The 140,667-nt window shown below is 48.6% G+C and overlaps 3 protein-coding genes, 2 long non-coding RNA genes and 2 other non-coding genes across 19 annotated transcripts; 6 read left to right on the plus strand and 1 right to left on the minus strand.

The window, feature by feature from the left end:
• The first annotated feature begins 415 nt into the window (after positions 1-415).
• CACNB1 (calcium voltage-gated channel auxiliary subunit beta 1) lies at positions 416-19,043 on the plus strand. 4 transcript variants are annotated; one of them, XM_025280219.3, is made up of 14 exons: positions 416-695; positions 3,136-3,222; positions 6,180-6,299; positions 7,261-7,383; positions 7,951-8,087; positions 8,319-8,395; positions 8,789-8,943; positions 10,028-10,108; positions 10,564-10,622; positions 10,807-10,916; positions 11,063-11,214; positions 14,362-14,457; positions 14,889-15,074; positions 17,171-19,043. In XM_025280219.3, the coding sequence occupies exons 1-14, from the start codon at positions 612-614 to the stop codon at positions 17,633-17,635; spliced, it is 1,932 nt and encodes a 643-aa protein (XP_025136004.1). In that variant the 5' UTR covers positions 416-611; the 3' UTR covers positions 17,636-19,043. The 4 variants fall into 4 exon arrangements, with proteins under 4 accessions (XP_025136004.1, XP_025136005.1, XP_025136007.1 ...); XM_025280220.3 differs by lacking the exon at positions 8,789-8,943 and adding an exon at positions 9,752-9,771; XM_025280222.3 differs by lacking the exon at positions 17,171-19,043 and having other exon boundaries at positions 14,889-15,283.
• Positions 19,044-20,856: 1,813 nt separating this feature from the next.
• ARL5C (ADP ribosylation factor like GTPase 5C) lies at positions 20,857-30,933 on the plus strand. 8 transcript variants are annotated; one of them, XR_006549473.2, is made up of 8 exons: positions 20,857-24,206; positions 24,833-24,893; positions 26,147-26,294; positions 26,639-26,683; positions 27,147-27,230; positions 27,783-27,934; positions 28,769-29,548; positions 29,908-30,046. XR_006549473.2 is itself a non-coding variant. In XM_025280223.3 (8 exons), exons 1-8 carry the CDS (start codon positions 24,161-24,163, stop codon positions 29,954-29,956), a joined length of 642 nt encoding a protein of 213 aa, XP_025136008.1. In that variant the 5' UTR covers positions 20,858-24,160; the 3' UTR covers positions 29,957-30,933. The 8 variants fall into 8 exon arrangements, 7 of the variants coding, with proteins under 7 accessions (XP_044794953.1, XP_025136008.1, XP_025136011.1 ...); XM_025280223.3 differs by having other exon boundaries at positions 20,858-24,206; positions 28,769-28,825; positions 29,908-30,933; XM_025280225.3 differs by lacking the exon at positions 28,769-29,548 and having other exon boundaries at positions 20,862-24,206; positions 29,908-30,933.
• A 630-nt stretch (positions 30,934-31,563) lies between these two features.
• TRNAC-GCA lies at positions 31,564-31,635 on the plus strand. The gene has a single exon. It is a non-coding gene; the product is annotated as a tRNA-Cys (tRNA).
• Positions 31,636-32,280: 645 nt separating this feature from the next.
• Positions 32,281-32,352, plus strand: TRNAC-GCA. The gene has a single exon. It is a non-coding gene; the product is annotated as a tRNA-Cys (tRNA).
• A 1,808-nt stretch (positions 32,353-34,160) lies between these two features.
• Positions 34,161-99,102, plus strand: PLXDC1 (plexin domain containing 1). Of its 3 annotated transcripts, none has more exons than XM_006068537.4 (14): positions 34,161-34,380; positions 42,006-42,184; positions 65,157-65,300; positions 65,570-65,639; positions 66,243-66,365; positions 67,057-67,175; positions 68,173-68,272; positions 77,433-77,528; positions 82,370-82,451; positions 85,759-85,819; positions 87,162-87,297; positions 93,473-93,508; positions 96,285-96,445; positions 97,782-99,102. In XM_006068537.4, exons 1-14 carry the CDS (start codon positions 34,305-34,307, stop codon positions 97,899-97,901), a joined length of 1,503 nt encoding a protein of 500 aa, XP_006068599.2. In that variant the 5' UTR covers positions 34,161-34,304; the 3' UTR covers positions 97,902-99,102. The 3 variants fall into 3 exon arrangements, with proteins under 3 accessions (XP_006068599.2, XP_025136012.2, XP_025136013.1); XM_025280227.3 differs by lacking the exon at positions 34,161-34,380 and adding an exon at positions 38,421-38,661; XM_025280228.3 differs by lacking the exons at positions 34,161-34,380; positions 42,006-42,184 and adding an exon at positions 59,001-59,108.
• Positions 99,103-99,232: 130 nt separating this feature from the next.
• On the minus strand, positions 99,233-105,598 carry LOC112583681. Its single transcript, XR_006549474.2, has 4 exons — positions 104,699-105,598; positions 101,020-101,127; positions 99,446-99,577; positions 99,233-99,369 (listed from the first exon to the last, which is right to left on the minus strand). It is a non-coding gene; the product is annotated as an uncharacterized LOC112583681 (long non-coding RNA).
• Positions 105,599-110,222: 4,624 nt separating this feature from the next.
• On the plus strand, positions 110,223-116,285 carry LOC123332610. Its single transcript, XR_006549475.2, has 2 exons — positions 110,223-110,279; positions 115,509-116,285. It is a non-coding gene; the product is annotated as an uncharacterized LOC123332610 (long non-coding RNA).
• Positions 116,286-140,667: the final 24,382 nt, after the last annotated feature.

Consider the following 140,667-nt stretch of genomic DNA (forward strand, 5'->3'; position numbering starts at 1 on the left):
TTAAAGCTGGGTCCCAGGATCACAAGGGCTGGGAAGTTCCGGTGGCCCAGCCTGGAATGGAATGGGGAGACCAGCTAGGAAGAGCGGTTTGGGACGGAAGCGGGGGGCGGTGCCAGCCATGCTAATCCGCGCTTCGGTTCCATCCGCGCTTGGCATCCGCTGGTAAACCGCACCCCCCCCCTCCCCCCAGCCCCTTGGCAAGGTTTCTAAAGTCCCCCGGAGTGGCCACCCTCACCCTAGGCCAGTCGGAGACCTGAGCTCGCCTGGAGAGGCGTGCGTCCCTGCAGCCTCCCTCCCATTGTCTGTGCAGAGCAAGCGGAGGGGCTGCGAGGGGCGGGGCCGCGACTGGCGGAGGGAGGGAGGGAGGGAGGGAGGGACGGGTGGGAGCGGAGGGGGCGGGGGGAGATGCTGAGCCTTCAGGGGCGGAGGAGGCGGCGGCAGCAGAGGAGAGAGCGGGAGGAGGGAGGGAACGCAGGAAGAGGGCAACCGAAGGCCGGGCCAGGTGGCTGGACCGGGTGCTGGCTACGCTGTTCTCGGTTCCGACGGCCTCTCTCATGCGTTGAGGGCGCCCGGCTGGGCCGGGCCGGCGGCCGGAGGGGAGGCTCCTCTCCATGGTCCAGAAGACCAGCATGTCCCGGGGCCCTTACCCATCCTCCCAGGAGATCCCCATGGAGGTCTTCGACCCCAGCCCACAGGTGAGGTGTGATGGCCGGGATCGAGGGAAGGGGGCCGCTCCCGTGGATCTTGTGGGGTCGGATCGAGGGGGGACCGGGGAGAAAGGGGTTATATGCCCGGCGTGGAGGGGAAAAGGCTCTGCGCCCCCCATCCCTGCCAGTGAATGATTGATGGGCGCTTGGCTGGGAGTTATGCTGCGGTTTTGCAGAGCGGGGAGGGGGCGGTCGGGCCGCCTGTCACCCTCGCCTCCTCCTCTCCCCCGCGTCAGGGGCTTTGCTCCTTGGGTACCGGCTCCAGTGGGTTAAGAGTGTGGGTGCTGGCGGCGGGATCCGTGGGTTGAGGGAGGCTAGAGAGGGAGCTCAGGCAAAGGGGGCGACGCAGAGCACGCTCAGGGGCTCCGGGCGGGTGTGGGTGGAGTGGGGGTGGCACTGGGAGATGGCCGAGGCGGTGGTCAGAGGGCGGTGCCAGCAGGCCTTCAGAGCTACGGACACTGGCCCTCGAGGATGGGGAAGGGACCAGCACCGAGCTAGGCCCCCGTCCCAGCCACTTCAGTTCCACCTCTATATTAAACCACCTCCCCTCCCCCGACACCCGTGTTAGCCCTTCCCGACCCATTCCCCTAGCCCCAGAAAACGCCTCCAAAGTTTGGAAAGTTGGATGGATGCCAACTCACTGTCCTGGAGGGGAAGAAATTGTGTTACCTGGGGAAGGGGAGGGGCCTGCCTCCACACCCCCACTCACACTTATCCTGTACCCACTGGTTACCCCCAAGAAGGGATATTCTTGGGGGTGGAGGGTGCCGGTGGAGTGACCAGCAGAGTCTGGGGTGGTCGTCCCCAAGAATTTCTCTGGGACATGTCCTTTTCCATTCTGGCAACACCCCAAGTCTAGGGTAGCATTAACTCTTTTCTTGCTGTGGCCAGCCTGGAGCAACTGTAACCACCATGATAGTATGGCTGATGGGCACGTGGGGTGGGGGGGTGTCAGATCAGACCTAAAAATACTTCCCTTCTCCACCCCAGGCCCCTTGGAGCCTGGGAGGCAGCTGACCGGGCCCTTCCTTTCAGCTGTCCCTTGTCCCTCTGGGCGCCACTCCCTTTTCCTAGCCTGGGATAGTGTTGATGTTGTGAAAGAGAGCCTTGTGCTCACTGGGGGAATCCTCTTAAATTCATAGGGATCCTCAGTCCTAGAGGTTGGATATATGTCTGGTTCCAGAGAAGGTGAGGGAGGGAGGATTCTTGAAGGGTTCCCAGGTGTCTCGCCCATCTATCCATCCATCTGCTTGTACTCAAGCCCAAGGAACCAGAGACTCTAGTCTGATTATGGCTTATCTAGCTTCTTTGGCAAAGAAACTCTAGGATGGAGGTTGTGGACAGCGGCTTGGAGGGCCTGGACCTTCAATCATCCCCTCTCACTCTAGATTGCCTGGGGGCTGATGTGTATATGTGAGTTGGGGAGGGCAAAGAAGCAGCCCCCTTCCTAGGAGGCCTGGAAATACCTGAATGGGTGGCTACTTGAGAGGTCAGGCAGTGTCCATGCCACCCAAGCCAGGAGCCCAGCCAGTGGGACTGAGCCCGGCTTCCCGGAGGCCCTGCAGGGGCTGTGTCCTCAGTTTTTCTTGGGGGAGGGTCAAGGGACATTTAGATTTATGCAGCCTGGTGGGCATCATGGGACAGGAAGTGGGCAGTGGCAGCTGAGGGCTAGAGGGCTTGAAGTCTCTTGCCCCCTTGGGAAGAGGTATGATCACTGCGATTGTGAAAAGGGGGCTGAAAAAAAGTCCTACCAGGATGAGGGGTGTGCTAAATCTGCCCCCATGGGTCAAGGTTGGGGTTAGATATTTACTTTCCAAATACAGTTTCATGTTCCCTCCCCTCCTCCCTAGAAATCTAATAGTTTTAGGTCTCTTAAGACCAAAGAGCTGCAACTCCCCTCCCCACTCTGCAAAAAACAAGGCAAGAGTTCGGCTCAGGAAAGCCAAGCTGGGCCTGGGTTGGCGATTCCTCTTCTCTCTGGGGGCTATAGGCGCACACAGCCCCATTCTGCCCCAGCTGAAGTGGAGAGGGAAGGGGACTTTCCCAGGGGCTGTCTCCACACCCCCAGCACTGCAGGCAGTCTCTCCCTTCCTCCCAGGCCTCTGCAGCCTGCCCAGCATCTTAATTAGCTTTGCTGCCTAATGAGCTTCCAGCTTCTCAGCACCTCCCCTTTCCCAACCTCTGACTTGGTTTGGGGGTTTCTGTGTGTGCTCCCTAGGGCTCTCTTGCTCTGTCCCCCACCCCATGGCTGTGGTCTGGGCCCTCCCTCTCCCTCGGGCTGTACCATCTCAGGAAGATGATGGAGGGGCAGGCTCATGAGATTAGGGAATGATATTGCCAAGGTTTAGCGGTAGTTCTGGACTTGATGGGATGAGGGTTGGGCAAGGGTCTTTGAGATTCTACTCTTGTCCCTTCCTGGCTTCTCCAGGGCAAATACAGCAAGAGGAAAGGGCGGTTCAAAAGGTCGGATGGGAGCACATCCTCGGATACAACATCCAACAGCTTTGTCCGCCAGGTAATGGGGAGGCTGGGTTGAGAGGAGGGAGGTGGCTGGTTGGTGGAGACCAGGATTGGTGAGCTGGGTCTGAGGCTTTCTCCAGGCACCCTCCCCCACGTCATTTGTTACCTGCCTAGAACCACCCCATCACCCTTACACCCTATGACCTCCTCTGCATATACTGTCAGCTGTACCCACTCCCTCAGCCCCTGCCCAGCCCCTCCCCCAGCACCAGGCACCAGCCCCTGCTGCCTGCCTGCGTCATCTCATTCAGGGACAGCCTGGCCTGCCTCCTTCTAGCTTGCTTCAGGCTGTCACCCACTCCCCCTGCCGGCTGTCTTCTTCCTTGTCCTCCCCCAGAATCTGTGACAGCATGGGGTAGAGGGAGGTCCTACGAAATGAGGAGCCTGGACATTTAGGTCCCTGGAGCCCTGATTAAGTATGGATCTGGGGAAACGCCCTCCTCACATCCAGTTGTGACTGTTGTTTAATACGCAGAGAGAACGTGTGTTGAGGAGGGTGGAGGAGAGGCAGCAGGAAGTTGATTTTAGAGAGGACTTCAGCCCAGCACCCCTGAATGAAAGGGCAGGGGTTATAACTGAATGGCCTTCTGGGGTCTTCTGTTCTCAGTCAGGAAGTTGCCATTCTCATCTCTGTTCTAACTCTCAACCCCAGGCCATCTCAGGCTCAGGGAGAAGCAGTGAGAGAGCCATGTGGTTGCTATGACTACAGAGCATCTCAACAAAGCCTGGTACCCAAAAAAGGCGAGAGGGGCTTAGGATCAGACAAGGAAGGAGTACATTGAAGAAAAAATGGGCAGGCACATGAGGACAGAGGACAGTAGGAAAGTCAGTCACCCCCAGGCCAAGAGAGAGAGGATGATGCCAGGCAGATCCACTACTGACTGGAGTGAGGCCCTTCTTTTTGATTCTTATGTCTCCACAACCCTTGGCACTCGAAAGCCCAGGCCTGACTTGAGAGGATCAGGAGAGGGACCTTTCACCCCAGGATTCCTAAATACACATACAAATGGGAAGTCCTTTCCCTCATCCCCTGTGTGTGTGTAGGACTGGGGCAGGGCCAGGGCTAGGAAAAATGACACCGTGTTCAGTGGAGCCCCTCTTGACAGAAAAGGGCCTCATTCCTTCAGTGTTTGCCAACCCAGGGGATCAGACCCCAGTTTCCAATCCTTTCTCCTCTCAGCTCCCCAGCTCTGACCCCCAGTAGGTGGCAGGGAGTGGGGGGGCAGGCCTTGCCACATCTCTGAGCTAAATATACCCTAGCAGTTTGCACATGTAGCAACTCTGCTTGTAACCTGAGCCCCCTGGGGGAACGGGCAGTTTGGGCCACCCCCTAGGCCAGCAGGGCCAGTCACTGAGGGCGCCGGGATGGAGGTGCCCAACCAGACCCTCGTAGTGGTGAGCGGGGGATGGAGTGAAGGTGGGGGTGGGGGGCGGGAGCAGCCCCTCAGGAAAGCTGGTGGGAGGCCTTCACTCCAGCCTATTTCCTTGCCTTCTCACTGTTCCCTTGTCTCCCGCCATTTCTGGTATGCACGCACTTGTGTGTGTGTGTGTGTGTGTGTGTGTGTGTGTGTGTTGGGGTCAGTAAGTGCCTGCCCCTCTCCATCTCTGGGTCTGTTCCTCTGGCTCTCCTGGTGGCTGTCTTCCTGACTCTGAGTGCTCAGGAGGGATAAAGAGTAGTTGTTTCACTGGTTTTCACTCTTTCCTTTGTATCGCTTTTCCAGCTTCTATGAAAACCCCACCCCACCCCCTGGTTTTCCTCTCAGAGTCTCCCATTTTCCTGATTTGGCTGGGAAACGGATGGGCCGCTGCACTGGCTGATGACGAGGGCACTCTGGGGAGATGGGACCTGGTCTTCTTTCTCTCCAAGGTCCCCTCCATACCAGGCTAATGGGCATTCTTGGCCAAGTGACCCCTTCCTGTCTTCAGAAAAAAAACCCTCCCACCCCTGCAGTCTTACCCTTTCGTCACATCCCCTCTGGCCCTTTGTAGCAATAAATCCACACTTCTGGCTCCCGTCCTCACGTTCCCTTGGGGACACAGACACTGAGGGCGCCCCCTGCCTCTGCCCTGTACGCACACGCAGGGACCTGTATGCATTCAGTCATGCACCAGGACATACTACAGAGCACACGCTCCCAAACAGACTTGCACATCCAAGTACACCCGTGAATGAGCATGTTCATTCACCTCCTGGGCTATGTGTGCCTTACACGTGTGTCTGCATTGCTGAGGGAGTTCCTTGTGTCCTGGGATGGTCCGTGTGGTCAAGGCCAGCTTCCTGGCACACCCAGACTTCTAAACCTGCCTTAATGCTGGCAGTTGGCCGCCCTAATGCAAGGGAAAAGCCTGCTTGTGTTCTTCTCTTGATGTATTTCTCCTGTCTGCCCCACCCCAGGAACCTTGGGTTCTTTTTTGTATCTTATAAGAGCCTAAGGGTTGGGGCTTTCCAACTTCTGGCAGGGGAGGTAGGATTCTATCTTCCCTCGCCCTTGAGCAGAAGGTAGAAAATTTTGGGGTGGCCCTAGCACATGGAGCAGGCTGCCTATGGCCACCAGTGCAGAGGGCTCAGACCTAAGCTAGTGGCTGTGGCCCCTGGAAGGATTCACTGGGCCTGTGCTGAGTCTGTCTCAGCAGGTTCTGGGAGCAGGGGAGGGAAGGAGGAACAGGGAATGGAGACTGACCGTTGGCACTCCGCCTCTGCACTGCACCCTATCAGGTTCCCACCCCTCCCTGGGCCCCAAGCAGCTGTCCTTGGACCTGCCATAATTCCCTGCTTGTTGCTATCACCCTTTCTAGGGCCACACTCTTCCCAGGGGCCTGCAGACCTCATTCTCAGGCTCTTCCTGTCTAATGCCACCACCTCCTAGCCCTTGTGGTTTCACACTGGTGCCTTCTGTGGCCCAGGAGCTGGGGAGGCGGCATTGGCCCTGAGCTGGCCCTGTCTGTTTTCAGGGCTCAGCAGAGTCCTACACCAGCCGTCCGTCGGACTCTGACGTGTCTCTGGAGGAGGACCGGGAAGCCTTAAGGAAGGAGGCAGAGCGTCAGGCATTAGCCCAGCTAGAGAAAGCCAAGGTGAGAAAGATGGGAGGGGCTGTGCTGGCATTGTTTCCCTTACCTCGTGCCTTAGAGACAGCCTGGACAGACCCGAGTCAAGTCTTGGCCCAGCCACTTCCTGGCGGACGTACGCCTCCCATGTGCCTCTGTCTTTCGTCTGTAAAAATGTAAGCTATAATACCTGCCTCCTTATAAAGTGTAATAAGTGCCTAAAACTCTTTCCACACGTAACAGGAGCTAAACCTTTCCACTCTTTCTGGGTTGGCTCTTACTAGCTGTGAGATCTTAGGCAATTCACTTAACCTTTCTGAACTTCAGTTTTCCCATTCATTCAAGTGAATATGATAATACCACTTTGTAGGATTTTTGTAATGAATAAATAAGATAATGGGTGTGAAACATATAACACAGTGCCTGGCACGCTAAACAGTAGCTGCTATCATTATCACTACTATTATTATTATTACTATGACTATTCCTTCTTGGTGTCATTCTGGGGTCCCCCACAACCTATACTTATTCCCTGATGCCCCCCTCCATCCTGAGAGGACTGAGTTCTGTTTTTTGCTTTTTTTTTTTTTTTACTGTGAAATTTAATATGCATGTAAAAAACTGCATAAGCCATTCAGTGTATACTTTTGTTTTTTTAATAAAATTTTTTTGATGTATAGTTGATTTACAGTGTTGTGTTAGTTTCAGGTGCGCAGCAACGTGATTCAGTTATACATGTATGTTTCATTATTTTGGATATATATTCAAGATTTTGAATATTTGGATATATATTCAAGATTTTGAATATAGTTCTCTCTGCTATACAGTAGGACTGTGTTTACTTTGTGTATAGTAGTGTGTATAATGTGTATCTTAATGAAGAATTTACAAAACAAACCTCTCCATAATCACCACCCCAGTCAGGAAGTTGTACATCCCATTGTGATTTAACTCTCTGGTTGTCATCCACCCTGGGTGCCTCCTCTAGACCAAGCCGGTGGCATTTGCTGTGCGGACAAATGTCGGCTACAACCCATCTCCAGGGGATGAGGTGCCTGTGCAGGGAGTGGCCATCACCTTCGAGCCTAAGGACTTCCTACATATCAAAGAGGTGGGGTGAGACCGCTTGGCATCTGGAGGGAGGGCAGTAAAGTGTGTGCTAGGAGAGGGGCAGTCAGAGCTCTAGTGGAAAAGGCTTCTGAACCAAGCAGAGCTGGGCTAAATTTGCTCTGTGATCTTAGACAAATCTTTCCACTTCTCTGAGCTTCAGATTTTTCATTGGTAACGTGCGATGGTAATACCTAGGTTGCAGGGTTGTTGGGGGGGTTTGTGAAGAGGACTGTTGATGGAGTTGCAGTGTGCCAGGCACACAGAGGTGTCAGCATTTACTTCTCTCCCCACCTTTCCAGGATAGAGCTGACACATGGCGGGAGGAAGGACTCTCAGAACAGGGATATGCTTGGGGTGGGGTGGTCCAGGGCACAAGAGGATGCTGGTCCTAGAGAGCCCTGAGAATTGGGAGCTGTATTCAGAGGCTGGTGCCGGGGCTCTTTGAGGGTGCCATCCCCTGGGCAGAGAAGGCAAGGTTGGGGGTGGTATCCCCTGGAGCTGGCTGCTGGCTTGTACCTCTAATCTCCTTCTTGGTCTCCCCCACCCCACCTGCCGTTGTTGTTTGCAGAAATACAATAATGACTGGTGGATCGGGCGACTGGTGAAGGAGGGCTGTGAGGTTGGCTTCATCCCCAGCCCTGTCAAACTGGACAGCCTGCGCCTGCTGCAGGAACAGAAGCTGCGCCAGAACCGCCTCAGCTCCAGGTGTCTGGCTGGGGGCGGGGCACTCCCACCCCCGGGAGAGGCCAGCCAGCCAGGAGGAGGCCCCAAGGGTTGACCTCATGTTCTGAGGACACAGAGTTGCCCGAGGCCTCACCCGTGGGGCTGGCGACTGAGGGCCGCGGAGCGGGGAGGGGCAGCCTGTGAGAGAACAAGATGGCCCGCCCTCACACCACCTCTTTGCTCACGGCTCCATTTGCCTCTCTGCCCACACAGCAAATCAGGTGACAACTCCAGCTCCAGCCTGGGAGACGTGGTGACTGGCGCCCGCCGCCCCACGCCCCCTGCCAGTGGTAAGAGCTGCCGCCGCCCCAGGGGTGGGGTGGAGCTCCTGGCTGGGGTGGTCTCCCCATTGCCTGTCCCTTCCTTTCCCTGCAGTAAGGGGTATCCCAATCCTGAGTCCTCCAAACACATCCATGAAGAGCAGGGCAGCCCCCAAGCTGGGCTGGTCAGTCAGCACCCATTCTCTCATGTCTGTCCTCTCCCATTTCTTCGGTAGCTCCATCTCTCCTCCTGACTGCCCCGCCCCCTGCCCCCCATTCATTTCTCCCAGCCCTGTTCCATTCACCTCTTCTTCTTTCTTTTCTCCCCATCCCATCCCCGCGTTCTGTACTTGTGTCTCCATGTCCATCTCACTCCTCCCCACCTCGCCTCCTCCCTCCCTCAATCCTGACTCTCCGGTCCAGGTAATGAAATGACTAACTTAGCCTTTGAACTAGAGCCCCTAGAGTTAGAGGATGAGGAGGCGGAGCTCGGGGAGCAGGGCGGCTCTGCTAAGAGTAGTGTTAGCAGCGTCACCACCCCGCCGCCCCACGGCAAGCGCATCCCCTTCTTCAAGAAGGTAATTCTTGCTGCGTTCTTGTGAGAGGGGAGGTCAGGGCCCAGCTCTTTGGTGGGTGGAGGGGGCTGGAATGGATTCAGATGGGGTATCGGCCTGATTTTGTGGGGATCAGGCCTTCCTGCCGAGAAGGAGGGAAGGGTAGAGTGGCACCCAGAATGGGCACGTCTGTCTCCATACACAACCCCACTCTGGCCTTCTTGCCCAGAAGGGATGGTTCTTGCCATGCAAGCAGCCCTTCTAGCCCCCGCCCCCCAACTGAAAGCAGATCTGGTTGTAATGAAACCCGATGTTTCCCCCTCACTACCAGTGGCCTATTTATGTTTGCCCTTGCCCCCACACGTGAAGGGGAAAGTGGAATGGTGACTCTTCTTTGCCCTTTTCAGATTAGGGTGCCCAGGGATCTCCTGGCTGCAGAGCAGGACAGTTAAGGGAACCCTTACAGTGGGCAGGTTGGCCTGCACTGGGGCCAGGAGATGGGCACCAAATTAGGGGCTATCACTCTTTCCAGCTCTTTTCCAAGACCCAGAAAAGGGGTACAGGATGTCTGAATATTCCAAAGTTCACCGGACTGGCTGTCAGTCCCACTCCTGGCCCTGATCCAGGGCCATCTCTGGCTCCCCCTTGGCATGGGGTCCCATCCCCTCTCTCTGGCTCTGTCTGTCACTAACACGCATGCCCTGTTATCTCTCCTCGTCCGCCCGCTCTCCCTCCCTCTCTTGTCCTGGCTCCTCCCTTGCCCTCTGCCCCCTGCCTGGGTACCCTCCCCTTTCTCCTCCCCCTCCCCCATCTTGGCAATCTCTGGACCCAGCCAAACAGAAGCAGAAGTCGGTGAGTAGCACAGCTTTCTATGTTTCCCTCCCCACCCTCTGGGATGAGCTAGGGGGACCTTCTAACACCCATTCCCATATCTGCCCCCATTTTCCCCCCACCATTCCTGGTTCTCCCTCCCCACCCCTACCCTGATCCCCCACATCTGGGCTTTGGGACCAGGGGGAGGAAAGGATGCATGGGGGAGCCTGGAGGCAGAGGGAGAGGGGCTAATGCCATCTCCACTCTGGGGTTTCCCCTCCCTGCTTCCCCCCAGACAGAACACGTGCCCCCTTATGACGTGGTACCTTCCATGAGGCCCATTATCCTGGTGGGACCGTCGCTCAAGGGCTATGAGGTAGGAGCCCCTAGAGGGGCATAGGGACCAGAGGGGCCCAGACTGCCAGAAAGACTCTGTAAGGTCTTGAGACTCCAGAGACATCCCCCAGCAGGGTCTTCCCAGGATTTCCTCCCCAGAGGGCTACAGACCTTTAGAGACCACCCCCTTCCCCAGGGGGGCCCCAACCCATGGGGAGACCCAGTCAGAAGGGTCTAGTCTTCTCAAAAATACCCAGAAAAGTCCTCCTAGAGATTCTACCTGAAAGGATCTCTGGAATCAGAGACCCGAGTGGAGGCCCCTCAAACTCAGAAGGATCACTTCCTCCCCTGAACAGGGACTCCTTCATCTCAGGGATTAAAGAAGAAAATGGAATGTCAGGGGGCAAATACCTAGCAGTCTACCCTTCTTGAGAGCTTTAAACACCTGACATCTCCTCCTCCTACTCCACCCCCCACCCCCCGCCCCAACTTCAGGTTACAGATATGATGCAGAAAGCTTTATTTGACTTCTTGAAGCATCGGTTTGATGGCAGGTAAGCCCTTTGGAGCTGGCTCTCCATGCCCAGCATGGTTCTCTGCTGCTGGGGTTGGGCAGGATGACTTGAATGACAATCCTGGAACTCTTGGACTGAGGGCTACAATGCTGTCCTGGAGCCTGGGGAGGAAGCGGGACATTTTAGCCCACCCTGAACCCTGACACTTTGCTCTGCCCCCCAGGATCTCCATCACACGTGTGACAGCAGACATTTCCCTGGCTAAGCGATCAGTCCTCAACAACCCCAGCAAACACATCATCATCGAGCGTTCCAACACACGCTCCAGCCTGGGTGAGCCCATCCCTTGACTCTGCCCCCACCCTGCTCTGGGGCCGGATGTGGGAATGAGGGGGCATCTCCAGAAACACTCTATCTGCCCACTGCCTCCTGGGAGGCTGCCTTACATTTACCCCTTCCCCATGACTCCACTCGCCTAGCTGAGGTTCAGAGCGAGATCGAGCGGATCTTTGAGCTAGCCCGAACCCTTCAGTTGGTTGCTCTGGACGCCGACACCATCAACCATCCAGCCCAGCTCTCCAAGACCTCACTGGCCCCCATCATTGTTTACATCAAGATCACCTCTCCTAAGGTGGGTACAAGACCCTACTGGGGACAGGAGTGCTCTGGGTGGGCTGCCTGTGTTTAAGCCCCAGGTACTGCTTACTAATCATGTGACTTCATCTCCTCAAGCCCAGATTCCCTTCTCCATCAAACTCCATTGTCTGGATATTGTGAAGATGCAACCTAATGTGAATACTTATCACTTAGCAAACAATCTGGTATAATATACCTCATCGTGTATTAAGTGTTTTAAATATTATTATTAGAGTTGTGCAGGTTAGTCCCCTGTCTCTGCTTTGTTGACCTCCCATCCTTAGTCCAGAAAATAGAAACAATTCTGTGTGTTCTGCCTCAGTGTCACCCAGCTACTTGGCAGTTGGAAAAAGACCTCTCCTGTCTTTTTTTTTTCTCCTGTCTTTTTATTTCAGCCCTTTTTGCTGTACTGCCCTCATTTAGACCTTGATAGAGATGAACTTGGTAGGAAGACTGATTTACTTCTTTGTCATACAACAGCTCCTTTAATTTCCCCTCCTAGACATTAGTGGTTTTGAGAAACGTGGAAGGTGAGCCAAGTTGAAGGATTTTTATAAAATGTTTGTTTATTTGACTGCTCTGGATCTTAGTTGTGACACATTGGGTCTTTAGTTGTGTCTTGTGGGATTTTTAGCTGCAGCAAACTCTTGGTTGTAGCAATTGGGATCTAGTTCCCTGACCAGGGATCGAACCCAGGCCCCTTGCATTGGGAGTGCAGAATCTTAGCCAGTAGATCACAATGGAAGTCCCTAGGTGAAGGATTTGAAGCTAGAAGACGGCATGAGGGTCAAATCCTAGCTCTGAGCGGCTTATTTTAATTAATTAAAGTTTGTTGTTGTTTTTTTGGTTGTATTTTATTGAGCTTTGGATCTTGGGGAGATAATTTAGCTTTTGCACAATTTCTTCACCTACAAAATGGGAATTATAATCCTTGTCTTGAGGTAGTGATGTAAAGAGCCCAGAGTTCTGTCTGATGAAGGCAATCAGGGGTTAACATTGCATGATAGCACCCTATGTATGAGCTAAGCACCCAGTTTCTAATGAGTATAAAGGGGAGGATGGGATTTAAGTACTTCCTGAGGTGGTTGAAAGAATCAAATGAGATAATGGATGCAAAAGCACTTTGTGAACTAGAAAGTAACACACACTTCCATTGCCCTCGCTGAGCACTGACTGAGGTTAAGGGTGGGGACTCTGAAGCCGGGCTGCCTGGGTTTATGTCCCACCGCTGCCACTTACCTACTGGCTCTGCGCTCTTTGGGCAGGTCACCTGACTTCTCTATGCCTCAGTTTCCTCATTTGGAAAATAGGAATCCTTAGGTGATGTTTGTGAAGATTAAATAAACAAATTAACCATGGTACCTATTGAGTGCTATATGTGTTCAATTCTTAAAGATTTTTATTTTGAAGTAATTTCAGATTTATAGGAGAGTCGCAAGAACAGTACAAAGGATCACCTTTGAATACCCTTCACTCAGACTCACTACTTTTTTAATGGCTCTTTAGAAATAAAATTCACATCCATTCAATTCAGCCATTTAAAGCATACAATTTAATTTTTTTTCAGACTCACTAATTTTGAACATTTTGCCACATCTACTTTATCTTTAGGGCTTCCCCCATGGCTCAGCAGGTAAAGAACCTGCCTGCAGATGCAGGAAATGAAAGAGATGTGGGTTTGATCCCTGGGTCAGGAAATGAAAGGATCCATGGAGGAGGGCATGGCAACCCACTCCAGTATCCTTGCCTGGAGAATTCCCATGGACAGAGGAACCTGGGGGGGCTATAGTCTATAGTGTCACACAGAGTTGGACATGACTGAAGTGACTTAGCATGCACACACTTTATGTATGTCTGTATTATGTATATATGTGTTTATATATATATATCTTTTTTCTTGAACTGTTTAAGTTGTAGGTCTTGTATTTCTTTATCCCTCAAAATTTCAACATGTATTTCTTAAGAACAAGGACCTTAACTTACATGTCAAATTCAAGAAATCTCACTAAAATACTGTCTATTTTCAGTTTTCACCAGTTGTCCCAAAAATGCCCCTTATAGCAATTTCCCCTTCAATCCAGGATCACGTGTTGATTGTGCATTTAGTTGTTAAATCTCTTTAGTATTTTTTTCTTCTTTATTTCATTTTTTTTCTCCTTAGTAATCTTTAAGCTAAAAATCGAAGAAGGGCTTTTCTTCGATTCTCATGAGACTATCATTTTTGAAGAGTACAGATCACTTATTTTGTAGATTGTTGCTCAAGGTGGGTTTGTCTGATGTTTCCCTGTCAACAGATTGAGGTTTTGCATTTCCGGTAGGAATATTACCCAAGTGATGTGTCCTTCTGAGTGCATTACATCAGGAAGCATAGGATGTTGGTTTGTTGTATTGTTGGTACTGTTAACTTTGACCACTTAGTTAAGGTTGTAGCTTTATGTCTAGCTATTATCATTATTATTATTGTTATCATTGAGAGGAGGATTATAATAGTGACTGCCTAAAGGCATTATTGTCAGGACTAAATGAAAAGAAGGACTTTCCTGGTGGCACAGTGCTAAAGCATCTGGCTAGCAATGTGCAAGTCATGGGTTTGTTTCCTAGATCGGGAGGATGCCTGGAGAAGGGAATGGCAACCCACTCCAGTAGTCTTGCCTGGAAAATCCATGGACAGAGGAGCTTGGCGGGCTACAAGTCCATGGGGTCGCAGAAGAGTCAGACACGACTTATCAACTAAACAACAACAACAAAATGAAGAAAAGCACAGACCAGTGCCAAGGCATAGCAAGTGTCCCTATCAAGGATGGCTGCCTGTTGTTAACACGGAGGGGAAGTTGGCTCAGAATGAATGAAACCTGTAAAGAAGGTTACAGGGGTTGGGAAGGAGAATCACTGCCCTTCATACAACTACTGTTGGAATGTCCCAGGGGAGGCTGGCATGAGACTCAGGAGAGAGCCTGAGCTTTCTGTAGGATGGACACAGGGCTGGTGAGGTCATTTCTGAAAAGGCATCCAGGGCTGAGCGTCATGGAATGTTCCCCCAGCCCTGATACTGTCTCTCCACGTTGGCTCCAACCAGGACCTGCCTCTCCAGGTTGGTGCATTGCAGGGTCCCTCTAGCTCCTCTTTTCTGCTTACCAAACAGGTTCTTCAGAGGCTCATCAAGTCTCGAGGGAAGTCTCAGTCCAAACACCTCAACGTCCAAATAGCGGCCTCAGAGAAACTGGCGCAGTGTCCCCCTGTGAGTGCTCAAAGGGAAGGGAGGGCATTTGGGTTCTCCTGGTTTCCTCTGGCCTGCTGAGAGAACGACCAGGAACACCTGGGTCCAGTTCAGAGGTGCAGATGGATTGTCTGGGAAAAGAGGACTGGACAGGCAGTTAGAGACTGTGTTCAAGTCCCAGAAGCACCACTTCTCTATGGAGAGTTAAGCCCCTCTCCACACCTTGGCTACCTTATATATAGAATGAGGAAGCTGTAATATCTAGGTGCTAAGACCTCCTTATATATATTTAATTTACATATCTGAGAGCCCTCCTCTTCCCGAACATCCAGAGGTTTCTTTTTAACTTTGTCCTTCAACCCCTTGACTCCACCCACTGCCCCCAGGCCACACCCTCACCCCTTGGTCACGCCCAGCTCATCCCAGCCCTGCCCTTAACCCCGCCTCCACAGGAGATGTTTGACATCATCCTGGATGAGAACCAATTGGAGGACGCCTGCGAGCACTTGGCAGAGTACTTGGAAGCCTATTGGAAGGCTACACACCCGCCCAGCAGCACTCCGCCCAATCCGCTGCTGAACCGCACCATGGCTACTGCAGCCCTGGCTGCCAGCCCTGCCCCTGTCTCCAACCTCCAGGTACAAGTGCTCACCTCACTCAGGAGAAATCTCAGCTTCTGGGGCGGGCTAGAGGCCTCGCAGCGAGCCAGGGCGGTGCCCCAGCAGCAGGAGCACACCGTGTAGGTGCCCCGCCCACCTCCCCTTCTGCCCAGGGCTCGGAACTGAGTGCAGGGAACTTGGGGAAGGAAGGGAAAAGTTTTATTTTGTAAAAAATGTGGTGAGTGGCAGCTTCTGGTGTCTGTGGTTTTTGATGGGTTTGGGGCTAGCTGGTGGGGCCTATCTGGGCCTGGTCTCCTAAGACTATATCTGCTGCCTTGGGGGCTTCTGCTTTGGGGGCCTTGTAAGATAAGAGACTAGGAAGAAACAGAGGAAAACCAATGTATATTTGCTGGACTCTACACCCGTTTTCGGAGAAGGCAATGGCACCCCACTCCAGTACTGTTGCCTGGAAAATCCCATGGATGGAGGAGCCTGGTAGGCTGCAGTCCATGGGGTCGCACAGAGTCAGACACGACTGAAGCGACTTAGCAGCAGCAGTAGCAGCAACACCCGTTTTAGACTCAACAGAGGTCATAGCATTTTAGACGCAACAGACCCACGGCCCTCAGACCCAGGGAGTCCCACAGAGCAGGGCCCCCTCAGACAGACTGCCCCCTGCTCCAGAGCCCTAATCTCCAGGGGTTCTCAGAAGAGACCCAAAATGAAGCATATTCTATGAGTTTCTATAGAACCTTCCACCCTTCTTCCAGTTAAACAGATTCCAGGAAGATCCTCCTATGGGTGCCCCACCCTACCTTGATCTCCTATGGGAGCCATGGCCTATTTCTGAGGTCAAATCACTAAGTATTGGGTTCTAGATTAGAGCCAGAAAAAACCCAGGAAATCATTCTAGACCACTGCTTTTCAAATTTGTTTTCAGCACCAGAACCCATTTGTTCACTGAATCTTATGGGAAGTTCAGTGTGTAAATAAGGCATCCTTGCTCTGCTTGGAGAGGGCTAGTGGCTTGGCCTCCACTTTACCTCCACGGGGACCCCTGAAGCACTCTATGTCCTGTCCATCTACCCCAGAACTCCAGGGAATGAAAATTGCTGCTCTAGCCTAATCCCCATCACAGCACCACAGAGAAACTGGGCCACCGAGATGGGAGTCACTGCTCAGGGTCACACAGCTTGAAGTGGCAGGGGATGCACTAGAACTCAGGCCTCTTGGCACCCCACCCAGCAGCCTCCATGGCCATCTTCATGTGACATTGGTGCTGAGGACACTGAGCCATCTCATCGTTGCCAGTGGGGAATAAAGACCCATCAGCCTTCCCCAGTATTCTTGCCTAGAGAATCCCATGGAGAGAGGAGCCTGGTGGGCTCCTGTCCATAGGGTCGCACAGAGTCGGACACAACTGTAACGACTTAGCATGCATGCATGCATTGGAGAAGGATGGCAACCCACTCCAGTATTCTTGCCTGGAGTATCCCAGGGACAGAGGAGCCGGTGGGCTGCCATCTACTGGGTCGCACAGAGTCAGACACGACTGAAGTGACTTAGCAGCAGCAGCCTTCCCCAGCCTGAAGCTCTGAGTCTTTTGAGGGCAGGGGAGGAATCCTATCAACCTTGGAGACTGTCACCTGACTCAGAGTGGAGTAGGGAGAAGTGTGGAGTTCTGGACGCCTATGATTAGGGTCCTGTTGGGCTGAAGGAGCTGCATGAAATTCTCTTTAGTATGTTTGGGGCAACGACTAATCCAATCAACCACTAACAAGTGGCAATACTAATGAGCTGTTAATGATTTAGCCCAAGACAGCATTAATGAGTGCCTCGAGGAAGTGACGACTAATTGTTCATGGGTTCTCTACCATGATTACCAGGAGAGTCATGCCTTCTCACACCTAAGAAGGTCGGGCACCCCTTCTCCTAATGGAAGAACAAATGCCTTGAGTTCTGTCCTCTGGCTGGGCTCCAGAGCCGGTTGCCCAGCTGCCCAACCCCTAGGGCCAGCACCCTCCTCCTTCAGCCAGGCTGGGTGTCTTGGTGCCTTCACTAACCTGCCTTGCTTTGTTGTGTTTCTCTCACTCCTGCCTGATCTGCATGGTGTGTACCGTCTGTCTGCTAACCAGGGACCCTACCTTGCTTCCGGGGACCAGTCGCTGGAACGGGCCACGGGGGAGCACGCCAGTGTGCACGAGTACCCGGGAGAGCTGGGCCAGCCCCCAGGCCTTTACCCCAGCAGCCACCCGCCAGGCCGGGCGGGCACCCTGCGGGCACTGTCCCGCCAAGACACGTTTGATGCCGACACCCCTGGCAACCGAAACTCTGCCTACACGGAGCTGGGAGACTCGTGTGTGGACATGGAGACTGACCCCTCCGAGGGGCCAGGGCTTGGAGACCCTGCAGGGGGCAGCACCCCACCAGCCCGACAGGGATCCTGGGAGGATGAGGAAGAAGACTATGAAGAGGAGCTGACCGACAACCGGAACCGCGGCCGGAATAAGGCCCGCTACTGCGCGGAGGGCGGGGGCCCAGTTCTGGGGCGCAACAAGAACGAGCTGGAGGGTTGGGGGCGAGGTGTCTACATCCGCTGAGGGGCAGGGGCTACACAGTGGGAGGAAGGGCTCTTGAGCCCAAGGGAGGGGAGGGACTAGGGGGCTCACCACGGAGGTGTACCTTGCCTCCAGGGGGCGCTGTCTCCCTCCTTTCAGATGCCTTTGCTCAGATTGGGGTTCCTTTGGTGGTAACCTTCCACCCAGCTCCTGGGAGTCCCTTAAGCCTCAGCGGCAGGTTTTTACCTACCTGCTGTGGATGTATGGAGGATGCCCACCTTTCTGCAGTATCCCCTTCTCCACCTCAGGGGGCTCTCTCCCCTCACCCAGAGAAAAGGTGCACTTCCTTAACTCCTTCTACTCCGGGCTCTAAATGAGGGCCCTAAAATGGTGTGGCCCTTTCTTTTTCCACCCTGGAGTATTTGGGAATGGGGGGGAGGGGCTTTTCCTGGAGAGGGAGACCACAGACTCTCACATGAGGGCTCTCTTCCCCAAACCCCGGATCCAGCGTCCTTTACCATGAGCCCCGCCCCCAGCACCTGCCCGCAGCTTCCTGGCTTCATTGTCTGGGAGGTGAAAGCTTCAGCAGTGGGAACTCCATGGGGAGCTGTCTCACGGAGTGGTCTGGATGATGCTGGCAGGCATCAGGTGCAGTGCCCTGTGCCTGCCCAGGACCTAGAACCCTGAGGAGGAGGCTGCCCCAGATGCTGCTCCCCGTCCCACCACCTCCATGCCTCAAGCCTTTGCCTACCCCAGGAATGAGCTTTGCCTACAACATCCCTTGCCTGCTGCCATCAGAAGAGGGGGCCCCTCTGCATCTGAGCCCCCCATCCTCTCGTCACCTGGGCCCATGGAACACTCTGATCCGCCTCATTTTGAAACCAAAAAAACTGCTCCTTCACTCTCACCCTGAGGCCCCAGAAAAGAGGCCCTATGGTTGGTGCCCCAGAGTTAATCACCACCCCAGGGGTTGCCTCTGGATGTCAGATCTCCCCTGGGGGGTGGGGGGCTTGACTGCTGCTGCTGCTGCTCTGTATTTGCCTCTTGTGATCCTGTCCTTTACCCATGTCCACTCCACCCAGGAGAGGCCTTGGTACGCCCTCTGCTCTGGAGTGTCCCTCTGCCTAGCATCCCATTGCCCAGCAGCCCTGCCCCCCAGCACCCAGCTGGGCCAGAGAGAGCCGATTGTGCCAACGAGGACTGGGCCCTGCCCGGCTGCCCGCCTCAGGGATGGGCACCTCATGCCTGTCTCGCCACCTCCTGTGCCAATGTTGTCCCACCCCACCCCTCACCTGGGGCAGGGTGCAGCTTCCACTTACTGGTTAGAAGAGACCACTGCCCAACCCTCCCCCTTTCCTGTCTGGTGTCCCGTGCCCCCATCTGTCTGTCTGTTCGTCTGTACTACCCTAGAAGTATTTTGCCACATATAAAACCGCCGTCCTGTCCTTTGCGCCGCCTCCCAGGCCTGCTTCTTTGTCCCCATCACTCGCCACTTGGTTGCCAGCCTAGGTGTGTGGGAGCTGCTGACCTGCAGGGAAGGAGAGTGAAGCGGTGGGCGTGGGAGTCAGCTGCCCCCTGAGTGATTTGCTCAGCGGGAGAGATGGTGCTTTGACTTTCGACTCTGACACATTATATTCAAGCCTGACAGGAGCTTCGTGGCCAGTCTCAGCTCCACTCCGCCCCAAGCCCCATACCTGTCCTGTCTCCTCATAAGTAGAGCCAGGGAAAACCGGAAACTGTAGAGGGAAGTGGAGTGTCCCAGATGTCATTCAGGGGATCAGATCCAGAGCCACTGGCTCACAGTCTTAGAAGCATGCATGTTTTTCTGCTCCTGTGGCCTCAGCTGCTCCCGGGCTCTTCAGGGAGAGAAGGGCTGAACTTCCGGCTTCCTCCACTGATGCCTCCATGACAACCCCCACCCCAGTCACTGCTAACTAGCCTTGTGAGAGAGAAGGAGGTATGTTTTTTTTTTTGGGGGGGGGGATGGGTGGAGAATTGGGAACTCCCCCAGTTCCAGACTGAAACAAAAGGCCAGGAAGAAAGTCAGCAGGTGAGAGTGACAGTTCCTGCCTTCATCACCCTGCAGGATGTGGACTTGCCTGCCTCACACAGCACCCAGAAACCATTTCTCCACTCTCCTGGTTCTTGTTTTTGGGGTATTAGACCCAGATAGTCCTGTCCAGAGTGTGCATGTGTGTGTTTGTATGTGTCTGTGTGTGTATAGAGGGCAATGGACATTCAGACCCTCCAGATGAGGGGTTAGCAAACCCAAGGAAAGAGGAACTGGACAGGCCCACAGGTTGAGTGACTGGCTCATGGTCAACAGGGAGTTGATGGCAAAGCCAGCACTGTTGGGACTGGAGCCCATTCTGCCTCCCATCGTGGTGCTCTTCCCCTTGCATTGCAGTGGAATCAATCTTTCTTTCCTGTGTTTAGTAATTGAGCAAACATTTATTGAGCATCTACTATGTACCAGGCACAAGTCTTAAGTGGGAGCAGCAGACAGTTCATAAGGGAGCTCTCTGATGTGGGAAGCAATGGGTCTTAGGGGAACCTGAAAGAGAAGTCCCTGCCTTAACCTGGGGAGATCGGGAAGGGCTTCCTAGAGGAGGTGAGGCTTGAGCAGAGTCTAAAAGGCTGGTTAGGAGTTGACCTGCAGAAAACCAGGGAAAGTATTCAAGGCAGAGGAAGCAAGTGACATGCATGACACATTCTTGACACTTCACTAGCAAAGGGTGCTCTCAAGGTGAAGGGAAGAGTGGGGTCACAGGAGCATAGATTTGAGGCAGCCTAGCTGGGAAACAGCTGCAGCGCTCCAGGTGAGAAATGAGGGTTTGAAGTGGAACAGGTAAGGAGGCGGTGGCTGCAAGAGACAAATAGTGTTTAGGATTGAGAGTTCTTGGAGAGCAATTGGAGGTGGCTAGTGAGAGAGATGTGAGAGTTGGACTGTGAAGAAGGCTGAGTGCCGAAGAATTGATGCTTTTGAACTGTGGTGTTGGAGAAGACTCTTGAGAGTCCCTTGGACTGCAAGGAGATCCAACCAGTCCATTCTGAAGGAGATCAGCCCTGGGATTTCTTTGGAAGGAATGATGCTAAAGCTGAAACTCCAGTACTTTGGCCACCTCATGCAAAGAGTTGACTCATTGGAAAAGACAATGATGCTGGGAGGGATTGGGGGCAGGAGGAGAAGGGGACGACAGAGGATGAGATGGCTGGATGGCATCACTGACTCGATGGACGTGAGTCTGAGTGAACTCCGGGAGTTGGTGATGGACAGGGAGGCCTGGTGTGCTGTGATTCATGGGGTCGCAAAGAGTCGGACTCGACTGAGTGACTGAACTGAACTGAACTGTGTGAGAGAGAGAGAGGCATGTGGATGACTGTGGGTGATGGTCTTCCCAGAGATAGAGGAAGCAAGTGAAAAAACCAGGTTAGAGGCAGACATTAGTTTTGGACAAAGTGGGCACAAGCCTAAGTGGGAGCCGCAGACAGCTCCTCCTGTGGGAGGACATCCAAAAGGGAAAGAGCAGAAAACAGGCTCTGTCTGGGCTCCACAGAGAACTCCATCTGCAGTGGATCCTGGTATTTTCAATCAAAGGCAGGGATCATTAGCTTCAGTTTACAGATAAAGCTCTGTGAGGTTAAGCAGTTTGACTATAGCTACACAGCCATCAAGCAAGGACTTGAACTGAGATCTTCAGATTTCAAGTTCCGTGGTGTCCATGACCTCCAAGTCTTGTGCTGATTCCCCTGGCCCAGGGTGCCCTGGTTTCTGCAAGGGGAGGGGTGCGGGGCAGGAAGAAGCAGGTGTCCGAGTATGTTTCTGTCTTCTCGCCGTGTGCCTTCTGCTTGAAATTGCATTCGCCCGGAACTTGCAGGCAGGGGCGTTTCTAGGTGGTTTGGAGATATTGAGCGATGAGGGGAGAGAGATTCTTGTCTCTTGGTAACCACCAACCCTCAACCATCACACGATAAGCATGTTGGTGGTTGTCAACATGTGAGGATTTCAACGACCATGAAGTCGGTTCGGACTAGGCCCAGAGAGGCTGATGCTCCTACCGCAGCCACCTCAGGGACTCAGGAACTGAGATGCTGGGGACACCTCCTACCTCCCTCCTTGACTGCTTCTGTCTTTTCAGTAGTTTCTGCCCCAGAGTGAGCTGAGGTCAGAGAGATTGAAGCTTTCCCTCATGCTAAAAAATGAGAGCTGAGTTGTGACCACCAGGACCTGGGAGCAGGCCAGAAGATGGGGTGGTTTCCAGCTCAGTAACCTCAAGAAAAAAATCTTAGCCCCAGTAATCACATCAGCAGACAAGTGTGCCTTGGCTCCCTTCTAAATCAGGCCTTCCCTCCACTGTCTCTTTTTTAGTTGTTTTTTGGGTGTGTATATTTGTCTCCCTAACTAGATGGCAAGCTCCATAAGACCCGGACAGGGCCTGTTTTGTCTGCTTGGCATGTTTCTAATTCCTGACTCATATTTGTCAAATAAATGAATGAGTGCCCCCTGAAGATCCTACCGCTGGGCCTCACAGCAGAGGCAGCTCATGTCTGTTTACTGAATGTGCTCCAGTGAGCAGAAACAGTCACTTTCAATTCTGCAATTGATGGTGGGGGCAGGGTGCACTAAGAGGTTCCTTCCCTCTTCCCACCCTCCAACCCCCCCAGGAAACAGATGGTAAAAATGCTTTAAATATTGCTGCTTCCCCTAGCACATTTCTGAGCCTCTACCCTACCCCACCCCAGCGCAGCCCAGCCCATTTTTAACTAGGGCTGAAATGGAATCAGCCTAGATGGGCTCTGGTAGTCAATTCTCCTTCCATCTAACTCTGGGCACCACTCTGGGTGGGATGAAAATTCTGTATTTAGTGAACTTTTCCCTCTTCTCTCCACAAGCTACCCAGTCCTCTTCAACTTCCATTCATAATCCTTTTTTAATACTCCAAACACCATTTCTCAGGCTGTAACTTAGCTTATAGCCCTTCAGTCCAAAAGCAACACATCCCCACTGTGCACCAGGCTCTGGGCTGATGGGGAGTGGGTGGTGGGGAATACACAGGTGAGAGAGACATGACCCCGCCCTCTAGGACTCACAGTTGATTGGAGAAAGCAGACAGGCCAGTTATCATCTCAGTGTAGAAAGGAAGCCCCATTTGACTGGAGAACCAGACCAGGGCTTGGGAAGAAAGTGGCTTATGTAGTGGGCACTTGAAGGGATTTAGGAACCCACCTCTCTGAGAAGGTGAAAGGCGCTCAAATGGAGGAAACGCAGAAGCAAAATCATAGTTGGGCATGTGTGGACAAGAACCATGGATGCAGAGCATGGGGGATAACCCACAAAGGCGGGTGGGACATTGTTCTTGGGGGTTCTTGAATGTCAGGTGGGGAGATGGATCTGAATTCAGTGGGAAACAGGGAGACATTGAAGGTTTATGAGCTGTGGAGTAACAGACTCTGAGCTGTGCTTGAGAAAGATTCATAGGGCTGTGAGGCAGATGCTCTAGGTAAAGGGGAGGCAGGAAGACCAGTTAAAAAGTTGTTCTCTTTGGAGAGAGGAGCACTGATGGGCTGTGGGTGGGCAGTGGCAGTGGGCTGGAAGAAGCTGAGTCTCTTGTGTGGTGATGGGTCTCTCTTAACTGCCCCCTCCTCCTGATGTTGGTTTGCTTTCTTCACATCTCCTTTTGTCTTCTGGTTTCCCCCAGTTTATGCAAAGAAGGAAATTCACACACAAACAACAACAAGCAGTTCCCCACTTCCTCTGTCTCCTCCAGCCTGGTTCTCTCTTGGCCAGGGCTCTCCTTCGCTGCATCTCAGGATCCTGGACCCCTTTGTAGGGTCTTCTTGGCTGAAGGCTCTCTCTTTGCTCCATCCCTATCTTCAGATGCCCACTCTTGGGAATCAGAAAGCTATGTCCAAGCAGGTGGTTTGCCAGCAAATCATGGGAGCAGCACTGCTTTACTCCTAGGAGTTGCCCATCACCAAGGAGCCTAGCTGGACATCCAGCCCTCCCTAAGGGAGCTCACCTGAAGGAGGCCTAAAGGCCCACACTGATGAAACAGCTGGAGACCTGTTGAGGGTTGGAACATTCTCCCAGCTCAGAGAGGATCCATGAGCCCTCTCTGCATCACACAGCTAGTAGGTACAGAAGGTGGATAGCTTAGGGTTTTGCTTGTTTTGAGTGCCCCAGAGATGGCACTTGGAGAAGCGAGAGCTGGCATCTAGTGTGGGGCCCTGTGCTAGGTCTCCTGATTTGCAGGGGACACTGGTCCACCCAGAGAACTCAGGGGTTTCCTCAGGGTGAGGGGGAAGATGTAAATTCTGGACCCCGTTTTCCTTGCACCTCCAGGGCTCTGGTAGCTCATTGTCCCTGTAAGGTCCATGGCGCCCTCCTGGGGCCAGAGTCCCAGGGGATTCCCAGGCCCCTTAGGGGACAGACTCGCGGGGCTTTGGGGACCTCATAGGCAAAGTTTGTGACAGCCTTCCCCAGGGGGCGGGGCTCCAAGCATCTGGGCTCGACCTGGGCCCCCGAAGACCCCCCGAGTCCTAGCCCCGTCTGACTCGGGACGTGCCATGGGACAACTGATGGCCAAGTTGATGAGCATCTTCTGGGAACGGGGTAAGAGGCACATAAGTCATCCAAGTGACCACTTTGACCCAGCTCCCACCTGCTACCCGCCCCCTTTCCTCCCCCTCAACCTGTGGGGTGGGCTGGGAAGATTTGATGGGACACGCTCAAAGAATCCTGCGTGAGGGCTCCCTGCCTGCTCCGAAGTCTCCTCTGCCCCCTCCCGCCCACTCCTCTTCGGTCGCGCGCTTCGGTGCATCTTTGGGCGCCCCGCCCGGCGAGCCTCCTTCCTCGGGCTAAACGCGGTCGCCGGTTTCCTACGGTCGTGACTTCACGCTCAGCTCTTTATTCAGACCCCCTTCTCTTAACAAGAAGCCCTGGGTTCCCCGGACCTTTTGCACAATCATTTTTCTGGAAATGTGGAGAGGGGACAGTGGGGTTCAGCTCTCATTTCCGCTGTCCCGAGGTGGCTCAGGGGTCCCGTCCCGGTGGGAAAGAAATCTGTCCTGTTGGTTTCTTGTGGGGGGAGGGAGCTTGGGAGCAGAAGTAGTACCGTGAGCCGAGGTCCCCCAGCCTGCTGGGAACACATGTCTCCTTCCTTGGAGGCCTGGTGGGGCACACAATCCCTTGGTCATCGGGTTTGGCACTGACCCTGCCCATCCCCCGGATGCTTCCAGAGCACAAGGTTATCATCGTGGGACTGGACAATGCAGGGAAGACCACCATTCTCTACCAGTTGTAAGTGACTCTCGGATACGGAGGGGGCTGGGCCTTCCTACTAGACTGACAGGCATTTGGACCAATCACCTGAGCCCTTTCCTGGGTCTCTTGTAGCCGGGAGAACAGACAGGCGGAACGCTAGTGTGACCTTCCTGGTACAGGGGCCCCTCGGTTCAGTGGCTTCTCCGTCAGGCATTCGAATCCTGCTCGGTATGAGCAACCCCACTGCTCCCCGCCATCTACCCGCGGTCCCTGCCAAAGCCGGTTGTGAGCTTAAAGCTGTCCAAACCTGACGGATAATCGCCTGCTTCGCTCCCCCTAGCGTCAGGTCTCTGCAAACTCCGGCACCCCAGCCTTGTGTCTTCATTTTTCCTCCCCCTTTCAGTCCCTTTTCAGACTGGAGAAGGAAATGGCAACCCACTCCAGTATTCTTGCCTGGAAAATCCCATGGACGGAGGAGCCTAGTAGCTACAGTCCATGGGGTCGCAAAGAGTCGGACACGACTGAGCGATTCACTCACTCACTTTCAGACCCAAAAGGGAGGGCCGGCTTTGGGTCTGGCTGGACTCTGTAGGTCCTGGTCTAGCAGAGCCTGGCACGTGTGCGTTTCCCGATATTCACTCTCTGGATGGCATCTCTCCTGTTTGGAACTTCCTGAGTATTTACTTAGGAAAATTCTCCCTGAAAAAGTATAATTTTTCCTGAAGAAAAGAGAAATTCAAACAACATGAGCATATATATATATATATATATAGTAAAGTTCCCTCTCACCCCTAACTCCCAGTTTTATGTCCCAGGTTTTCCAGAGGTATTTCCTACATATAAAAACATGTTTTTGTTTTTTTTTTCTAACTCATTTTAAACAAAGCCCCTCTCTGAAGGCCCTCACTTATGTCTGTCTCCTTTTTTCAATCCCTTGCTACTTGAACTGTGGTCCACAGACTGGCAGCATTGACATCAGCTGGAAGCTGTTAGAAATGCAAAATGTTGGGCCCCAGTCTAGACCCTCTGGATCAGAATCTGCCGTTTAGCAAGAGCTAAACTGAGCTGCATATTAAAGTTGGGGGAGACTGTTCTAATGAGTCTCCCCTCTCTGGGGTCCAAGTCAAGCAGGACTTGATCTCCCTCCTGTCTGCATTCCCTCATCCCCAGCAGAGGCTCTGTCAACCTGGGCTGAGTTGCTCTGAGTTCGATTCAGCCTGACTTAAGGTGGGGGCCAGAGCTGACAGTGGACTGGGCTGAATGGTTGATGCCCTCTCCTACCTCCCTAGCCTGACAAATGAGGTGGTCCATACACGTCCCACCATCGGTAGTAATGTGGAGGAGATTGTTCTGCAAAAGACCCACTTCCTCATGTGGGACATAGGAGGACAGGAGTCTCTGCGCTCCACCTGGAACACGTACTACTCCAACACTGAGGTGAGGAGGCTGCCTGGGATGAAGGAGCTGTGTGATATTAGCCAGTCACTTAACCTCTCTGAGCCTTGGTTCCCCCATTGTGAGATGGAAACTATAATAACGACCTCTCTGGGACTGCTCTAGTGGTCCAGTGTTTAAGACTGTGCTTCTACTGCAGAGGGTATGGGTTTGATCCCTGGTTGGGGAACTAAGAGCCCACATGCCGTGCAACTTGACCAAAGAATTTTTTTTTAAATGATCTCATGAGTTGTGAAAATTAAACGATTAAACAAGAGCTAATTCAGATGTGTTGAATACTTAATGCAGCACAATGCCTGTTAAAATTTTTGAATACTTCCTGACAGCTTTGTCTGCTTGCTGGCAGCTTTCTGTTTGATGCATCGGATGGGGTAAGCTCTTTGTCTCTGGGGGCCTTACTTTCTCACTCTGGCAGCAGCAGAATCCAGTGATTTCATTCCTGGAGTGAGAGCTGATTTCAAGCTCCAGCGCTACCACTCTTAGGCTGTATGGCTGAGGGCAAGATACGCCACATCACCTCACCGACCTTCAGTCTCCTAGTTTGTAAAAGGGGATAGTAACAGTTCCAGTTCCGCAAGGTTGTGGTGAGACCCATGTGGAGTCACAACGCCCAGGACTTGGCATAACCTCTGGCACACAATCAGAAGTTGTGCTCTGTCCACCCTGGGTCTGGATAAAAAGGGAATTCAAATGGGACTAGGGCAGTGAGGTCTTGAGACTGGACAATTTGTTTTCTGTGGGGCTCACATCAAGGCAGAGTAAAGTGGGAAGAGACACATTCATGGGATGAATGAATGTGTGTGTTATCACTCACAACTTCCCTCTGCTGGCCAGTTCATCATCCTTGTGATTGACAGCACAGACCGGGATCGGCTGCTGACCACTCGAGAGGAGCTGTATAAGATGCTGGCCCATGAGGTAAGCTCCCTGCAGTTGGGAGAGGACCCGATGCACTAGCTACTAGCTGTGTGACCTCAGTCTAGTCACACAGCTTCTTGAGCATCATTACTGATGTCCCAGTCTCTGAGCACCTCTCTCCTAGCAGCTTGGGCAGGGCAAGGTTATTCCAGATGAAGGGCAATAAGGCCTTCAGCACAACTGATCACAGAATTCAGAGTTGCAAGTGCCAGTCCTGACCTCACTTGTCACTCACTGTGGTGGGACCCCACACGAGTTACTGCGCTTCTCTAATTCTCAATTTCCCCAAGTACAATATAAGTGGGAAAAGTCATCAATTCCCTCCTCCTGGGATCATTGTAAGGATTCTATGAGCTGGTTGCGAGGCCCTCCATGAACTGTTGGTGTCGTTTCATGTGGTTGTTACTGTTGGGCAGGGCCTCCATCCTTGCCCACCTGGGCATGGGGCTGTCTTGCTGGGAAAGCAGGAGAGTTTGAGAGGGCTCATGGGGGTAGTGGGAAGGGATGCTGGGTCCTGGCAGGCTGACTGGGGCTGGGTTCCTCTGTCCACAGGCTCTACGAGATGCTTCCATCCTCATCTTTGCCAATAAGCAGGACATGAAGGACTCCATGACCATCATGGAGATCTCCCAGTTCCTCACCCTTAGTGCCATCAAAGACCACCCGTGGCACATACAGGGCTGCTGTGCCCTCACCGGGGAAGGGTTAGTGGCTGTCCTACCTGGACCTTCAGGGCCTGTCCCAACCAGCTGACCATTAGAAACTTCTCTCATCTCTCTCCTGTCAGAATCTGACTCATAGCATCCCTTAGCATCTGGGTCAGGAGAGCTGAACACCTACCCACAGTTAAGATGCTGTGGGTAAGCATTGAGCAAGACAGTGTTTCTGTTCTCCAGGGGCTTGTTCTACTGGGGAGAAAGGTGACACGCCAGTCAAACAAAAACATTTTCGGTACTGAGAAATGCTATGAAGAAAGTGAAATTTAATAACAGGGATGGGTTTGCTAGAGCTCTGGTGGTCAGGGGCCATGTCTACTAGGAGGTGACTTCAGAACTGAGACCTGAGTGAAGAGACAACCATGGGAAGACCTGGGGGACAAGCCTTCCAGGCAGAAATCACTGACTCTGACCTTGAGTTTCCCTATCTGTAAAGAAAGCTGTTTCCTCCCAGTGTTTCTATAGAGAATAAATGATATCATTCAATTAACATTCACTGGGAACCTACAGCTGTTCCTCCATATCCATGGATTTCACATCCTCAGATTTAACTAACTGTAGATTGGAAATATTCAGAAAAAAAAAAAAAAAAAGCCAGAAAATTCCAAAAAGTGAAAATTGAATTTATCGTGTGCTAGCAATGATTTACACAGTATTTATATTATATTTACCACTTTTTACATATCATTTACAATATATTAGATATTATAAGTAATCTAGAGTTGATTTAAAGTACTGATTTAAATCAGTGACTAGGTTATATGCAAATATATACCACTTTATACAAGGGGCTTGAATGTCTAAGAATTTTGATGTCTGCAGGGGTCCTGGAACCCTGGAACTCCATGGATACAGAGAAACGACTGTACTTTGTGCCAGGTACTGTTCTAGGCACCTGAGAAAAAGTAGTGAACAAAACAGACAGAAATCCCTGCCCTCACGGAGCTTACTTTCCAGGAGGGGAGAAAGAGACACTGAACAATAAAAATAAGAAAAATGTACAGTAAGTTAAAAAGTGATAAGTGTGAAGGGGAAACATCAATAGGAAAGGGAAGTTGGATGTGTGTTAGGGAGAATGTTGCAATTTTAGATAATGTGTCCAGGGAGGGGCTGCTGAGAAGAGAGCTGCTAATTAAACATCTGAGAATGTGAAGGAGCTAGGTCATGGTCACACAGAAAGGGCCTTGAATCAGGCCTGGAGAATCCCCTGTCCTCTTCCCTCTCAAGTGGAGTCACAGTGGGTTTAGGGCTTGGATGCCCAGTTGAAGAAGGGGAGACTTTAGGCAGGCCAGCCCAAGGAACCATGTATTTCTGGCCATGTCCTTCTAACTCCTGGGTCAGGAGGAGCCCCCCACCCCCATCTCCAACCCATATTCATTTCAATTCAATCAGCATTTCCTAGGTAACCCTCATGTGCCATGCACTGTGCCAAGTGATACAAACATGACCAAGACTCCATTCTTGCTTGGAGTTGCTCACAATCTAATGAAAGAACTTGCTTATGGAGCCTCTTCGCAGGCCTTTGAAGCCACCCTGGCACTGACCCAATGATGGAGTGGGTGGAAAGGTGGCATTGGAGGCTTGCCCAAAGACATTGCTAAGGTGGGTCTCCAGGCCTCTTTGTCCAAGAAGCCCTTCCCGACTCCCAAACATCCAGAGGTCACTGTACATCTCCTTTCTAAACGTTGTCACAGTATGTAGTTATACAATTATTTTTTTGACCATTTGTTTAATATCTATCTCCTCTGCTAGACTGCAAGCCCTAGAGGGCATGTCTATTTTTTCACCAGTAACCCCTAGCATAATACCCATTGCACAGTTCATTTATGTTTGTTAACTGAATGCAAAACTGGATATAAATTTGGGCATTCCAGCAGTCAGCTCTGGGCAGGGCTGGGGGTTGGGAAGGCCATCAGCCTCATGGGATATGCTGATCCTTGCCCTGTTCTTCCCTCCCCCAGGCTGCCTGCCGGGCTGCAGTGGATGCAGTCTCAGGCCACTGCCAATTGATGTCCCAGCCTGAGGCCAACCAGAAACTTGGAGGGTTTTGCATGGACTATGTGGGTACAAAACCCAAGTGACTATTATTTTTCTATGACGCTGTAGTGACCAGGGGCATCTATGGATGGTGAAATTGCCATTGTCTACCTAACCCCCCCACTGAGGAGCTAGATGGAGCACCCTGAGTTGCTGCAAACAGGACAGCAGAAAAGCTGCCCTTCGCTCCATGGAAGCAGGCATCCTTCTTGGAGACACCAGGGGATGTCTGTTGGATGTGTTGGGGGATCAGGAAGTGTAGCCCCCTCCCTCAGCCCTCAACCTCTCTGTAGGAAAAATGGAGGGCCGAGTAAGAGACCCCTGTAATTGTTCTTTATTTCCTAGACCTCTACCCCAACCCCTTAACCCCCACTCCAGCTTTCTGGCCCCTTAGCCATCTTTGTCCCATACGCTTCGGTCAAAGGAGATTCTAGAAAGGCGAAGGGGCTGGCTCAGGGGTAGCTCAGTCGTGTCCAACTCTTTGCAACCCCATGGACTGTAGCCTACCAGGCTCCTCCCTCCATGGGATTCTCCAGGCAAGAGTACTGGAGTGGATTGCCATTTCCTTCTCCAGGGGATCTTCCCGACATGGGTCTCCCACATTCCAGGCAGACACTTTAACCTCTGAGCCACCAGGGAAGGGGGGCAGAGCCAAAGCCTGAGAGGGGAGAGGGTGGAGGACCAGACCTTCCAGCCAGAGACAGGTCCTCACACTGCAGGGGGTTCCACTCCTTCCCCACCTTCTTGTTCCCTCTGAGATGCTGGGTCTGACCACAGCTTTTGAGCTTTAAGCTACCCCTTCACTCCCAGTATCCTTCCAGTGTGAATCCCACTCCTCCAATATCCCAGATTCCTACAGCATTTGTTTATCTTGTCTTTTTGTAGTGATTTTTTTCCCACACCGTAGTAGGAATTTTATGAAGGTATAATAAATGCCATTGAAAACTGCTCATCTTTTATTTCTGCCTGCTCCTTTGGCTGCACCTCAAAACTGACTTTCAGTTTCATACAAAGTTCTCTGGCAGGGGAAATCCATCTAGGAAGTGGAAAGGGGCTGCCTTAGGGTCTATATGGGGACTGGCTCTTCGGTCCTGGGCTCTATAGCCCTCTGCCAGGTGACTAACACCGGGTTTGCCAGCACTCAGAGCTCTGAGCTCTGCCTGGGCCTAGGGGAAGGAAGGGAGTAGGGGACTTTAGGGGTTGGAAAGCCCAGGAGTACTATGAAAGTAGAGCTGGAAACAGGATGGAAACCAGGCTGCTTGCCCTGTGCAGGGAGTAGTGCTATTACCCCCCAGAAAACCTGGGATGGTCCTGAGGTCAGTGGGTCTGTTCTCTTAGAAAGTCAGGAGGTGCACAACGCTGTGAGAGTCTGGACACAGATATGGTGGGCTCAGGATTTCTTAACCCGGTGGTTTCCATAAAGAGTGATGAGGCGGGAAGAACTCAGGAAGTCTAAATATCTCCATTCAGATGCCGTCTTCCTTCCATTAGGATAGCTACAAAGAGCACAATAGGTGAAAATTAATTATTCCCTTATTCCGTAGAAATTCATCCTAACTGACAAGCAGCATCGGTGTCACGGGGGTATAGCTCAGTGGTAGAGCATTTGACTGCAGATCAAGAGGTCCCCGGTTCAAATCCGGGTGCCCCCTCTAAGGCCTGGGTTACTTTTTTCTTCCCCGGCTTCTTAGTCCTGCGGTGCTCCTACTGAAGTTCCCTTATAGGCTAAAGAGGAAGGGTTCTTCAACATTGCGGAGCTCTTTTGCCGGCAATCAGAGTGGAGCCCCAGGTCCTGCCAAGCCACGCCCTCAGCCTCTTGGGGGCTGTACAAAGGCCGGCTCTCCTGATGGTAGGGTGGAGGCGTGAGCGCCCGTACGCAGGTCTACGTGTACCGGGATCTCAGTCTGTTGGAAGAAGACTGAGTTTCTAAGGGCCGGGCTTGGGCTGGGACAGGAAGGACTGGAGGTGTCTGTGAGCGTGTAGGCGAGAGATGGGCTCCAAGGGAAACGCTAGGGGCGCTCTAGCAAGGCAGGAAAGGCGGACCCAGACCCAAAGGAAGGTCCAGGAAGTGAGGGACTTCCCCTCCCGCAGTCCCAAATTGCTTTTTCTTACATCATTAGAATTCTTTAGTTCAGAGTTTCAGGAAACAAACTCTGCATTCAAATAAGTAGTCTCTCGAGATTTATAGTCTCTCTGCCTCTTGAAAATACTGGATTCCACTTCCGTTTGTACATACAGTCACAGCGCCTGCGCTGGAGTAGCAGTAAGAAGTCATCCGCAGGCGGATAACCAGCAGAGGGGGTATAGCTCAGTGGTAGAGCATTTGACTGCAGATCAAGAGGTCCCCGGTTCAAATCCGGGTGCCCCCTTGTGCGGGTTTTTAAGGATCCAAATTCGGATTCTTCTAGCCACTACTTTTCTTACAACTTTCTACTTCTACGATTTTGTGTTGACATTTACTTCACCACTTCTATTTTGGGCAAGATGAGGAACGGCGAGACAGCAAAACAGAAATTTAGAGCAGAGGTTCTCAAAATGTGTTACTGAGAACAGCACCACCAGCTGGGAACGTGTTAGAAATACGGATTCTCGGCCTCAGAACTATAGAACGTGGGGGGGGGTGGGGGTGGCTCCCAGAAATCTGTGTTTTATAAGCCCTCCAGGTGATTCTGATGTACACTCAAGTTCTAGAAGCTTACATTAAAAAAAATTGACATGTCATTTGATTCTAATTATTTCCAAGTTGCTGTTTCAGCCTGAGTCCTTTATTAAGAGACCTTTTAAAACAGACCGTGCGCGGGGCATCCCGGACAGGGGACTGTTCGAAAAGATCAGTGCTGGAGCTGAAACTCCGTCCTGGGTCCTCTCACCTGGACCTTTCGGAAGGTAGGGTCAAGGAGATGTGAACCCGACTGGCTGGAGTCGGAGACAGCGCGCAGCGCGGAGGCAGGTCTGGAAAATCGAGGAAAACCGCAAAACACGCGCGTTGCGTCTCGTCACGTGGCCACTAGAGGGCAGCAAGAAGCCGCAGCTGGAAGCAGCAGCCTTTTTGATCCTCAGAGTTGGCAAAACCGCAATTTAAATGAGACAAGAAGAAGAACTTACAGGCAGGCCTAGTCTTGTCCCATTGTAAGTGATTAGGGGACGTGGGGCTAAAGGAGGTCGGTTCTGGGACCCTGGGTCCTGAGGAAGAAGGAACTGGGATTCTGAAAGATTAGTCTTTAGGGCCCCAGCCTGTATATGTCAGGGTGTCGCCTTCACCCTCATTCTCCCTCCATCCAGCGCGGGATCTCCTTGCCTTCGCACGAAGTAGGTCGAGGAGGGAAGAGGCACCTCCGGGTTCTGACCTGATTCCCTGCCATCTATTAAATCTCCTAAATTGAGGGTATTTTTATTCTGTTCTGGTAGGGTAAAAAAAAAAAAAAAGTGATCTATTCCCAGAGCCTACTTATAAGGTGGTGGCAGTTGGGGTGAGACGTTTCCTTGCTCTCCTCTGAAGATTGACTGGGTCGGGCCCTGTGGAGGTCTGGGGTCCCCAAAGAGGAGGGTGACCTCAGTTACTTTCTGGTGGTGGGAAGAAGTCCAGGTTATTTCAAAGTAGGGATGATCCAGGTCCCCTCCATCCCCATGTCTGCGGGGTGGGATAAAGTGGCGAGAAGCCATAAGAGGGCGTGGAATTCAGGCCTCTGCTGCAAGGGGAGACTCCTGGGGTGGGGGTGGGCATCAGATCCCTACACAACTCCGTGGAACCTCCCAGAAAGTCGGGAAGCCTGGTGGAAATGGGTCGGGGGTGGATGGTAGGAGCCCAGGGTCTGAGGAAGGGGCGCCCGCTGTCCCTTCCTGGGATCTGGCCCTTCAAGCCTTCTCTCCACCGCTTTCCCCCAGGGAGTGGAGGAGGGGAAGGCAGGCAGGAGCTAAGGTGCGGTGTAGGGGTAGCTGATGCTCTTCGGGGGTTCTCCCAGCCCGAGGGTTACCCGCCCTGTCCCCCTCCTCCTCCCGCTACCCCTCCCCCCGCCTGGGAAGCGGCCGCGGGAGCTCTCGGGGAGCGCTCGGGCAGGGCTGGGAGGGCTGGGGAAGACTCGGGGCGAGCTCCGGAGGCGCCGCGCCCACCCCCACCCCGCCCCGCCCCCTCCCCGGTCCCAGCTCCGGGAGGCAGCTCGGCTAGCTCGCCGCCCGCTGGCGCTCCGCCGCTCCCACTGCTTGCCTGCCCCGCGCTCCGCTGCCGCTCGCCGCCCACCCCTCCGCCGGCCAACCCGGGGGACCACGCCGCCCGAGCCGGGCCGGGACAGCTGCGGGCCGGGGGCGGGTCCTGGCCTCCACCATGCGGGCCGAACTCTGGGTCCTCGTGCTGGTGCTCAGGGAGGCTGCCCGGGCTCTGAGCCCCCAGCCCGGAGCAGGTAGGACTGGCCAGAGTTGGTGGGGGTGGGTCAGGGTCGTGGGTCGAGGGGGCAGGTGGGCGAGCGTGGGCATGGACAGGTACCGGCAGGCTGGCGATGTCAGAGGCGTCGGGGGTCGTGTCCGCGGGAGGCCAGGAGCGCTGTGGACGGTCGCAGGTGAACAGGGACCCCTACTTTCCTAACCACACAGGGTGTGTGAGTGAGGGTGGAAGGATCAGACACCGATGCACGCATTTCTCCTTCCCTCCTGGAAGGACACTGGAGGGACCCCAGTAGAGAGGGAATCCATAAGGCATTGGGCTCTGGCCCCCAAAGGGGACGGTGGGAGAGTCACAGGGACCCCTGGCCATACTGGGTGAGGCTGAATTCTGATGAGATGCGAAGTCTGGGATGTCTTGCTTCAGTTTTGTTTCCTTTTTCTCTCCGCTGCCCCCACTCCCAAGCTGACCCAGTCTGGGGGCTGAGTGGCAGTAGCCAGGAGGATGGAGGAGACCCACCATCTCTCCTCCAGCAAGGGCAGTGGGGAGCCTGACGCCCTTTCCTCTCTGTTTGGTACTTGAAGAGCAGCGCTGGGCCCAGAAAGAAGCAACTTGCTGCTTCCCCACCCCCAGCCTCTAGGGTCCTGCAGTCACTCTTGCTCTACTCTGCCCTGGTGGCCCTTGGCCTTTAGCTGTTTTGGCTCTAGATTAGGAGGGTGGGGTGTCCTACCTTCCCCACAGCAGTTCTCTGCAATCATTCTCCCACCTGGAAGTCCTTTTGGAGATCTACCTTGGGTCTCTCCTGTTATAAAGGAGAACCATTTTTCAGCAAGTAATTTTGCATTCTCCTCTTTCTTCCTTATGTATGCAGGCATTCTCTGGGGTTGGGGAGGTGGGTAATTGCAGTCAAGACTCTTGACAGAGAGAATGGGGAAGATAGAGCTCCCCCAGGGTGGGATGGAGCAGGTAGAGGGTTTGTCCAGGGGTATGCTGTAGTTGGGCTGCTGTGTCTCAGGGGTCTGCGGGCATCAGGCACAGCATCAGTGATGGCATTCTTGACTTTAATGGTCCCTGAATATTGTTGAGACAGGCCTGGGTTTCTGTTGAGAAGGAGAGTGTGGGCAGAGGGCAGTGGAAGCTGAGGTGGCAAGAGGTTGCTGATGCAAAACCACCAGTTTTCAGAGAGACCACACAGAGAGTGGCCAGAGACTTGACTTCTAGTTCCAACATCTTGCTTGCTGTGTGACCTTGAGCAAGTTACTTTCCTTCTCTGGGCCTGTTTCCTCCCTTATAAAGTGAGGCTGTGGGCAAAATCTTTGTGGAATTGTAGGATTATGAGAGATCTTTTTTTCTTTTTTATGACTCTTCTTTTCAGATTTGTTATGATGTGTATGAGGTAATTGCAAAAAAAAAAAAAAATTAAGTCAATATAAAAAGGAATGGGTTGGACAGGTCAATTTTTGAGGTCTTTTGCAAACCCATCCTGATGGAATCTTCTGAACCCTGGATATGACTGGGTTGATGAGGGATGGCGCTGAACCTGACTGAGATGGGAGATCCACGGAAACAGGTAGGGAAGAGGGCATTGGAAGGAAACAAGGATGGGCAATGCAGCGGCCAGAGCCAGGCGGGGCTGAGGGCTGCCTCTTCAGAGGTGGTTGGAAGAGTAGATACCCTGGGGGGGCCAAAAAGAGGGGCAGGCAGAGATTCGAATCACATCTCTCAGTTGAGGACGCCCTGTCTCCTCAGCTTTGGCAAATTCAGCCAGGAGAAATGAACTTTCTCTGCAGCAGGCGAGACTGGTGAGACTGAAGGAAGCCAGCGGGGGCGCTGCTGACTCTCAGTGTCGAGCTTTTTTTTTTCTTTTTTCACAACAACCAGACTGGGTTTGAGAGGGCCCTGTGTGGAGGCAGAGGGTGTCTTCTAGGGAGGATAGATGTGGGAGTGGGACCCTCTGGGGGAGGGCTGCTCCGATTGGTGGTGGAGCCCTGGTGACAGGTGAGAGGGCAGTTGGCAGCTGGACCTGAGGGGTGGGTGCTGCCATCCAGCCCCAAGGCTCCAAGTCCTCTGTGCTGTGATGTGGGTGGGGGGTGGAGGGGGGCGGGGCTCAGGGGAGAGCTGAGATCTCCCCTCCCTCTTGATGAACTGGCCTTGAAACTTCATCTATCATTAAAACAGGAGCAGGTGAAAGATGGATGACTGACCCAAAGATACAGTCAGGTGGTGAGGCTGAGAGGCAGATAGACAGATGGGGAGACAGGAAGACACTAGGGTGCATGGTGGGAGCTGGGGGCACCCTGGGGTCTGGGCTGAGTGAAACTGCAAGTGCCTACAGCAGACAGAGAAGGAAAAGGCCACTGGAGGTGGCATCCTGTCCTGGGAGTTAGCAGATCAGGCCCAGCTCCAACCCTGGGTGACCCTGGCAGCTTCATCCTTTTTCTGCCCCTTGGATTCTCCATCCATAAAATGAGGTTTGGACCAGATTGCCTCTAGGGCCCCTTGTAGCCTTAACTCTGCTTCCAGCCTTCTCCTTGCTCACCAGGGAGGGATCTTCAGACAAATGGAGACTGAAATCCAATCTCCACCCAGTGGCCACTGGACAGCCTCTCCCCACCCCCACCTCTGCTCGCATTCTGCCCGGGTCTGTTCCCCAAAACACTCAGGCTGCTGTCCCCTGGGATCGCCAGGTAACTGGCTTCTCTTCATCCGGGTCTCAGTCAGCTCAAGGGCCACCTCTGAGAGAGGCTCCCTGAGGGCCCTGACCAGAGCAGAAACAACCCCAACCCTTTCGTCCTTCTGTTTCCTCCACAGTCTGTCTCACCATCTCACACTGTCTTACTGGCTGAATTACTCATTTTGTGTGTGTCCTTCCCGACCTGAATCTTCATGGGCATAGGGCTTGTGTCTACCTGTTCGCTGTTTTTGCCCCAGCACTCACACAGTGCCTGGCACATAGTGCTTGCGTGCCAAGTCGCTTCAGAGTCTTTGTGACCCTATGGGCCATGGCCCGCCAGGCTCCTCTGTCCATGGGATTCTCCAGGCAAGAATACTGGAGTGGGTTGCCATGCCCTCCTCCAGGGGATCTTCCCAACGCAGGGATTGAACTTGCGTCTCTTACATCTCCTGCATTGGCAGGCGAGTTCTTTACCACTCTTGCCACCTGGGAAGCCCGCCTGGAACACGGGGCTCAATAAACGTGTGTTGAGTGAGTGAATGAATTAGAGGGGTTCACAGACCCCATTCTGTCCCTTTGAGAGAAACTCAGAGAGGCAAATTCTTCTTTTCTCCTCCCCTCCCCTCTTTTCTTCTGAGCCACTGGCCATCCCTCCCTGCCCCTTCCTTATGCCTCCCTCTAGCTCCCCAGATCAGGGTCCTCAGTGGGTCTCTGCCTGCCTGCAGGAGGGAAGAGAGTGCAGTTGGCGGCTTTGGAACTGAGAGGCAGGATTTCAGGGTCTGGAGCCTTCCCCAGACCCCTTGGTCCTCATATGAAACCCAGAAAAGGCAGGAAGACCCTGCTGGATGCTTTGTGTACAGTATTTTGTTAAAGACTCACAATGACTTGCCAAGTGTAGGCTTTATCATTTCCGTTTTCTAGAGGAGGAAACTTAGAGGTTGTGCAATTTGCCCAATGTCATAGTCAGTAAGCGATAGATTCAAGGTTCAATCTCAAGCTTATTTGATTCCAAACTTGTGTTTTTATTTTATTGCTCACAGACAATTTTATTTTATTTTATTGCTGTGATAACAAGGAGGGTTTCTGGTGAGGCTGTCCCCCAAGAGAAGGGTCTTCTAAGCCCTGTGGGCCTCAGGAGTTCTGAGAATTTAAACATGCCTGCCTTCTTTCCTTCCTTCCACCCATCACCTGTGTGTGCTTGACCAGCATCTGCTCTATGTCAAGCACCTAGAGCTTGTGGTTGCCCAGATAGCAGTGATTTGTCAGGATCAGGGCTGGGACTATGCACATAGCATTTGGGGTGAGGCACAGAAGTGTCAGAGAAGGCGCTGGGAAGAAGTGACATCTCGTGAGACTTGAAGGATGAGCTAGAGCTCGTCAGCTCCATTTATTTATGGAGCAGAATGATCTAGGTTGAGAAAAAAACTGCCTGTGTGAAGTCCCATGGCCAGAGAGAGTGGGGCTGAGCCCTGGAAAGGACTCAGGGACTGAAGAAGCCAGCAGGGATCTGATCACGAAGGGGCTCCAGTGCTGAGTGGGAGAGCTGGGCTGTCAGCCGAAGGGTCGTGGCAAGAGGGGAGCGCAGAAGGGATGGAATGGAGTTTTCCTCTGGACAGGATGCTCTGGCAGGTGTGTGGGAGACTGGTCTAAGGGCATGAACGGTAGAGGCTGAAGTCATCACCAGGAAAGAGGTGATGGTGGCCACAACCAAGTGGTGGCCGTGGGGCTGGAATGGCAAGCTTGGGTGACGGGTGGGATGAAGGTGACCTGGCTCAGACACTGGGATGGTGTGATCAGGCCTCCTGGAGTCAGCCCATTGCTTCTTGCCCTGGAGCAGGGCAGCGGCACCCAAAGAGGGTTGGGGCACAGCCACTGGGTTGCCCCTCTGCATTCCAAGGGGTGCAGTCTGCCGGGGAACCTCCCAGGTTCGGGCCCAGCGGCACCTGTGCATCCTGCCCTGGGGCTGCCCTGCACCCTAGAGAACGGCCTGGCGTGTGGGTCACCTGGTGTACTGTGGTGTGAGCAAGCCTGCACGTGCTGTGCCTGAGTGCAAACCCTGTCATGGACTGGTCACGCAACCTGGGTTTCCCAGTTTGTAAAATGGATCTACAACAGCATCCCTCTCATGAGGCGATTGTGGGGGTTAAATGAGTTAGTGGGTTTAAAACCCTTGGAATAGTGCCAGGACAGGGTAAGCATTCTCTAGAAGTGAGCTATTATTGTTATTACCCCTCACAGTGCGAACACTAGACTTGTTCACTACTTGGGGTCATGGGTGGTGGAATGGATGAATAAGTGACTAGCGGTGCTCTGGAAGCTTCTTGCCGTCACTCACAGGCGGGTCCCCTCACATGCAGATGCAGGGGATGGGTGCTGGGAAGAGGGCAGAGCAGGCGGTAGCCGGGAGTTGGAGCCCACAGGAGGAGGACCCAGGCCTTCAGGCAAGTGTGTGTGTGCGCACATAGGCCCTTACATACGCACATGCAAAGCCGGCTCTGCTGGCCCCTTCTGCAAGCTGAGGGAGTGATGTCCCATCCTAGTCAACTGGGAGGGGGCAGGGTGTCAGGGAGACAGTTGTGGTGGGGGCTGGGGGGGCAAGATTCAGGGTTAGGTCAGGGTGGGGCAGGTTCCTCGGTGACCTCCTTCTCCGTCCCTTGGCCCTTCTCCTTCCTGGATACTTGGCCTCTGGTCCTGGCCCTGAGTCTTCCTACTTATAAAATCTTACTTTTGCTTCTTACTGTATGCTCATGGTGGCCTGTGCCATAGGCACACTTGTCATTCCCACTTTCTACTTCTACTTAGACAAGTAGACTGATGGGTCCAAGGTCACACAGCCTGTGGGCGTCAGGTGTGCCGTCCCTGGCCGCACTTCTGGTGGGGCCCTCTCACCAGGCTTTGGGCTGCACCGTCCAGGCACCTCCTGTCTCGGATGCAGGACTGTGACGCCTGCAGATCCCTAGCATCCCTTTCCGGGCCAGCTGAGCTCCTCTGCTCGTTCTGCACTAGCTCCTTTCCTGTTCTGGCTCCTGCCCAGGCCTGAGGGCTGCTTGCAGGAGGACCCAGGGAGCTGGGCAGGCCAGCCCAGCACAAATAGTTCTGACTCCAGAGGCAGCTGTGGGCCCCACCCGAGAGGGGCAAGACAGCCCTGCCTTGGGGTCTGAGCCACAGGCAGGCTGCCTTCCCAGTTCTGGGTTCAGGTCCGTCTCAGCCAGTGGGCATCTTGGGGCAGGGATCTGGAGACCACCCTTTCCCCATCTTCTCCAGAGCATCTGGTTGCAATTAGGGGCAGGGGAGTGAAAGGGGACCGGCAAGGATCCAGCAGGCACCGGCAGCCAAGAATGACTTAATTGGATAAACTGTCTAATGACAAACCGGAGCCCCACAGCAGAGAGTCCTGGCCCTGGCCCCAGGCCTGGTCCTGGCCAAGCCTTTTCTCAACCTCTGTCCTTGCTGGCTCCCAAGTTACCTCCAGTATTGTGTTCTCAGTTGTGCAGTGATTGAGCACCCACTGTTTGCCAGGTACCAGGATGCACATTTACGGTAGGTGACAGAGTCCTGGGGGAACCCAAGTCTACCAGGGAGACGGGCACATAGTTGGACCACTGGCGGGTGCTGCAGGAGAGAAGGCTACCTCCAGGAGCTCTGGGGACCAGGTGGGGCAGGGCATCTGACACAGCACAGGCCTGAAACTGATGGAGGTCACAGGGAATGTCAGCTCCTCCCATCTGGTGCATATACACGTCCATAATAGGTGTGGCAACTGGAGAAACAGCATAAGACACGTCTTTGTGGGCACGCATAACTCTTTTTCTGAAATGGGAAAGCTGGTTTCTGTGTCATTTGGAATACATTTAATGACCAAGAGGGAACTGGAGAGAATATCGGGTCGAGGAACGGCTGCTAGATGGCCTGGGCACAGCCACTCTTCAATCCTGTGCCTGCCGCAGACATTGCCAATTGATCGTGACCATCTTTCCTGCTAAACACAAATGGAGCCTCAGAATTCTTCCCAATTAGAGCATTCCTGGTTCTCACTAATCCATTGGAGGTGGCTTTTGAGATGAAACCCATTTGTTATCCTCAATGGATTCGTAAAGCTCCTTGTTTCATGGGGAAAGTGACTTGCCCAAGGTAGTGATAAGACTAAACAGTGCTCCCACTAGAGAGGCATCTTCAGTTGTCACAGCCTGGGAGGAGGGGCTGCTGGCATCGAGTGGGTAGAGGCCAGGAATGCTGCAAAAAAAAATCCTGCAATCCTGCAATGCACGGGACGGTCCCCCACAACAAGGAATTATCCAGTCCAAAATGTCAGTGGTACCAACGATGAGAAGCCCTGAACTAAAATAACTCTGCTCTCTGGCTTCTAGTCCCTGGAGTCCCTTGGAAGATGAGATTATGTGCCATTTCTGGCAGAGAAATAGGGAATTGGTTTGGAAAGTACTAGAGCGGTTGTTCTCACCCTTGTCTGCCTTGTTAGGTCCAGGGCTTTTCAAAAACTCTCCTGGGGATCATTTAAGTGTCCTCACACACAGGCCACACCACAGACTAACTACATCAGAATCTCTGGGGTGGAGAACCCAGACACCAGGAATTTTTAAAGCTCCCCAGATGATTCTAGTGAGGTTGAGAATAATCAACCCTTTAGGGGCAGATCAGCCTGGGTTTGAAACTTATCTCCATCCCTGATCTGCTCTATGACCTTCTTTAACCTCTGTGAGCTGCTGATTCCTGTTCGAAAAATGGAGAACATCAGATTTTCAGTGGAGGGCTGGAGTGAGGGCTCAAGTGTTCTGTATGCAAAGTTTGTTGGGTGGAGCTTGGTGCATGCTGGGTGTCCCCTGCCCTGGTGTCAGTGTCCCCAGAGTCAATGATGGTATCAAGGGGGTCAGGGCTTCTCAGAATAAGCGGGTTGGTTCCCCCTCCCGGCCTTCACTCTGACTGCCAGGACTCAGCTTTCTGTCCCTTTCTCCCAGGTCAGGATGCAGGCCAAGGCTCTGGAGGGGCCACCCAGGGGACCGCGTGGGGCTGGAATCGGAGAGCCCGAGAGAGCCCTGGCCAGGTGTCGGAGCTGGACAGGACTCAGCTGAGCCAGGACCTGGGTGGGGGCACCCTGGCCATTGACAAACTGCCGGATAACGGGACCAGGGTGGTGGTGAGTGCTGGAGGGACACAGAGGGGGAGGGAAGTGGCGGTGGGGGGGGTCCCCAGGTGCCCCTTGTAAGCTTGTCAGAGCCACAAGTGTATCCTTTGGGGTCGATCCTGGAAGTCAGTGTGTAGACAGGGCTCCCAGGGGAGGGGATGGAAGCCCGGCCCAGCCTGGGTCAGAAAATCTTAGCATCTCAGAGTTTCATGGGCTGCCTACCTCCTTGTGGACTCAGAGAAGGGCAGTGACTTGCTCAAGGATGCACAGCATTACCACAGGGATCAAGACACTGGACTCTTCCACGTCTTAGGGCCTCCACTAGAAGCAGAATGAAGGTGGCTATCACTGGTCACATTGACTGCCAGCTCTGGCCCTGCGCCTATGGTGTCACGGCTCAGCCCCAGGGCAGGGCACTCTGAGCAGAGAAGGCGATTAGGGTGGTGTGGCTGAAGAAAATCTCCTCTGCCTGGGGCAGTCCTGGGGCTGGTGAAACAGGGAAGACATGGAGACTGGGCAGTGCTGGCCGGCTTCCCGGCCGGCCACAGAAGAGCTGAGGGAGGCTTCTGTGTCTGGGGGCATTTGTAATCACGTGTGTGTCTGAGGGTTACTGTGTATTATGTACATTTATCTGTCACCGTGGGCTGCTGTGTCTGTGATGAGAGTGAGTGTGTGAGAGAGACTATATGAGCATGCCCGTGGTCATGAGCGGAGGCGGCCACGGCTGCAAGCAAAGAGGGTGGATTCTCAGGAGGCAGAAAAACTACGGAAGGAGAAGCAACAAGAGGATGGGCATTTCTTTATGTTTCAATAACTCGTTTTTTAAATCCAAGACATGCACGCAATCAAAAAGGTCAAATAGTGCTGAAGTCAGAAAATAAAACACAGCAGTCCGCCCCTCCGCTCTGGACCTGCCCACCCCTTGCTCAGAATATGCCACTTTGAGCTTTTTACCTGGCTGTTACCTCCGTGTTTCTAAGTAATTTGCTTATGCAGCTGCCTCTTGATAAATCTGTTTAGTCATTGTATGTTGATTGCCCGTTGTGTAGATGAAGATTCACCTTCTGTATATTCCCCTAAACATGGTTTGACGCTCTCGATATTGTTAAATCCATAGGCTCTGCTTTTTATCTTTATCAGGTAAATATTGTTCACTACTAAGCCGATCAGAGCACTATCATTGTTTCCTTTCTTGCATCATTTTTGCTTTTCCTACCTCCCACCCCTGCCTAGTTGCTTAGATTTTTGTATTTACCAATAGTATATGTACTTTTTTTTAATCTTTTGACTTCACTGCACAGCATGTGGGCTCTTAGTTCTCTGACTAGGAATCAAATCCACATCTCCCTGCACTGGAAGACTGAGTCTTAGCCACTGGACCACCAGAAAAGTCCATGGCTATGTATTCTTAAACATCCACTGGCCTCAAACATAAGTTTTGGCATGGTCAGACCTGTCTATTTTTTTTTTTTTTGGAATCTCTCTCCTGTTGTCACGCTGGCCTGGTGCTCGCCTGCCTGCCTGCAGCCATCCTGGAACTCCCTAGTCTCTCTCTTCGCTGGGTGCCCTGTCCTCTTTATCCTGTGTCTTTTCTTTCCTGCTTTGCTCCCTCATTTGTTTAGCTTCCTGAGAAAGGTTATAGAGGAAGAGAAATTCTTTGGAGAACTTGCACGTCTGAAAATGCCTTTATTCTATCCTCACTCTTGATTGATGGTTTGGCTGAATATAGAATTCTAGATTAAAAATAATCTTCCTTCACGAGTTTGCAGGCATCTCACATGGTCGTCTGGCTTCTGATGTCACTGTTGAGAGGTCTGATGTCGTGCTTATGCTCATTGTAGATAACTGCTTTTCCGGAAGCTTTCAGGGTGTTACCTTAAGTTAACCCCAGCCTTCTAAAAGTGTCTGTCCTGTCTTTCTCTCTCACTGCTCTGGACAGTTGACGGGGTATTTCAACCCAGGCACTTATATTCACCAGTTCTGGAAAATCTTCTTGTTTTATTGCTTTGACTATCTTCTCTCTACTACCTACTCAGTTCTTTCTTCCAGACCCCTTGATTAGATGTCCATCTAGGGAATTGATTCCCAAACTTTCTTCTCTCTTCTGTTGTCCATCCCTTTGCATTTTTTGTTGTCTGTCTGTTAGTTGGCTTGTAAGTGTTGTTGTTGATCCACTTTCTGGGAGATTTCTCAACCCTTTTTTTTTTTAGTATTTATTTACTTGGCTTTGCTGGGTCTTCGTTGCAGCCCATGGGATCTTTGCTTTTTAGTTGCAGCATGCAAACTCTTAGTTGCGGCATGTGGGATCTAGTTTCCTGACCAGGGATCAAACCCCTGCCCTCTGCATTGGGAGCACAGAGTCGTAGCCACTGGACCATCAGGGAAGTCTCCTCGACTTTGTTTTCTTAATGTTACCGATTTGTTTTCTACTATCATTTTTTCATTTCCATGAGCTATTTATTCTTTTCTTAAAAAAATAGTCTCCTATGGTTCTTGTGTCATGGATGTAATAGCTTTTCTAATACTTTTTCCTGCATCATTTCTTTCTTTCTTTCTTTTTTTTAAAGAGTTTAATGTAGGAACAGTATACACGGAGGGGCCAGGAGTGGGCAGGGTGAAGGAAGAGAAGATGTTAGGAGAAGCTGCAGCAGGGAGCAGCTAAAATTGTCCACGTGAGCCTGAGCTGGCAGGGAGAGAAGCTCCCCAGAGGAGGAAGAGCTGTGCCACTCTGCCACAGGGGCTGCTGGACGGGCTGCACCAGTGTGCATGGGAGAGGGACCCAGCCGCCCTGCAGCCTGGTAGGGAGGGAGCAGGGTAACACATGCTCTGAACTCTCTTTTTGCATTGTTTCTGTGACTTATTTTTCCCTTTACCTCAGCCTCCGATGTGGCTTGGCACCATTACTGATCCTGTCTTTATTTAAAATGTTAACCTTTTGTTCATCATGGACTTTTTGGCATCAATTGAACTAATTAATTTGATTTTTAAAATATATGGCATTAAAATATTTTCTTGATGGCTGAGTTTGTTGATGCCACTTTATTATTTAAAAATGTTTTATTGGAGTCTTGTTGATTTACAATGTTGTGTTAGTTTCAGGTATGTGTGTGTGTTAGTTGCTCAGTCGAGTCTGACTCTTTGCGACCCATAGACTGTAGCCCACTGGGCTCCTCTGTCCATAGAATTCTCTAGGCAAGAATACTGAAGTGGTTTGCCATTCTCTCCTCCAGGATATCTTCCCAACCCAGGGATTGAACCCAGGTCTCCTGCATTGTAGGCAGATTCTTTACCGTTTGAACCACCAGGGAAGTCCAGCTCTAGGTATATACACAGCATAGTGATTCAGTTATATGTACATATTTTCATTCTTTTTCAGATCTTTTTCCCATATAGGTTATTACAGGACATTGAGTAGAGTTCCTTGTGCTGTACAGTAGGTCCTTGTTGGTTACCTATTTTATATCTAGTAGTTTGTGTGTATGTTAACCCCAAGCTCCTAATTTACCCCTCCCCACCATGTTTCCCCTTGGGTCCCCATAAATTCATTTTTAAAATCTGCAAGTCTGTTTCTGTTTGTAAATAAGTTCTTTTCGCTGGTGCCATTTTAAGGGTTGGACCGAAAGTCAGGGCCTCCCTCGCCTCACCCTAATACCAACCCTGAGGTGGAGCCTCAGAGAAGGCAGCCCCATTCACTTCCCATCCTGCCCTGTCTTCTCCATCCTGCAGAACCAAGGGGCCATGGTGGGGTGATGGGACGGAGGGCCAGGGCAGGGGAGGCACCCCAAGGAAGGGAACGCCTGGAGGCTCACTCCTCCCCCAACCCCCAGCTTTGTTGGGCCATCAGTTAAAGAACTGGTATTTGCTCTGGGCCAGACACCACGGTCAGAGGACCATGGTCCAGTCTGAGCAGAGAGGCCCTTGCAGAAGAGAGCCACAGAGATGTGGCCTTCTGGAAGCAATTGTCTGTGGGCGTTCAGAAAGGGCAGTGGGGATCGTTAAGAGCCAGTATGGATTCAATAACCCCAGAGCCTAAAAAACAACACAAATTCTCGGGCTCTACCCTGAACTGACTGGTTGAGAAACACTGGAGCTGGGCATTTGTTTCAAGTCCCCCCATATGATCCTGATGGTTCTCTACGTGTGGGAACTTCTGAGCTATAACATTCCACGCCAGTTTTAAAATCCATTACCAGATTGATCACCGGAAGGGGAGGTTTTCTCAGGTGCCATGTGTCTGTACTTGATCACAAGACTTCCACCACCCTGGGGGCTTTGTGGCCCCCTCAACACATCAAGAGTCCACACGAAGGAGGACTTCTCTGGTGGTCCGGTGGTTAAGACTTCGTGCTTCTACTGCAGGGGGGCAGGTGTTCTATTCCTGGTTGGGGAACTAAGATCCCCCATGTCATTTGGTGCAGCCAAAAGAAAAAAAAAGAGTCCACGTGAAGGAGCATGGCCCCACCCTGGCAGGAGGCCCCTCTGACTGCAGTAGAGGTCTCCCTAGCTCTGCCCAGAAGATTGGAAAATCAAACTTCTAGATCAGACTTCTCCAACAGCCAGAAGAGAGTTCAGATGTCAGATTAGGAACCAGAAGCCCTCCTCTGTAGGCTGGATGATAGGTGGCCTCAGGCCAGATGAAACTTCCAGGACAAATATAAATCCTGGCACTTCAGCTTAAAATCAGGTGGGAGAGATGTGGCTTAGCAGCGGTTCATGAGGAAAAGAGTTGGAGCTCCTCACTGCTTGTGGGCTGGGATGAGTCAGGAGTGTGGAGTGGCTGCCAAGGACGGAGGTGGGAGCCAGCTGTGTTCATGGAAACCCACAGAAACCCCGGCGACAAGGGTTGGGGCTCTGGGAATCCTGTGGTGGGGAGGGAGGGTGTTTCTTGCCTTGACCATGGCTGAGGGGCTTGTGTCCCCTTTCAGATGGTTATGTAGAAACCAGAGTAGTCTAAATGGTTGAAGGAGCCTGGGGTATTTAGCCTGCAATAGAGAAACTTCTAGATGTAGCTGTTTTCTAATAGCTGCAGGGTTGGGACTGGGGCAGAGGGAAAGGGTTATTTTTCTCCATAGCTCATATCCCTTCCTACATGGAATTATCTATTTGTTTTTATTGCCTCTCTTCCCCTGAAACCGAGGCACATGAGATCTGAGATTGTCTTATCACTCTGTCACCAGTGCCTGGCCCACGGTGGGCGTTCCTCCTTTGAAGGAACAAAGGAGGCAGGGATTTCCCATCTCCAGAGGCCTTGAAAGACAGGGTTGGTGAAGAGAAGAGGTTTTGCCTGGGGTGAGTTGTTGGACATACTGGCCTCAAAGGACCCAACTCTACTAACTCCTGGGTTCCCACACACATAAGACAACATCAGTGCTTATATACGCTATACGCACCGAAACACATGTACACACACTGCGACCCGGAGTGGGGGCCTCGTGCCTGAATCCTCAGAGGGGTCTGTGTTCCATTCCTACCTGGCCTTGAACCCATTATGCCTTGCCCTGAGCAGCGCTCAGTGGAGGATGGTAATGACTGCCTCTCTTCAGCACAGCCAGACCTCCACACCCCCCGGGCTGTGTGCTCACCCTACCTTGGACAGCCGGCCCTCTTGAGGTGTCCCAGGAAGGGGCCCAGAGACGCCTGCTTCTCCTGTGTCTCTAGTCAGTGTCTCTGAGAGCTGGGTTCTCCTTGTCCAAAGGAAACTCCATCTTAGTAGCAGAGGGCTGAGCGAGAGGGAAGTGGCAGAAAGGGGACATTTCAGCAAGCTTGATTTGGTCTGCTTCAGGAAGTTTTCTTCGGCTTCCACGAGACAACATTTCCACCATTTATCCACATCACAGTCTATTCTGTGCCAAAAGGAACCAGACTCTGGTTCCCTCTGCTCAAGAGGCTGAGGGCCTGGCACCTGGGCTACCATCCCTTTTGCACCCAACCCCCAACCCCACACAGGAGCCTCCTCATTTTCCTTCATGGCTCCTTAGTCCACCCTCCTGGCCCCAGCTTCCCTGCTGGTCCAGCTCCCTCACCTCAGTCTGTCTGCCCAGCCCCCATTCCAGACCTTCTTTGCCCAGCCCCACCATCCCCCACCTCCATCTTCCTTTCTCACTCCTTTGGCCTAACCCCTTCTTCCTAGTCCCTCTGCCCAGCACCTCCTGCCTGGCCACCTTGCAACAATGTTCCTTTAACTCGGACCTCTTGCTTTGGAAACTTTGAGGCGTCTGGCCTGTGTTCCCAGGGTAGACTCAGAGCCATCTCCTTGGATTTTATTCTCACGCCCACTCTGCCACCATCTACCATCCTATTTCCCCATGGAAATAGGATTCTTGTCTGGACTCAAGCTTTCCAGAGATTTTCCACCAATGCCAGTCGTGAGGCCCTGGGGACACTGGAAATTTTATGGGGGAGGGAGGGGTTGCGGAGGGCTGTAGTGCTAAGTCAGAAATCTGGGAAGAGCCACAGTTTATCCTCCAAGAGGCTGAAGGGGAATGTCTTCAAACCTGGGGATTTCCAAATCCAAATGAAGGGTTTTCTTGGTTCTGTGGTTCATGTCTGGTTAACAGTTTGGGAGGAACCAAGTTTAAGAGCATTCAGATTTGGGAGTTCCCCCGTAATAGAACAGTTTTACTCCATAACAGAAAATTCTGACTCCCCACCTCTCACCCCAGTATTCCCCCTGGCCTCCCTTCCCTGAATTCCTCTCCTCTCTCTCTGACCCAAGCAAAACTTCCCAGCTCATCCAATCGCCCTGGCAAGCCTAGGAATGCTGAGGAACTCTGCAGCTGGGCAGGGACCACAGCATTCAAGACAGTTGGGCAGCGAGAGGGACAAGTGGGCGCAACGTCTGCCTGGTTTATACACCCCCCCAAAGGAGGCAGTTCCCAAAACGAAACCTCTAGAAGGCCTCCTCTCCAGACCTAAGGGCCGAGGGGAGACAGGACAGACAGACTCGTAGCAGGGACACAAGAAGAGCCCCAAGCAATGGCTCAGGGAAGAACCCAGGCATGCCAGTGCCTGCACTCAGGGGCAGGGATGGGGTGAGGAGGCTGCTAGGGGAAGATTCCTGAGGGTAGAGGGTGAGGTGGGTGGAAGGAAAGTGGTGAGCTGAATTGCAAAGAGAGAAAATAAGAGATTTTGTGAAAAGGAGGCGTGTTCTGAGAGGTGAAAGATGGAGTCCAGACATTCAGTCTTCAGCGCTGTGGAAAGAGTACCCCTGGCCTGGCCTTCCATCTGGCATGCACCAGCGGCAGACCTTGGGCCGGGCGGGCACTTAAAAACCCTCATTTAATGAACCTGGCATTTCAAACCCCTACTAGCTTCAGATTTCTCAAATGGAGCGGATAGGTACTTCTCTTCGGAGAAGGCAATGGAACCCCACTCCAGTACTTTTGCCTGGAAAATCCCATAGACAGAGGAGCCTGGTGGGCTGCAGTCCATGGGGTTGCTAGAGTTGAACACGACTGAGCGACTTCACTTTCACTTTTCACTTTCATGCATTGGAGAAGGAAATGGCAACCCACTCCAGTGTTCTTGCCTGGAGAATCCCAAGGACAGGGGAGCCTGGTGGGCTGCCGTCTATGGGGTCGCACAGAGTCGGACACGACTGAAGCGACTTAGCAGCAGCAGGTACTGATCTTACAAAGTTGAGACTCAAGAGCAAAATGCCAGGCACTCGATGGGTTCTCAGTTGGGGAGGTCTCCCCTGCGTGGCTCGGGAAGGGTGCCACAGTGCCCTCTGCTGGCTGCTCAGCCTAAGGACCTGCTCCGCCTTCCACGCAGGTCCCTTTCGTTGACCCTTTCCCTTTTCCTTCAGCCGGCTAGTTGGTCTATCGGTTAGTTGTTTGGTTTTCTTTCTTTCTTGTTGAGGTGAGATTCACATTAAAAAATTAACCATTTTAAAGTGAAGTGCGTTTAACACGCCCACAGTGTTGTGCAACCATCACCTTTATCTAATCCCAAAACATTTTCATCCCCTAAAAGGAAACCCTGGATTTAGGCTGTTGCTCCACACATCCCCCTCCCCCCACCTCCAGTCCCAAGTAACCCCCAATCTGTGTTCTATTTCTATGAATTTATCTGTTCTGGATAGTTCATATATAAATGAAATACCATATATGATCTTTCATGTCTGGTTTCTTTCCCCTGGCATAATGTTTTCACGGCTATCCATTTTATGGCTGCATAGTGTCTTCCATTATATGGATATACCATAGTTTTGTTCATCTGTTCCTTTGTTGATAGACATTGAGGCTTCCTCCTTTTGGCTATTGTGAACAGTCTGCTGTGAACATGTATACGTGTACTTAGAGTACATATTTTCAGCTCTTTGGGGTATATACCTAGAAGTGAAATTGCTGAGTCATAGTGTAATTCTATGCTAAACTCTTTGAGGAACTGCCAGACTGTTTTCCACAGTGACTGAACCATATTACATTCCCACCAGCAATGTATGAGGGTTCCCATTTCTCCACATCCTTGCCAACATTTGTTCTTTCTCTCTCTCTTTTTTTTAAATTATAGCATCTAGTGGGTGTGATCTAGTATCTCACTATGGTTTTGCTTTGTGTTTCCCTAATGACCTAAATCAACTCCCTTATGATTATACAGTGGAAATGAGAAATAGATTTAAGGGACTAGATCTGATAGAGTGCCTGATGAACTATGGATGGAGGTTCGTGACATTGTACAGGAGACAGGGATCAAGACCATCCCCATGGAAAAGAAATGCAAAAAAGCAAAATGGCTGTCTGGGGAGGCCTTACAAATAGCTGTGAAAAGAAGAGAAGCAAAAAGCAAAGGAGAAAAGGAAAAATATAAGCATCTGAATGCAGAGTTCCAAAGAATAGCAAGGAGAGATAAGAAAGCCTTCCTCAGCGATCAATGCAAAGAAATAGAGGAAAACAACAGAATGGGAAAGACTAGAGATCTCTTGAAGAAAATTAGAGATACCAAGGGAACATTTCATGCAAAGATGGGCTCGATAAAGAACAGAAATGATATGGACCAAACAGAAGCAGAAGAGATTAAGAAGAGGTGGCAAGAATACACAGAAGAACTGTACAAAAAAGAGCTTCATGACCCAGGTAATCATGATGGTGTGATCACTCACCTAGAGCCAGACATCCTGGAATGTGAAGTCAAGTGGGCCTTAGAAAGCATCACTATGAACAAAGCTAGTGGAGGTGATGGAATTCCAGGTGAGCTATTTCAAATCCTGAAAGATGATGCTGTGAAAGTGCTGCACTCAATATGCCAGCAAATTTGGGAAACTCAGCAGTGGCCACAGGGCTGGAAAAGGTCAGTTTTCATTCCAATCCCAAAGAAAGGCAATGCCAAAGAATGCTCAAACTATTGCACAATTGCACTCATCTCACACGCTAGTAAAGTAATGCTCAAAATTCTCCAAGCCAGGCTTCAGCAATACATGAACCGTGAACTTCCAGATGTTCAAGCTGGTTTTAGAAAAGGCAGAGGAACCAGAGATCAAATTGCCAACATCCGCTGGATCATGGAAAAAGCAAGAGAGTTCCAGAAACACATCTATTTCTGCTTTATTGACTATGCCAAAGCCTTTGACTGTGTGGATCACAATAAACGGTGGAAAATTCTGAAAGAGATGGGAATACCAGACCACCTGACCTGCCTGTTGAGAAACCTATATGCAGGTCAGGAAGCAACAGTTAGAACCGGACATGGAACAACAGACTGGTTCCGAATAGGAAAAGGAGTACGTCAAGGCTGTATATTGTCACCCTGCTTATTTAACTTATATGCAGAGTACATCATGAGAAACGCTGGACTGGAAGAAGCACAAGCTGGAATCAAGACTGCTGGGAGAAATATCAATAACCTCAGATATGCAGATGACACCACCCTTATGGCAGAAAGTGAAGAGGAACTAAAAGGCCTCTTGATGAAAGTGAAAGAGGAGAGTGAAAAAGTTGGCTTAAAGCTCAACATTCAGAAAACGAAGATCATGGCATCTGGTCCCATCATTCATGGGAAATAGATGGGGAAACAGTGGAAACAGTGTCAGACTTTATTTTTTGGGGCTCCAAAATCACTGCAGATGGTGACTGCAGCCATGAAATTAAAAGATGCTTACTCCTTGGAAGGAAAGTTATGACCAACCTAGATAGCATATTGAAAAGCAGAGATATTACCTTGCCAACAAAGGTCTGTCTAGACAAGGCTATGGTTTTTCCAGTAGTCATGTATGGATGTGAGAGTTGGACTGTGAAGAAAGCTGAGCGCCGAAGATTTGATGCTTTTGAAGTGTGGTGTTGGAGAAGACTCTTGAGAGTCCCTTGAACTGCAAGGAGATCCAACCAGTCCGTCCTAAAGGAGATCAGTCCTGGGTTTTCATTGGAAGGACTGATGCTGAAGCTGAAACTCCAGTACTTTGGCCACCTCATGTGAAGAGTTGACTCATTGGAAAAGACCCAAATGCTGGGAGGGATTGGGGGCAGGAGGAGAAGGGGATGACAGAAGATGAGATGGCTGGATGGCATCACTGACTCAATGGACATGAGTTTGAGTGAACTCTGGGAGTTGGTGATGGACAGGGAGGCCTGGTGTGCTGCAATTCATGGGGTCACAAAGTGTCAGACACGACTGAGCGACTGAACTGAACTGAACTGAGTAACTAATGATACTGAGCTTCTTTTCTTGTGCTTGTTGGCCATTTGTATATTTTCTTTGGAGAAATGTCTACTTATGTCCTTTGCCCATTTATTTTTCTTTTGCCCATTTGTGAAATTGGGTGATTTGTGTTTTTGTCTTAGGCGGGTTTCTTAACCTCTCTGAGCCCATTTCTTCATTGTCACATGAGGACGCTCTTGCCTAATGGCAAAGGTGTCATACACTAACCTACATAAAGGGGCCTGGGGTTGGGAATGACAGACATTAGCTGACTCTGAATTAGGCTCTGGTTAAGTGACCAACCATCTGTGTTTTCCCAAGATGGTCCTGTTTTTGGCACTGAATGTCCAGCATCCTGGGAGACCCCTCGGTCTCAGGCATACTGGGACAGTGGGTCATCTTAATCTGGTCCCAGTATGGTAAATAGTGGGAATCTTTGCTGCATTGTCACTCTAAACCTCGGTTTCCTCACCTAAATGTCTCATAGAGTTTTCATAAAAATCAGTTAAACTAATTGATTGAAAAGTTAATCAGAAAGGTCTAGGAAAAATGAGTAGTGGTTTCCCCCAGATCTTAGCTGGAAGTACAAAAATGGGACCCCAGCCACAAAGGAGGATTTCCTGGCCTTGAAGCTTTAAGGGCTACTCTTCATATTATCACAATTCCTCATTGTATAGTGGGAGCTTGTTAGGAATGCAGTTGCTCAGGCCCCTCAGACCTGCAGAAACAGAATCTGACTCCCAGGTGATTCTTATGCACATTAAAACTTGAGAAGCACTGCTTTGTATCAGAGGCTTTGAAGCAGGGATGATAATTCCGGATATGAAAAGTGTATCAACAAATTCATCAGAGTAGTATTTAAAATAGAAAAATAGATCATAAAAACTGGAAACTATCTAAGTGCTCCCAAATAAGGAGATAGTTAAGAAAATTATGGGTTTTCTTCTGAGTAGATGGTCATGACTCATTTACAAATGATTGTTAAAAGACCATGTTCAGCATCAGAAACTGCTTCAGCTATCATGAAACATGATAGAAGCCGTCCACACAACTGGATAGTCAGCAGGATTATAGCCACGTGAAATTACATCCAGATGAAAAAGACTAGAAGGAAATATGCCAGAATGGGACCAGGTGATGGGTGGAGGAGGCCTGTTTTTGTTTTTTTTTTTTTTGGTTCCTTGTTGTTCTAATTCTCTGTGGTTACGTGAAATATATTGATGCTGTCAAAATCTCTGGTTGACTGATAGATACTCCTCCAAAAGCCCACATATGGAATCAGTGTCAGGATAAGATGATTCTTCCATTTCCATGAAGTGTCAGGGGGTATTAAAAAATGCTTTGTCTAGAAAGCCAGTTCACACCCTCTTTCCAAGCCTGGTCCAAACCCCTCTTTCAGCACATTCTCAGGTCAGCCTCACGCACCCTGACACCTCTTTACCCCAGGTCTTCAGCACCATATCAAAGCCTCTTTTGTCCAAAGGCCTTTCCAGGCTAGCCCACGGGACCTACTTTCTGCAATTCTGTGATGACTGTGTTCCATGTGGTTTATTTCAGTCTGAGGCTTGAATGCCTCAAGAGGGCAGATCGAGGTTATTATGTAGGTGCATGAGGTGAGGGAAACTAAAGGAGCCCTCCCTGAGAGCTGGCCTCACTCCCTGGCCTTACATTTCATCCACTCAATGACAAAGGTCAGTATAGTCAAAGTTGTGGTTTTTCCAGTAGTCATGTATGAATGTGAGAGCTGGACAATAAAAAGGCTGAGTGCCAAAGAATTGTTGCCTTCAAACTGTGGTGCTGGAGAAGACTCTTGAGTCCCTTGGGCAGCAAGGAGATGAAACCAGTCAATCCTAAAGGAAATCAGTCCTGACTATTCATTGGAAGGACTGATACTGAAGCTGAAGCTCCAATACTTTGGCTGCCTGATGCAAAAAGCTGACTCATTGGGAAAGACCCTGATGCTGGGAAAGATTGAAGGCAGGAGGAGAAGGGGACGACAGAAGACGAGATGGTTGGATGGCATCACCAACTCAATGGACATGAGTTTGAGCAAGCTCTGGGAGTTGGTGAAGGACAGGGAAGCCTGGCGTGCTGCAGTCAATGGGATCACAAAGAGTTGGGCACAACTGAGTGATTGAACAACACTCCAGGAAGCAAGTGTTTCTAATATTATCTGGGAACAGAGACCTAAAGTGCTGGGCGACGGTTGCACAACTCAGGCCTTTCTGTCCTCGGAGACCTCAGAGACAAAAACGAGTGACATGCTGGTCCACACAGAGGGCGCTTCTTGACCAGAGCTTTTCAAACTTTATTGTGCCAAATAATGCCCTGGGAAGCTCGTGTAAATGTGGATTTTGATCCAGCAGTTTTGGGGTTGCGTCTGGATTCTGCAGCTGGCACTACTGGCAAAGAACCCGCCTGCTAATGCAGGAGACATAAGAGATGTGGGTTCAATCCCTGGGTTGAGAAGATTTCCTGGAGTAGGAAATGGCAACCCACTCCAGTATTCTTACCTGGAGAATCCCGTGGACAGAGGAGCCTGGCGGGCTACAGTCTATAGGGTCGCAAAGAGTCAGACACGACTGAGGTGATTTAGCACACATTCACCTGGATTATGCATTTCTGGTGAGCTCTCAGGTGATTCTGAAGGTGCTGGTCCCTGGGCCACACTTTGAGTAGCAGGGATCTAGAAAACATTTCCATGGGCCTTGTAAGGCCTCCTAGAGCAGTGGAGGCAGGCAATGGGATACCCAGTAATCTCCTCAGCATGTCCTGGGTTGGACCCAGCTGCCTGGCCCACCATTCTAACCAGCACAGCCAGCCTGGCTTCTTCAACAGGCCCAGCAGGGTGCACTTGGTTGCCTGCCCCGGCATTTCCACCTGCCAGTTGGCTGGCAGGTGATGGGCTGATGGTGACAGCTTAGCCAGAGTTCCTGTCCAGAAACGGCTTGAGCTCAGCCAAGGTAAATGCTGCCCCGCTGTCAGAAATGAAGTGCCTGGCAGGCTCCCGGCATGAATAATTGAGGCAGAAGAGACACTGAAACAGCAGGTGCTGAAGATGGAGCTGGGGATGGTTTTGAGGAGGCAGCCTCCACAATCAAGACCTTTCCTGGAAAGGTTCAACAGATTCATCATAATAACTCCCACTTTTCAAACCCCTACTGTGGATGCTGGGCTAAGAGCTTTATGTGCTTATGTTTTGTCTAATCCTTGCAAGAGCTCTGTGAGAAAGGTTACTGATGAGGGAACTGACGCTCAGGGGGGAGAGCAATGTGTGGCATCAACTATTATATAGTGGGGCTAGTTGTTGAACTTGGGTCTGCTAACTCCGCAGCCCCTGCCCTTGATCCTAGAGCAGTGGTTTTCAAGTTGCAGTCCACAGAACCCTAAAGGTTCCCAGAGGTACTCCAGGGGCCACCGTGGATGGAGGGTGGCAGAGAAGGAAATAGAACAGCAGGCTGGGTTCCAGGGCTTCTCTTTTCTCCCTGCAGAGTGCTCTACTTTGATGTAATTTATGTATTGCGCCTCCATGGAAGAAGGTTAATTGGAAGAAAGGGTTTCATGGCCAAAAAGGTTTGAAAGCCACATCATGCTGCTTCCCCAAATGAATGTGGTTTACCCACTGGGGCTTCTTGCAGGCATTTCAAGGAAACATGGTTCCCTTTGGTGGACTTGCCAAGTGGTCTGGCTTGTGCCGCGCTCTCTGACCTTCTGTAGTGTCAGGTCACCCCCATCACAGCTTCAAGCCTCTGGCCACAGTGCCTGGAAGGCTGCCCTCTGGGGTAACAGTTCTGCCCCACAGATAGCAGGTCAAATGTGGTGTCAGCTGTGAAGTGTGTGAATTCCTCAGGTGAGTTCACTGCCAGGCAAGCCTCTAAATCCTTTTTTTTTGTTGTGCCCAGTCACTTCAGCTGTGTCTGACTCTTTGTGACCCCATGGACTGTAGCCCGCCAGGCTCCTCTGTCCATGGGATTATCCCAGGAAAAATACTGGATTGGGTTGCCATTTCCTCCTCCAGGGGATCTTCCCGACCCAGGGATCAAACCTGCAGCTCCTGCATTGGCAGGCAGGTTCTTTACCACTGAGCCACCTCGGAAGCCCTTTCAGGAGATGTATCTATGTGGAAAACAGTGATGAAGGCTTCAGATTGAGTGGCCTGAGGAGGCCATTTAGAAGCTTGTATTAATTAGGATACAGATTCAGCTGTTGTAAAAATGACCAACTGACAAGGTACTTAGACGTGAAAGAGGTTTATTCCTCTCTTACATGTAATAGTGTGAGCATAAGTAAGCAGGAGTTGCTGCAGTGTCTCCATGGTGTTAGAGACCCAGCTTCCCTCTACAACATTTATCTCTCATGTTATGGTCCAAAATGGCTGTTTCAGCTCCTGCCATCACATCTGCATCCCAGCCAATGGAAACTAAGAAAGGTGAGAGCCCCTTAGTTCCTATTGAGGGCAATCATTCTTCTCATCTTCCATTGGTCAGACATAGTCATATAGCTACTTGTAGCTGTAAGGAGGGCAGGGAAATGTGATCTAGCTGGATGACCATGTGTCTAACAAAAACTGGGCGATTCTGCTACTGAAGGAAGGAGAGGAGGATGATTACTGGGAGACAGTTTTCAGTGTCTACCATGAGTGGACTTGCACCATCCAAACTGCATTCCGGTGGCACATGATAAGGGACCTGCAGTGGCAGACAGGAAGCACCCCCATGGCTGCCGAATTCCAAGCTACCACCAAGTCCAGAAGCCCATGGCGATTGACTTTGTAGAAGAAAAAACATGGAAGCCAAGGAAAAATTCTCCCAGAAATTTAGTTTCTCATTTCTCTCTTTCCATGCAGATTCTTGCTATCTATGCTGGTGAAGGACTATCTGGGGTATCCCTCAAAATCCTTCCTCTGATCACCCCTAGAGCACAACTGTTCTCTTTAGGGTTCTTTTGGTTCCAAGGAGCCATTCAAGCTGTCTTGGGAAAGGTTTATAGAGAGAGTTCAGAGACTTGCCATGGGATCCATGGGCTAGAGATGAAGCCTGACCTTCCAGCCTGACCTCGGACCTAGAAAGCCATCAGGAACCAGGGCTGCTTTCTCTGTCTTTCGAGACCCTCCTCAACTCGGTCTCTTTTTCACTTATCCAGCATATATTTGTTGAAGCCACGTGTGAGGGCTGGCTTCCTTCTCCTTTCTGTGGAACAGCAGTCACACTTAGGAGAAGGCCCTGATTACAGCAGAGGCCCTGTGCTCCTCACTTGCTGCCCTGCTGCACTCTCAGTCACGTGACTGAGTATGCTTCCTCTGGGTCTATTGTTGTGGTTTTTGGTCAGGTGGCAGCATGGGGAACCTCGCTGCCCAGGAATTGAACCCATGCCGCCTGTGTTGGAAATGCAGTCTTAACCACTGGACTACCAGCACCTGCTTCGAGTCTGAGCAGGTGGAATCAGGGTTTCCTTGCATGGCCTGAAAGCATCTCCCTCGTTAGCTTCACTTCCTTGGAGAAGAGCTTGAGGCATCGGGAGACGTCCTTCCTTCCTTCCTTCCCTTCCTCCCTCCCTCCCTCCCTCCTTTCCTCCTTTGACAGAGAACTGTTTTTCTCATCCTCTCCCCTTGCCTGCATCTCAAATTCCTCCTGCCCTTCCCCACTCCAGACAGGAATACAGCCCAAGGGATGTGCTTCAAGCTGCAACTGTACCAATTCAGGTCTCTTGATTGGAAGGCCCTCCTCGGGTGATGGTACAAGCGTTTGGGGAGGAGAAGATGGGGAGCTGGAGGCACCTTCCTGTGTGCCTGATGTCCTGCCTGTGGGAGTGCTGTCCAGAGACTTGCTCCCTTCACAAGTGGCTCTTGTGTCTGTCACCTGCCATCAGGGCCGGGCGCTTGTGTCACCTGCCATCAGTGATGGGGGAGGATGCCGTCCTTGTTGGAGCATCAGTCCTTCCAGTGAATATTCAGGGTTGATTTCCTTTAGGATTGCTTCGATCTCCTTGCTGTCAGTTAAGATGTGCCACTGGAAGGCTTCTTGGGAACTCCAAGAAGGAGCTGATCCGGTCCCAGGATCCCCCAGTAGCACACAGCCTCCTCAGCGGAGCAGCGCTGGCTAGGGTGGTGGGCTGTTTGTCCTTCGTGGGCAGAGGACTCAGAGTAACAGGCTGGTGAGACACATCCCCAGTCACCCCACCCTTTGCCTCTTAGGCAACACAGCAAGAGATGTGTCAGCGTCTGTTTGGGCTTCACAACTGCAGAGCGTGGCTTCTGTGCAGGGCTCTCATTTCCAATGCTTGGAGGGTTGGTGAACACCAGGTGAGTCCCAGGGATTCGGTGATGGAAACCAGACCCTTTTCCAGGCCTCCAAGCAGCTGTTTTAAACCTGCTCCCCATGAGCTGCTGTCTCGCTTTGTTTGGTAATAACATCCCATTCTGCTCACTAGAATGCATGGCTACTGGCAATAGCAATAAAACAAAGGAAGAGCAGGCTTTCAACAAACTATGCTTTGAAATTATGAATGGTTGGTCATTCATTTATCAACATATCCTCCAATCGAACACATTCTCTGCTTAAACCCCAGAGGTGGGACTTCCCTGGTGGTCTAGTGGTTCTCACTCCACGCTCCCAATGCAGGGGGCACGAATTGGATCTCTGGTTTGGGAACTAAGATCCCACATGCTGTACAACACAGCCTGAAAATAACCCACCATAGGTAAAGGCTGACCTTACTTGTGGGGAAATTATGGTCTTCTAGGAAAGGCAGGTATGGAGATAACAAGTCTAAAAGTCAGATCAGTCATTGCAAGTGTGCAACACATGGAGAGGCAGAAGACCGAGGTGTGATGAGAATGTAACAGGGACATCAGGAAGCCACTCCTGATGAAAGAGCACCTGAAGAAGTGACCATTGAACTGAGGTCTGAAGGACCATGAAGAATCAGCTTCTGAACTGCATGAAAAAGAGGTTTTGAGGCATAGGAAGTACCAAGGTCCTGAGTCAGACAAGCACTTGGTGATTTCAGGAATTGAAAGCCTTGCAGGGCTGGGGCAAGGAGAGCAGGGGTGGGGGTGGGGAGGGGAGACCTGGGGAGGAAGGCGGTGGGGGGAGGGGCCAGACTACTGTGTATCAGGAAGAATTCATGTTTGCATATAACAGAATGCTGAATCTGAGGACTTAACAAGCATTCCGCCAGGGACCCAGGTTCTGTTTAACTGTCCACTCCACTATCCTATCTTATCTTTATTGCTTCCCTGGTGGCTCAGATGGTAAAGAATCTGCCTCCAATGCAGGAGACCAGGGTTTGATCCATGGATTGGGAAGATCTCTTGGAGAAGGGAATGGCTACCCACTCCAGTATTCTTGCTTGGAGAACCCCGTGGACAGAGGAGCCTGGCAGGCTATAGTCCATGAGGTTGCAAAGAGTCGGACATGACTGAGTGACTAACCCTTTCACTTGTCTTAATGCTCACAAGATGACTGTTGAAGCTCCAGTCATCACATCTGCATTCCAGGCAGGAATAAAGAGAAGGGCAAAGGCAAGAGGGATGAGCAGTCAAATTTGACCTCTTGTAAAAGGCTCTACTAGAACCTTCAGTATATCTCATAAGCTAGCCTGCATCACATGGTAAGCCTTAAGTCATCCAGGGAATGAAGTTTTTTAGTTGACTACATTGCTGCTTGCTACAAAATTAATGTGCTATTAATAAAGAAGCGGGGTAATGAATATTGGATAGGCGAAGTCTAGAGTTTGCCTCACAGGGCCTTGGAGGTCATGGTAAGGAATGTGGCCTTCAATCTGAGTGCAGCTGGGAAGCCGCAGAATGTTCCAAGCAGGACTGTGACAAGAAGGGGGAGACATTGAGGGTTGCCCCCTTGAGGCACAGCATCACACAACTGTGGACTTGTGTATTAGCCTCCTAGGGCTGCCATAACAGAGTATCACAGACTGGGTGGCTTAAAACAATAGAAATTATTCTCTCACAGTTTTGGCCAGAAATCTGAATCAAGGTGTCAGCAAGGTCACAGTCACTCTGGAGGTTAAAGGAGATTCTTCCTTGCCTTCTCCTAGTTTCTGGTAGCCTCTGATAATCCTTGGTGTTTCTTTGTTTGTAAACTGCATCACTCCAATCTCTATCTTTGTTGTGACATGGACTTCTTCCCTGTGTCCCGTCTGTGTCTCTGTATCTAAATCTCCCTCTCCTTTGTTTTGTAACAATCATATAACAAGCCTGTCATTGGATTTAGGTCCCATCCTAATGCAGTAGAACCTCATCTTAACTTGACATCTGCAAAGACTCTTATTTCCATTCATGGTCATATCCAAAGTACTGAAAGTTATGACTTAAACATAGCTTTATGAGGGACACAATTAAACCTTTTGTGCATTCAAAAGGACTAACCTGGTTAGTTCACCAGGTCAAAGAGGGACTTCCTTGGTGGTCCAGTGGCTAAGACTCCCAACTTCCAATGCAAGGGGCCTGGTAGGGTTCGATCCCTGACCAGGGAACTAGATCCCGCATGCCGCATCTAAGACCTGACACAACCAGATAAATTAATTAAATTAAATGAATATATTTTTTAAAAGGACTAGAGTGCCACCTAGACCCTGCTTGGCTCTGTTGGCTGCTCATGTCCTCCTCTCCTGCTTTTTATGAAAAGACAGCCCAGGAATTAGGGAAGCAAGTTTACTTCCAAAATCTTGACCGTGCTAGGCACTGGTCCTTCTTACTTCTATAAAAGGGCAAAAGGAAGGTTCTGGGCTCCCTGAGCAGGCCTCGCCTCACCTCAGCAAACCCTTCTCAGGCATCAAGGATTCAGGGATCCTGAGCCGTGGTGCAGAGGTGATTTTGCCTGTCCCTCTGTGTCAGGGGCTCAGAGTTTGAGGCGATGGGGTGGAGGTTGGAGAGGACATCTAAATGGTGGACTGAATAGCATCTAAACTAGGGCTTCCTTTCTTCAGGCAAAATTTTAGGCCCACTGATGCTGTTTAATAAACCACTCCTTTGTTGGACCTAGTGGAGAGAAGAGTTGAGCGATAGCTGTGTCTGTGGCAGGTGGTTGCAGCTGAACCTGAACTGGCTTCAGAGTTGTGGTCCTGCAGACGTTCAGGTGCAGAGTGTTGGTCAGGGCCCCTGTGGTTGTTCTTTGAGGTGGAATCACTCACCACGTGATTCCCTGGAAGCAGTTTGGGGGCCTTCAGACTCTTCTCGTGGGCACATTTGTTCACGTGTCTTTGCATGAGTTGGTGTGCAAGGGGCTTGCTTTCTTGGCAGGTTTTTGTTTTTGTTTTAGTTTTCTGGAGCTTTTTTTTTTTTTTTTTTTTAAATTGAAGTATAGTTAATTTACCAGGTTTCCCTGGTGGCTCAGATGGTAAAGAATCTGCCTACAATGCAGGATACCCAGGTTCGATTCCTGGCTCAGGAAGATCCCCTGGAGAAGGGAATAAGAGAGGAGCCTGGCGGGCTATAGTTCATAGAGTCTGAAAGAGTTGGACACGACTGAAGCAACTTAGCATGCGTGCATACATAGTTAATTTGCAATGTTGTGTTAATTTCTGCTATACAGCTAAGTGATTCAGTATACACACACACACACACACACACATATATATACACATTCTTTTCTATATTCTTTTCCATTCTGGTTTGTCTCAGGGTACTGAATCGCGGTCCCTGTGCTATATGGTAGAACCTTGTTTATCCTTTCTATGTAAAATACTTTGCCTCTGCTAATCTCCAACTCCCAGTCCATCCTTTCTGTACACCCCCTGCCCCGTGGCAACCACAGGTCCGTTTTCTACGTCTGTGAGTCTACTTCTGTTTTGCAGGCTGGTTCATTTGTGTCATATTTAAAATTCCACGTATAAGTGATATCATATGGTATTCGTCTTTCTCCTTCTGACTTCCTTCACGTATATGATAATCTCCAGTTGTATCCATGTTGCTGCGAGTGGCATTATTTCATTCTTTCCTGAGTAGTATTTCGTTGTATATATGTGCCACGTCATCTGTACCGAGTCATCTGTCCATGGACGTTTAGGTTATTTTCATCTCTTGGCTATTGTGAATAGTGCTATGAAGATAGGAGTGCATGTATATTTTTAAATTATAGTTTTGTCTAGATATATGCTCAGGAGTGGGATTGTTGGAGCATATGATAATTCTAGTTTTAGTTTTCTGAGGGACCTCCATACTATTTTCTATAGAGGTGTCAGGTGATTTGGGGGGTCATTTTTTGCCTTTTTTTTTTTTTTTTTTGGTGGTCAAGGTGGGGATACCAGCAGAAATGACTGGGGATAGGAAACTTGGAGACCCAGGGGGGAAAATGTGACTTCTGGTCTTTGGCAGGGGGTGGGATGAGGGAAGAAGCAGAAGCTGAAGGGGCTGCTTTCCTGAGGGAGGCTGTGAACACAGATATTCCCATGCCTGTGGGCAAGCTGAGATTCAGTGCTTCCTCCTCTGGGCATCTTCTAGGACCTCAGGGAAGATGACTGTGGCAGCAGTGGGAGGCAATATCCATGGGCACCCATGGCTGGTGGCATCAGGTTGGTCCCCCCTCAGGAGGTTTCATGAGTAAAACCAGAAATCCAACAAGCATGGGCCCAGGTGACTCTCACAAACAGTACCTGTGAGTCACCCCTTGAGGACTCCTGTGGATGGTGGAGGCCCTCACTGGGCAAGTCGGGGGAGAAGATCAATAAGAAGGTGATCTTTAAGCTGAGCATTGAAGAGGAGGGATCTGCCGGGGGCAGAAAGCAGAGTCATTCCCGGCAGGAAGATCAGCATATGCAAAGGCCTGAATGACCAATGGTGGCCTGAGACTACTGGGAAGTTGGTCTGGTGAGTGGGTGCCCAGGATGCATAGGTGAAGGAGAGAGAGAGAGAAGTGAAGCTAGAGAGAGGGTGGGGCGGGCTCATGGGGGAACCTCATACGCAAGGCTGAGGTTTGGGTTTTCGTCTCTAGGGCAGTGGGAGCCCCAGATGGCTTATGAGCAGAGGATTGTGGCCTCATGTGTTTCCGATTTGTTTAGATTTGCTTGATGTCCATGCTAGGAATGGGTGGAGGGGCCGGCAGTCTAGAGGCTGGAGGGGAGGAACCAGGCAGTGGCCAAAGGAAATCTACCCCCACCCCCACCCTGCCTGGCCCCATGTTTCTCCTGTTCATCTTCCCCCAGCCCTGCCTCAACCCCAGGCCCCAGAGTGTGTCACCTGTCAGAAGAACAGAGTCTGCCTCCGGGCGGGTGGATAGAGCAGGCGACCCTCGGCCCTGCTCATGCTGGGACCCGGGCAAAGGCTGGCTGGGCAGCTGGCAGCTTGGCAGGGAAAACATGGTTAGCTCTGCTGTGTCTGCAGCCACTGCTGCCTGACAGCCTGATTAATGACCTGCAACGCCCAGGGCTCTGCACGGGTCAGCAGCCCCATGGCTGTGGCAGCGGCCAAATGGACCTGCCCGCTGTGCCTCCGCTCCTCCTCGGCTGTGCTCCCAGATGGGCTGAAAGGCTTTGACATGGCCTCCTCCCCAGGCTCTTCCACTCTTTCTGCTGATTGTTTCCCAGCCTCCTTTAAATCCTGCCCCTAAATGCTCCCTTGCAGGAGAGGCTTTACAGAATTAACTCCCAGCCCTCTGGATTCTGGCTTATTCTTCATTTTGTCCCAATCAGGCACATAGTAAAGCTTAAAAATATATCTTGAAGGCATCATTGCTGCTTCTTTCCCCGTTCTCAACTCTTTAGTGACTCGTATGGGCCCTGTCTTATCTCTCTGCTAGAGGGTCTCTGTTTGGGTATTCCGTTTGCATGGGTCCCACTTCCTCCATCAGACTAGCAATGCCCAAGATCAAGGATCTGCCTCCGTCTTTAGATGGGTAGCTTCCAAGATTCAGATTTTTCTTCTCCGTTAAATTGGGTGCTCCCCAGGGCAGGGGGCTGTGTCTCCCCCTCAGACTGGGAGCTCCCTGAAGACAGGGCTCTGTTTGAGGCTACCTTATCTGTTGCTCCTTCATGTCCCGAGTTGAGCTCTGCCTTGGGTATGCTCTGGGGCAGGGGTGAGGTAGCGGGGAACGGAACTCAGGGCTCTAGGAAAACCTCCTGGCCTGTCCTGGGGATGGCAGAGTGGAGCTCAGGTATAGCAGGCATGGATTTAGCTGGAGCAGAGCTGTTGGGGGCGTAACTAGGGGGCAGGTACTGAGCTCTCCAGGGCCAATGGCATCCAAGGGGCTCCCAGGCCTAAACCAGCTCTTCTGGGCTATGGTCTGGGAGGACCGTGAATTCTCTATCCAGACATCTGGATGGAGGAGGTGCAGAGGGTGGTTGCTAACATCCTGTCTCCTCATCCTCCTGTGGACTCTGTCTTGGATAACGACAGGAGGACAACCACAGCTACTATGTGTCCCGTCTGTATGGTCCCAGCGAGCCCCGCAGCCAGGAGCTATGGGTGGACGTGGCCAAGGCCAACCAGAGCCAAGTGAAAGTTCACAGAATCCTCTCCAACACCCACCGGCAGGCTTCGGTGAGTGCCCCAGTCCCTGGCAGCAGGGGGCCAGCCCACTCTGCCTGGTCAGTGGGCATGGCTATGGCCTGAGGTCTGGGGTCTGGGGAGTGCCTTCCCAGAGGATCCTAGGGGGCTTGGCCGGAGTTGGGGTGCCCACCTGTGGCCCTGGGGGCCTGCCCTGGACATGCCTACCCCCCCCACCCCATCCAGATAAGCATGGGGCAGTGTGACTGCCCGGCTACCTGGCCTGCAGGTTGGCCCTGCTGACTCTCTCCTGTCCCCTGCAGAGAGTGGTCTTGTCCTTTGATTTCCCTTTCTACGGGCATCCTCTGCGGCAGATCACCATAGCAACCGGAGGTAAGGCCTTGTCTGTGGGGCTGGGAGAGGGTGTGGAGATTTCAGCTAGAACCTGGGACCTAAACTGGAAAGGTTCACTGGAGTCAGGGTTTTATAAATGGACTGGGGTGGGTCCCACATGTGGCTCTGTCTTGGGACCCCACTCTCAGGTGAGAGATCATGAGTGTTTCGGACCACCTCCCTCACGTCTGCTGACTTAATTGTGTGTGTGTGTGTGTGTGTGTGTGGATGTGGGTGCACGTGCATGTGTGTCTCCCTCTCCCAGTGTGGGCGGTTCCTTGGCCCTTGTGCTTCTGAGTCTGTGAGTGAGAGGGAGGAGACTGCACTGAGAAACTGTTTCCTGGGACCAGGCTCCCTGTTGATATGAGGGAGCCCATCTTGGATTCCTGTGCACTTTCCAAGGGACAGAGATGGGTGGAGGGGCAGAGAGAACCTTCTCTAGTCTGGGCCCCTTTTGCTCTATATACACCAGACCCATGCCCACCATGTGATGCTGGGGGTCAGAGGTCCAAGACTCACTTCCAGCTCCATCTACACTACTCCTTCCTGCATGAGGAAGCAAGTCCATCTCTGATGACTCATCTACACTTCTTCCCACCCCAGGCTTCATCTTCATGGGTGATGTGGTCCATCGGATGCTCACAGCTACTCAGTACGTGGCCCCTCTGATGGCCAACTTCAACCCTGGCTACTCTGACAACTCCACAGTTGCTTATTTCGACAATGGTGAGATCAGAGCTCAGAGTTTAATTCATCCAGCTCCAGGGGTCCCCTGGTCTAGCCCCTTTAGAGGCGCCCAAGGCCCAGAGAGGGCAAGGGACTTGCCCACAGTCACACAGCTCGGCAGCTACCCTACCTTTGTGTTCATTTTCCTCACCTGGGGACAAAACGCCTGCTACCCGATGAGAAAATTAAGTGAAAACAATTGGCTCTCGGTGCTGCCGTCTCTGGGGTCGCACAGAGTCGGACACGACTGAAGTGACTTAGCAGCAGCAGCAGAGGTGAAATAAACATTAGAGACCTTGATTGTTTCTTACTCTCACCAGGTTGTCCCTTGAGAACCTACCTTCTGCCCCAGGAGAACAGAAGTTCCTACTGTTTCTCCTCCTTTTCATCTCAGGGGGTCAGGATAGGCAAGAAGGACAGGGCAGTGCTTGGGGTTGGAGATGATACAGGTACAATTACAGTACCTGGTTGGGGGCAGAGAGGGTGCAGCAGGGTCTCCTGGCTGCCCTCCAGCTTGGGAACCAGACTGTTTGTGGGCTGCCCAGTTTCTGCCTCCTGTCAAATTTCCAAACTGCCCCCATCATCACTAAAGGCACTAGCTGGTGTCCCATCCACGTGGGCCACCATTTCTGCAGGGCCCTGCTCCCTGCATGACCTCCCTGACCAGCCAAGTCTCTGCTCTCCTCACCAGGGACAGTCTTTGTTGTTCAGTGGGACCACGTCTACCTCCAGGGTCGGGAGGACAGGGGCAGCTTCACCTTCCAGGCGGCTCTGCACCAAGACGGCCGCATTGTCTTCGGCTACAAAGAGGTGAGTGGGCCATTCTTTCATTCAACAAAAATGTCGAGGCCCTGTAGTGCGCCAGACTTAGGGTGTGGTGCTGGAGGTACAGAAGTTCACAGGATGGCTGCCGGCCCATCTTTGTGGAGCTGAGAATCTGGCTCGGGGGATAGATAGTAACTGTGGGGGCAAGTGCTCTTAAATAGTGATGCCAGGAAAACCTTTCACGGGGCTCTTTACCTGAACAGGAGCCTGGGAGGCTCTCCTGAGGAAAAGAGTTGAAATCTTCAGAACGTGTAGGACTTAAGGAAGCAAAGAGGAGGGTGAAGTGTGTTCTGGGAGGGAGAAAAGCATATGCAAAGGCTCATGGCAGGACTGAGCATGGCTGGTATAAAGCACTGAAAGAAGGCAGCCTAGGGATTTCCCTGGCAGTCCAGTGGTTAAGTGCCGGTGGTGTGGGTTCCATCTCTAGTTGGGGAGCTAAGATCCTACATGCCTCCCCGCTGAAAAGGCAAAACAGAAACAATATTGTAACAAACTCAATAAAGACCTTAAAAAATGGTCCACATCAAAAAAAAAAAATCTTGAAAAACACCACTCTGGCTTCAAAGTGGAGAGCAGAGGGCTGGGACTCAGAGGGAATGCTGGGAGATGATGCAGGAGAACCGGCCAGCTTGGGGTAGGGTGGGGGTGATGGAGAGAACTGGATAGATTTGAGAGCCTGTTAGCAGGCTAGTTAACAGGATTGGAGATGTGTTTGACAGAGGAGGAGGGAAATGAAAGGAAGCTGGGAGAGGCTGAGGGTGACTCCTCTATGGAGGTGCCATTCACAAAGAGAAAGAAAAGAAAAAAGAAATGTGTTTGGAGATGATGTGGGGATGACTTGGAATTTGGATGGGCCCATTGGGTTGAGATATCTGAGCCCTCCAGGAGCCAATGCCCACCAGGCAGATGGGTCTGAAGCTCCAAGAAGAGCTGGTCCAAGAGTGTTTTGGGGGTAGACGGAGCCTCTTCTTCCCCCCTGCAGATCCCTATACCCGTCCTGGAAATCAGCTCGTCCCAGCACCCTGTCAAAGCAGGCCTGTCAGATGCCTTCATGATTCTCAATCCATCCCCAGATGTACCAGGTGAGACCCCATGGACCCACAGAGATCCCTGGACGGGGCTGGACTCAGCTCAGATTGAGCCAGGCTCGTGGGGGAGAGGGCAGTGGTAGGAAGTGGTTGCGGGGGTGGGAGGAGTTAAGTGGGAACTGAGGGAAGAAAAGGGGCAGAGTGAGTTCCAACTTCTCTTCATTTGAGCTGAGGTACCATTTTTCCAATAAAATCTCCAGTCGGAGGCACTGCTCTGGTGGTGGAGGGGGGTGGGGAGCCAGGGCCCTTCCATTTAGCACACCCTCCACTTAGAAAAATCTCCCAAGACACTAAATTAGGGTTTATTAGTCCTCCCAGAACACAACTGTAATTGCCTCCCAAACCCAGATGATAGAAGGAGCATCACAGGGGGGGCTTCAGGAGACAGGAAAATTAGATTTCTCTCCTGTCCCTGATCCCCGTTCCCCAATTCCCCTTCCTGGAGGCAACCAGGGCCACCAGGGTATTTCTAGAGCTACAAGCCTTCAGGTAAGTATAGTATACGTAAGTGTATTTATCATAAACAATGGCATAAGATGTCCTCTGTTCTGCTCCTGAATAAAGTATATCCTGCCCATCTTTCTGGATCACTCTTTTTAATAACTGTACACCCCTTGCATGGATGTACCTTAATTGAACCAGTCCCCTGGGCCCAGACTTTTCAGTTGTTTTAATCTTTCATTACAACAAATAATACTGCAGTGAATATTCTTACAAATATGTACTTTTATGCTCTTGCATGAGTATTTCCATAAGATTAATTCCCATCACTTCACCTGTCCCTCCACTGTCCCTTCTCCCACCCCCAAACTCCCAGCACTCTAGTCAGTGGCTCAGACCCTGCTCTGTTGCACCAGTCAACTACTCTAATTGGTTGGTTAAAACCTATACTGAGCCAGTTACTAAAGAGTTTCAGTATCACCCTGATTGTATTAGTTAGCTACTGCTGCATAACAGATTGTGCCAAAACTTAGAGGCTTAAAACATTATCTCAGGGTTTCTGTGGATCAGGAAACAAAGCATGACTTAACTGGGTCCCCTGGTTTAGACTCCTTCACAGGCTGCTCTCGAGGTGGTTGCCAGGCTTGCCTCAGTGACTTTTGGGGGACCTCTAAGAGCTTTCATGTGGTTGTGACAGGATTCAGTTTCCCCTTCGGTTCTGGCTGCGTCAACGTCCCCATAGGACAGTTCATAATGTGGCAGCTGGCTTCCATCAGAGCAGGCAAGGAAGACAGCAGTAGAGGGTGAGCGAGAGGGAAGCCAGAGCCTTCTCATAACCTCACCACTTTTGCCACTTTCTGCTGGTTGGAAGGAAGTTCCTAGGTCCAGCCCACACTCAAGATAGGATTAAACAGGGTGTGAATCCCAGGAGGCAAGGATCACTGGGGTCATTTAGGGGCACACTGATTACAACCCCATCCCTAGATACTGAGCTTATAGTTATCTTATTGGATTATCCTGCAGCACTGTAAATGAAGTCTGTGCATTTGTCTCTTTCTAAATGAAGATGAGGAGGCTCAGAGAGGTGGCGTGACTTGCTTTTACACAGCTCTGAGGGTTAGAACTGAAACCCAAATCTTCTGTATTTTGAACCCTAATGTCCACCATTGAGGCTTTCTAAATCCAACCAACTCCCTCTCCATCCAGAGCGGGCAATCCTTCCCTCCTCAGTTCCCCAAACACCCACAGCACTGTGTGCACACACCCAGGCTGTTTTACAGGAAGGACTGCTCTTGGTATGCATGCCTCCCTGCCCCTCACCACGGCCCTGTTTTGCGTGCCTCAGGGGTGGGGTCCGTGCCTCCCTCACAGGCCCTGTGCCGGGCGGCAGGAAATGTGTGCTGGATCCAGCTGTAGAATGAGGGTGAGTTAGAGGAAGTCAGATCCCCCGCGAGTGTCTGCCTCTGAGGCTCCTCTATGGTTCTAGAATGAAAGGCTGTTTTAGAGCAAGCCAGGGAGATGTGGGGAGGTGTGGTAATGAGGGGCGAGGGAGGAAGCAGAACCCACCTGAAATAACAGGAGGGCGGCTGCGCCTGTTCTGTGAGACCTGGAGGAAATACAAGGGCTGTTGTGGCAGCGGCTAGATCAGGTGGCTCCAGCTGTGGTCATGAGGCGCTGAGTCTACCAGCCAAGGGAAACCCACGTCTGACTCGAGACACTGCCCAGCAGCTCCCGGCCTCCAGGCTCCCTGCCCCCTGTCCCCTGTCTCCCTACTCCTTGTTGTCACTGCCAGACAGAGCTGATCTTGTCATTCTCTGGCTCCTTATGGCCCCAAACATGAATTCAGAGTTCTTAGTGTGGCACTTGGGGCCTACACAGCTGTGCACAGCCTACTGTTTGATTTTTCTTTTAGTGTTATCGAGTCGTGTCCGACTCTTTGCGACCCCACAGACTGGAGCCCTCCAGGCTTCTCTATCCATGGGGATTTTCCAGGCAAGAATATTGGAGTGGGTTACCATGCCCACTAAGGGATCTTCCCAACCGAGGGACTGAACCCAGGTCTCCCGCATTGCAGGTAGAGTCTTTGCCGTCTGAGCCACCAGAGAAGCCATGTAGCACTGTGTAACTTTCAGGCATTAGAGCATAAAGATCTGACTTACATACATCATGAAATGATTACAATAAGTTTAGTTAACATCTCCCATCTCATGAAGATGCAAAATTAAAGAAAAAAAAATAGATTTTTTCCTTGTGATGAAAACGCTTAGGATTTATTCTCTTAATAACTTTCATGGATAACATACAACAGTGTTAATTATATTTCTCACGTGTATTATGGGCACAGGCCTACCCTTCTGGGCTGGTCTCTGAACCCTCCTGTCACCCACCACTCTGTCCAGTCAGCACTGGTCTGCATGCCCTGTGTTCCCCAAACATGCCAAGGGGGAATCTGCGTCTTTCTGATGCAGTTCCTCATGTAAAATGCCACCCCGTGCCCTAGTCCTTTTACCACTTGGCAAAATCCTACTTATCCATTGGTCCAGCTTCCTCCATGCAGCAGAATTCACGTTCCTCCTCCATCCTCCGGGCACTTTGTTAAGAGCTTTAATATAGAACTCATGACACCATCCTGCCTCATTCGTCTTCTCCCCAACTAGCTGTGAGCTCCTTGGGGCTCCAGCACTTAGCCCAGTGTCTGCAGCAGGGCAGGTGCTCAAAAAATGAGCCCTGGAACGGGTGCTGAAGAGACTGGGTGTGGTAGAGACCATGTGCTCTGCCTTCTGGTGACCCTAAGTGAGAACAGAGCCTGACATCTGAGTTTAGGGATGAGTGCTCTGATAACCACATCTCTTTCTGTCAGAGATTTTTCAGCTTGGGGATCAGGTGTGGACTTGAAAGGAGCACTGAGGTGTGGTTGAAGTAAATCACGTGTATGCATTTTTCTAGGGCAGTATCCATGGCCTTCAGTGGATTTTAAAATAGGCTACAATTCCTGCTTTTCAGAGTGATGGCTTTTATGTGGCTGAGAGATCAGATTCCTCTGGGTCTGATAGTCAACCCAACAAATAGGGAATTCATTTGAATTTGGTTGAGATGCAAATATTGGGTAGGCCAAGAAGTTCGTTTGGGTTTTTCCATAAGATATTATGGAAAATGAACTTTTTGGCCAACCCAATAACAATATATTTCAAAAAACCATGATAGAAGTTCAGGGAGAGGCCTTTGGTCCACAGACAATGTCACTGTGGATATTCCTGTTGTCCCAACCCACCTGTCCCATAGAATAGGCGATGTCCCTGCCCTGGCACCCAAGCTTGCCTCCTCCCTGCCTGGGGTGCTGTGAGGAGTGGCATTTACTCCCCATTATTCAACTGAACCATGTCTGGGGGACTCTCTCCTTCCCCCAGGCTCCCAACACTTTCCTCCCACCCCTGTCTGAAGGTGGAGGGAATTCTGCACAGTCTCATGCCTGGGATTGAGGAAGGAAAACAGGCAGAATTTCTCTTACCATCACTTCCTTGAAGAAACTGCTCTGCAGGCTTTGGAGCAGAGAGTCTGCAGAATGTGCTTTGTTGCAGAGAAAAGATTCAGATTAGTAGCGTCTGTTTGCAGAAGCAGGCAAAACATAAACAGAGAGTAGTTGATACACTCTGTATTTGACTGGCGGGGGGCCCAGAAGTCAATATAATTTCCTCTATTCATTTAAGAAACCCTGTCTTTCACGGACAGTATAAAAGCAACTTTAGGGTCTCCAATATAAAAACTGATAGATTCTGAATTAATGGAATCGATAAATGAGGATTTCTTTATTAAAAGCTCCAAATGGCAACCTGCCACTTGGCTGGCCCCAGAATAGCCTTGGATGGCCCAAGCACTGGAACCTTCTCCTGTTCCAGAACCTTCCTTTCGTTTCAAAGGCAAACTTGAGAAATGTGGCAGTGGCCCGTGCTGTACCTTGGTGCTGGGTGGGGAAGAGGAGGCCCGGGAACTGGCAGCAGAGGAGTGAGAAAGAGCAGCCAAGTAAGGGCGTGGGAGAGGGTATCGTCACCGTATCTGGCCCATTTTGTCATCTCCCTGCTCCTCATTAAGGATCCTCCATGGTGCTCTTTTGTTGTGGGTTTTTATCCATCCTGGTGCCCTCCCCCAACCCCGCCCCCATGGACCTGATTTTTACTTTTATTTTCTGGTTTTCCTTCTACTCTGCTCCCTCCTTGTCTCCTCTCCTCCCTCAGTCACTTTTCTACTTTGCATCTGTGCTGAGGGGCCTCCCCTGCTGGGCTGCAAGCTCCCTGGGGTATAGGATTCTCATTGTATTTATCTCTGGGGTCCCCTGCTAGGGCTTGAGTCACGGTTATTAAATGAATAACTGAATGAGCAGAGGAAGATGTGAATGAATAAATGAAAAATCCCTCCTGATCCACCATCTTCAATTTTTTTGTACGGTAGCCACCGTCTCGGAGGGAAGTTTGTGGCTGGATCTGTCAGTCTGATTTCTTCTGATCAAACCAACCCTCTCCCACTGGTGTCTGGTGTGGAAACAAAACGGGACATGCCAAGCTCTCCTTTGAGCCACGGACGTCTCTTGATTGCATGGCAGGGCTCTCCGGGTCTGGATCTTAGCATTTCTGAATGTTCGATGAGTGGAAGCAGAGAGAACACAGAACGTCTCAAACTGCCAGGAATGTGGCTCTGGGGTGGCCACCATCTCGGTTCCGGGAGGGATCTGTTGGTCACGAAGACGGACGTCATCCTCTTTGGGCGAGCCCCAGATGTTGGCAAGATAATCCAGATGCAAGTAACACAGACTGGGATACCAAGGGTTCTGTTTATTGAGAAATAAAAGTCTTACCAAATCAGACACTTAAACAAGTACAAGTTGGCCGCTGAAGTGAGCAAATATTTTTAGTCAGAGATATGTTTCCATCCACCCACCCTCCTCCCCCTTTTTACCACACACATCTCCCCTTCCCTGCTGGTGGGGCTGTACTGGGTTTTGGAGGATATAGCCTATTATCTCTGGCTGAACCCTCACTTGAGGCACATCCCCACTCCCCAGCTCGCTGGTCGGAGACCCATCCCTAGATTCTGGGGTAGAATTTACTGGGAGCCCTGCCTTCCCCAGCTGCTGCTTGCCCTTCTCTATCCCTAAAATTGACTCTCTTGACAAGTTCATGCCTCAACACTGACCCCCTATTTCACCTTCCTTCTAACCAAGGTTTGATTCCTGGGTCAGGAAAATCCACTGGAGTAAGGGATAGGCTACCCACTCCAGTATTCTTGGGCTTCCCTTGTGGCTCAGCTGGTAGAGAATCCCCCTGCAATGTGGGAGACCTGGATTCGATCCCTGGGTTGGAAAGATCCCCTGGAGAAGGGAAAGGCTACCCACTCCAGTATTCTGGCCTGGAGAATTCTAGGGACTGTATAGTCCGTGGGGTCACAAAGAGCTGGACACGACTGAGTGACTTTCACTTTCACTTTCCTAACTGAGAGCCAGCTCTCCCCTACAGCGCTGTAGGTAGAGACACCCTGGAAGCCAATACTCCTGCTTTAAGCTCTAACTTCGGAAGGGTCTGGCTTTCTGTGGCCCGTTGGGGGCGGCCCTTTTGAGAAAGGCCATAATCTGTGGTGGGCTGGGGAGGAAAGGCGTTCTTCCTTTGTGCTGCGGGCTGAAGTTATGATAAATTGCTAGGGTTTTCCTGACTATTTATAAGCCATTCATTCATTCACAGTCCTTTCTCAAGACCCTGTTGTGTGCCAGGCCTGGGGCAAGGGGCTGGGGGACAGAGACGTATAAATTGCAGGCTCTGCCCTTGGGGAGCTCACAGTCTCAGGGGGCGGGTGGCGAGCAGAGTAAATGTTTGTGAAGCAGGTGACACTGGGTGGGGCACAGGGGGCTGTGGAGCTCAGAGGAGGGGCCACTAACTGCGTCCCTGCTTGGCGGATGTCTTTAAGGAGGACCTGTCATTTGAGTTGAGCCTTGACAGAAGAGGCAGATTAAGGAATAAATGTTTACACAGAGTCTAGATTCCAGGGCCTCAGGCATCTTGGAAGACCTGGTTTCACATTTACTTTTATCCTATTCCATTTTGGTGTTGAAGGGGGTGATTTTTCAGTAGAGTTGGCCCCTGGGGGTGGTGGGTGGGATGGAGCTGCGAAAGGCTGCCTGGAAGTTCCCCATCCTCCACCTAAGGTCTCACATGGCCCAGGCTCAGTCGAAGTCCAGGCCATCTTTGCAGAGAAGTTGGTGTCACACAGGGAGGGCCCTACCGCACCTGTGGTCTGTTGGGTGAATTGAAAATTGGAGCCTCTTCTGAGCAGATAATCTCTCACCTCCATCTCTTTCAGACCCACCCCTGCTTGGCAAGGGGCGTTTCTTATATCAAAAAAATCTCGTGTGTGTGTGTGTGTGTGTGTGTGTGCACATGCAGGCGCTCACATACACACATGTGACTCTGTGTGTGTGTGTGTGTGTATGTGCAGGCACTCACATGTGCACATGTGAGTGGGTGGTACTCACATTTGAAGTGCAGACCTTTGAGGTGGGTCTGCAGATTCCTCTTTAGTTCCAGGGGAGCTTTGTGGCCACCCGCGCCAGAGCAGTTTCCTTTATGTTGCACAGAATGTCTCAAGGACATTCTGTGGTTGCAGACGTTTTAGGGACAGAGGTGTCCCCAGGCTCTGCCGCAGAGAAGAGAGCACAGTGGAAAGAGAGCATGCTTTGGGGTCATCACCTGGGGTTCAGTCCTGGCTTAAGCAGGGGGTGTTAGTTGCTCAGTCGTGCCTGACTCTTTGTGACCCCATGGACTGTAGCCCACCAGGCACCTCTGTCCGTGGAATTCTCCAGACATGGTTTGCCATTCCCTTCTCCAGGGGATCTTCCTGACCCAGGGATCAAACCCAGGGTCTCCTGCATTGCAAGGTGATTCTTCATCGTTTGAGCCAAGCTATAGATTGAGGATAAATAGATGATAGAAACATAACTGAAATGTTCTTTTGAGCAGTATATGCTGCCCTAGATTTTTCGTTCAGGTCGGGGTGCCCAGTGGTTGCACAGGACACCCTGCTTTTTATGGATGCCCCTACTGAGTTCACTCCAGTGTTCTTGCCTGGAGAATCCCAGGGGCGGGGGAGCCTGGTGGGCTGCCATCTATGGGGTCGCACAGAGTCAGACACAAGTGAAGCGACTTAGCAGCAGCAGCAGCAGCAGCAGCTACTGAGTTCTGCCACCTTAGGAAACTTTCCTCAAAATCACCTTCAGCTGGAAGGAAACTTATATCACCTATTCTAGGCGTCTAGTGACAAAAAACCCAGCTGAAACTAGTTCAGCTGAAAAGGGGTGCATTGGGAATACTGAAGTAGCCCAAAGAACCAAAGGAGGAGCCAACACCTGGGAAGATAGGACCAGGGCAGGTCCTGGACTCCAGGGACTGGGATGCCACCAGTATTCCATGCTTCTTTCCACAACATGGCTTCATCCTCTAGCTTTCCCCATGAGACTGGAACTGTGGCCATTTGTGGACACCAAGCTTGCATCTTCTCAGCATTATTACTAGAGAGCAAAGGGCTGCGTGGTTACAATTAAAAAGTCCCAGGGAAGGTCTCTGATTGGTCCGACTTCATCAGATGCCCAACCCTGGACCAATCACTGTTGGCCAGGGAAGCAGAGTCATGAAAGAAGATACAGTACAGACCACATGTAGGAAGGGGCTGGGGGCAGTTCCTTCTGTTTCCAGAAGGAAGAAGGGCTGCTGGGTAAATACTAAAGTGGCCCTTTCCCCTCATGGGAAAGCTCATTCATGAAACTCAGCTGCTTGCAGCCTGTGTTTTGGAGCTGAAGGAAACCAACTGCAAATCATGGTTCTTCGGTGGGCATGGGGGAAATATCAGAGCATCTCAGACTGCCATTTTAGGAAAAGTCTTTCTATCTACAATTCCAGCTTTTTCCTCGCAAGGGTGTTGGGGCAGTAATGTTTTTCCACTTCACAGATAAGAAACTGAGGCCCTAATGGTATCCAACTTGTCAGGAGCAGAACTTGACTCAGAATTCAGGTCTTTTGACTCTGAGGTCCCCTAGGAAGTTTCTGCAGGGACTGAGGCAGGATGTCAACCTGGCTCCAGCCCTTGAACCATCAAGGAGGGGAGAGGATCTCCGAGGTCAGCCTGTCCATCTGCAGACATTTGCAGAGCACTCACTGTGGGTCAGGTTCAGGGCCAGATGATCACAGTTCAGTGGTCCCCACCCTCCAAATTGACCATCATGACTACATCATGCAAGGAGTGCAGTGGGAGGAGGGCCTGGGGCAAAGAGGGTAATAGGAGGGAGCTGGTCAAGGGGGGCTGCTCAGAGGAAGTGGCCCTGAGCTAGATCTGAAAGAGTGAGCTAGACAAGAAGAGAAAGGGTGGAAGAGTGTGATGGGTCAAGGGAACAGCAGCTGTGAAGGCACAGAGGGTGGACTCTGGACCCAGCAGCAGCTGGGCCTCTGCATTGTCAGCCTGCTTATGACACAGAGCTCGCCGCTCACAGTCAACTCCTATCCTCCTGTCTCTCCAGAGTTCCAACAGCATCATCCCGGAATGATGGTTTCACTTCCTGCCCTCAGGGGCTGCATACTGACTCCTGGTTCCTCTCACTACAATCTCCTGCCCCCCCGTCAGGCTCCAGGTCCCAAAGCCTATGAAATGCTCCCGATGACAAGCTCTGTCTCTGTTTCAGAATCTCGGAGAAGGACCATCTTCGAATACCACCGTGTGGAGCTGGACCCCAGCAAGGTCACCAGCACATCTGCCGTGGAGTTCACCCCGTTGCCAAGTAAGTAGGGCTTGTCCCCACTGATGGAAGAGAGGCATTCCGCTATCCTGGCAAGAGCACTGAAGTCACACTGAGTTCCATCCCAGGCTCACCAGGGTCCCCTGTCTAGATACGGCCACCTGACTTCTCTGGGCCTCCGCTTCTCATTTGTAACATGGGCCTCACACTGCCTCCTTCCCAGGGCTATGGTATGGGTGAGAACTGCACTAGGTAGAGCTGAGGATGCAAATGAAAGTCCAGACACTCACTGACACATCCCAGGCCCAGGGCATGGCTTGTGCTTGATACATGACAGCTGCTGGTATTAACGGGCTTTCCCGGTGGCTCAGAGGTAAAGAGTCAGCCTGCAGTGCAGGAGCTTCAGGAGACACAGGATTGATCCCTGCATCTGGAAGATCCCCTGGAGGAGGGCATGGCAACTCATTCTAGTATTCTTCCCTGGAGAATCCCACGGACAGAGGAGCCTGGTGGGCTACAGTCCATGGGGAAGCAAGGGGTCGGATCCGACTGAAGCGACTTAGCACGCAGGCGCTGTTATTAACATATAATTGTAACCCAGGAAAGAGATACCTCTGATAACTTGGATTGAGCTTGTAGAAAAGATACTACAGGAACTGAATGGAACCGTAAGTTTATCACTGCATTTTCTTTAGAGGAGGCGTGATGCTGGCATCCACAGGCAGAAGGCAGTGTTGGGATTTAGCCAGCAGCCCTCCAGGATCCAGGGGGCTGGGTCCTATAACTCTTCTGCACCTTGCTCACCTGCTGTTGAAGGCATGCCATGGTGGAGGCCCCCCACTGCTGCTGTGGAGCCTGAAGGATCCAGTCAGGGCAGATGGGGAGAGTGAGGAAAGGACAGTGCTCCTGTTCATATATATGTATTTATTATTTATATAAACTGCACCAGGTCTTGTATGTGGCTCATGAGCTTCAGTAGTTATGGCACATGTGTTTAGTTGCAGCATGTGAGATCTAGTTCCCTGACCAGGGATTGAACCCAGGCCCCCTGCATTGGCAGCATGGAGTCTTAACCACTGGACCACGAGAGAAGTTGCCACCTGCCCCGCCCCCATGCTTATATTTCTAAAGACAGTTTTAATTTCCTCTCCTGTTTCATGATACCTCCCAGCTTCCCTCTGGAGCCATGGCTTTCTCCCTGCCTTCTGGGGCGGTTCTTGCCTCTCTTTTTCCTCTTCCCTTTCCTTGGAGGTTCTGGGAGCAGAGGGTGAAGGAAGAAGAGGAGGAGGAAGGGTCTTCTCAAATGCTAGGCCATGTCCCAGCAGGTGTCCTCCCCTGATGCCTAGGGACAGGGCTGGGACCCCTGGGGTCCCAGGCTCACCCCCATCCCAGTCGCCCTCCCTCTGGGCAGAGCTTCCTCTAGGACTGGTGAGAGCAATTCTTGGGTCCCAGGAATGACTAAACTACATTTGGGAGCAAGGACATCCAAGGGCAGGGCTAACCACCCAGGCAGAAGAAGTGGAACATCTGGGAATGCAGTTTCTGGGACACGTCTGTACATTTAAGCCTCTTCCCACCCCTCCAGTGAATTTTGTGAGCATTTAATAGCACACAGGACATCTGAAATGCAGATGAAAGTAAAGGTCAGTGTGTTTTTTTAATGTCTCATGAGGCTCCTAGGGATTTTTCTCAGTTTGACTGGAGCCATTTAAGGGGCCTCCAGAGTCACTGGGAATGAGCAGGTCACGGACTCCCATGTCCAGGAGGGAACTGCTACTGAAACTGTGATTTAAACTCCTGGAAGCTGGTTTGCCTTGTTCTCAGAAAACTCTGCGCTCCACAGCCCCAGGTTTTCTCCCTTACCTTTGGGGGTCGGGGGGACCTAGCCAAAATTCTTCCAGCGATGTGGCTCTTCAAGCCATCATACGCCATGGCCGGTCCTTCTTCTAGAAGAGACTCTAGAAAAGGTGGCCTGGTGTGAAGATGGAAGCTGGGGAAGGGGGTCTCCCAGGGGGACCTCAAGGCTAGGAGCTCAGGTTCTTGGCTTAGACAGACTTTGGTTCAAACCCAGATCTGCCTCTCTTAGCTCTGTGGCTCTCTCCAAGCCTCAGGTTCCTCCTCTGTAAAATGGGGATGAGAGCAACTCTATATCGATTCCATAAACTTTTGTTAACTGCCTACCACATGCTGGGCACTGCTGTAGACCCTTGGGGTGCACCAGAGAAGAAAACAGCCAGAGCGCTGTCATTCTGGGGTCAGGCCAGTCCCTGCTTATTTTCTGCCTACGGAGTTCCCTCCACCCTTCCAAAGCCTGCAAAGCCCTGGTAGACGAAAGCACACAGTGCCCCCTGCAGCCAGTCCCTCCCACAAGGCAATTAGAAGTGACCACGTTGTGCCCGAAGCAGTTTTTCTCCCCCTCACCGAGGGCTGGTTCCCAGATGCTGCCTTGCTGGGGGTCCACAGAATGCAAACTGGTTCCCTAATTAATGGATTGTGGTCCGGGCCCATGAAAACCCACAGAGTGAAGAAATGCCTATTGAATAAGTGGTCATTTTCTGTGGTTAGCGGTCACTTCTTGCTGTGATACGTGTTCTGTTCAGCTGCTCTTCAGATGAGTCCTCAGAATGCATACAGTTATTCTGGGTCAGTGTCTATCTGTCCTTATAGTAAAATGGATGGATTTTGTGGCAGCTGCTTGCCACTCCGAGGTCATTTAAGTGGGCAGCATTTGAGCGAGTGAACGACTTAAAATCCAGCTCCCATTCTTCCTGCTCCCCTGGCCCTCTCTGCTTTTCTGGCTGGCTGATGACAGAAGGGATCCACATACCCTCCAGCAGCCACTTCCACTAACTTCCCTGCTTTCCACCCCTGCCTTGCCCAGCGAGGCCCCAGCTGCCATTCCTCCCCATTCCCACCACCTTCCACCTCTCCACCCTGCAGAGTGCTGCCTGCTGTTGGGAGCACCCTGGAACCTACTCCTCCTAGGCCTCTGCACAGAGGGGTCCCTCTGCCTGGACTTCTCCCCCAGGAGAGTTGCCTGCTGGCTTCCCTTCTCTGCATCTCCTCAGAGGCCTTCCCCAGTAAAACACATCCCCGGCTTGTTCTGCTCCACTTTTCTCCTAGCCCTTCTCACCACTGGAAGCCCCAATGTAATGTGTTAGTTTCTCAGTCGTGTCTGACTCTTTGCAACCCCATGGACTATACCCCACCAGGCTCCTCTGTCCATGGACTTCTCCAGGCAAGAATACTGGAGCGTGTTGCCATTCCCTTCACCAGGGGACCCTCCCGACCCAGGAATCAAATCTGGGTCGCCTGTATTGCAGGCAGTTCCTTTACCATCTGAGCCACCAGGGAAGCCCAGGCAAAGCCCTAGGGTGGATCTTTTTGTCTGTATATTTGTCGACCATATCCTCCATTCGCTTGCAGGCTCTATGCAGGCAGTACTTCTGGCTTTTCCTGTTCACACTGCATCTCCAGGGACAGTACTGGGCCCTTGATCGATGCTCAGTAAATATCTGTTGAAAGAATGAACTAGTGAATGAGCACCTGAGAGGAACGATGGACCAGAGTCGATAACTAGTATCATTCACTGGCTCCCCGTGTGGCCGGCACTGTTAGAAACCCTCTCACAGCTGGCCTACCACACAGACAGCATCCTTATCCCTCTATTACAAATGGGGTACTGAGTCACCAAGAGGTCAGGTGACTTTCCAGGGGAGATTTAAGCCTGTTTGAGCAGAGGTCAGCACATTCCCTGGGAATAGCTCACTTCCAAGAGGAGAGGGAGAGGAAAGGAATGGAATCCTATACGCCTGGTTTACTCTTGAAAACTCAGAGCCCAGACTTCCCTGGGAGGAGCTGGACAGGCCAGGAGTGGGTGTCTGTTGGCAATTCTGCCACATGGAGTCATCAGGAGTTGGGAGCGCTAGCTGGTCAAACCAGAACATCTAAAATCCTTTCAAGTGATAGAAGACAGCACAACTGTATTATAAACACTAAATTTGCTGAGAGACTCGATCTTAATTGTTCCCAGCACTGGAAGAAATGATACTGATGTGGAGTGGTGGAGGTGTTAGCGAAGGCTACCATGGTCATTGGACAGCAATATAAATGGATAAAATCAATGTGCTGCACACCTGAAACTTACATGATGTTGTATGTCAAATATATCTTGATTAAAAAAAATCCTTTTCAACCCTGTAAATTGTAGGCAACAGGCCAGAAGTCTACTTCCCAGGCTAGGTGTGATTCCTTGTACATCCTTATGACACCCTGTAATCTTCCTTTGTAAACCATATCACAATGATAATTATGTAATTATCTTTGTTTGATGACCTGCTTAGTGTCTGTCTTCCCGTGTGACTGTAAGGCCCAGGAAGGCAGGTACCAGGTCTTACTGCTGAATGGCCAGCACCAGCTCAGGGCTTGATCCGCTAGTGTGACAAAAGGAAGAAAGGAAGTGGGGAGGTGGGGACAGGGAGAGAGGGAGGGAGGGAGGGTAAAGAGGGAGAGTCGGAGAATCAAGGCTGGGCTCAAATGTGTGTTAGTTGCTCATCGTCTCCAACTCTTTGTGACCCCATCGACTGTAGCCCTCCAGGCTCCTCTGTCCATGGGATTCTTCAGGCAAGAATGCTGGAGTGGGTTGCCATTTCCTTCTCCAAGAGATCTTCCCAACCCAGGGATCGAACCCTAGATCTCCCATGTTCCAGGCAGATTCTTTACCATCGGAGCCACCAGGGAAGGACTCAAGTGAGGCTGGCATTAGGGTCCCTGCTGGTCAGAGCCTCCGGAGTTCTGTAAGGACCCAGCATTCAGGGAAGTCGCACCTTTTGGAGGTCTGTGGCGGGACTGGTGCTGAGTGACTGCTGCCTTCTTCTTTGCAGCCTGCCTACAGCATCGGAGCTGCGACGCCTGCATGTCCTCAGACCTGACCTTCAACTGCAGCTGGTGCCACGTCCTGCAGAGGTTTGTACCAGGCTCACCCTCTGCTTCCCACAGGCAGACTGTGTGGGGGCAGAGGGTGGCACCACCCTGCTCCCTGCCTCAGGTCTCATGGCCAACATGAAGGTAACTTTGGCCAGTGCTACTCTGATGCTTAGGACAAGAATATTACAGTAATGAGCGTCTCCCTGAGGCTTGTGACCCATCAAGGTGACTCTAGACTTTGGAAGACCATTCAGAGATTCCAGCTACTGCAGCTCCCTCCTCACAACCGGGAGGGTTGGTTCATCCTCTGGCAGGCCTTTTCCAAGAGTGGTCCACAGTTGCGAGCATCCCAGAATCAGCTAGGGCTCGAGCTAAATGTGCAGATTCCTGGGGCCCACCCCTGGCCCCCCGCATCAGGGTCTTTCAGAAAGAAGCCAGGGAGCCTGCATTTTACCTCACTGCCTCATCTGCAAGCAAGCGTGAGACCTGCCAGCTCAGGGGTGAGCCTAAGACCTATCATCATTGGGCGAGAGCCCCACGATCCCGAAACCACACCTCAAAACTGTTCTCAGGCTATAACAGGGTTCCCTGAAATCCAAGGGTGTGGACATTGCAGGCATCTGTGGAAAGCTGGGACAAGTAACAAAGCTGTGTTTGTTTAGTTTTGGAAGCAGGGAAAATTCTGGATGAGATTCAGTTTCAGGGATAAAGTTCTTAAATCCTACTCATCTTCTACTCCTTGTTCTGAAATCATTTCCTCGCAGATTAGACTCAAAATTTGATCCCTCTTCTCCTGTCCAGGATAAATAAATGGTTGGGGGAGGGGGAAATTGGGGGGGGGAGACTTTCTTGGGGGACTAGAGCTCCCATGAGACTGGGAAGACCTATGAACTCGAAGAACCTTGGAATCTTGAAAATTGCAAATTACAGAGGCTTTGAGTTCCGTGCAGCTGTCTTGTAACTGTCAGTATTTCCTTTGCTCCTTTCCAATGTCCTGGTGCAGAAATAAAAGCCATTGCCTTTACAGGCGGCCTGCCTAGCACACAAGACACAGCTCAGGGCCAGGAGGAGAAAGGGGCCCTCATCAGGCCTCCCAGCTGTTCTTCCCACCAGCTGTACTCTTATTCGCTCTCATGACCTCAGTTTATTTTCCCTATAAAATGGGCTGGGGTTATGTGATTCAGGGAGATGTGGGTGAGGAACATGCCTGTTATTTTAACTCCTCAAATACCAAACAGAATTTTTGCAAAGTGTTCAGAGTCCTTCACATGAAACGCACAGAGCCTCAGAGAGGGTACATGGGGGAGACCCGAGATTGCGTCTTCCTGGCACGGAGACTTGCGGTGTGATCCATCTTGTGCACTTTCAAGTGTGAGAGCCCCGTGTGAGTGTGAGGCGATAATCCAGATGACCTCAGATGAGCCCTGGAATGCTGCGGCTGGCTGCCACCATGTGACTCAGCATCATCCAACAACAGCTGAGCCATGAGGACTGCAAAATGGGTCAGATGAAAGCAAAACCCTAGCTTGCTACACCCCCACTTAATGCATATGCCCATGCCCAGAAAACCATGACAATTTAATGAGAGTTGGTCGGGGTGGGGGGGCAGGGCCTTGGCTGTAGACATTATCTTTGCTGGATTATGTCAAGTAGAAGACAGAAAAGCTCCATCAGGGATCCCGTCCCCAGATGTACATGGGCCCAGGCTCACCCAAGCCAGGCCCATTCCTTCCTGACAGATCTCTGGAGCCTCAGCTGAGAGCTGACTCCAGATTTCTAAAAAGCCAGAGATCAGGGCTGCTGCAGGGCTGTTGGCCACCGTGGTCTCTCCCACCAACTGCTGCTTGAAACCACCTCACGGTTCTTGGCTCCGCCTCCACCTGCTTTGCCCTCTGCAGCCTTGCAGAGCCTCCCTTCCCTGCATGGGGGCCGGATCTGACTCAGATGATTTCACTTATCATGCAGGTATTTTCCTTTCATCCCACGTTGTCCCCTAATGGCCCACCTTGGAGTCTACGGGTGACCCTGACTCCAGGATTTGGCTCGGAAAATGAGGGTCGTAACCCTTGCCTTACAGTGTCATCGCAAAGGTCCTCCGAGATAGCGCAAGGGCAGCATGTGACTGGGGCAACACCTGGCGTTCAGGAGACGCTCAAACAATGGCCGTTTCTCATGCCTTTCTCCTTTGCGTCTGGGTTGGTCAGCCCCGGGCTTGGAATGGGGTGCTTTTGGACCTATATCCAAGGCTCAGTCCTTGAAAGAACCAGTTAGTTTGGCCTAAAGGAAACTTCAGTTCCCAGCCCCCAGCGGTGCCCCTAGTCTTCCACACTTCGAAGGAGGGGGCATGGAGGACCCGAGAGAGGGGTCTGTGGATGGCTCCCCTCGCTGTCCCTGCTACAGGAGGAGCAGCTCAGAGGTGTCTTTGGAAGGAAGGACTGGCAGAGCCTGGAAGCCTCGGCCTTGCCAGGTCTTGGACAGATGGGCAGGCAGTTGTCGGTGCAGAGTTCACCAGCCTCGCATCCTTTCTCAGCACTGGTGGCTGGTGATACTGGCTTCCCATCCAGAGGTCCCTGCACTTGAGTAGGACTTGATGGATTCTCCTGGCACCAAAGAGTGAAGAACAGAACTTTGAGCATGACGCCGTGGAGAATATTCTCTGGTTCATCCTCGTACCCCACCCCTTCCCTAGGGAAGCACTTGATGTCTTCCAGCTCAGCTGAGCTGTGCGGTGTCCTCTCAGGGAACCCTGGTCAGCCAAGATCTCATCTCTCCCAGTCTCTGGCAGGACCTCACTTCTGCCCTTCAGTGGCCACATGGTGGGTGTTGGCCAGATTGGCTGATGTCCTTCCTTGGCCCCGCCCTTCCTTGCCAAATTTAGGCTCCTCCACAAAGAAGGGGGGCTCAGCGAACGAGCAAGACTTTCCCCAGATGAGAACACGTGTGTGAACTCCCTGGTTTCTCAGCAATTTCTGGGCTGCCCGGAGTTGCAGGGCAGGGCTTAAGGTCATTAGAGGTCACGCAGTCTGTCAGCTCCATAAATACAGAGACACATACAGACATACAGACACACACACACACACATGCATCTGGGTGGGTGTGGCCTTGGTCCTGGGGAGCTGGGTCAAAAGGGTGGGATGCCGCAAATAGCTTCCCCTCCTTTGGGGGAAGGAGTAGAGGGGGCAGGAGGGGCTTGATCACAGCCACCTGGTGCCGGGGCACCTGCTCAGTGGTCTTGGGGAGATTCGCCTCCTCCTTGCTCCCCTTGGAGAGCTATTACTGCATGGGGGTAGGGGAGGGCTTCTCTGTCAATCCCATCACACCTCCGGCCTGTTGGTTCCCCCTGCAGATGTTCCAGTGGCTTTGACCGCTACCGCCAGGAGTGGCTGGCCTACGGCTGTGCCCAGGAGGTGAGAGGCTGAAGTGAGCCGGGTGGGGGAAGGGCAGGGCTGCAGGCTCGACCCTTGCCTGGTCTCTCTTCTCTTGGTGACATTCTCCCCTTCACCTGGGGCTTGCCTCCCTGTCTGCTCTGTGCCAGTGAGACCATTGTTGGAGGTTTTTGAGGGCTCAGTGGGTCCTTGGGACAAGCACCTCTCCTGGTGAGTTGGCCCGGAGCGGCAGTTCTCCAGGGGCTCTCTTGGTGCTTGCAGAGGATATATTGGGTGTGGCCTTGGCCACAATGGAATCTTCTAGGAGGCTGTGTGCCTGGTAACATTCAAGAAATGACTGTCCCGGCTCAAACCTTCAGGCATTTAAGGAAGGCAGTCATTCTGGGAGGGAAGTGGGTTGTACCTGGCACCTCCCATTTAGAATCCCATAAAAAGGTTCGACCCCTGGGTCAGGAAGACCCCCTGGAGGAGGACATGGGAACCCACTCCCGTATTCTTGCTTGGAGAATCCCATGGACAGAGGAGCCTGGCGGGCTACAGTCCATAGGGTCACAAAGAGTCGGACACAGCTGAAGTGTCTTAGCATGCATGCACAAGCACAGGTTCCTTCTCACTTGGAATTTTCCAGAATGCTCAACACTTTGGATGAGTAATGAGTAATGAGTAATGTGTCAGTAACCTTTTACTGACACAGAGAGACCCATTCATGTATGCATCCCTGCCCTTCCCTTCCTCTCACTTTCCCTTCTTGCAGGGCAGGCACATGGCATGTGCCCAGCACTTGCTCTGATTTAATCCTATCATGGTCCCAGGAGCTACAGACCAGTGTCCCCACCGATCAGAGAAGGAAACTGAGGCTCAGAGAGGTTCAGTGACTTGCCTTGGAGCTCACAGCTGGTGAAATGGTGAAGGTGCTGGGCCCAGCATTTAAATGTGAACCCCCAGAATTACTGCTATGCTCTCACTACCATCTGTTTTATCAGTGAGGCTGGGTGAGCTGTTTCTGGTCTTCAAAAAAACACCCCCAAAACCCCTTGTCCATCCAGCAGCCTGTTTCTGACATTGGCTGTTGGTGATTGCACTCATTCGCTTTATTTATTTAAGATTGGCATCTCAGCTCCTTCAAGAAGGATTCGAAGTGGCTGACAGGTAAATTGCCCTGTAAGATAAGACACTTTCAGGATAAAGTAGAAAGCTTAAATGCATTCATAGCCCAGCTTTGGTTAGATTACCATCTTGGAACACTCACTGGCGTCTTAAATCTTCTGGCCGCTGAGGGATGAAGGCACCCCCAGGGTCCTCCTGCGTGCGACGTAGCTGCTGCAAGGCCTCTGTGCATCGCAGCCCCGGGTCTCTCTTGCAGGCAGAAGGCAGAACGTGTGAGGACTTCCAGGACGAGGACTCCTACTCGTCCTCCCCTGACAGCTCCTTCAGCCCCTTTGACGGAGACTTCACCACCACCTCCTCCTCCCTCTTCGTTGACAGCCTCACCACGGAAGGTAAGAGTTGGGAAGAGCCATGGCCCTGGAGCATCACTCAGGGAACAGGGTTGTTGCATCTTGTCACATCTGAGGCTCCCAGAGCAGAGGTCACTTGCCAGTGAGACACAGAGCTAGGTTTAGGACAAGTGGACTCCACGCCCGCGTCAGAGTTGTGGAACAGAATTCACTGTGGCTACGGGAAAAATTACCGTCCCAGCACAATGCCAATTAGTTTACATAATAACTTGATTCATCTTAATAGCAATTCTCAGAGAACCTGTGAGATCTTGGCATCCCAGTAGCAGGTATGAACTTGGTCCCACACACTCAGACGTCAGAGAAAGATTGCATAATTTTTCTGTGACTTCTCTTCTGGTTCCCACCCCTCATTGGGCTGGTGTGGTGGGAAGTTCCACCCCTGCCATGTGGGGCTTGACTTTCCACTCCTGTGATGTCCAGGGAGCAGAGGGTAGTGCAGGATAGCTCTGACCATCTTGGGTTGTTGCTGAATTGCTTCTTCAGGCCTGGCTGTCCCTGGGGCCTTCTCTGCCATCCCCATGTTACTGGTGGAATGGTGATTCCTGGGTTCTTGTCCTCACAAGGGAAAGAAATCAATCTAGAGACATAGAACAGTTTTAAGCAGCAGGAGTTTTAATAAGCAAAGCAAAATGTACACTCATGAGAAGGGAGGAGAGTGGACTGGGGGCCAGAAGCAGCCCCACAATGAAGGTAGAGTTGGGTTGTTCAGAGCAATGGAAAGTCCCTCCCTGTGTCCTGCATCACTGGATTGATGAGTTGATTGACAGCTTCTCCTGTGTGCAGCCGCTTACCCATAAGCACCCATGTGGAAACAGGTTGGGGGGGTGGTGGGCAGGGAATGGCAATACTAATTTATTATAAATACTGCATAATGAACCCCAAGCTATTCTGAGTCACCTCTTAGGTCTTGTTGCACCTACACCAACCAGTACTGGGGGTTTGGAAAGCCCCGCTGGGTTTTTGTTATCTGGCTTGGTCCTGATATGGCTGGAAATTTTGCAGTCCTTAACTCATCTCACATGCTAGTAAAGTAATGCTCAAAATTCTCCAAGCCAGGCTTCAGCAATACGTGAACTTCCTGATGTTAAAGCTGGTTTTAGAAAAGGCAGAGGAACAAGAGATCAAATTGCCAACATCTGCTGGATCATGGAAAAAGCAAGAGAGTTCCAGAAAAACATCTACTTCTGCTTTACTGACTATGCTAAAGCCTTTGACTGTGTGGATTACAATAAACTGTGGAAAATCCTGAAAGAGATGGGAATACCAGACCACCTGATCTGCCTCTTGAGAAATTTGTATGCAGGTCAGGAAGCAACAGTTAGAACTGGACATGGAACAACAGACTGGTTCCAAATAGGAAAAGGAGTTCGTCAAGGCTGTATATTGTCACCCTGTTTATTTAACTTATATGCAGAGTACATCATGAGAAACGCTGGACTGGAAGAAACACAAGCTGGAATCAAGATTGCCGGGAGAAATATCAATAACCTCAGATATGCAGATGACACCACCCTTATGGCAGAAAGTGAAGAGGAACTCAAAAGCCTCTTGATGAAAGTGAAAGTGAAGAGTGAAAAAGTTGGCATAAAGCTCAACATTCAGAAAACGAAGATAATGGCATCCGGTCCCATCATTCATGGGAAATAGATGGGGAAACAGTGGAAACAGTGTCAGACTTTATTTTTCTGGGCTCCAAAATCACTACAGATGGTGACTGCAGCCATGAAATTAAAAGACGCTTACTCCTTGGAAGGAAAGTTATGACCAACCTAGATAGCATATTCAAAAGCAGAGACATTACTTTCCCACAAAGGTTCATCTAGTCAAGGCTATGGTTTTTCCTGTGGTCATGTATGGATGTGAGAAGTTGGACTGTGAAGAAGGCTGAGCGCCAAAGAATTGATGCTTTTGAACTGTGGTGTTGGAGAAGACTCTTGAGAGTCCTTTGGACTGCAAGGAGATCCAACCAGTCCATTCTGAAGGAGATCAGCCCTGGGATTTCTTTGGAAGGAATGATGCTAAAGCTGAAACTCCAGTACTTTGGCCACCTGATGCGAAGAGTTGACTCATTGGAAAAGACTCTGATGCTGGGAGGGATTCGGGGCAGGAGGAGAAGGGGACGACAGAGGATGAGATGGCTGGATGGCATCACTGACTCGATGGCATGAGTCTCAGTGAACTCCGGGAGTTGGTGATGGACAGGGAGGCCTGGCGTGCTGCGATTCATGGAGTTGCAAAGAGTCAGACACGGCTGAGCGACTGATCTGATCTGATCTGAACCACAAAAAGGGAGCTCTTGGGGCATGTTCTGGTCACCAGGGTCCAGGTCAGGCAGGGAAAGGTGACACACATGTGTCTGTCCCTATACAATGTGTCCCGGCGATCAGTTTTATCACATGTGTGTCTCCTGTCAGCCCAGGAATGTGTCCCTCCTGTTTGCTATGTAATCCACACGGGAAGCATTAATTAGAGTAAGGACAATTATGGCTTTATGGCCTTCCAGTCCTGGAGGAGGTGGCAAAGATTAGCAAGTTGCCTTTATAGGAAAAAAATGTGACAAGGACTTGTCCCCACAACAAACTCTCAAGGTGTCTGGAGGGACAAGTCACCCCCTGCCTGTGTTATTACAGCCTACACAGGGAGATGACATGCTGGGGGTAGAGGCTAGCTCAGGGTCCAGGAAGATGCTGTGAATGAAGGGGATACAGCACTTCAGCCAGGGGGACCCAGCTGGTCAGGGCAGGGATGGAGAGCAGAGAAGTTAGTGGGGGCGACTGCTAAAGGGTCATGGACCCCTTCTCTCCTCAGCCAGCCAGAAAAGCAGAAAGGGCCAGGGAAGCAGGAAGTGTGGGAGCTGGATTTTAAGTTACTTACTTGCCTAAATGCCACCCACTTAAATGAACCAGAATGATCTCAGAGTGGTAAGCAGCTGCCACAAAATCGATGCATTTTATCGTAAGGATAGACAGGCACTGACCCGGAATATCTGTGCAGTCTAAGGACTCATCTGATGAGCAGCTGAACAGAACATGTTGGTAGCAGCAAGAAGTGACTGCTAACCACAGGAAATGACCACTCATTCAGTAGACATCACACACATTTCTTCACTCTGTGGGTTTTCATGGGCCCGGACCACAATCCGTTAATTAGGGAACCAGTTTGCATTCCATGGACCCTTAGCAAGGCAGCATCTGGGAACCAGCCCTCAGTGAGGGGAAGAAAAGCTGCCGTGGGCACAGCGTGGTCACCTTTAGTCGTCTCGTGGGAGGGACTGGCTGCAGGTGTCTATTTGTCTATCAAGACTACATGTGGCTTGGGCTACAGTGTATTTCCAATGGTCTAGATTCAAAACAAGTTGATTCAAAAAATCAAGTTAATTTGCCCAATCATGTTTAGGATTACTTTGGTCACTTGCAGGTAATCATCATTTTTAACTTGTAGTAAAAAAACAGATTCAGAGGCATATATAAATACCTTGTGTATTGTAATTCCTGAAGAAAACGTATTTTTCTGTTATAAGTCAACAATTCTCTGTTTTGTTTTACTTTGAATTTTTAGGGGTTTCTATAATTTTGTTCATGTATTTTTGACCATGCTGGGCCTTCGTTGCTGCACAGGCTTTTCTCTGGTCGCAGCTTCTCGTGACGGCCTCTCTTGCTGCAGAGCCCTGACCCCAGAAGGTGGGCTTCGTGAAGTTGCAGCACATGGGCTTAGTAGTTGTGGCTCCTGGGCTCTGGAGTGAAGGCTCAGTAGTTGTGGTTCACAGGCTTAGTTGCTCCACAGCCAGGGGCATCTTCCCAGACCATAGATCAAACCCATGTCTGCTGCATTATCAGGCAGATTCTTTACTTTCTGAATTTAACTCACCTGATGCGAACAGTCAACTCATTGGAAAAGACCCTGATGCTGGGAAAGATTGAAGGCAGAAGGAGAAGAGAGCAGCAGAGGATGAAATTAGCATCACTGAATAGCCTCACTGACTCAATGGACTTGAACTTGGGCAACCTCCAGGAGATAGTGAGGGACAGGGAGGCATGACGTGCTGCAGTCCATGGGGTCGCAAAGAGTCGGACACGACTTAGCAACTGAACAACGATGACAATACATGATAAACAGTTAAATGATTCCAAAGTCAAATCTACAAAAGCAACTATATCCAAAGAAGCTTAGTTTCTCGTTTTCTTCCTCCATTTTATTCTCCCTTTTCCCTGTGAAAGTGAAGTGAAAGTGTTAGTTGCTTAGTCGTGTCCAGCTCTTTGTGACCCCATGAGCTGTAGCCTGCCAGGCTCGTCTGTCCATGGGATTTCCCAGGCAAGAATACTGGAGGAAAGAGGAGTGGGTTGCCATTCCCTTTTCCAGGGGATCTTCCCAACCCAGGGATTGAACCAGGGTCTCCTTTGCAGGCAGATTCTTTACCATCTGAGCCACCAGGGAAGCCCCTTTCCTCTATGGGGTACTATTTTTAAATTTTCTTATGGTTTGTTCTTCTACTATCTAGTGGGATTTTTTGATATTTGAAGATTTATTGGACATGCATAGCAGAACAGGGTGTTATATTCAGGTACTGGGAGCGTAAAACAGTTGGTTGCTGAGAGGCTCATAGTCTATGGAAACAAGGGAACCCAAGATGCTCCAGAAACAGATCAAATGCCATGGGACACAGGGGGGGACACACCCAACTATCCTCTGGGAAGTGACAGGGCTGGGATCAGGACTAGGCTGAGGTAAGTGACACACTCAGCGCAGATATAAAAGTTAAGGAGGCATACACACACACACACACACACACAAAAGCAATAATTAAGAGAAATAATCTTTTCATGCAATATTTTCAAAAATCAAAAGTAATGCCAAGAATTCCATGGTGAACAAAATATCAAAAAAATTAAAAAAAAAAACAGAATCAGACCCTGTTTCACTTGTGTCACCCTAGCCTCAGCCCTGCAAGAGGCATTTCAGGAGTGGGACTTTTGAAAGAGGAGTGGTGAAGGGGAGGAAGGGCATGTCCTGTAGGAGGAAGAGAATATGCAGCGATTCAGAGATCTGAGAAGACCCCGAGGTCTGGAGAGCCTTGCGTAGCTTGTTACACCCACTGTAACAAGTGCTATTGACCCAAGTGACAGGAGAAGAGAAGCCTGGGACAGATTGCCAAGGGTCTTGAACATCTGTAATCGAAGGGGACAGTGGAAGCTCCCCTTTGAATGAGGAGGATGGTGTAGGGGGAGGAGGGACGCAGAGCAGGTTGCAGGTCCTACATTGTGGAAGGTTCCATTCGTTTAATGTTTGATGCTTGAAGCAGTGATCTCTAGTCATCTAGAATATTCTCCTGAAGTGGAATTTTTGCTGTCCTTTCCCCACAGGAATCTGTGGGGAAGAACCACAGGAAGGGTCAACCATTGGAACTTATTTAGGAGGCTGCAGGGTACACTCGTTGAGGTGTAGAGGGAGTGTGTTGGCCTGGAAATCTGTCTCCCGCATTGTACCCTGGGGGTCTTCAAGCAGATTTGATCTTGTGACTCACACACACCCCACCTCAAATCCTTCCTCCCTTTCCTGCTGCCCCCTAGGATACTGTGAAAGGCCCCGAATTTGGCTTTCCAGGCCGCTGTCCACCCCCACCCCCAGCCTCACCCACTCTCATCACCCCCTACTCACAGCCTGTCTGCCCTCCGGCTGCACTGAACTGCTTTTTATGTCTCTACTGGCCAAGTTCTTGCTGACTCCAGCCTTTGCCCTACCGCCTATCTGGGACTCTGTCTCAGCCCCATATCTCATCCTGCCTTCTTGACCGCCTTTGTGTGGACAGTTTTCATTGTCCCTCCATTCCCCGCCCCCCACCCCCACCCCATGACCTCCCTGAGGGCAGAGATCACATCTATCCACAGTACTTACTCCCTGGGCTCAACTCCCAGCAATCACTCAATAAGTATTTGTTGAACGAATGAACACTGGGAAAAGTTGGCTTGTCTGTGGCCTTTGACCTTTGGACTGCTATGTGACTTTGAGCAAGTCACCTCCCCTCTCTGGGCTTCAGTTTCCTAGCCTTCAGAATGAAGGGCTGAACTGAACCTCCCTAAAGTCTCATCCAGTCCTAACGGGACAAAGGCCATTGTGATTCTGCTAACCTTGCACCTTCTCTCCTTTCCGTTTGAAGATGACACCAAGGTGAATCCCTACGCAGGAGGAGATGGTGAGTACAGAGACACCTGCCCCTCTTCATCACACACTGCCTCTTGGACTCACCCCCTAAGAGGGTGCAGCCTTCACCTGGCCTCTTTGCTTTTACTCCCTGAGTGGGGGAGGGGGAAACAGCAGCAGCCTGGGCTTCTCCAACCTCCTGCTCAGTGGGAAGGTGCGGAACATGGGTGGGAGCTTCTGGGCACACATTCCCAAGGCTGAAAAAGCAAATCTACATCTAGACATTTCTCATCTCAGGCGGGAACCTCCTGCAGTTCTTCTGACCACGGTGCTCTTGAGTATTCACTGCCCTGAAAGGAGTGAGAGGCAGAGAAGAGGCTGAGCTGGGGCAGGCACGGCCATGGACCTATGGCCCTGGGCTCTGTCCTCAAGGGGCCTCCCAACCAATGATGGGTGGAGAGTAGATTCTCTCGTTAAAGTTGTTGCAGGAAGGGGGACCCCTTCCAGGCCCGAGAGTGAGCTCTTGTCTAACACTCTGAAATGAATTGTCCATGGAGACACATGGGCTGACAAAGTAAGAGATTTTACTGGAAAGGGGAGCCCGGGTGAAGAGCAGCAGGGTAAGGGAACTCAGGAGGACTGCTCTGCCATGTGCTTTTCGGTCTCTGGTTTTTGGCGATGGTGTTAGTTTCTGGGTTGTCTCTGGCCAGTCATTCTGCCTCAGGGTCCTTCCTGGTGTAACGCGCATCAGCCAAGATGGATTCCAGCCAGGATTCTGGGAGGTTGGTAGGGTGCATGAACTGGAGTCTCCTCTCTCCTTTTGACTTTTCCCGAATTCTTCCAATTGGTGGTAGCTTGTTAGTTCCACGTTCCTTACCGGAACCTCTAGTTTAAGATAACTCATCCACGTGGGCACTATGGGGTCTGGCCAGGGCAGGCGGCTTTGATCAGTGTTTGCCCTAATAAAGTTGCCTTTAATTCCCAACGTGGGTTGGCAGAGAGGACACAAAACTTGTCCACCACAATTTTACACAGCTTAAGAAGGTAGGGACCCTGATCCCAGGACTGCCTGGGGGGATAATCTCCTCTCTGGTGATGTGGGGGCGAGGGCGGCCATCTCCCCTGGCCTTTTCCCAGAGCCAGCTTAAGCCCTTGCTGCAACTACCACAAAGGGGACATGGAAGAGCCTTCCAGCTCCAGGGGCTGGGAGACTGTTAACCGGGCTCCAGCAGGAGAGGAGGGACTGTTAGCACAGCTAGATGGTTTCTCCCCACAGAGGTGGAGCCATTGCTCCTCTGTGGGCACCAGGTGTGAGAGTGCATCTGTGTCCATTGGGCTGAGGGGAGGCAGGGGGCTCTGAGCCACGTGCATCCCCCTTATTCCACATCATGTGCTCGTCAGCCCAAGCCCTGCCCTCAGATCATCAGGGTCACTGAAGGCTGCGGGCTGATGGCCAGGTCAGGAGAGGCCGGCTCAGGGTGTGTCCTCTACACTCCTCCAGTTCTTGGCAGATACCCTGGCAATGCCCCCACGTCATTTCTCTCCTAAGCTTTTTTTCTCTTGCAGAGAAAAGGGGATGGGGAACACAATGACTTCGGATGTATGCAACATTTTATTAAAAATCCCACCCCTTGTTGATTCCCATCACACCCACCAGTGAAAACAGACTTCAATATTTCTGTTGCTCTCGTGCTGCTCCGTCTTCTCTATGTCATTAGCCCCACATCCTTTTAGGATAAAGAGAAGCAGCAAAAAGCCACCACAGGTAATATTAGCGAACTAGGCTTCTTAGCATCACTGACTCGATGAACATGAGTCTGAGCAAGTTCCAGGAGTTGGTGATAGACAGCCTGGTGTGCTGTAGTCCATGGGGTCACAAAGAGTTGGGCATGACTGAGCGAATGAACCGAACTGAGGCTTCTTAGTGACTGGCACTGACTGTGTCCTTGAACTAATCCCTTTACCTCTCTGTATTTCCATTCCTTCAGCTGTACGAGAAAGGGTTGGGCTGGATGTGCTTCCAGCTCCATAGTCTATGGAAAATACTCAGCCTTCTCCTTGGACTGTATTTCAAATGCTTGCAATGTTCTCAGAGGGTGTTTGCTGGCTTATTAGCCCTTAGAGGACCTAGTTCATTTCTTTTATTGAGTTCCTCTGATGGGTCTGCCATTTTTCTAAGAGTTGAGGACACTGAGGTGAATAAGACACTGTCTCTGCCCTCCAGGAGGTCACAGTCTGCTAGTGGACAGTGACAGGTAAAAATGTGGTCATTTGGCTCTCATAATAGCTACACTTACTGAAGTTGTCCCAGAGACTGGCTGTGCTCCTCAGCAGTTAACATGAATTATTTCATTTTAATCCTCACTGTAATCCTATCGGGTAGTTATCATTAACCTGTTCTACAGAAATGATGACCAAGACACACAGAAGTTAAATAAGATGCCCAAGATTACACAGCCAGTAAGTAGCAGAGTCTGCATTTGAAACCAGACAGCCAGACTCCAGACCCCACAACCATCAGATCTTTCAACCATCACATGCCCTTTGTGAACTCCTTAAAAGGACCTATATGGGATGGGTATTAGAGAGAGCTTTTATGATCCCTAGGAGACATGTGGGCAACTTTAAGTGATTTTGGAAAACCGCCTGAATTGTGCTAAGAACAAAGTTAATGTCACCCTCATTATAGTTCCACCCGACCCACCCCTTCATGTATTTGATGAGTAGATCTGAAGGTTCTGTCGGCCTTCATCTCTGGGATTTTGTCAGAACCCAGGACTCCACGGGCCCCCCTTCCTCAATCCCCTGACCTAATGGTCTCTTCGCAGGCCTTCAGAACAACCTGGCCCCCAAGACGACGGGGTCCCCTGTGCACCTGGGCACCATCGTGGGCATTGTGCTGGCCGTCCTCCTGGTGGCTTCCATCATCCTGGCTGGGATCTACATCAATGGCCACCCCACCTCCAACGCTGCCCTCTTCTTCATCGAGGTCCGTGCGGGGTGGGGCCACCCCTCTGCCATCCCCATCTGCATCAGCATTCCCCAGCCATTCAGTCCCTATCTCTCCTCATTTCATCCCTCACCCACCTCACACCAGGCTCCTGTTTCCACTTGAGGGGCTTCATCGATTCCATCCGGGCATACCTCCCACTAGCAGGCGCTCTCTGAGTCCCTAACCCCCAGGGCCTGGCCCTCAGGACTCCTCTGGCCTGCTTGTCCTGGTGCATGGCCTCTGCTTTGGCTCCACCATTTGTGGAATCAGAACAGTGACCATCCCCAGAGGAAGGAGAGAAAACCACAGATGCCTCACATGCCCTTGAGTGGTTATGTGACCATCCCCAGTGATTTATGGTTTCTCACACCCAAATTCCAAGGCCTGGGGATTAGCCAAAGCCATAATGAAACTGAGGTCTTTGCCTCTTGGCCTGCTGTGTACGTTTTTGATTAGATTTGACAGGCCACAGTAATCATAAGAGTCGCTCTGTCTGGGAGCTTTCATTGAGGATGCTGCAGTTCTGAACATCTCAGAATTCAGAAGAGCCAGCCTGACGTGCAGCATGGGAAGTAAGGCCTGGGCTCCTTCACTGTGAGCAGCAGAGCTCAGGAGCACCTGCCCACCCCCCACCTGTGGTGACTGACCAGCTCTCTGAATCCCACAGCAGGGTGGCCTCTAGGTCCACAACCCTCCATGTGGGTCACACGCCCCTTGACCTCATCATCCAGAGGCCTGGGTGGTTCCCTCCCCTCTGGTTCAATGCCACCTGTTTCTTACAAATTCTAACCAGTCATTGGTAGGTTAACACTAAGACCTGCCAAGGCTAAGACCTACCTGGTTTCACCTAGGGACCCTGCAGATCCCCAGCCACAGGGATGCAGACAGGAAGGCCTGAGACCTGGGAATCTGCATTTTCTTCAGCTCCCCACCTCTGATGCAGGACCTGTCCTGTCTAGAGGGTTATCTTGGCATTTCCAGAACCTCCCAGATCATTCCATCTCTTACCCATTTCCTCCCTTTCTGAAGTCTTAGGGCTCCACTCTGTGTATTGCTGAGTTTTTCACCTTGTGTCGTGCAGTCCACATGGCAAAGCATCAGATAACCTCCTTCCCAACTCCTGGGGCTCCCAGCGGGTTTCCCAACGCGCCGAGGATCACAGCCGGGAGCCTTCTGCAGAGGGGGTCTACACTTCACCTGGCTTACACACAGTAGTCCCCAAGAGCCCTTGAAAAGTGCTCAGAGCTATCCCCCTGGGTGAAGGGGAGAGGGTGGGGAGGGTCCCCAGTGGGTGGTATCGCCCGCCACTCACTCTGCGTCTGTGCCCCTGCAGCGGAGACCTCACCACTGGCCGGCCATGAAGTTCCGCAACCACCCCAGCCACTCCACCTACACAGAGGTTGAGCCCTCAGGGCATGAGAAGGAGGGCTTCGTGGAGGCGGAGCAGTGCTGAGAGCGCCAGGTCTCCCTTGGAAGGGTACAAAGGAAGACCCAGGGACCTCAAAACACACGAGTCAAAGCAAAGCAGAGAAATGACTTTTCCTGGCCTCTGAACACACCCTGGCTGGGAAAACGAGCCCGTGGTCTGCGGTGCCAGCACTACAGTTTGGCCATCACACCCCAGATATTGAAGCAGGGGCAGAAAAGCCACAATTACCAGTAGCAACCACCAGTGCCAGGGGTCTCCCCTTCTGAGTCTCTCAGTGGTCTACTCTGGAGCTGCCTCAGAGGTCCCTTCCCACCTGGAGATGGACAGATGCCCTGCTCCCATCACCTAATGCCCCTGTGTATGACAAAGAGAACCAAGCTCTCGATTGTGGCCGCCACATTCCAGGGTCCATAGACTCAAGAGCGGGTCCTCATGGCTATGGATTCAGCGTATTTTGCCCCAGTTTCTGTGGTCTAGAAGTCTGGAGAAGGAGTTCTCACCAAATGTCACACACAGGTACGGCTGCTCCCAGCGCTTTTGGCAAGATGCTGATTGGCATGCTGGCATCCGAAGCAAGCCAAAGGAGAGGAGAGAGAACTTGCGGGCAGATTGCATTTTTAGGCTTCGCTCCCCCAACTTGCCCTATCTGCTGAGAATCAGTTAGTTTCTGCATTGAACATGTGTGTGGCCCATGTCACGGGCTTTATCCAATGGCAGCCCAGCCCACCAGGTGAGCCGTGCTGTGCACGGCCACATCTACCAGGTGGGCTCTTCATTCCAGCGGCACGGTTGGGTGTCCATTGTCTTCACTGGCCTGGTCTTCCATCAGTGCCAGTCAGTACCTCCAAAGGCAGGGCCTGCCTGATCAATACTTTGCCTCCTCTGAGCTGGAATTGTATAGCCATTAAAGAGAAATAAGGTGGGGAGAAGCTTCTTGAAACATACCCAACAGGGAACTTCAGTTGGATTCTGTTGAAAAGCAAAACCTCTAGAACAACTGGGACAGAGGAAGCTGGTGCAGGAAGGAAGGACTTTATATCTGCCAGAAATTCTTGGGGCAGAGAGTTTAGACTCCCAAACCCAATCTGGTTTTGAGTTCTGTCCCAGAGATGAGTTGGTGTTGCTTCTCAGAAGCATTTCAAATGAAAACCTATAGTTCACCCTCATTCAAAGTAAAAAAAAAAAAAAAAAAAAATCAGCAGCAAATAAACAGTAAATCACAGTCTCCACTGTCCTTTGTTGTTGTTTAATCACTAAGCTGTGTCAGACTGTGTGTGACCCCATGGACTGTAGCCCGCCAGGCTCCTGAGTCCATGGAATTTCCCAGGCAAGAATACTAGAGTGTGTTGCCATTTCCTTCTCCAGGGGATCTTCCCAACCCAGGGAGCAAATTCATGTGTCCTGCATTGGGAGGCAGATTCTTTACCACTGAGCCACCTGGGAAGCCCTCCACCGTTCTCAGTCAGGTCCGTTTATGCATATCACCAGCATGCTGCCAAAGAAAGAAGCTTATGTACAAAGCCTCCTGAAGGGGGGGTTAGGGAGTCTGCAAATAACCAGGCACATACCAACACTGGACTGATGGTCTTGCAGATGCTCCATGGTTTATCCTTGGTGAGCATGCTAATAACCATTGGCGTGGGAAACATGCTGGACCTCTGCTTTCCATAGGTATCCTTCATAAGCCAGGCAAGGAAGAGCTAGGATTTTGAGAAATTGTATCCAAATTTGAGAAAGTAAAAAGATAATGCAACAAAGAGAAAAGAGTTCTTTTTAAGCTTCTGAAGGTATGAAATAGAGCCCTCCTAATGAGAGAATCACAGCCAGGCACTGAAATACTCAGGGATCCCAGCACTGCTGGCTGGCAGGAGGGTGATTTTTGTCCTTGGCTGACCAGCAGAGAATCTGTGACCTTTTTGTGTCTAAAACAGCCAGTGAGGGAGCTCCAGCTGTGACAAGATGCAGCCCACAGCATCACAGGTCCCACTCCCAAACTCCAGCACGCTTCTTCCTAACGGGGGCTCTTCCGATCATGCTGATTCCTGAAGGGAAAGAAGACTGAGGATGAAAAAATGGGCAGTGATGTGCTGAGGCCTCTACTAGAAACACTGCAGGTGGAGAGAGAAAGCACGAGATACCTCGGGCCAGTCAGAGCAAGCCTCGCTGGCCCCCGGGATGACAGTGGTGAAGGCAGTGGAGCTGTTTGTCAGCAGGTAGCCTGGTTTGTTAACAGCGAAAAAAGAACTAAAGACATGTCATTCAGAGAGGTCCCTGGCCATTCAGAGCGCCTCAAGTCAAAACAAAGCACTCCCAAGAAACAGCCAGCAGCTCACAGAATTAATGCTGGTTCTCACCTGTCCTTAGGCTCTCTCACGAGATCAAGCATCTCTCAGACCCGAGAGTTTAACTCCAAGATTTAGAGGGGGTTCACTGGGTAGCTGCAGAGTGAATGACCAGAAAGAGACATAGCAGTTTCATGGTCAACCAGCAAAGGAGTACTTTTGCGCACCATCAACCACAGATAGCTTGCAGACTTCCAGGCCTCTCTGACCCACAGGCAGACAAAATCACCCAAGAGAGCAGGTGCTCAGCAGATCCTTCCCTACATGGTGCCTTTGGGGATCCTCACAGTGAGCCCACTGGAGAGGGGTTGGATGGGTCCATGAAAGCTCATCACTGTGACAGAAAGCTTCAACCCCGTGAAACAGCTGTCCGTGTGGTACCCAGAAATCAGAAGCTCTCTGTTTTACATCAGAACTCTTAAGAGAGCCAACAAGAAAATGAGAAGGAAACCTGATAACAGTCCAGAGGTTAGGATTCTGCTTCCACTGAGGTGGCTGGTCAGGGAACTAAAATCTCACAAGCCACAAAAGAAAAAGAGAAGAAAAATGCAGAGGCCAAGTATGAGGGGGGAATCCCTGGATCAGGGTGTGAGCACAACTTAATTCCCCTGTAATCAGCCGCCCTTACATTTGTGGATTTGTCCAATAAGGTCCTTGGGGGTTTTTGATTCTAGAACATTAATGCATATAAGCCCAGCCAGCAATTCCAGTACCCGGGAATGCCCCAGGTGGAGCAGATGGGGTTTCCAAGCTGGACACCATCTCCCTCCTGCCTCAATCAGCTGTCACCACCCACTCACCCCAGCAGGCCCCTGACTCTGGAGACTGCCTCTTCATGTCTTCAAGTCTCAGCCTAGAGCCTGAGGTTGAAAATGCCCTTTTGTCACTGTTAGAGGTTCTCGATGGGCCTATGGAAACAATTTTTTTAACTTGTGTTTTGCCAGGACTCTCCTGTGTAATGGAGCCCCTGTGTATGTATATATATTTATACAAACACACACATACATATATGTAAAATTGCTAGAAACGTTGGATGCAGCTTATAGCCGTGCTCAGCCTGTAGCTTGATGTGCTAAGACAGTGGGAAAAGCTCAGTCAACCACACTATGTGAAAAGCAGAGTATTCACTTGAGCTGTTCACTTATAGAGCTGAGACTGTCTTCTTTGGGTGCTGGAGCAGATTTGCACAAAGCACTGATCAGGAGCCACATCCAGACCCCCCACATCAGGTAAAGTCACAAATCAAATCAGTCTCTCTCTCTGTCTCTCACCATCTCCCATTCTCCCCTCCCCCAGGTGCCCCCCTTGAAACAAAAAGACACCTGAGCTTAAAGCACAATTCAAAGGATTTGGGATATGAGGGCACCGTGTGTGTGTGTGTGTGCGCGCGTGCGTGTGCTCAGTCACATCTGACTCTTTGGGACCCCATAGACTGCAACTCGCCAGGCTCCTCTGTTCGTGAGATTTCCCAGGCAAGGCTACTGGAGTGGGTTACCATTTCCCCCTCTAGGATATCTTCCCAACCCAGGGATCAAGCCCACATCTCCTGCATCTCCTGCACTGGCAAATGGATTCATTACCACTGGCTCTACCTGGGAAGCCTACCTGTTTTAAATGCAATCTATTCACATATTTAGCTTGAGAATTCTTTGCACAGATTCCCAGTGTTAATAATAAAAGGCAACATTCTTTTATAACTTCTGCCATGTGCAAAATTAAGTGCAAAAGATTTTGAATGACATTCTGCAAGTCACCACACAGCCCTAAGTCCTGATGACTGCCTCCTTCTCTGAGGACCTACCCTAAGGAGCATAGGAAGAGCCTCCAGCAATCTGCCAAGCAGTCGTGTTCTTCCCAAACTCCTGTCCCACCTCAAAGAGAAACAGCCTGGAAAGAGATTCTAGCTATTTATTTATTAGAGGTTTGTAAGTCCCTGGAAGTAAACTACGGGGGTTTCTAATCTACTATCTAGAGACAGAAAATAAATCTGCTAAGTTGATGCTGCCACATTTCTGGAGATTTTGCATTTGAACCGCCTTAGCAGCTTCGCCGTGTTTTTATTACTTCTCGAGTTTGCTCACAAAACATGGTTAAGCAAATCAAAACAGAAAGAGGAAAAATTTGAACTCCTCACAGCCAAACTCAGCTATGCCAAATTTCAGGCTCCAAACAAGCCAGCTTATAAATAAGCATGCTGTGTTTGCCAAATAAAGAGGAGTGTATTGGAGAAGGCAATGTGGATTGATGAGAAAGCCCTGGGTTACTCCACAGTGCTTCAGAAGGTGGGAGCTTTGGCCCCTGCCCCACCCCTGAGAAGTTGTGTGTTGTTGGCCAAGTCACCCAACTTCCCTGGGCCTCTGCAAAATAAGAAGTGGGAGGACTAACTGATCCAAGGAGAGGATGTTTTCCTCTCCTTAGCAAATACACTCATCCGGTTTTGTTCTTTCCAATTCACAAGCAGCTTGAATGGAAGCATCCCTTTGGTTTCCATTATCCTTAATAAAGTGACCAACTTGTTCTAGTTTGCCTGAGACTTTCTGACTTTAACACTGAGAGTCCTGTGTCCCGGGAAACCACTCGATCAAGAACCCACTGGGACAGTGGTTAGTTTATCCTTGGAGTCTATCCTGAACACATTGGTTGAGGAGATGGTAACAATCTCAAGCACCTGTAAAGCATTAAAATGTGGGCCATACAGGCATCCCCTGGGGGTTAGCTGGTAATGCAGAATTCAGGCCTACCCACCCTAGACCTACTGAGTCAGAATCTGCAATTGACCAGCTGCTCAGGTGACTCAGGTGAAATGCATGAACATTTGAGAAGCATTTCTAGGAAGCAATTTTACTGACATGATCACAGCCTGTTGCGGAGGCATTATTTCCCCATCTCTCAGATGAGGAAATTGAGACTCAGGTGGTTTCCTTGTTTATTTACTCATTCTCTCCATACTTATTAAGCACCTACTGTGTGCCGGGCATCATTAAGTGGCCTGCCCAAGGTCACCCAGCAGTTGAGAGAATTCCCAAACCCAGGACTTTGGGTTTACCACCTAGGGTTGTTCCTCTAGGGTGGGACAGTGCCAGAGCTATGTGGCCACAGTTTAATTGGGGAGCAGGGACTTCCCTGGTGGTCCAGTGGTTAAGACTCTGTGCTGTCAATACAGGGGGGCCGGGGTTCGATCCCTGGTCAGGGAACTAGATCCCACATGCTGTAACCAAAGGTCCCAGATGCCACAACTAAGACTTGGAGCAGCCAAATAAACACATAAATAAAGATAAACAGAACCGTCCTAGGCTTATAAGAGTCTTAAAAAGATGAAGAACAAGGACATGCACTCTTATCTCCTAAAACTGTGAGCTTATCAGCTATTTATTTACGCAGTCCAAGACTCACTGTTCTTGTCTCCTCATCCGGATCCCCCACTCCAGTAACACTCCCTCAGGAAGATTTGGAAAAACTGTCCTTAAAGTTTTACAGAACTCAAGGCCTGCCCTGGGGCTTATTTTTTTGAATGGAAGACAATTGATTACTTCACTGTCCCCATGGGGCTGGAGAGAAGGGAAATGGGAGGGGAAAGAGAATCCTTACTCTAACTGCTGACACCAAAGAAATTCTTCAGGGGATGGTTTTTCTGATGTTCATAAAACATTTTTACATTTGGTCCCTAGAGATGGCTGAATCATACCCAGTTTTCCACAAAGCTAAAAGCACAAAGAAACTTCTGAATGTAGGCCAATAAAATCTCATCATACATTCCCAGTCTTGGGTGAGAAACTTCCTTTCCAGCTTCAGTCTTTCCTTTTCACATTTTTCTACTCAGAAAGTGACTGTACCACATGGGGTATCCAAAAGGTATAAGACTCACCGTAACCAGTGGCGAGAAGTCTGAAAAGCCTTAAAAAATAACAGATCCCATCTCTCTTCCATTGATCCATCTTGCCATCTCTCAGTTTAGACCCCATTTGGTTTTTTTTAAGTTTTTATTTTTAAATTTTTATTTATTTATTTGACTGACCAGGTCTTAGTTGTGGCATGTAGGATCTTTAGTTGTGAATGTAGGATCTAGTTCCCTGACCAGGGATTGAACCCAGGGGCCCTGCAATGGGAGCACTGAGTCTTAGCCAATGACCACCAGGGAAGTCGTCTAGACCCCATTTTGAATGCAGAGTTTTGCTGCTCTCAACTAACTCAGGCACAGTGGAGGCAAGGGTCTAGTAGTGAACTTTTGTTCTTACTGCCCCCACCCCCAAGGAATGGTATGTATTAATAATTCCAAGCTCGCCCCCTCAAGTTCAAAAGAGCAGCCAGCCCCAGCTTCGCTCCCACCTCCAGAGCTGCAGACACCCCTCTGTGTTCCATGGGGCTTGTTGGGTTGTACTCCACAGGCCTCCGAGACCTGTGCCGCCCAACTTCAAGACCAGAGAAAGAGCCCAGAGTCAGCATCAGAGTTATCAATGGTTTCATGAATGGGGAGCTTACATGTCTGAAGCAAGGTCCTGGGGTGACACCCTACTGTGTGCAGCAGATGGCAGTGGGCAGGACATGGTGGTACGCTTCACTACTTCCCAAGGGGAAGGGGAGTTTACCAGTTATAAGGGGATTGACATCAGGTGGGCTCATTAGTTACCACAGAAACCAGTAGTGGGACATGCTCCTCATTGGCCCTTTGACAAGAATGATGACTCGCTAGGGCCAGGGGCAAGCACATAGAAAGGTCAGTTGTGTGGGTAAGATAGAGGTGAAGCAGACACTGGTCGGGCAGAAGATGTGCAGAGAGCAAGAGAATGGCCATCTTGAGTAGCCCGACCATACAGAGCTCTTCTCCCCAAGCCCTCTGTGCTCACAATTCCTTCTGCCTCCAGAGACAAGCACTCAGCCCTCCCTCACTGTGAAGGAGGAACCAACCCAACAAAACCAGGCATAAGCAAAGCTTACTTACCAAGACCCTGATCTATTTACTTTTGAGATGATGATCACACAGGTGACATCTCACGTTTGCTCAGTACTGTGTTCCAGGCAGGGTTTTATGAGAGTTATTTGTATCATCACCTATGGGCCAATGCTACTGCTATATCTACTTTACCTAGGAGGCCCCTGAGGGTCAGAGCATGAGGGAATTTGCTCAGGGTCACCAATGAGGTCACTCAGGCAAGCTATCTAGAACTTGGCAAGGGTAACTAGAAGTCAGTTGGCCTTTGGCCCTCAGCTTTGATTCCTGAGGCCAAGGTACGCCCACTCTCCTACCCTTAACACTTTGACCCATCCTCTATCAAAGGCACCGTGGACCCTGTCCTCCACAGAAGACTCATTTCCCAGCCAGGAAGTGAAATTGGGTGAGAAGAAGCACCATTGCCTAGTTTCAAGTGGAAGTTTTAAATCTCTGAGACCCCACAGACGGGGTGGCTAGTCTTTTGCCCTGTAGAAATGAACCCTCTTGGGGTGCCCTTCCCATCCTTGGGCCACACATCTAAGAGACTCTTACCTGATGTTTTCTCATTTGTAAGAGCCCAGATTGTAAAAATGACTCTCTTGTCCAGTCCCTCAATCCCTGAGTTTCATAGATGGAAAACTGAAGCTTCAGGAAAGTCAAGAGTCACACCCAAGACCACACAGGAAGTGAGAGAGCTGCCCCTGCTGGTTCTCCAGCATGTGTGGAGGCTAAGTGGCTCTGATGCTACCAGGCCTGAGCTGAATCCTGGTGATGCCACATACCACCTCTGTGACCTCACAAAGTTGCTCAATGTCCCTGCATACCTGCTGCTTTGGTTAAATGGAAGAGATGAAAAGAGCAGCACCATGGACTTCCCTGGTGGTCCCATGGATGAGACTCTATGCTCCCAGCGTAGGAGGCCCAGGTTTGATCCCTGGCTCCCGTCTATGGGGTCGCACAGAGTCGGACACGACTGAAGTGACTTAGTGGCAGCAGCAGCAGGGAACTGGATCCCACATGCCTCAACAAAATATCCTGCACTCCACAACTAAAAAAAGTGTCCCATGTGCCACAGTGAAGACTGAAGATCCCACATGCCACAACTAAGACTCAGTGAAGCCAAATTAATAAATACATATATATATTTAGAGCAGACCACCTTATCTGTCTTCTGAGAAACCTGTATGTGGGTCAAGAAGCAACAGTTAGAACCTTACATGGAACAACTAACTGGTTCAAAATTGGGAAAGGAGTAGGACAAGACTGTATATTGTCACCCTGTTTATTTAACTTCTATGCAGAGTACATCATGTGAAATGTCAGGCTGGATGAATCCCAAGCCGGAATCAAGACTGCTGGGAGAAATATCAACAACCTCAGATACGCAGATGATACCACTCTAATGGCAGAGTGAAGAGGAACTAAAGAGCCTCTTGGTGGTTTAGTTGCTAAGTTGTGCCTGACTTTTGCAACCCTACAGACTATAACCCACCAGGCTCCTCTGTCCATGGGATTTCCCAGGCAAGAATACTGGAATGAATTGCCATTTCCTTCTCCAGGGGGCTGCATTTTGTCAGAACTCTTCACTATGACCTATCTGTCTTGGGTGGCCCTGTACAGCATGCCTTATGAGGCTTCATTAATTTACATAAACCCCTTTGCCATGACAAGGCTCTGGTCCATGAAGACTCTGATATTGGGAAAGATTGAAGGCAAAAGGAGAAGAGGGTGGCAGAGGATGAGATGAAAATGAAAGTGAAAGTCACTCAGTCATGTCCAGCTCTTTGTGACCATGTGACTATAGTCCATGAAATTCTCCAGGCCAGAATACTGGAGTGGGTAGCCTTCCCCTTCTCCAGAAGATCTTCCCAACCCAGGGATCAAACCCAGGTTTCCCGCATTGCAGGTGGATTCTTTACCAGTTGAGCCACAAGGGAAGCCCAAGAATACTGGAGTGGGTAGCCTACCCCTTCTCCAGGGGATCTTCCTGACCCAGGAATCAAACTGGGGTCTCCTGCATTGCAGGCATATTCTTTACCAATTGAGCTATGAGGGAAGCCCCTAGAGGATGAGATGGTTTCATAGAATCACCGACCCAAAGGACATGAATTTGCGCAAACTCTGGGAGACAGCAAAGGACAGGGAAGCCTGGCATGCTGCAGTCCACAGGGTTGCAGAGAGTAGGACATGACTTACTGACTGAACAACATATATATATATATATATATGTAAAATAGCACCTGCCTCCTCAGGCTTTGTGAGGGTTAAACATTTCAGTGTTTGGAGCCAAGCATAGCACCCAATGCTCCAAAAGTCTTGGCTTCTTTTTCACTTGTTAGTTACTGAATGCAACACCACCTATTATCCAGGGCAGTGGATGGATTTTCTGGTGCTTCTTGCTGTCTGTATGTCTGAGCATCACTGCTACAGAAAGAAATGCTCTGCTGGTTAATCTGCTCAGAAAGCATCCATCTCAGACTGCCTCCCACTTTCCCCGGAGATGGGGACAGACATCAACAGACACCCATGTAACAAGGTGGCTCTGGTTTCTTTCAAGGAAACAGGCATTGAAACTCGTCATTCTAAGCTTTCTATAATTATATTCAAAAGCTCATTTTCATGTCCTTTAAGGGAAAAAGGGGAATATGAGAAAGGAATATTGCAGAAATCAAACCTTAGAAACTTCCCTCAGTGAATAATTTTGAAGGAAGGTCTCAGTACTCAAGGCTGACTTTTTTTTAAGTAGACTGGATGAGGCACTGGGCTGGCTTTTCCATCTCCTTTTCTTTTCTTTTTTAGCTTTTCTATTTCCTTTTCAACGTAAATCAGATTAATTGTTGCAATTTCTTTTTAAAAACATTTAACTAATAAAGCACCCACAATAAGTGCATATTTGCACTTATTTGCAATAAGTGCAAATACTTTGCATATTTGTAAAAAAGATGCATGTAGAAGGAGAGGAATTCCTCTTAACCAGAAACTCTTCCTCACTAGGAAATCATGGATATTTTGATGGAAAAGAGTGAAAAGCCTTTAGTGTTTTTTCAAAGTGAGGCCAAGATAAGCCCAGATGTGGCTCTCCTTCAGGTCCACAGAACAACCAGAAAACCCAAATTTAGAATCCTCATTCCTCTGATTACTAGCTTCCTCTCCTTCATGAGGGGAGATGTCGAAGTCCCCGGCAATCCCAGAATCAGGACAACAGGTCATTGGACACAGAAGCACTTCCCACTCATATAGGACCCAGGGCTGAGTCTGCCAGTTTCTGGTTACTTGGGAGAAAAGGCACAAATAAGCTCTCAGTCCTCTGCACCCAAGTACAGGACTCACAGGCAGCCCGCTGCACTAGAAAAGAACACAAAATGCAGAGCAAAGTGCCAGAGGCGTTTCTGGAACAAACTCCTTCCAGGCCCGGTCTTTGTAATCTGATTCTCAATTTCTGGGTAAAATCGCTTTTTGCGGTAGAAACACCCAAGCAGAGTGGGAGGCATGGAAGGGTTCATGGCCCTAGGGGATCAGAGTTAAACACCAAAAGGCTACAAAGGAATATCCCCTTTCCTGTGTTTATGAAGATTTATTGAAAAGTCCCTTTGAGGGAGTCGTTATGCCTCTCAGGGCTCAGAGAAGCATAAAAGCTCCCATGAGCCTTTTCTAAGGTTTCTCCTGGTTCTTTTACTTGGAGCTGATAGTTAAAGAAATATCTACCACAGTGCTTTCTGTTAGTTCCATGTGTTCCTTCTTTACAGGCTGTAGATCTGACAACCTGCAATTACAAGAACCTAAATGAATGCGGCTCTCACAGCACTTGTATTTCCCTATGCTCTAGTAAAACAAAGCTCCTCACCAGTTTGGCATAAAGGGGGCTCCCTCTCCTGCCTCCACGCTCACTCATAATAAAAAGCTCCCTTAGGGCTTTACAGCTTTCAAAATACTTTCACTCGTTCAAGTCATATGCCTCGAGGACCATCTGAACCCCGATCCTGTCCTTGAAGCGAAGTCGCTCAGTTGTGTCAGACTCTTTGCGACCCCATGGACTGTGGCCTACCAGGCTCCTCCGTCCATGGCCTTTTCCAGGCAACAGTACTGAAATGGGTTGCCCTTTCCTTCTCCAGAGGATCTTCCCCACCCAGGGATCGAACCAGGGTCCCCCGCGTGTAGGCAGACGCCTTACCGTCTGAGCCACCAGGGAAATCTGATCCTGTCCTTACTCCCAGCCCAACACCAAGCAAGATGCCGAGTTCAGTACTAGTATAATCATAGGTGATATTGACAGACCTTCTGGGCTCTCAAAACTCTTTCTCAGTATGGTATCTCATCTGAGCATCGTAGTTCTCCTTTGAGATTGGCAGGGTGGAAACCCGCATCTCCTACTAAGGATAAAAGAAACCGAAGCTCAGAACACTGAATGATTTTCCCAGGTCCCACTGCCTCTGAAAGGAAAACCACATTAGAGCTTCACCTCCACCATTAATAATTTACCAATGACAGCTAATGTTTATGGAGTATCATTCATGGTCCAGGCAATACTAAGCATCTCTTAGGCATTTCGGCCAGAAAGTAGAAAAGAAGCCAGTGACTTCACTTACTGTTGAATTCCTAAGGATACCAATCAAAGTGCACTTTTTAGGCATCAACCTGAGCCCAGTAAAACAGGAGTTTAGAAATACAAAATATAGGGAGTTCCTTGGCAGTCCAGTGGTTAGGACTCAGTACTCTCACCACCAGAGCCCAAATTATACCCTAGTTGGGGAACTAAGAGCCTGCAAGCTTCGTGGCATATCACCCCCTACCAAAAAAAAAAAGAGAGAGAGAATACAGGAGCTAGTTGCCTTCATGGTACTCACTGTAGAGTCCATCAGAGAGAAGATGAGATGCTTCAAGACAGAAAACAATACAATCTAATTTGTATTTATGGCCTAAATTGGTAAGCTTCCCTGGTGGCTCAGTTGGTAAAGAATCCGCCTGCAATGCGGGACACCTGGGTTTGATCCCTGGGTTGGGAAGATTCCCTGGAGAAGGGAAGGGCTACCTACTCCAGTATTCTGGCCTGGAGAACTCCATGGATTGTATAGTCCATGGGGTCGCAAAGAGTTGGACACGACTGAGCGACTTTCACTTTCTTTCAAATTGGTAAGCAGACTAAACTCTCAGAGTTACAGTAGCTCAAAGGAGAAATAAGACGGAAGATTTAAAATAATTTTTTAAATATTCATTTCTATTTTATTTGGCTGTCCTGGGTCTTCATTGCTCAGACTTTTCTCTAGTTGCGGTGAACAGGGGCTATTCTCTAATTGCGGTGCACGGGTTTCTCATTGCAGTGGCTTTTCCTGTTGTGGCACGTGGGCTCAGCAGTTGCGGCTCATGGGCTCTAGAGCACAGGCTCTATAGTTGCAGCCAAGAAATTAAAAGATGCTTGCTCCTTGGAAGAAAAGCTATGACCAACCTAGGCAGCATATTAAAAAACAGAGACATCACTTTGCCAATAAAAGGTCCATATAGTCAAAGCTGTGGTTTTTCCAGTAGTCATGTATGGATGTGAAAGTGGGACCATAAAGAAAGCTGAACATGGACGAACTGATACTTTTGAACTGTGCTGTTGGAGAAGACTCTTGAGAGTCCCTCAGACTGCAAGGAGATCAAATCAGTCAATCCTAAAGGAAGTCAATCCTGAATATTCATTGGAAGGACTGATGTTGAAGCTGAAGCTCCAATACTTTGGCCACCTGATGCAAAGAACTGACTCACTGGAAAAGACCCTGATGCTGGGCAAGATTGAAGGGGACGACAGAGGATGAGATGGTTGGATGGCATCATTGACTCGATGGACACGAGTTTGAACAAGCTCTGGGAGTTGGTGATGGACAGGGAAGCCTGGTGTGCTGCAGTCCATGGGGCCTCAAAGAGTTGGACACAACTAAGTGACTGAACTGAACTGAACTGAATTGTGGGTGTAGTTGGTCCACGGGACGAGGGACCTTCCCAGACCAGGGATGGAACCCATGTCTCCTGCATTGGCAGACATATTCTTTATACTGAGCCATCAGGAGAACCCCCAGATGGAAGACTTGGAGTTGCCTGTTCAGTATGATAGCCACTAGCTACATGTGACTACTGAGAACTTAAAATGTAGCTGATTCAATCTGAACTCTCGATTTTTAAAAATTTACCAAAATTTTTAGTACCAAAAAAATTATTGTAAACATATCACATTAATAATTTTTATCTTGATTACATGTTAACATTATAATGTTCTGTATATGTTGGGTTAAATGAATTAGTAAAATCAATTTTGCTTTTTTAATGTGGCTTCTAGAAAATTTTAAATTACATATGAGATGTTCATTATATTTTCTTTTTTTTAATTTAAGAACCCAGGTCTCCTGCATTCTTTACTGTCTGAGCCACCAGGGAACCCCAATTAAGTATAGTTGATTTACAGTGTTGTTAGTTTCTGGTGTACAGCAAAGTGATTCACTTATACATACAATGCATATTCTTTTTCATTCTTTTCCATTATAGGTTGTTACAAGATAGTGAATATAATGCTATACAGTAGGGCCTTGTTGGTTGTCTACTTTATATACGTTGTTGTTGTTCAGTCACTCAGTCATACCTGACTCTTTTGGCAGCATGGCAGGTTTCCCTGTCCTTCACCATCTCCTGGAGTTTGCTCAAACTCATGTCCATTGAGTCAGTGATGCCATCCAATCATCTCATCCTCTGTTGTCCCCTTCTCCTCCTGCCCTCAACCTTTCCCAGCATCAGGGTCTTTTCCAATGAGTTGGCTCTTTGCATCAGGTACCCAAAGTATTGGGACTTCAGCTTCAGCATCAGTCCTTCCAGTGAATATTCAGGGTTGATTTCCTTTAGAATTGACTGGTTGGATCTCCTTGCTGTCCAAGGGACTCTCAAGAGTCTTCTCCACACCGTAATTCCAAAGCATCAATTCTCTGGGACTCAGCCTTCTTTATGGTCCAACTCTCACATCCATGGGCTTCCCTGGTGGCTCAGTTGGTAAAGAATCCGCCTGCAATGTGGAAACCTGGGTTTGATCCCTGGGTTGAGAAGATCCCCTGGAGAAGGGAAAGGCTACCCACTCCAATATTCTGGCCTGGAGAACTCCATGGACTATAGAGTCCATGGGGTCGCAAAGAGTCGGACACAGCTGAGCAACTTTCACTTTGTCACATCCATACATGACTACGGGAAAAGCCATAGCTTTGACTATGTAGACCTTTGCTGGCAAAGTGATGTCTCTGCTTTTTAATATGCTGTCTAGGTTTCTCATAGCTTTTCTTCCAAGAAGCAAGTGTCTTTTAATTTCATGGCTGCAGTCACCACCATCTGCAGTGATATTGGAGCCCAAGAAAACAAAGTCTTTATATATAGTCTTTTTATATAGTCTGTATATATGTTGTATATATACATACATATGTATGTATATGTATATATACACATATATATTTATTTATAGCCATTTGTATCTACTAATCCCAACTCCTAATTTATCCCTCCCCCGTCTTTCACCTTAGGTAACTGTAAGTTTGTTCTCTATCTCTGTGAGTCTATTTCTGTTCTATAAATAAGTTCTTTTGTGTCATATTTTAGATTCCACATGTAAGTGATAACATATTTGTCTTTCTCTCTGACTTACTTCACTTATTATGATAATTTCTAGGTCCACGCACATTGCTGCAAATGGCACTATTTCATTCTTTTTATGGCTGAGTAGTATTCCACTGTGTGTGTGTGTATCACATCTTCTTTATCTAAATATCTCAGTAAACATTTAGATTTCATGTCTTGGCTGTTGTAAATAATGCTACTATAAACACTGAGGTACCTGTATCTTTTTGACTTAGAGATCCATCTGGATATATGCCCAAATCCCATTTGTTTATTTTTGCTTTTATTTCTATTGCCTTGAGAGAATGACCCAAGAAAACATTGCTACAAATCATGTCAGATAATGCTTTGCCTATGTTCTCTTCTAGGAGTTTTATGGTGTCCTGTCTATATTTGAGTCTTTAAGCCATTTTGAGATTTATTTTTGTATATAGTGTGATAAAGTGTTTTAACTTCTTTGATTTACAGATGGCTGTCCAGCTTTTCCAACACCACTTGATGAAGAGACTGTCTTTTCTCCATTGTATGATATATTCTTGCCTCCTTTGTTGAAGATTAATTGACCATCTGTGTGTGGCTTTATTTCTGGGCTCTCTGTTCTGTTCCATTGATTCATATGTCTGTTTTTGTGCCAATACCATGCTTGTATGGTCACTGTAGCTTTGTTGCATCATCTGAAGTCTAGAAGTGTTATGCCTCCAGCTTTGTTTTTTTTTTTCCTCAGCACTGCTTTGGCAATTCTAGGTCTTTTATGGTTCCATATACATTTTAGGATTATTTATTCTAGTTCTGTGAAAAATGTCATGGGTAATTTGAAAGGAATCACATTAAATCTATAGATTGCTTTGGATAGTACAGCTATTTTAATGATATGGATTATTCCAATCTAAGAGCATGGTATATGCAGCCTAGGAAGGTAGGAAGGTAAGTCACTTCAGTCGTGTCCGACTCTGTGCGACCCCGTGCGACCCCATAGACGGCAGCCCACCAGACTCCCCCATCCCTGGGATTCTCCAGGCAAGAACACTGGAGTGGGTTGCCATTTCCTTCTCCAATGCGTGAAAGTGAAAAGTGAAAGTGAAGTTGCTCAGTCGTGTCCGACTCTTAGCGACCCCATGGACTGCAGCCCACCAAGCTCCTTCATCCATGGGATTTTCCAGGCAACGAGTACTGGAGTGGGATGCTATTGACTTCTCCAATGCAGCCTAAGAGCATGGTATATATTTCCATTTCTGTAAATCATCTTCAGTTTCCTTTATCAGTGTTTTATAGTTCTCAGTGTGTAAGTCTTTCACCTCCTTGGTCAGGCTTATTCCTAAGTATTTTATTCTTTTTAATGTGATTTTAAAATAATTTTTTTTTTGCTTTCCCTTTCTGATATTTCATTGTTAGTATAAATAAATGCAACAGATTTCTGTATGTTAATCTTGTCACCTTGCTGAATTTTTTTTATCAGTTCTACTAGTTTTTGTGTGGAGGCTCACATAACAGTCTATGGGACAATGCTGGTTTTGAATAATGATCAGTTGTCATGTTTTAGATGCCTAACTAAATGCTAAGCACTTTATGTGAATTCTCTTATTTAATCATCTCCACAATTTTATTTGTTATTCTATTTTACAAATGAGAAAGCCGTGGCTTAAAGGAGTAAAGTATATAACTATGAGAAAAGGATAAGTTAAAACTAAATGTATTACAATGAAAAATGTCCACAATAAATTGGTTTTTGGCCATGCTGGATCTTAGTTCCCCACCCAAGGATCAAACTGTGCTTCTTGCATTAAAAATGCCAAGTCTTAACCACTGGACTGCCAGGGAAGTCTCTAAAAAAAAATTTTTTTTTTTAACAATTATCATCATTATCAGAAAAATAAAATATACCTATATCACTTATTTTAAATTAAGACATTAAGTGACTTGCTTGCGGCTGTTCTACTAACCACAGGGCCAACACTTGAATCCTGGGCCTGTGATGACTCTTATCCCCACGAGGAGCCATAGAGATAAAAGGCTTTGGAGGGCATAGGACCTAAACTACCACACATGACAGGTCCTCTTTCTGCAATACTCTTGGAAAGTGGCCAGCTAGCCCCTGCTTGAATACCTATAGTAATGGAGAGTTTGTTACCTTCCTAGGCAGCATGCCCCATTGTTGACTACTTAGGAATCTGTTCATCCTCAATTCTGTCCTTAAGTTTGGAATGCTCTTAGTGGAGGTGGCCCCCTTGAGCTAGACTGAAAGGATAGGCTGGTTTGCACTGGTCTCTAAGGAGAGTCCAGCACGTTCCCCACTGCTTCACGGGGATGGGAGCCCTCATCTGCCTCCACCCCTGCTCCCACCTCCCAGACCCAGCACTTCCTGTGGACTGACTCAGGTAAACCTTACCAACTCAGCGTAGGCTGCCTCCCTCGTGGGGCTGCGGGGCCACAGCTGCTGCAAATGCCTGAATTTCCATTCACGGTAAAGCTCCCTCCGCTGAAAGGATAATCAACTCCCTGCTCCACTGACAGGCTCTCATTGGGTGAGGGCTGAATGCTGGGTCTTTAGAAAAGACACCAGAAAAGGCAAGTTCTTGGCCCAGCTTTGACAGATTCCCTCAGCCACTTTAAAGGGAAATTGCTGGGATAAAGATTAGGCGGTGTGGGGGTTGGTGGGGGAGGACCTGTAGAGAGGAAAGCAGCAGAATCTGGGATGCTAATGAATTCCCTGTGATCTCACTTTTCTTCTTCCAGCACAGGCTCCTCTACAAAATGGATGGGGCTGCCTTGCCAGCCGGAGCCTGAAAATGTGCCCAGGTGTACAGAACCCCAAGTCCCTGGACAACCTGTGAAATGCTAGCTGCCTGTGAACAGATGAAAGGGAGGACAGGCAACTGTCCTGGAAGGAAGGATCTGCAGACGGGACCTCCCTCAACTTTGACCGTGTACATCTCAGGGTCTGCTTTCCCAGTCTGACCCCTCCTAGTGACAGCAGAGCTGTGAACCCAGGAACACTGACAGCCAAGAAAAGTGGCATCATCAAACCCCTCCCACCGCCTCTTCTCTCCTCTCATGGCCATTTTCAACATCAAAGAATAATAAACTACTACACTGCACATCTGAAACTCATATAATATTTCAAATCAACTATGCTTCAGTTTTGAAAAATTTATAAAGAATAAAAATGCTGTAAAAGAAATGCCCCCCAGGAGTTTTAGTAAAGGGTCTGAAACCTATAATTTGATCCCCAGTTCCATTCCATCTGCCAAAGCTGTGACGGACTCTGCGGTCAAGACAGTGGGCCAGCCATCTGCTTGCAACCATACCATGATTACAGGTTGTTCCTAAGAGTTGGTATAACTAGAGGGTTAGGCTCAAGGAAACTCATAGTAGCATTACTGATTGCCAACCATGTTCTAGGCTTTATGTACTTGCAACAAATTTGTGAGCCTGGAATTATTCTTACAAATGTTTTAGGAATTGGAGACTGGACTCAGAAGCATTAAATGAAAGATTGCCCAGCCAAAAAAATAGCAGGAAGGGATTTGAACCTAGATCTGTCCTGGGCTAAAAATCTGCGCTTTAAAAAAATAAATAAAATTAAACAAAACATAACAAAACAAAACGTTTATTATGGAAAATTTCTAACATACATAAAACCACCAGAAACTAGTACTGTGAACTTCCATATACCCCTCACCAAGTTATAATGACCATTAACACAGGGCCATCTTGTGGCAGCTCTACGTCCACCTGTGCTCCTTTATTGGGTTATTTTGAAGCAAACTTAAGTTGTACCATTTTATCTGTAAATAGTTCAGCCTGTGTCTCTACTGGAGAGGGATGCTCAAAATCTGTGCTCTTGACCTCCTCATAATAATGACACAATAATGAGAAAGTCCCCCCAAATATGCAAAATTTCCATTACCTCCAGAGGGGAATGAAGCATTCTCTGGCTGCATCTGACCTTTCCACATAATGTGGGGAGGATATAGTCATTATCTGCTAAGTCCAGGAATGCCCATCTGGCAGTCCAACATCATGGGGACTTGGCCACCAGGCCCCGTGGATAACATTCCTGCCAGTTACCCCTGAGTAACATTTATCTGCTGGAAAATATTACCTAACCAGTTCTCTCCAGCTACACTGTCTCACAACTTGTTACCTTGTTGGCTGTCATGTGCCCATGGAATAACATTAACATCAACTTGGCACACCTACCATATGTCAGACACTGAGCTAGGGGCTTCCTTCCTTATGTGTCTGGAACCAAATGCGTGATTTTTAAAAATTTCAATCTGATTTTTTCTGTTCAAATTTCCATTTAGAAACTTCCTTGGTGATCCAGTAGCTAAGACTCTGCTCTCCTAATGCAGGGGGGCCAGGTTCGATCCCTGGTCAGGGAACTAGACCCGGCATGCCGCCACTAAAACCTGGCACAGCCAAATACGTAAATACACATTTTTTAAGAACAAATTTCCATTTGGTTCAGAATTCCTTCTGCGCTGCAGTATTATGGAAAGGAGTCTATATAATCCCTTCAGGGGCTGAATCCATCAATCAGCAGCATTTCTTGAGAATGTACACATTCATAGAAGTCACCCTATGAGTCACCGTAGAGGGTACGAAGAATATAGTTCCTGGCTTTTGCTACAATGCAAGACATTTCTCTGTATTCACGTCTGCAAATTACTTAGTAATAAGACAAATATACAAATAAAAAGATCAACAAAGTGGAACATACCAACTGGCACAGCAGATGTAAAAATAACATGTCCAGGGAGTTGAAAGGCGATAGCACTTATGCGCGACTGAGGGAAACGGAAAACTTTGGTGGGGGAGGTGCAAACAGATTGCTTCGCAGGACTTGGTGCAGTTCGCTGTACATGCCCCAAGCCATAGATTCTAGAGGCCACACACTGTGCTCTCCTCATCATGACACTGGCGATGGCCCTTACTGAGTGTAGCTGGCTTTGGTTCCATCTGCATTCTTACTCCGTGACTCCAAGGTGCCCCTGACTGCTCTGGACTGCTGCCTCTCCCGTGGAACCCTAGCTGCTGCTGCTGCTGGCTCTCAGGGTTTGCTTGTTAACCCCCAGAAGGCAGAGTGATGCTGCAGCTCTCTGCATCTCCAACAGATGTGTTTGCTCATCAAACCATCCATTTTCTGAGTAACGTGAAGATGATAAGGTGGTTTGAAGCTCTATTGGAGGAAAGAGTTATACCTTCTAGGGTTGGGAGTGCAAATAGACCTATTGTTAAGGTTTTTACAGATAGAGGTGACAGGAGAGGTAACTATAAGAAGAAAGGCAGAGGCAGGATATTCCAACTGGTGGATGAGCTGCAGTGAAGGGCAAGATGGGGCGAACCATGCAGGTGTATGTGGAGAAGCGGGCTGGGGCACTTTGTGAACACCATAAGAACATGTTGAGGACTTACATTAGCAATGAAGAGCTAATGAAGGGACCGGGCAGAACTGTCACTGTATGTTAGGAATGTCAGTCGGGCAGAGCAAGCGACATGGATTGGAATGGAGGAAATAAATGGAAGCCAGGAGACCAGTTAGAAAGAAGGCCTAGGGTCTAGCCTCTTTGTGATTATCTGCTTACTTACCCCCACTGGGAAGTAGTCCTCTTGAAATAAGCCTTCTACTTGTATTGCAGGAAGGAGGACTCTTTCCAGGGCCTGAGAGTGGGCTCTTGTTCAACATTCAGAAATGAATTGTCTGAGGAAACACATGAGCTGACAAAGCAAGAGAATTTATTGAGAAGGGGTGCCTGGGGAAAGAGCAGCAAGATAAGGGAACCCAGGAGGACTACTCTGCCACATATCACAGTCCAGATTTTATGGTAATGGTGTTAGTTTCTGGGTTGTCTGGCCAATCATTCTGACTCAGGGTTCTTCCTGGTGGCATGCGCATGGCTCAACCAAGATGGATCCCAGCCAGAAGGACTCTGGGAGGTAGGTAGGATATATAGACTGGTGTCTCCTTTTGACCTTCCCCAATTTTTCCAGTTGGTAATGGCTTGTTAGTTCTTTACTGGGACCTCCTGTCATAGAATAACTCATGCAAATGGTTACTACAATGCCTGGCCAGAGCAGGCAGTTTCAATCAGTGTTTTCCCTAACACTTGCTCTAAACATCTTGAGGAATGGGTCTGCACTGTTAGTTTTTTGTTTCCCTCGTACCTGACATTAGTAGGTATTCAATAAAATTATTAGCGCCTGGCACATAGTAGGTGCTCAACAAATATTGTTACAAGAAAGAAAAAAGAGGAAGATAGGGAAGAAGGGAAGGAAGAAAGGAAAAAGTCACACTTGTGATAAGCTATGAAGACAGTTTAGGGCTCAAGTACTGAGATCTTTCTGAAGGGGTGTCTGTAGTAGAAATGGTTAGGTAGGGGAGCCACAGTATTTCAGCAGGAGCATCTAAAAACCTTGGCAAGTGACTGGATGTGGGAGGAAAGCAAGAGCAAGGACTCTAGGAGGGAGGAGAGAATGGGAAGACCACTAGTAGAACTAAGACAACAAGGGAGAAGCCTGTCAGTGGGAAAAGACAGGGTTGTTACCTGAAATCTGGGTTTGCCTCAGGTGGGTGTCAAGCCAAAAGACACAAGCAAGCCAAAGAACAGGAGGAGGGATTTATTACTTGCAGAAAGTAAGAACACCAAGGATCTTTCCCAAAGCAGTGTCTCTCTAAACAGCAAAATTAGGGAAGTTGTGAGCTAAGGATACAAATAGCTGAGAAAAGAAGAGAAGTGAAAAGCAAAGGAGAAAAGGAAGGATATATCCATTTGAATGCAACATTCCAAAGAATAGCAAGGAGAGATAAGAAAGCCTTCCTAAGTGATCAATGCAAAGAAACAGAGGAAAACAATAGAGTGGGAAAGACTAGAGATCTCTTCAATAAAATTAGAGATACCAAGGGAACATTTCAGGCAAAGATGGACACAATAAAGGAGAGAAACGGTATGGACCTAGCAGAAGCAGAAGAGATTAAGAAGAGGTGGCAAGAATACACAGAAGAACTATACAAAAAGATCTTAATGACCCAGATACCCACGATGGTGTGATCACTCACCTATAGCCAGACATCCTGGAATGCGAAGTCAAGTGGGCCTTGGGAAGCATCACTACAAACAAAGCTAGTGGAGGTGATGGAATTCCAAATGAGCTATTTCAAATCCTAAAAGATGACACTGTAAAAGTGCTGCAGTCAATATGCCAGCAAATCTGGAAAACTCAGCAGTGGCCACAGGATTTGAAAAGGTCAGTTTTCATTTCAATCCCAAAGAGAGGCAATGCCAAAGAATGTTCAAACTACGGCACAATGGCACTCATCTCACAAGCTAGCAAAGCAATGCTCAAAATTCTCCAAGCTAGACTTCAATAGTACATGAACGTAGAACTTCCAGATGTTCAAGCTGGGTTTAGAAAAGACAGAGGAACCAGAGATTAAATGGCCAATAACTGTTGGATCATAGAAAAAACAAGAGAATTCCAGAAAAAACATCTGCTTCATTGACTCTACTAAAGCCTTTGACTGTGTGGACAACAGCAAACTGTGGAAAATTCTTAAAGAGATGGGAATACCAGGCCACCTGACCTGCCTCCTAAGAAATCTGTATGCAGGTCAAGAAGCAACAGTTAGAACCAGACATGGAACAACAGACTGGTTCCAAATTGGGCAAGGAGTATGTCAAGGCTGTATACTGTCACCTTGCTTATTTAACTTATATGCAGAGTACATCATGTGAAATGCCAGCCTGGATGCATCCCAAGCTGGAATCAAGATTGCCAGGAGAAATATTAGTAACCTCAGATATGCAGATTACACCACCCTTATGTCAGAAAGTGAAGAAGAACTAAAGAGCCTCTTGATGAAAGTGAAAGAGGAGAGTGAAACAGCTGACTTAAAATTCAACATTCAAAAAACTAAGATCATGGCATCTGGTCCCATTACTTCATGGTGAATAGGTGGGGAAACAATGGAAACAGTGACAGACTATTTTCTTGGGCTCCAAAATCACTGCAGATGGTGGCTGCAGCCATGAAATTAAAAGACGCTTGCTCCTTGGAAGAAAAGCTATGACCAACCTCAACAGCATATTAAAAAGCAGAGATATTACTTTACCAACAAAGGTCCATATAGTCGAAGCTTTGGTTTTTCCAATAGTCATATATGGATGTGAGAGTTGGACCATAAAGAAAGTTGAGCACTGAAGAATTGATGCTTTTGAACTGTGGTGTTGGAGGAGACTCTTGAGAGTCCTTTGGACAGCAAGGAGATCAAATCAGTCCATCTTAAAGGAAATAAGTCCTCAATATTCATTGGAAGGACTGATACTGAAGCTGAAACTCCAATACTTTGGCCACCTGATGAGAGGAACTAACTCATTGGAAAAGACCCTGATGCTGGGAAAGACTGAAGGTGGGAGGAGAATGGGATGACAGAGGATGAGATGGTTGGGTGGCATCACTGACTTGATGGACATGAGTTTGAGCAAGCTCCGGGAGTTGGTGATGGACAGGGAAGCCTGGCATGCTGCAGTCCATGGGGTCCCAAAAAGTTGGACATGACTGAGTGACTGAACTGAACTGACTGAGCGACTGAACTGAACTGACTGAAGGATATATGCCTATTCATGAAGGAGCTTGGGCTGTAGGTAGTGTATAAGCTTTAGTTGATTGAAGTTACAAAGGTCAGAAAAGGTCACATCGTCCCCTAGTTTCCAGTTGATCCAGTTCCAATGGTTGAGCACCTCAGGCTAATCTTTACCATTGGAAAAAGGAGTGGGAGTCTTTACAACTGATACATCATCTTTGCTATTGTTACTTCTCTTGCCTGATAACAGGTAGAGTTCCTGCATTCTTTTGTCCACTGAAGATAATTAAATACAGAGATATGATATATCATCTTTGCTATTGTTACTTCTCTTGCCTTTTCTGGTGTCTTTCCAAAGACCCAGCATTCAGCCCTCACCCAATGAGAACCTGTCAGTGGAGCAGGGAGTTGATTATCCTTTCAGCGGAGGGAGGCTTTACCGTGAATGGAAATTCAGGCATTTGCAGCAGCTGTGGCCCCGCAGCCCTACGAGGGAGGCAGCCTACACTGAGTTGGTAAGGTTTACCTGAGTCAGTCCACAGGAAGTGCTGGGTCTGGGAGGTGGGAGCAGGGGTGGAGGCAGATGAGGGCTCCCACCCGTGAAGCAGTGGGGAACGTGCTGGACTCTCCTTAGAGACCAGTGCAAACCAGCCTATCCTTTCAGTCTAGCTCAAGGGGGCCACCTCCACTAAGAGCATTCCAAACTTAAGGACAGAATTGAGGGTGAACAGATTCCTAAGTAGTCAACAATGGGGCATGCTGCCTAGGAAGGTAACGAACTCTCCATTACTATAGGTATTCAAGCAGGGGCTAGCTGGCCACTTTCCAAGAATATTGCAGAAAGAAGACCTGTCATGTGTGGTAGCTTAGGTCCTATGCCCTCCAAAGCCTTTTTATCTCTATGGCTCCTCGTGGGGATAAGAGCATGAAGCTGGAATCATCACAGGCCCAGGATTCAAGTGTTGGCCCTGTGGTTAGTAGAACAGCCGCAAGCAAGTCACTTAATGTCTTAATTTAAAATAAGTGATATAGGTATATTTTATTTTTCTGATAATGGATGATCATTGCTTAAAAAAAAAAAAAAATTTAGAGACTTCCTTGGCAGTCCAGTGGTTAAAACTTTGCACTTCCAATGCAAGAGGCACAGGTTCAATCCTTGGTTGGTGAGCTAAGATCCAGTATGGTCAAAAAACCAATTTATTGTGGACACTTTCCATTGTGATACATTTATTTTTAACTTACCCTTTTATCATAGTTATATATAGCTCCTTTAAGCTATGGCTTCCTCATCTGTAAAACAGAATAACAATAACATTGTGGAGATGATAGAAAGATCAAATAAGGGAATGCACATAAAGCGCTTAGCATTTAGTTAGGCATCTAAAACATGACGACTGATCATTATTTGAAACCAGCATTGTCCCATAGACTGTTACATGAGCCTCCACACAAAAACTAGTAGAACTGTTAAACAAATTCAGCAAGGTAGCCGTATACAAGATTAACATACAGAAATCTGTTGCATTTATTTACACTAAAAATGAAATATCAGAAAGGGAAAGTAAAGAAAATATTCCTTTTTAAATCACATTAAAAAATAATACTTAGAAATAAGCCTGACTGAGGAGGTGAAAGACATATACTGAGAAATATAAACACTGATAAAGGAAACTGAAGATTTAAAGAAATGGAAATATATATCATGCTCTTGGATTGGAAGAATCAGTATAATTAAAATGGCCATACTACCCAAAGCAATCTACAGATTTAATGTGATTCCTATCAAATTACGCATGGCATTTTTCACATAACTAGAAAAAATCATCTAAAATGTATATGGAACCATAAAAGACCTAGGATTGCCAGTGCAATCCTCAGGGGAAAAAAACAAACCTAGAGGCATCACCCTCCCAGACTTCACATGACACTACAAACCTTCAGTAATCAAACAAGCATGGTATTGGCACAAAAACAGACACATGAATCAATGGAACAGAATAGAGAGCCCAGAATAAAGCCACACATAGACGGTCAATTAATCTTCAACAAAGGAGGCAAGAATATATAATACAATGGAGAAAAGACAGTCTCTTCGTCAAGTGGCGTTGCGAAAGCTAGACAGTCATATGTAAATTATTGAAGTTAAAACACTCGGTCACACTATACACAAAAATAAGCTTTTTCTAGTTGAAGAGAGCAGGGGCTCTCTTCGTTGTGGTGCATGGGTTTCTCATTGCAATGCCTTCTCATTTAATCCTTGTGATAGGCATATTATTATTATTTCTACTAAAATATAAGGAGGTTAAAAGACTCATTCAAAGTCACACAGATAATACACAGAAGAACTTGGGAACAAGAAGTCAATCAAGAGACACTCACTGATTAAAATGCCCAGCTCCTGGTAGGTGCCAAAGATCCCAAACAGAGTAGGAAATAGCTCCTACCCACAAGAAGCTTACAACCCAGTAGAGTGAGCCCCATGCTATAGACCAAGAGGCTCTAAGACATAGAAGTGCTCAGCAGAGGTGCTAATTCAGGCGGAGGAAGGGAGAGGAATTATGTGTCAAGGGAGGTTTTCAAAGGGAGGTGATGCTGAGCTGAGTCTGGAAGGATAAACAGAAATGAGCTGGCTGAGAAGTGAGAAGGAGAAAAGCATTCCCAGCAAAGCACACTGGCCTGGGGCCTTTGGGAACTGCGAGTTATTCAGTCTGCCCACACACAAGGGCAGGTGTGGCCAGGAGAGGCAAGTGCCAGGATAGAAGTAGGGGAATTTGCTACCCTGAGGGATTCTAATGTGTTCTGAAGGTAAGTGCCCCAGTGAAGGATTTTAAGCAAGAGAACAATATCCTCAGATTTATATTCTAGAACCTTTACTCTGGAGGACCCCTGGAGGCAGAGTGGAGGGCAGATGCCTAAGCAAGAAAGGATAAGGGCCAGGCTGAATAGGGCAGTAGCATTGGTAATGGAATAGAGAATGAATAATATCATATCATATTATTTGGTATTAATTATGTTTATTGGAGAAGGAAATGGCAAACCACTCCAGTATTCTTGCCTGGAGAATCCCATGGACAGAGGAGCCTGGCAGGCTACTGTCCATGGGGTCGCAAGAGTTGGACACGACTTAGCGATTAAACTACTATTACTACAATTATGTATATGAAGAAAGAATTGTTCAGCCTTAGAGGACGAAGGAGATAAGGAAAAAAGGATACAGAGTGATGTAGAATTATTGCCAGATTCTGGCTGAAACAGAAGCAGGAAGTTAGCAATGGATACTAGTGGAGGTGGACAGCTGAGCAGAAAAATGAGTTTGGGAACTTCCCTGATGGTGCAGTGGACAAGAATCTGCCTGCCAATGCAGGGGACATAGGTTTGTTCCTGGTTCCAGAAGATTCCACATGCCTTGGAGCAATTAAGCCTGTGAGCTACAACCGCTGAAGCCTGCGAACTCTAGGGCCTGTGCTCCTCAACAAGAGAAACCACCACAATGAGAAGCTGGCGAACCGCAACGAAGACAAGCTCCTGCTTGCTGCATCTAGAGAAAGCCCATGTAAAGCTATGAAGACCCAGCACAGCCAAAAATATAAATAAATGAAATTGTTTTAGAAAATAAAAATAAGTTTGGGACATACTGGGTTGAGAAGACCCCAGGCCATCCAGGAGGGGGTATCCAGTAGGTAGTTGGGTATGGGGATCTGGAGCTCATGGCGAGGCTGACCTGGAGATCTATCTTTGTGAATCATCAATATAGGGTAGTGGAGGGAGCCAGGGGTGGGGGCGAGTGTTTGGATAGAGAGAAAATGATCTCTCGCACAGCCTTGATGAGCACTGGCATTTAAGGAATAGGTAAAAGAAAAGAGCTGAGAAATCGGTGAGGAGAAGCCAGAGAGACAGGAGAGCAAAAAAAGAAGAAAATAATGTCCCAGAAAGCACTGGGATCTAAGCAGGTCACCTGGAGGATGCTCCTGAAAGTGAGAGCAGTACCATTTTTGTTCCCTTTCTGAAGGATGGAGGATGGCTTCCTCCAAGCTGGTGAGAGGTTTTAGCAAATAAAAGGAAAGTGAGAAAAAGAAAGGCCCCTTTGAGTTGAGAAATAGAAGAGAGAGAAGAGTCCATCTCCTCTCCTCTCTGCTGTCTTTTCTTGCTCTTGCTGCAATAATCAGAGCACTCATAGAAAATAAAGCTTGTTATTTGATAAAATGTGGAGAATCGGATGCTCAGAAAATGCTTCTATTATGTGCTTCAAAACCAAACATGCTGAAAATGGAGACCATGCTCATGCTGTCCTTAAAAATATTCCTTTGATAAACATTAAGCTGTTCTGTTTACCAGAAATGTTAAGGAGGAAAATAAACAAGGCTATTTAGAAGTATTTAAAAATTGAAGTTTAAACCATAAGAGAAAACAAGAGGCAAAAATGACCCAAAACTGCATGAACATTGCAGACCTCAGCTGCCCTTGAAATCTTTTTCTCTGCCTAACATTACATAATTCTTCATCAGCCAAAGATATCAGTTTCACATGCTAAAATTCAATGAGTATGTGTCATGCTTAAAGGCAGAGTATTGAAAGGAAAGAATAACATAAAGGGATGGAAAAAAGGTTTGGCACATAAAGGCAATGCACTTAAAAGCCTAAGTATTTTCTAAAGAAATTTTATGAATATGATTGAAAAATAAATGATGCAGACTTCCATTTCAGATTGATGGGGACAGAACGGGATAGCTAAACAGGTAGTTGCAGAGGTCCCAGTAGGGGACTGTGGATAGAGAAGGAAACCTAGGAAATGCTTGGAGATGACTATAAGTTAATGATCGTTCAAGAAAGCTATTGGAACACTGTGGAACAAAGCAGCTGCTAAGTCCCCTCAGTCGTGTCCGACTCTATGCGACCTCATAGACGGCAGCCCACCAGGCTGCCCCATCCCTGGGATTCTCCAGGCAAGAACAGTGGAGTGGGTTGCCATTTCCTTCTCCAATGCACGAAAATGAAAAGTGAAAGTGAAGTCGCTCAGTCATGTCCGACCCTCAGCGACCCCATGGACTGCAGCCTACCAGGCTCCTCCGTCCATGGGATTTTCTAGGCAAGAGTACTGGAGTGGGGTGCCATTGCCTTCTCCGGGAACAAAGCAGACTTAACTATAAAGCCAGAAGTAAAAGAATGAGATGTGCCCCAGGTCATTAAGTGAAAGAAAAATGTTACCACTCTTCTGTTGGTTTGAATAAGCACTATGATAATCCTAGTTTGACCTCATATGGTTAGAAACTCTCCTGCCCAACATGAAGGAGGAGCTGGTGGTGTAAGCCTGACATCTATGTGAAGAAGGCGGTCTTTTTGCCCTCCTCCACTTTCCTTTGATTATAAAATTGTAGCCCACTTAATCCTCAGGGCAGTACCCTCTCCCCTGCTCTCTTGCATCTCTCACAAGCATCTTACAGTAATAAATCTATTTCTTGCCTATTACTGTGCCTCTTGCTGACTTCCTTCTGCATGGAGACACAAAGAATTTGAGTCTCAGTAAGTCCAGACACCAGATGAGTGATTCTAATTAAAAGAACATAGTCCAAGTCCCAGTCAGGGTTTTGGCTGGGTTCAAGACCCAATTTGATTTTAAGATGATATCATAAACCCAGATATCCTAATTCCCCTGCTGAAAACTAAAAATTTTGGATAAAATACTAAAAATACCTTCTAAATTCATTAATAAAAATAACGAATATTCAGCCAAAACCAAGTGGTGGTAGGAGCCCTGAGAGATAAGCGGAGAAATTATCAAACCATGTAGCTCTCAGTTTTTGAGACTTCAAGGAGATCAAGGAATAAGACAGAGCCCCGGGTCTGCCTAAGGTGGAGATTCTAATTTATACCCCCTCATGTAGGTGAGGCACTTAAAGTCTACACTTTCATTGTTAGGCTAATCCAGAAATACATCTAATCTTTCCATCTGGAAGATCTGCAACCAGAATGAGCTGCCTTGATTCTTGATACCACAGGAAAATGAAACAAACTCTGGAAAATGTATAACTAAAGGCTAGCCCTAACACAAATCTGCAGCACAGATTTGTATTAGTTGGATGGTCTGAAAAGCCTCTAGCAGAAAATGTAATGCAAAGTGATCCTAAGTGCTGAAAGAGCAAATACAAAGCCTCTTAGGTGAACCCACCTTTATCCTTGGCCCTACAAAATTCCCACAGGTAAAATTTTAAGAAATATTAAATCACAGTCAAAAATCATAAAACCCACAAACAATAAGGTCCTACTGTATAGCACAGGAAACTATATTCAACATCTTGTGATAAGCCATAATGGAAAAGAATATGAAAAAGAATATCAGTTCAGTTCAGTTCAGTCACTCAGTCGTGTCCGACTCTTTGCAACCACATGAATTGCAGCACGCCAGGCCTCCCTGTCCATCACCAGCTCCCGGAGTTCACTCAAACTCATGTCCATCGAGTCGGTGATGCCATCCAGCCATCTCATCCTCTGTCATCCCCTTCTCCTCCTGCCCCCAATCCCTCCCAGCATCAGAGTCTTTTCCAATGAGTCAGCTCTTTGCATGAGATGGCCAAAGTACTGGAATTTCAGCTTCAGCATCATTTCTTCCAAAGAACACCCAGGGCTGATCTCCTTTAGAATGGACTGGTTGGATCTCCTTGCAGTCCAAAGGACTCAAGAGTCTTCTCCAACACCACAGTTCAAATGCATCAATTCTTCAGTGCTCAGCTTTCTTCACAGTCCAACTCTCACATCCATACATGACCACTGGAAAAACCATAGCCTTGACTAGACGGACCTTTGTTGGCAAGGTAATGTCTCTGCTTTTCAATATGCTATCTAGGTTGATCATAACTTTCCTTCCAAGGAGTAAGTGTCTTTTAATTTCATGGCTGCAGTCACCATCTGCAGTGATTTTGGAGCCCAAAAAGATAAAGTCTGACACTGTTTCCACTGTTTCCCCATCTATTTCCCATGAAGTGATGGGACTAGATGCCATGATCTTCATTTTCTGAATGTTGAGCTTTAAGCCAACTTTTTCACTCTCCTCTTTCACTTTCATCAAGAGGCTTTTGAGTTCCTCTTTACTTTCTTCCATAAGGGTGGTGTCATCTGCATATCTGAGATTATTGATATTTCTCCTGGCAATCTTGATTCCAGCTTCTGCTTCTTCCAGTCCAGCGTTTCTCATGATGTACTCTGCATATAAGTTAAATAAGCAGGGTGACAATATACAGCCTTGACATACTCCTTTTCCTATTTGGAACCAGTCTATTGTTCCATGTCCAGTTCTAACTGTGCTTCCTGACCTGCATATAGGTTTCTCAAGAGGCAGGTTCAGGTGGTCTGGTATTCCCATCTCTTTCAGAATTTTCCACCGTTTATTGTGATCCACACAGTCAAAGGCTTTGGCATAGTCAATAAAGCAGAAATAGATGTGTTTCTGGAACTCTCTTGCTTTTTCCATGATCCAGCGGATGTTGGCAATTTGATCTCTGGTTCCTCTGCCTTTTCTAAAACCAGTTTGAACATCAGGAAGTTCATGGTTCACATATTGCTGAAGCTGGCTTGGAGAATTTTGAGCATTACTTTACTAGCGTGTAAGATGAGTGCAATTGTGTGGTAGTTTGAGCATTCTTTGGCATTGCCTTTCTTTGGGATTGGAATGAAAACTGACCTTTTCCAGTCCTGTGGCCACTGCTGAGTTTTCCAAATTTGCTGGCATATTGAGTGCAGCACTTTCACAGCATCATCTTTCAGGATTTGAAATAGCTCAACTGGAATTCCATCACCTCCACTAGCTTTGTTCATAGTGATGCTTCCTAAGGCCCACTTGACTTCACATTCCAGGATGTCTGGCTCTAGATGAGTGATCACACCATCGTGATTATCTGGGTCATGAAGCTCTTTTTTGTACAGTTCTTCTGTGTATTCTTGCCACCTCTTCTTAATATCTTCTGCTTCTGTTAGGTCCATACCACTTCTGTCCTTTATCGAGCCCATCTTTGCATGAAATGTTCCCTTGGTATCTCTAATTTTCTTGAAGAGATCGCTAGTCTTTCCCATTCTGTTGTTTTCCTCTATTTTTTTCATTGATCTCTGAGGAAGGCTTTCTTATCTCTCCTTGCTATTCTTTGGGACTCTGCATTCAGATGCTTATATCTTTCCTTTTCTCCTTTGCTTTTCACTTCTCTTTTTTTCACAGCTATTTGTAAGAATATATGTATATATAAATAACTGAGTCACTCGGCTGTACAGCAGAAATTAACACAACATTGTAAATCAACTATACTTCAATAAAATTTTTTAAAAATAATTAAAAAAAATCACAAAACCCAAGGAAATTATCACCAGATATGAAATGCAGTAATACAGGAAGCAGAATCAGATTTATAAAAACTTTAGCTATAGGAATGATCAGAAACATAATATTAAAAACCTATTTAAGAGCTTTTAAGACTTAAAAAGAAATAATATAAGTAAACAAGAAGAGCTACAAAAATGATTAAGAAGTTTTAAACAATTAAATTCTGGAAATGAAAAAATATAATAATTAAAAATTAAAACAGTGGACAGAATAGGATATTAGACACACTGAAGAGAGAATTATTGAACTAGAAAACACCTGAAGAAATTCAGTGAGACAAAAAAATGAAATATGAAAGAATACTCAGATTCAAGAAGCCCAATGAATTTCTTTTTTAAAATATTTTTATTTATTTATTTATTTGGTTGCATTTTCTCTTAGTTACAGCATGTGAACTCTTATTTATGACATGAGGGATCTAGTTCCCCAAGTGATGAAACCCAGGCTCCCTGCATTGGTTTTGGGAGCCTGGAGTCTTAGCCACTGGACAACCAGAGACATCCCTCCAGTGAATTTCTAATAGAAATAAAAGGAGGTTTGCAGGGACTTCCCTGGTGGTCCAGTGGTTAAGACTCCATGCTCCCAATGCAGGGGGCCTAGGTTCAAATCTTGGTCAGGGAAATAGATCCCATGTGCCTCAACTAAGACTATGGTAACCAAAGAAAGAAAGAAAGAAAGAAAGGAGATTTGCAATCCAACACATCATAATAAATTGCAGAACACCAAAGACAGACCAGATCATAAAAGCAGAGAGAAAAGACAGATAACTTCAAAGCTGCGACATTAGATTGATAGCCAGCTTCTTAACCACAACAATAAAGGTAAGAAGATAATGGAAAAATATCTTCAATGTGTTGAGAGGAAATTACAATCAACCTAGATTTTCATGCCCACTGAAAATCTATAAAGAACAAAGTCTAGAAAAGAAGGAATATTAAACAAATAAAAAGGAGTATACAGTGGTAAGTGGTAAAATAATTAATCAAATATTGATCATCTATTTTATCTAAGCAGTTGACTACGTAAAACTATAGTAAGTTTCTAAGACATAAAAAAACCAAAAAGAGGATATCTGTGGTCATCTGGCCCCAGGGCCTGCAGTATAGGTCCAGCCACCGCTCCCTGCTACCCCATGTCACCATGGGCTTAACAAGGGCCAGAAGGGGACCAAGGTCATGATGCAACCAAGACACAGCTGTGGCCTTGGGCACCTCATCAAGCACACTACAGAGTTCTCTCAGGATGTGATCCAAGAAGGGTTCAGCTTTGCGCTTAATGAGCAACATGCCACAGAACAGTTCAAGGTCTCCAAGGACAAGCAGGCCCTCAAGTTCATCCAGAAAATGTTAGGGACACATATCTGCGCCAAGAGGAAAGCAAGAGAACTGAGCAATGTCCTGGCCACCACGAGGGAAGCAGTTGCCAAGAGACTGAGTACCCTCCCTGCTCTGTGCATAATAAAAACTTTACAGAAGAAAAAAAACTCAACTAAGGTAGAGCCGAAATACACAGCCCAGTAACATATAAGTCAGAAGGTGGGTGATTGGAATTAAAGTGTTTTAAGGTTCTCTCACAGTGTTTGGAAAAGGCAAAAGAGTAATGATTTACTTTGGACTTTGATGAGTTAAGTCCTCATAATAAAGTTTTAGATCAAACCACTTAAAGTCTCGGAATAAAATATTTAGCTTCTAAACTAATAGAAATGTAGTGATAACAAGTTAGCAATCAAAACAAACTTGAGAGAGAAGAGAAAAAATAATCATAAAAAGAGGACCCAAATAGACAACTAAAAAAAAAGTATATCAGTAATTGCGGTAAGTATAATGTAATAGACGCTTCAGTTAAAAGCTTGTCAGAGCAGTAAAAAACCAGCTTTATATACTTTTTAAAAAACCCATCTAGAGTATAAGGATACAGAAAGGCTGAAATCAAAAGAATGGAAAAGACACACTAAGCAAATACTAAGTAAAAGAAAGTTGACAAAACTACATAAGTAACAGATAAAATGTACTTGAAAGCCAAAAATATTATTAGATATGAAAAGTTCACTACATAATGATGAAAAATATACTACAAAAACTGGCAGACTCAAAGATGGGGCTGAACAGTCATCATAACAAGAGACAGTAATATCCTCAAGTGATCAAGAAACCAAGCAGGTAACCAAACCAAGCAAACTCAGTAAGGATTTATGAAATTTGAATAGAACAATTACCAAGCTCAAGTTAATGGACACATTAAATTAATTTAAATTTAATTGATTAAATTAAATTAAAAACAATGTCAAAGCAACATTGTAAAACATTACAAGAGTAGCACAGAAAGGAAAATCACATGCCAAGTTCACTCACAAACATAGATGCAAATACCATAAGTAAACTATTAGCAAATTGAATTCATCAGAGTTTAAAAGAATAATATGCTTTTCTCAAATTGGATTTACCCCCAGGAATATCTTGTAGACTGAATATTAAGAAGTCAATTAATTATTCATTCTCCTAGGTGTGATCATTTATTGTGTTTTAATAGGAAAATGTCCTTTATATTTAGGAGCTGTATGCTGAAGTATTTTATGGGTGGTGTGTCATGATATTTGCAGATTATCTTTAAATAGTTAAGAAAAAGGATACAGGGAATTCCTTGGCAGTCCAGTGTTTAGGACTCCGTACTCCCACTGCCTAGGACCTGGGTTTGATCTCTGATTGGGGAACTAAGATCCCACAAGCTGAGAGGTGAAACCAAAAATAGATAGATAATTAAATGTGTGGACTCAAAGTTATAAAAGTTAAAAAATACATACAGCCTATTCCAAAAATATATATATAGACATGTGTATTACATATATGAGACATACGTTAGTTGCTCAGTCATGTCTGACTCTGTGCAATCCCATGGACTGTAGCCCACTAGGCTTCTCTCTCCAGGCAAGAATACTGGAGTGGGTTGCCATTTCCTTCTCCAGGGGATCTTCTCCACCCAGGAATTGAATCCAGGTTTCCTGCATTGTAAGTAAATTCTTTACCATCTGAGCCACCAGGGAAGCCTAGATGATACAGAGATAAAGCAAAAATAGTAAAGTTTTCATGATTTTTATGCCTAAGTCATAGGTATACATATGTTCACTGTACCATCCTTCCAACTTTTATGTACATTGGAAAATTTTCATAATGCAAAGTAATGAAAAAGGAAAACCAAGTAATGAAATGTACCACGTTAACTGAATAAGCGAAAAAAGTTTTTGAAAAAATTGAACATATGTTAATGATTTAAAAAAGAAAAACTATTAGCAAACATAATGGTGATGTATAAACATTTCCTTTTTAAGACTGGAAACAAGAATGGCTGATTTCCAAGACTGCATTGAAAGACCATCAGAGTAGCAGCAGGTACAAAAATTGGACTGAAAGAAACAAACCTATTATTATTTGCAAATGATATGAGTTTTTACAATGAAAATCTTAAAGGATGTACATGTATATTTGTAGATTTAATAAGAGAATTTAGCAAGCAATTGTATTAGAAACAAAACCAATAAATGAATATCAAGAGCGCTTCTATACACCAGCCTCTAAAAGAAATTATACTTTTAAAGAGATATCATTTATAATAAGGTTAAAAATAATGAAGTACCTAGGAATAAATCTAACAAAACATGTGCCAAATCTCTATGGGGAAAAATTATAAATCTTTGTTAAGAGATATTGCTGCTAAGTCACTTCAGTCGTGTCCGACTCTGTGCGACCCCATAGACAGAAGCCCACCAGGCTCTGCCGTCCCTGAGATTCTCCAGGCAAGAACACTGGAGTGGGTTGCCATTTCCTTCTCCAATGCAGGAAAGTGAAAAGTGAAAGTGAAGTCGCTCAGTCGTGTCTGACTCTTCTCGACCCCATGGACTGCAGCCTACCAGGCTCCTCTGTCCATGGGATTTTCCAGGCTAGAGTACTGGAGTGGGGTGCCATTAAGAATACTAAAATAAACAGAGGGCTTTATTATGTTCATAGACTGCAAGATTTGCATTAATAAAAGCATCAGGTGTCCTCAAATAAAACTTTTAGATTTATGGCAGTCCCATTCCACAGATGAATTTATTACTGACCAGACTTCTTGGCTTTCCCCAATCAATAGAAAAATAGAAATTGACTAGAGACCCGACAAGAAATTCAGGCAAGGCCTTACTGGGGCCTCTGCGAGAACAGTCTCCTTTGCTTGCTCCCGGGTGGATGGTGGGGGTGGGGGGCAGGGGGTGGGGCGGGGATGGGGTGGGGCGGGGCTGGGTGGGCAAGCTTGTTCCTTATATAGGGTGAGGGTAAGGGTGTGTCCAGGACTCAGGCTGAAGGAGGTGTTTTGTCCACCCCTTAGGTGGTATTGTGTGCAGAGGACATACTCAGTACCCCATTTTTGCTCCAGACCCCCTGATTTTGCTCCAGGCTCCTCAAAAGTGGCAGCTGGGTCTTTTAGTCTCTCGTATCTTTTGTCCAGAATTTGTCCCACCTGCGCAAGCACGCAGTCATTTTTAGTCCCATGGCGTTTCTTTGTATTTTATTGCTTGAGAAGAGCTGTGTCCAGGTGCAAGCACAGCAGTATTGCAGTAAATGGTCCCAGGTTCTGGGCCTATCTCAAATTTAAGCCTCTTTTTAAAAGGAAGGATATTCTGACACATGTTACAACATGTATGGTGCTCAAAGACTTCAGATTAAATAAAGGATTAATAATGTATTGATATGATTCCATGTATATAAGGAGCTAAAGTAGTGCAATTCATAAATTCATGGCTGCCAGGATCTGTGGGGAGGAGGGAATGAAGGGTTAGTATTAATGAGTACAGAGTTTCAGTTGGGAAAATAAAAAAAAAATTCTGGAGCTGGATGGTGGTGATGGTGGCACAACATGAAGGGACGCAAGGTCACTGCACTTGTATATTACACATAGTTAAAATGGTAAATATCATGTATATTTTGCCACAATAAAAGTTGTTAAGTCCCCACGTCGTGTCCTACACTTTGAGACCCCATGGACTGCAGCATGCCAGGCTTCCCTAACCCTCACCAGCTTCCGGAGTTTGCCCAAGTTCATGTCCATTAAATCGGTAATGCGATCCAACTATCTCATCCTCTGTCACCCTCTTCTCCTTCTGCCTTCAATCTTTCGCAGCATCAATGTCTTTTCCAATGATTCAGCTGTTCACATCAGGTGACCAAAGTATTGGAGCTTCAGCGTCCTTCCAAAGAGAATTCAGGACTGATTGCCTTTAAGATTGACTGGTTTCATCTCCTTGCTTTCCAAGGTATTCTTAAGAATCTTATCCAGCACCACAGTTCGAAAAGTTCAATTCTTTGGTGCTCTGCCTTCTTTATTGTCCAGCTCTCACAATTGTACATGACTACCAGAGAGACCATAGCCTTGACAACAAAAAGTGGTGAATATTAATTCAAAGCTCCAGATTAATATTCATCTCTAGGATGAAGAAAGGAGATAAAATCAAAGAGAAGTAGGGTCTTGACAATGGTCCCTCTTGGCCTGGTAACAGATTCATAGGTATTCATTGCTGTTTTTTAAACTAAGAGACTGTATTTTCATGCCTAATACTGTATGCATGCCATATTTCTCTTAAAAATTTAAACACATGTATACATATAAATATCAGGAATATAAATGTATATGGCAAAACTATCATGAAAAACAGGAGAATTTATAAACACAAATTCAAAACAATGGTGAGAGGGAAGAGGGGAAGGGAGGAGAGGGAAGGAAAAGGATCTGGAAGGGGGGACCCTAGGGGACGTCACTGGTCATGATGGTTTTTGTTTTTTGTTTTTTTTCCCCTAAAATTGGAGAGGTGAGATATACACAGGAGACTATTATCTCATGATTCTTTTTTCTTACACATATTTTTCAAATATTCTTTTTAATTTATTCTGTATTTAATAAATGTAATTTTTAAAAAGATCCCTAACAGTATATATTTTAGAGGTTTGGCTTTATTTGTAAATCTGGCACAGCGTCAAACACTGAGGCCAACCACTTCATTAGACTGGGCTGCTGCTGCTGCTAAGTCGCTTCAGTTGTATCCGACTCTGTGCGACCCCATAGATGGCAGCTCACCAGGCTCCCCGTCCCTGGGATTCACTGGGCAAGAACACTGGAGTGGGTTGCCATTTCCTTCTCCAATGCATGAAAGTGAAAAGTGAAAGTGAAGCCGCTCAGTCGTGTCTGACTCCTAGCGACCCCATGGACTGCAGCCTACCAGGCCCCTCCGTCCATGGGATTTTCCAGGCAAGAGTACTGGAGTGGGGTGCCAGGGCCTTCTCCGTAGACTGGGCTAGGCTACTTCTATCCTACTACCTTCGTGGTGCCATGAGACGATCACAGCCGTCTGAAGAAGTACTTGTGATGTGATGAACAGACAGCGTTAGTACATAGTAAACCATAACTCTCTTTTATGCAAGTGGTTAAAAGGAGAATGTGCCTTCCTCTGGGGTATTAAAGTTTTGCTATGGCTCCTCCAGTTCCTTACAGGGTAGAAACTGGGCCACTATGTCCCTTGGCTGCATTCATTCCATTAGCTTTCTCTGCCTTTTTCCCAACATCAACAAAGGAACAATACATAAAATACAACCATATAAAAGATCCTGTCATATTTGACAAAGGAAACCTTTTTCCAGGATAAAGTACCAAATATCTCTACTATTATATTGGAAACTAAGTGGGCGTATTATGGGGGACCAGAAGGCTGCTTGGCAGAGCCTTTACAGTTTCAAGGAACCCCAAATTTAGATCTTTGACTTCATCTCCAAATAAGATTACAATACAGTCACAAAGGCACACAAACAAGAGTTTTAAAAGACATTTGTTAGGAAACCAGAAGGGAAAGAGACACATGTACCCCAATGTTCATCGCAGCACTGTTTATAATAGCCAGGACATGGAAGCAACCTAGATGTCCATCAGCAGATGAATGGATAAGAAAACTGTGGTACATACACACAATGGAGTATTACTCAGCCATTAAAAAGAATACATTTGAATCAGTTCTAATGAGGTGGATGAAACTGGAGCCTATTATACAGAGTGAAGTAAGCCAGAAAGAAAAACACCAATACAGTATACTAATGCATATGTATGAAATTTAGAAAGATGGTAACAATAACCCTGTGTGCGAGACAGCAAAAGAGACACTGATGTATAGAACAGTCTTATGGACTCTGTGAGAGAGGGAGAGGGTGGGAAGATTTGGGAGAATGGCATTGAAACATGTAAAATATCATGTATGAAACGAGTTGCCAGTCAGGTTCGATGCATGATACTGGATGCTTGGGGCTGGTGCACTGGGACGACCCAGAGGGATGGAATGGGGAGGGAGGAGGGAGGAGGGTTCAGGATGGGGAACACATGTATACCTGTGGCGGATTCATTTTGATATTTGGCAAAACTAATACAATTATGTAAAGTTTAAAAATAAAATTAAAAAAAAAAAAAAGACATTTGTTACGTAACTTGAAGTGTGTCCCAGTAGCAGGCCAAGTCCCACTGTTATCTTCTGATGAGAATTTATAAAAAATACGATATATTTCTTGATTCAGCATTCTAATTTATTAAATGTAAATTTGTTAAAATTTACAATTAATTGTATAACACTGCTTTGGTGTTTCTTCATTTTGTAATAAATCAGGAGCCTTTAAAATTTATGATACAGGTTTAGCAAGGAAAAATACAGGAAACCCAGTTAAATTTTAATTTCAGATAACCAAGTAATTTTTAGTATGAGTATGTCCCATGCAAAAATGAAAAGGTTACACCTTTTCAGTGTAACCATGTCCCAAATTTTTCATGAGATGGACTCATACTAAAAAATTACTTATCTGAAATCATAAAATTCAACTGGGTGTCTTATATTTTATCTGGCAGCCCCCATTAACATACATACCCAGCTTCTCCACCTCTGTGTGCCCCAGAGTGGGTAGAAAAAGAAAGAAATGTTTGTTGAGTGTTTGCTACATATGAGCCCAGTACATTACAAGTGTGATCTCATTTAAACTTACAACAACCCCATGGTATACATATTACCATTCCATTTAAAAGTGAACAGTATAGCACAGGGAGCTATATATAACCTAGAAGGGAAAAGAATTTGAAAAAAAGATATATGTGTGTGTATATATATATATATATATATATATAGCTAAATCACTTTGCTGTACACTTTGTTTAAATATATAAAATAATTTTGAAAGATAAAAAGAAAAAAATTTTAAGTGAACACAAAGCTTGAATAAGTTATTCAAGATGCAACAGAAATGAGGTGGATGAAGCCTCAAATTCAGGCTTTCTTCCCAAATCTGTACTTTTTCCCTCTTTGCACCTCCCATTTTAGAAAGCTTTCAGATGACCTTCCTTTTTTCTTTTAAGTTTTAACCAAAAAAGGAAAGCGTTCTGCAAATACTCCAAACAAAGGCTTTCCTATCATAACTTAATATTTCATATGAAATATATTTTTCATATCAAATCAATGTGTTTGCTTTGAGTATAAAGTAATTATAAGTGAAATTTGCATAGCCTAGTGAAGAGTTTTGCTTTAAGAAGGTCAGATAATCTCTTGCAGCTCAATTTCTTCATCTATAAACGGAGGGTGCTCTGTGCTCTTTCCAGTTCCCCATCTTCAGGATTCCACTCATTTGAGAAAACATTAAATTTTACACAGCTCTCTGCTGTCACCTGCTGGAAAAATTACAGAATCTGTTTCTGCTTGAAATGCACTCTTTTTCAGTAGCCAATGAATTCTCTAGATCCTATGGCTTGTTTACTTAGTAATTTCAGTCAATTAATGAAAATTATAGATTTCCAAGTTTTCCCAGTTCTAGCATTTTGCATTTCTTGGGGGAAAAAAAGTGAAAGTGAAAGTCGCTCAGTCATCTCCGACTCTTTGTGACCCCATGGACTGCAGCCTGCCAGTCTCCTCTGCCCATGGAATTTTCCAAGCAAGAATACTGGAGTGGGTAGCCATTCCCTTCTCCAGGAGATCTTCCCAATCCAGGGATCTCATTGCTGGCAGATTCTTTACCATCTGAGCCAGCAGGGGAGTCCTGTTTTCCATTTTTAAAACATTCCAAATGAATCAAGCCATCTGAGTTGACCATCTAAAAATCAATTTCCAATACCTAAGACATGGAAGCAACCTAGATGTCCATCAACAGATGAATGGATAAAGAAGCTGTGGTACATATATCAATGGAATATTGCTCAGCCATAAAAACAAACACCTTTAAGTCAGTTCAAAGGAGGTGGGTGAACCTAGAGGCTATTATATAGAGTGAAGTAGACCTAGATAAAAACAAATATCACATATTAACACATATATATGGAATCTAGAAAGATAGTACTGATAAACCTATTTGCAGGGTAGCACGGGGGAGCCTGGTGGGCTGCCATCTATGGGGTCGCACAGAGTCAGACATGACTGAAGTGACCTAGCAGCAGCAGCAGCAGCAATGGAGACACAGACATAGAGAACAGTCTTTTCGACATGGGAGTCGGGGGAGGAAGGAGAGAGTCGGACTAATGGAGAGGGTAATGTGGAAACATACATTTTCCTTCTCCAAACATATACACTACCATATGTAAAATAGCCAACGGAAATTTGCTGTATGACTCAGGGAACTTAAACCTGGGCTCTGTAACAACTTAGAGGGGTGGGATGGTGTGGGAGGTGGGAGGGAGGTTCAAGAGGGAGGGGACATATGTATACCTATGGCTGATTCATGCTGATGTATGGCAGAACCCAACACAACATTGTAAAACAATTATCCTCCAGTTAAAAATAAATAAATTAAAAAAAATTAGTTTTTAGCAGTTTTTTCCATAACACCCAGTGTTTTGCAATGACTGTCCTCCCAAATCTACTCAAATAAAATTAGCTTATTAATTACTGTTATGGCTGCATTTATGAGATCTGATAAGAAGTACTCAATAGAACAGAAAAAATGTTTTTCTTTAAGTATCTTATAAAGATTTTTGGAATATTTAATTTTTGTCTTCTACAAACACTCAACTACTTTCACACACTCACACATAATCTGGAATACATATACCTATTTTTAAAATCTGCTTTATATCTGCAAAGTCTAGTTTTGTTTTTTTTTTAATTATAACTGGAAAAATGTTCCTGAATTAAAGACTAATTTTTGGCCTTAACTTTTTTATATATAGAGTTGGGTTTTTTTTGAGCAGTTTTAGGTTCACAGTCAGAGAAGGCAATGGCACCCCACTCCAGTACTCTTGCCTGGAAAATCCCATGGATGGAGGAGCCTGGTAGGCTGCAGTCCATGGGGTCGCTGAGGGTCAGACACGACTGAGTGACTTTACTTTCACTTTTCACTTTCTTGCATTGGAGAAGGAAATGGCAACCCACTCCAGTGTTCTTGCCTGGAGAATCCCAGGGATGGCAGAGCCTGGTGGGCTGCCGTCTATGGGGTCTCACAGAGTCGGAGACGACTAAAGTGACTTAGCAGCAGTAGGTTCACAGTAAAATTGGATGGAAGGTACAGAGATTTTCAATATACCTCCTGGCCCTCGCCTGAGACCCTCTGCTCACAAAACAGCCCTCAGCATCAACATTTCCCACCAGAATGTAACATTTGCTAAACTTGATAGACACATCATTGTCACTCAAAACAAAGTCCAAAGTACATTAGGTTTCACTTTTGGTGTTGAACATTCTAAGAGTTTTGACAACATATAATGACATGTAGGAAAAGGAGTACGTCAAGGCTGTATATTGTCACCCTGCTTATTTAACTTATATGCAGAGTACATCATGAGAAACACTGGGCTGGAAGAAGCACAAGCTGGAATCAAGATTGCCAGGAGAAACATCAATAACCTCAGATATGCAGATGGCACCACCCTTATGGCAGAAAGTGAAGAGGAACTCAAAAGCCTTTTGATGA

This window comes from Bubalus bubalis, chromosome 3 (genome assembly GCF_019923935.1).
Source record: "Bubalus bubalis isolate 160015118507 breed Murrah chromosome 3, NDDB_SH_1, whole genome shotgun sequence".
Lineage (NCBI taxonomy): Eukaryota > Metazoa > Chordata > Mammalia > Artiodactyla > Bovidae > Bubalus > Bubalus bubalis.

Coding starts and splice junctions, on each gene's coding strand:
- CACNB1 (XM_025280219.3), top strand. CDS start 612: ATGGTCCAGAAGACCAGCATGTCCCGGGGCCCTTACCCATCCTCCCAG. Junction 8,088..8,318: donor CAGAACCGCCTCAGCTCCAG/GTGTCTGGCTGG, acceptor CTGCCCACACAG/CAAATCAGGTGACAACTCCA. Junction 10,109..10,563: donor CGTCGCTCAAGGGCTATGAG/GTAGGAGCCCCT, acceptor CCCCAACTTCAG/GTTACAGATATGATGCAGAA.
- ARL5C (XM_044939017.2), top strand. CDS start 24,161: ATGGGACAACTGATGGCCAAGTTGATGAGCATCTTCTGGGAACGGG. Junction 24,207..24,832: donor GAGCATCTTCTGGGAACGGG/GTAAGAGGCACA, acceptor GGATGCTTCCAG/AGCACAAGGTTATCATCGTG. Junction 26,295..27,146: donor CGTACTACTCCAACACTGAG/GTGAGGAGGCTG, acceptor TCTGCTGGCCAG/TTCATCATCCTTGTGATTGA.
- PLXDC1 (XM_006068537.4), top strand. CDS start 34,305: ATGCGGGCCGAACTCTGGGTCCTCGTGCTGGTGCTCAGGGAGGCTGCC. Junction 66,366..67,056: donor AGTTGCTTATTTCGACAATG/GTGAGATCAGAG, acceptor TCTCCTCACCAG/GGACAGTCTTTGTTGTTCAG. Junction 85,820..87,161: donor CCTACGGCTGTGCCCAGGAG/GTGAGAGGCTGA, acceptor TCTCTCTTGCAG/GCAGAAGGCAGAACGTGTGA.